Consider the following 144179-nt stretch of genomic DNA (forward strand, 5'->3'; position numbering starts at 1 on the left):
TGCTGCCAATTGCTCGCCTGGGAAACATGCAGAGAAGTCCAAGATAGTGTTTTTTAGACTGGCTGCCACGAGCTGAATCGAATGCAGCCAAGAGCGAGCGTCTAGGACTTACGGTTCAGGAGTTATTCACAGAAACATGGTTCTTTTACTGCCAGCCGCGAAAGCGAAAATAACCAAGATCGAGCGTCTAGGATTTACTTGTCAATAACTCGCCTGGGAAACATCCAGAGAAGTCAAACACAGTGCTCCTATACTAATTGCCAGGCGCTGAGACGAATGCCGCCAAGATCGAGCGTCTAGGACTTACGGTTCAGGAGTTATTCACAGAAACATGGTTCTGAACATGCTGCCAATTGCTCGCCTGGGAAACATGCAGAGAAGTCCAAGATAGTGTTTTTTAGACTGGCTGCCACGAGCTGAATCGAATGCAGCCAAGAGCGAGCGTCTAGGACTTACGGTTCAGGAGTTATTCACAGAAACATGGTTCTTTTACTGCCAGCCGCGAAAGCGAAAATAACCAAGATCGAGCGTCTAGGATTTACTTGTCAATAACTCGCCTGGGAAACATCCAGAGAAGTCAAACACAGTGCTCCTATACTAATTGCCAGGCGCTGAGACGAATGCCGCCAAGATCGAGCGTCTAGGACTTACGGTTCAAGAATTAGCTTTAGAAACATTTGCCTTAGGAACATGCAGAGAAGTCCAAGATAGTGTTTTTTAGACTGGCTGCCACGAGCTGAATCGAAAGCAGCCAAGAGCGAGCGTCTAGGACTTACGGTTCAGGAGTTATTCACAGAAACATGGTTCTGAACATGCTGCCAATTGCTCGCCTGGGAAACATGCAGAGAAGTCCAAGATAGTGTTTTTTAGACTGGCTGCCACGAGCTGAATCGAATGCAGCCAAGAGCGAGCGTCTAGGACTTACGGTTCAGGAGTTATTCACAGAAACATGGTTCTGAACATGCTGCCAATTGCTCGCCTGGGAAACATGCAGAGAAGTCCAAGATAGTGTTTTTTAGACTGGCTGCCACGAGCTGAATCGAATGCAGCCAAGAGCGAGCGTCTAGGACTTACGGTTCAGGAGTTATTCACAGAAACATGGTTCTGAACATGCTGCCAATTGCTCGCCTGGGAAACATGCAGAGAAGTCCAAGATAGTGTTTTTTAGACTGGCTGCCACGAGCTGAATCGAATGCAGCCAAGAGCGAGCGTCTAGGACTTACGGTTCAGGAGTTATTCACAGAAACATGGTTCTTTTACTGCCAGCCGCGAAAGCGAAAATAACCAAGATCGAGCGTCTAGGATTTACTTGTCAATAACTCGCCTGGGAAACATCCAGAGAAGTCAAACACAGTGCTCCTATACTAATTGCCAGGCGCTGAGACGAATGCCGCCAAGATCGAGCGTCTAGGACTTACGGTTCAGGAGTTATTCACAGAAACATGGTTCTGAACATGCTGCCAATTTCTCGTCTGGGAAACATGCAGAGAAGTCCAAGATAGTGTTTTTTAGACTGGCTGCCACGAGCTGAATCGAATGCAGCCAAGAGTGAGCGTCTAGGACTTACGGTTCAGGAGTTATTCACAGAAACATGGTTCTTTTACTGCCAGCCGCGAAAGCGAAAATAACCAAGATCGAGCGTCTAGGATTTACTTGTCAATAACTCGCCTGGGAAACATCCAGAGAAGTCAAACACAGTGCTCCTATACTAATTGCCAGGCGCTGAGACGAATGCCGCCAAGATCGAGCGTCTAGGATTTACGGTTCAGGAGTTATTCACAGAAACATGGTTCTGAACATGCTGCCAATTTCTCGCCTGGGAAACATGCAGAGAAGTCCAAGATAGTGTTTTTTAGACTGGCTGCCACGAGCTGAATCGAATGCAGCCAAGAGCGAGCGTCTAGGACTTACGGTTCAGGAGTTATTCACAGAAACATGGTTCTTTTACTGCCAGCCGCGAAAGCGAAAATAACCAAGATCGAGCGTCTAGGATTTACTTGTCAATAACTCGCCTGGGAAACATCCAGAGAAGTCAAACACAGTGCTCCTATACTAATTGCCAGGCGCTGAGACGAATGCCGCCAAGATCGAGCGTCTAGGACTTACGGTTCAAGAATTAGCTTTAGAAACATTTGCCTTAGGAACATGCAGAGAAGTCCAAGATAGTGTTTTTTAGACTGGCTGCCACGAGCTGAATCGAATGCAGCCAAGAGCGAGCGTCTAGGACTTACGGTTCAGGAGTTATTCACAGAAACATGGTTCTGAACATGCTGCCAATTGCTCGCCTGGGAAACATGCAGAGAAGTCCAAGATAGTGTTTTTTAGACTGGCTGCCACGAGCTGAATCGAATGCAGCCAAGAGCGAGCGTCTAGGACTTACGGTTCAGGAGTTATTCACAGAAACATGGTTCTTTTACTGCCAGCCGCGAAAGCGAAAATAACCAAGATCGAGCGTCTAGGATTTACTTGTCAATAACTCGCCTGGGAAACATCCAGAGAAGTCAAACACAGTGCTCCTATACTAATTGCCAGGCGCTGAGACGAATGCCGCCAAGATCGAGCGTCTAGGACTTACGGTTCAAGAATTAGCTTTAGAAACATTTGCCTTAGGAACATGCAGAGGAGTCCAAGATAGTGTTTTTTAGACTGGCTGCCACGAGCTGAATCGAATGCAGCCAAGAGCGAGCGTCTGTGACTTACGGTTCAGGAGTTATTCACAGAAACATGGTTCTGAACATGCTGCCAATTGCTCGCCTGGGAAACATGCAGAGAAGTCCAAGATAGTGTTTTTTAGACTGGCTGCCACGAGCTGAATCGAATGCAGCCAAGAGCGAGCGTCTAGGACTTACGGTTCAGGAGTTATTCACAGAAACATGGTTCTGAACATGCTGCCAATTGCTCGCCTGGGAAACATGCAGAGAAGTCCAAGATAGTGTTTTTTAGACTGGCTGCCACGAGCTGAATCGAATGCAGCCAAGAGCGAGCGTCTAGGACTTACGGTTCAGGAGTTATTCACAGAAACATGGTTCTGAACATGCTGCCAATTGCTCGCCTGGGAAACATGCAGAGAAGTCCAAGATAGTGTTTTTTAGACTGGCTGCCACGAGCTGAATCGAATGCAGCCAAGAGCGAGCGTCTAGGACTTACGGTTCAGGAGTTATTCACAGAAACATGGTTCTGAACATGCTGCCAATTGCTCGCCTGGGAAACATGCAGAGAAGTCCAAGATAGTGTTTTTTAGACTGGCTGCCACGAGCTGAATCGAATGCAGCCAAGAGCGAGCGTCTAGGACTTACGGTTCAGGAGTTATTCACAGAAACATGGTTCTGAACATGCTGCCAATTTCTCGCCTGGGAAACATGCAGAGAAGTCCAAGATAGTGTTTTTTAGACTGGCTGCCACGAGCTGAATCGAATGCAGCCAAGAGCGAGCGTCTAGGACTTACGGTTCAGGAGTTATTCACAGAAACATGGTTCTGAACATGCTGCCAATTTCTCGCCTGGGAAACATGCAGAGAAGTCCAAGATAGTGTTTTTTAGACTGGCTGCCACGAGCTGAATCGAATGCAGCCAAGAGCGAGCGTCTAGGACTTACGGTTCAGGAGTTATTCACAGAAACATGGTTCTGAACATGCTGCCAATTTCTCGCCTGGGAAACATGCAGAGAAGTCCAAGATAGTGTTTTTTAGACTGGCTGCCACGAGCTGAATCGAATGCAGCCAAGAGCGAGCGTCTAGGACTTACGGTTCAGGAGTTATTCACAGAAACATGGTTCTTTTACTGCCAGCCGCGAAAGCGAAAATAACCAAGATCGAGCGTCTAGGATTTACTTGTCAATAACTCGCCTGGGAAACATCCAGAGAAGTCAAACACAGTGCTCCTATACTAATTGCCAGGCGCTGAGACGAATGCCGCCAAGATCGAGCGTCTAGGACTTACGGTTCAGGAGTTATTCACAGAAACATGGTTCTGAACATGCTGCCAATTTCTCGCCTGGGAAACATGCAGAGAAGTCCAAGATAGTGTTTTTTAGACTGGCTGCCACGAGCTGAATCGAATGCAGCCAAGAGCGAGCGTCTAGGACTTACGGTTCAGGAGTTATTCACAGAAACATGGTTCTTTTACTGCCAGCCGCGAAAGCGAAAATAACCAAGATCGAGCGTCTAGGATTTACTTGTCAATAACTCGCCTGGGAAACATCCAGAGAAGTCAAACACAGTGCTCCTATACTAATTGCCAGGCGCTGAGACGAATGCCGCCAAGATCGAGCGTCTAGGACTTACGGTTCAGGAGTTATTCACAGAAACATGGTTCTGAACATGCTGCCAATTTCTCGCCTGGGAAACATGCAGAGAAGTCCAAGATAGTGTTTTTTAGACTGGCTGCCACGAGCTGAATCGAATGCAGCCAAGAGCGAGCGTCTAGGACTTACGGTTCAGGAGTTATTCACAGAAACATGGTTCTTTTACTGCCAGCCGCGAAAGCGAAAATAACCAAGATCGAGCGTCTAGGATTTACTTGTCAATAACTCGCCTGGGAAACATCCAGAGAAGTCAAACACAGTGCTCCTATACTAATTGCCAGGCGCTGAGACGAATGCCGCCAAGATCGAGCGTCTAGGACTTACGGTTCAGGAGTTATTCACAGAAACATGGTTCTGAACATGCTGCCAATTGCTCGCCTGGGAAACATGCAGAGAAGTCCAAGATAGTGTTTTTTAGACTGGCTGCCACGAGCTGAATCGAATGCAGCCAAGAGCGAGCGTCTAGGACTTACGGTTCAGGAGTTATTCACAGAAACATGGTTCTGAACATGCTGCCAATTGCTCGCCTGGGAAACATGCAGAGAAGTCCAAGATAGTGTTTTTTAGACTGGCTGCCACGAGCTGAATCGAATGCAGCCAAGAGCGAGCGTCTAGGACTTACGGTTCAGGAGTTATTCACAGAAACATGGTTCTGAACATGCTGCCAATTGCTCGCCTGGGAAACATGCAGAGAAGTCCAAGATAGTGTTTTTTAGACTGGCTGCCACGAGCTGAATCGAATGCAGCCAAGAGCGAGCGTCTAGGACTTACGGTTCAGGAGTTATTCACAGAAACATGGTTCTGAACATGCTGCCAATTTCTCGCCTGGGAAACATGCAGAGAAGTCCAAGATAGTGTTTTTTAGACTGGCTGCCACGAGCTGAATCGAATGCAGCCAAGAGCGAGCGTCTAGGACTTACGGTTCAGGAGTTATTCACAGAAACATGGTTCTGAACATGCTGCCAATTTCTCGCCTGGGAAACATGCAGAGAAGTCCAAGATAGTGTTTTTTAGACTGGCTGCCACGAGCTGAATCGAATGCAGCCAAGAGCGAGCGTCTAGGACTTACGGTTCAGGAGTTATTCACAGAAACATGGTTCTGAACATGCTGCCAATTGCTCGCCTGGGAAACATGCAGAGAAGTCCAAGATAGTGTTTTTTAGACTGGCTGCCACGAGCTGAATCGAATGCAGCCAAGAGCGAGCGTCTAGGACTTACGGTTCAGGAGTTATTCACAGAAACATGGTTCTGAACATGCTGCCAATTGCTCGCCTGGGAAACATGCAGAGAAGTCCAAGATAGTGTTTTTTAGACTGGCTGCCACGAGCTGAATCGAATGCAGCCAAGAGCGAGCGTCTAGGACTTACGGTTCAGGAGTTATTCACAGAAACATGGTTCTTTTACTGCCAGCCGCGAAAGCGAAAATAACCAAGATCGAGCGTCTAGGATTTACTTGTCAATAACTCGCCTGGGAAACATCCAGAGAAGTCAAACACAGTGCTCCTATACTAATTGCCAGGCGCTGAGACGAATGCCGCCAAGATCGAGCGTCTAGGACTTACGGTTCAGGAGTTATTCACAGAAACATGGTTCTGAACATGCTGCCAATTTCTCGCCTGGGAAACATGCAGAGAAGTCCAAGATAGTGTTTTTTAGACTGGCTGCCACGAGCTGAATCGAATGCAGCCAAGAGCGAGCGTCTAGGACTTACGGTTCAGGAGTTATTCACAGAAACATGGTTCTGAACATGCTGCCAATTTCTCGCCTGGGAAACATGCAGAGAAGTCCAAGATAGTGTTTTTTAGACTGGCTGCCACGAGCTGAATCGAATGCAGCCAAGAGCGAGCGTCTAGGACTTACGGTTCAGGAGTTATTCACAGAAACATGGTTCTGAACATGCTGCCAATTTCTCGCCTGGGAAACATGCAGAGAAGTCCAAGATAGTGTTTTTTAGACTGGCTGCCACGAGCTGAATCGAATGCAGCCAAGAGCGAGCGTCTAGGACTTACGGTTCAGGAGTTATTCACAGAAACATGGTTCTGAACATGCTGCCAATTGCTCGCCTGGGAAACATGCAGAGAAGTCCAAGATAGTGTTTTTTAGACTGGCTGCCACGAGCTGAATCGAATGCAGCCAAGAGCGAGCGTCTAGGACTTACGGTTCAGGAGTTATTCACAGAAACATGGTTCTTTTACTGCCAGCCGCGAAAGCGAAAATAACCAAGATCGAGCGTCTGATTTACTTGTCAATAACTCGCCTGGGAAACATCCAGAGAAGTCAAACACAGTGCTCCTATACTAATTGCCAGGCGCTGAGACGAATGCCGCCAAGATCGAGCGTCTAGGACTTACGGTTCAGGAGTTATTCACAGAAACATGGTTCTGAACATGCTGCCAATTCTCGCCTGGGAAACATGCAGAGAAGTCCAAGATAGTGTTTTTTAGACTGGCTGCCACGAGCTGAATCGAATGCAGCCAAGAGCGAGCGTCTAGGACTTACGGTTCAGGAGTTATTCACAGAAACATGGTTCTTTTACTGCCAGCCGCGAAAGCGAAAATAACCAAGATCGAGCGTCTAGGATTTACTTGTCAATAACTCGCCTGGGAAACATCCAGAGAAGTCAAACACAGTGCTCCTATACTAATTGCCAGGCGCTGAGACGAATGCCGCCAAGATCGAGCGTCTAGGACTTACGGTTCAAGAATTAGCTTTAGAAACATTTGCCTTAGGAACATGCAGAGAAGTCCAAGATAGTGTTTTTAGACTGGCTGCCACGAGCTGAATCGAAAGCAGCCAAGAGCGAGCGTCTGTGACTTACGGTCAGGAGTTATTCACAGAAACATGGTTCTGAACATGCTGCCAATTGCTCGCCTGGGAAACATGCAGAGAAGTCCAAGATAGTGTTTTTTAGACTGGCTGCCACGAGCTGAATCGAATGCAGCCAAGAGCGAGCGTCTAGGACTTACGGTTCAGGAGTTATTCACAGAAACATGGTTCTGAACATGCTGCCAATTGCTCGCCTGGGAAACATGCAGAGAAGTCCAAGATAGTGTTTTTTAGACTGGCTGCCACGAGCTGAATCGAATGCAGCCAAGAGCGAGCGTCTAGGACTTACGGTTCAGGAGTTATTCACAGAAACATGGTTCTGAACATGCTGCCAATTGCTCGCCTGGGAAACATGCAGAGAAGTCCAAGATAGTGTTTTTTAGACTGGCTGCCACGAGCTGAATCGAATGCAGCCAAGAGCGAGCGTCTAGGACTTACGGTTCAGGAGTTATTCACAGAAACATGGTTCTTTACTGCCAGCCGCGAAAGCGAAAATAACCAAGATCGAGCGTCTAGGATTTACTTGTCAATAACTCGCCTGGGAAACATCCAGAGAAGTCAAACACAGTGCTCCTATACTAATTGCCAGGCGCTGAGACGAATGCCGCCAAGATCGAGCGTCTAGGACTTACGGTTCAAGAATTAGCTTTAGAAACATTTGCCTTAGGAACATGCAGAGAAGTCCAAGATAGTGTTTTTTAGACTGGCTGCCACGAGCTGAATCGAATGCAGCCAAGAGCGAGCGTCTAGGACTTACGGTTCAGGAGTTATTCACAGAAACATGGTTCTGAACATGCTGCCAATTGCTCGCCTGGGAAACATGCAGAGAAGTCCAAGATAGTGTTTTTTAGACTGGCTGCCACGAGCTGAATCGAATGCAGCCAAGAGCGAGCGTCTAGGACTTACGGTTCAGGAGTTATTCACAGAAACATGGTTCTGAACATGCTGCCAATTGCTCGCCTGGGAAACATGCAGAGAAGTCCAAGATAGTGTTTTTTAGACTGGCTGCCACGAGCTGAATCGAATGCAGCCAAGAGCGAGCGTCTAGGACTTACGGTTCAGGAGTTATTCACAGAAACATGGTTCTGAACATGCTGCCAATTGCTCGCCTGGGAAACATGCAGAGAAGTCCAAGATAGTGTTTTTTAGACTGGCTGCCACGAGCTGAATCGAATGCAGCCAAGAGCGAGCGTCTAGGACTTACGGTTCAGGAGTTATTCACAGAAACATGGTTCTGAACATGCTGCCAATTTCTCGTCTGGGAAACATGCAGAGAAGTCCAAGATAGTGTTTTTTAGACTGGCTGCCACGAGCTGAATCGAATGCAGCCAAGAGCGAGCGTCTAGGACTTACGGTTCAGGAGTTATTCACAGAAACATGGTTCTGAACATGCTGCCAATTTCTCGCCTGGGAAACATGCAGAGAAGTCCAAGATAGTGTTTTTTAGACTGGCTGCCACGAGCTGAATCGAATGCAGCCAAGAGCGAGCGTCTAGGACTTACGGTTCAGGAGTTATTCACAGAAACATGGTTCTGAACATGCTGCCAATTTCTCGCCTGGGAAACATGCAGAGAAGTCCAAGATAGTGTTTTTTAGACTGGCTGCCACGAGCTGAATCGAATGCAGCCAAGAGCGAGCGTCTAGGACTTACGGTTCAGGAGTTATTCACAGAAACATGGTTCTTTTACTGCCAGCCGCGAAAGCGAAAATAACCAAGATCGAGCGTCTAGGATTTACTTGTCAATAACTCGCCTGGGAAACATCCAGAGAAGTCAAACACAGTGCTCCTATACTAATTGCCAGGCGCTGAGACGAATGCCGCCAAGATCGAGCGTCTAGGACTTACGGTTCAGGAGTTATTCACAGAAACATGGTTCTGAACATGCTGCCAATTTCTCGCCTGGGAAACATGCAGAGAAGTCCAAGATAGTGTTTTTTAGACTGGCTGCCACGAGCTGAATCGAATGCAGCCAAGAGCGAGCGTCTAGGACTTACGGTTCAGGAGTTATTCACAGAAACATGGTTCTGAACATGCTGCCAATTTCTCGCCTGGGAAACATGCAGAGAAGTCCAAGATAGTGTTTTTTAGACTGGCTGCCACGAGCTGAATCGAATGCAGCCAAGAGCGAGCGTCTAGGACTTACGGTTCAGGAGTTATTCACAGAAACATGGTTCTGAACATGCTGCCAATTGCTCGCCTGGGAAACATGCAGAGAAGTCCAAGATAGTGTTTTTTAGACTGGCTGCCACGAGCTGAATCGAATGCAGCCAAGAGCGAGCGTCTAGGACTTACGGTTCAGGAGTTATTCACAGAAACATGGTTCTGAACATGCTGCCAATTGCTCGCCTGGGAAACATGCAGAGAAGTCCAAGATAGTGTTTTTTAGACTGGCTGCCACGAGCTGAATCGAATGCAGCCAAGAGCGAGCGTCTAGGACTTACGGTTCAGGAGTTATTCACAGAAACATGGTTCTTTTACTGCCAGCCGCGAAAGCGAAAATAACCAAGATCGAGCGTCTAGGATTTACTTGTCAATAACTCGCCTGGGAAACATCCAGAGAAGTCAAACACAGTGCTCCTATACTAATTGCCAGGCGCTGAGACGAATGCCGCCAAGATCGAGCGTCTAGGACTTACGGTTCAAGAATTAGCTTTAGAAACATTTGCCTTAGGAACATGCAGAGGAGTCCAAGATAGTGTTTTTTAGACTGGCTGCCACGAGCTGAATCGAATGCAGCCAAGAGCGAGCGTCTGTGACTTACGGTTCAGGAGTTATTCACAGAAACATGGTTCTGAACATGCTGCCAATTGCTCGCCTGGGAAACATGCAGAGAAGTCCAAGATAGTGTTTTTTAGACTGGCTGCCACGAGCTGAATCGAATGCAGCCAAGAGCGAGCGTCTAGGACTTACGGTTCAGGAGTTATTCACAGAAACATGGTTCTGAACATGCTGCCAATTGCTCGCCTGGGAAACATGCAGAGAAGTCCAAGATAGTGTTTTTTAGACTGGCTGCCACGAGCTGAATCGAATGCAGCCAAGAGCGAGCGTCTAGGACTTACGGTTCAGGAGTTATTCACAGAAACATGGTTCTGAACATGCTGCCAATTGCTCGCCTGGGAAACATGCAGAGAAGTCCAAGATAGTGTTTTTTAGACTGGCTGCCACGAGCTGAATCGAATGCAGCCAAGAGCGAGCGTCTAGGACTTACGGTTCAGGAGTTATTCACAGAAACATGGTTCTGAACATGCTGCCAATTTCTCGCCTGGGAAACATGCAGAGAAGTCCAAGATAGTGTTTTTTAGACTGGCTGCCACGAGCTGAATCGAATGCAGCCAAGAGCGAGCGTCTAGGACTTACGGTTCAGGAGTTATTCACAGAAACATGGTTCTGAACATGCTGCCAATTTCTCGCCTGGGAAACATGCAGAGAAGTCCAAGATAGTGTTTTTTAGACTGGCTGCCACGAGCTGAATCGAATGCAGCCAAGAGCGAGCGTCTAGGACTTACGGTTCAGGAGTTATTCACAGAAACATGGTTCTGAACATGCTGCCAATTTCTCGCCTGGGAAACATGCAGAGAAGTCCAAGATAGTGTTTTTTAGACTGGCTGCCACGAGCTGAATCGAATGCAGCCAAGAGCGAGCGTCTAGGACTTACGGTTCAGGAGTTATTCACAGAAACATGGTTCTGAACATGCTGCCAATTGCTCGCCTGGGAAACATGCAGAGAAGTCCAAGATAGTGTTTTTTAGACTGGCTGCCACGAGCTGAATCGAATGCAGCCAAGAGCGAGCGTCTAGGACTTACGGTTCAGGAGTTATTCACAGAAACATGGTTCTGAACATGCTGCCAATTGCTCGCCTGGGAAACATGCAGAGAAGTCCAAGATAGTGTTTTTTAGACTGGCTGCCACGAGCTGAATCGAATGCAGCCAAGAGCGAGCGTCTAGGACTTACGGTTCAGGAGTTATTCACAGAAACATGGTTCTGAACATGCTGCCAATTGCTCGCCTGGGAAACATGCAGAGAAGTCCAAGATAGTGTTTTTTAGACTGGCTGCCACGAGCTGAATCGAATGCAGCCAAGAGCGAGCGTCTAGGACTTACGGTTCAGGAGTTATTCACAGAAACATGGTTCTTTTACTGCCAGCCGCGAAAGCGAAAATAACCAAGATCGAGCGTCTAGGATTTACTTGTCAATAACTCGCCTGGGAAACATCCAGAGAAGTCAAACACAGTGCTCCTATACTAATTGCCAGGCGCTGAGACGAATGCCGCCAAGATCGAGCGTCTAGGACTTACGGTTCAGGAGTTATTCACAGAAACATGGTTCTGAACATGCTGCCAATTTCTCGCCTGGGAAACATGCAGAGAAGTCCAAGATAGTGTTTTTTAGACTGGCTGCCACGAGCTGAATCGAATGCAGCCAAGAGCGAGCGTCTAGGACTTACGGTTCAGGAGTTATTCACAGAAACATGGTTCTGAACATGCTGCCAATTTCTCGCCTGGGAAACATGCAGAGAAGTCCAAGATAGTGTTTTTTAGACTGGCTGCCACGAGCTGAATCGAATGCAGCCAAGAGCGAGCGTCTAGGACTTACGGTTCAGGAGTTATTCACAGAAACATGGTTCTTTTACTGCCAGCCGCGAAAGCGAAAATAACCAAGATCGAGCGTCTAGGATTTACTTGTCAATAACTCGCCTGGGAAACATCCAGAGAAGTCAAACACAGTGCTCCTATACTAATTGCCAGGCGCTGAGACGAATGCCGCCAAGATCGAGCGTCTAGGACTTACGGTTCAAGAATTAGCTTTAGAAACATTTGCCTTAGGAACATGCAGAGAAGTCCAAGATAGTGTTTTTTAGACTGGCTGCCACGAGCTGAATCGAAAGCAGCCAAGAGCGAGCGTCTGTGACTTACGGTTCAGGAGTTATTCACAGAAACATGGTTCTGAACATGCTGCCAATTGCTCGCCTGGGAAACATGCAGAGAAGTCCAAGATAGTGTTTTTTAGACTGGCTGCCACGAGCTGAATCGAATGCAGCCAAGAGCGAGCGTCTAGGACTTACGGTTCAGGAGTTATTCACAGAAACATGGTTCTGAACATGCTGCCAATTGCTCGCCTGGGAAACATGCAGAGAAGTCCAAGATAGTGTTTTTTAGACTGGCTGCCACGAGCTGAATCGAATGCAGCCAAGAGCGAGCGTCTAGGACTTACGGTTCAGGAGTTATTCACAGAAACATGGTTCTGAACATGCTGCCAATTGCTCGCCTGGGAAACATGCAGAGAAGTCCAAGATAGTGTTTTTTAGACTGGCTGCCACGAGCTGAATCGAATGCAGCCAAGAGCGAGCGTCTAGGACTTACGGTTCAGGAGTTATTCACAGAAACATGGTTCTGAACATGCTGCCAATTTCTCGTCTGGGAAACATGCAGAGAAGTCCAAGATAGTGTTTTTTAGACTGGCTGCCACGAGCTGAATCGAATGCAGCCAAGAGCGAGCGTCTAGGACTTACGGTTCAGGAGTTATTCACAGAAACATGGTTCTGAACATGCTGCCAATTTCTCGCCTGGGAAACATGCAGAGAAGTCCAAGATAGTGTTTTTTAGACTGGCTGCCACGAGCTGAATCGAATGCAGCCAAGAGCGAGCGTCTAGGACTTACGGTTCAGGAGTTATTCACAGAAACATGGTTCTGAACATGCTGCCAATTTCTCGCCTGGGAAACATGCAGAGAAGTCCAAGATAGTGTTTTTTAGACTGGCTGCCACGAGCTGAATCGAATGCAGCCAAGAGCGAGCGTCTAGGACTTACGGTTCAGGAGTTATTCACAGAAACATGGTTCTGAACATGCTGCCAATTGCTCGCCTGGGAAACATGCAGAGAAGTCCAAGATAGTGTTTTTTAGACTGGCTGCCACGAGCTGAATCGAATGCAGCCAAGAGCGAGCGTCTAGGACTTACGGTTCAGGAGTTATTCACAGAAACATGGTTCTGAACATGCTGCCAATTGCTCGCCTGGGAAACATGCAGAGAAGTCCAAGATAGTGTTTTTTAGACTGGCTGCCACGAGCTGAATCGAATGCAGCCAAGAGCGAGCGTCTAGGACTTACGGTTCAGGAGTTATTCACAGAAACATGGTTCTGAACATGCTGCCAATTTCTCGCCTGGGAAACATGCAGAGAAGTCCAAGATAGTGTTTTTTAGACTGGCTGCCACGAGCTGAATCGAATGCAGCCAAGAGCGAGCGTCTAGGACTTACGGTTCAGGAGTTATTCACAGAAACATGGTTCTGAACATGCTGCCAATTTCTCGCCTGGGAAACATGCAGAGAAGTCCAAGATAGTGTTTTTTAGACTGGCTGCCACGAGCTGAATCGAATGCAGCCAAGAGCGAGCGTCTAGGACTTACGGTTCAGGAGTTATTCACAGAAACATGGTTCTGAACATGCTGCCAATTTCTCGCCTGGGAAACATGCAGAGAAGTCCAAGATAGTGTTTTTTAGACTGGCTGCCACGAGCTGAATCGAATGCAGCCAAGAGCGAGCGTCTAGGACTTACGGTTCAGGAGTTATTCACAGAAACATGGTTCTTTTACTGCCAGCCGCGAAAGCGAAAATAACCAAGATCGAGCGTCTAGGATTTACTTGTCAATAACTCGCCTGGGAAACATCCAGAGAAGTCAAACACAGTGCTCCTATACTAATTGCCAGGCGCTGAGACGAATGCCGCCAAGATCGAGCGTCTAGGACTTACGGTTCAGGAGTTATTCACAGAAACATGGTTCTGAACATGCTGCCAATTTCTCGCCTGGGAAACATGCAGAGAAGTCCAAGATAGTGTTTTTTAGACTGGCTGCCACGAGCTGAATCGAATGCAGCCAAGAGCGAGCGTCTAGGACTTACGGTTCAGGAGTTATTCACAGAAACATGGTTCTGAACATGCTGCCAATTTCTCGCCTGGGAAACATGCAGAGAAGTCCAAGATAGTGTTTTTTAGACTGGCTGCCACGAGCTGAATCGAATGCAGCCAAGAGCGAGCGTCTAGGACTTACGGTTCAGGAGTTATTCACAGAAACATGGTTCTGAACATGCTGCCAATTTCTCGCCTGGGAAACATGCAGAGAAGTCCAAGATAGTGTTTTTTAGACTGGCTGCCACGAGCTGAATCGAATGCAGCCAAGAGCGAGCGTCTAGGACTTACGGTTCAGGAGTTATTCACAGAAACATGGTTCTGAACATGCTGCCAATTGCTCGCCTGGGAAACATGCAGAGAAGTCCAAGATAGTGTTTTTTAGACTGGCTGCCACGAGCTGAATCGAATGCAGCCAAGAGCGAGCGTCTAGGACTTACGGTTCAGGAGTTATTCACAGAAACATGGTTCTTTTACTGCCAGCCGCGAAAGCGAAAATAACCAAGATCGAGCGTCTAGGATTTACTTGTCAATAACTCGCCTGGGAAACATCCAGAGAAGTCAAACACAGTGCTCCTATACTAATTGCCAGGCGCTGAGACGAATGCCGCCAAGATCGAGCGTCTAGGACTTACGGTTCAGGAGTTATTCACAGAAACATGGTTCTGAACATGCTGCCAATTTCTCGCCTGGGAAACATGCAGAGAAGTCCAAGATAGTGTTTTTTAGACTGGCTGCCACGAGCTGAATCGAATGCAGCCAAGAGCGAGCGTCTAGGACTTACGGTTCAGGAGTTATTCACAGAAACATGGTTCTTTTACTGCCAGCCGCGAAAGCGAAAATAACCAAGATCGAGCGTCTAGGATTTACTTGTCAATAACTCGCCTGGGAAACATCCAGAGAAGTCAAACACAGTGCTCCTATACTAATTGCCAGGCGCTGAGACGAATGCCGCCAAGATCGAGCGTCTAGGACTTACGGTTCAAGAATTAGCTTTAGAAACATTTGCCTTAGGAACATGCAGAGAAGTCCAAGATAGTGTTTTTTAGACTGGCTGCCACGAGCTGAATCGAAAGCAGCCAAGAGCGAGCGTCTGTGACTTACGGTTCAGGAGTTATTCACAGAAACATGGTTCTGAACATGCTGCCAATTGCTCGCCTGGGAAACATGCAGAGAAGTCCAAGATAGTGTTTTTTAGACTGGCTGCCACGAGCTGAATCGAATGCAGCCAAGAGCGAGCGTCTAGGACTTACGGTTCAGGAGTTATTCACAGAAACATGGTTCTGAACATGCTGCCAATTGCTCGCCTGGGAAACATGCAGAGAAGTCCAAGATAGTGTTTTTTAGACTGGCTGCCACGAGCTGAATCGAATGCAGCCAAGAGCGAGCGTCTAGGACTTACGGTTCAGGAGTTATTCACAGAAACATGGTTCTGAACATGCTGCCAATTGCTCGCCTGGGAAACATGCAGAGAAGTCCAAGATAGTGTTTTTTAGACTGGCTGCCACGAGCTGAATCGAATGCAGCCAAGAGCGAGCGTCTAGGACTTACGGTTCAGGAGTTATTCACAGAAACATGGTTCTTTTACTGCCAGCCGCGAAAGCGAAAATAACCAAGATCGAGCGTCTAGGATTTACTTGTCAATAACTCGCCTGGGAAACATCCAGAGAAGTCAAACACAGTGCTCCTATACTAATTGCCAGGCGCTGAGACGAATGCCGCCAAGATCGAGCGTCTAGGACTTACGGTTCAAGAATTAGCTTTAGAAACATTTGCCTTAGGAACATGCAGAGAAGTCCAAGATAGTGTTTTTTAGACTGGCTGCCACGAGCTGAATCGAATGCAGCCAAGAGCGAGCGTCTAGGACTTACGGTTCAGGAGTTATTCACAGAAACATGGTTCTGAACATGCTGCCAATTGCTCGCCTGGGAAACATGCAGAGAAGTCCAAGATAGTGTTTTTTAGACTGGCTGCCACGAGCTGAATCGAATGCAGCCAAGAGCGAGCGTCTAGGACTTACGGTTCAGGAGTTATTCACAGAAACATGGTTCTTTTACTGCCAGCCGCGAAAGCGAAAATAACCAAGATCGAGCGTCTAGGATTTACTTGTCAATAACTCGCCTGGGAAACATCCAGAGAAGTCAAACACAGTGCTCCTATACTAATTGCCAGGCGCTGAGACGAATGCCGCCAAGATCGAGCGTCTAGGACTTACGGTTCAAGAATTAGCTTTAGAAACATTTGCCTTAGGAACATGCAGAGGAGTCCAAGATAGTGTTTTTTAGACTGGCTGCCACGAGCTGAATCGAATGCAGCCAAGAGCGAGCGTCTGTGACTTACGGTTCAGGAGTTATTCACAGAAACATGGTTCTGAACATGCTGCCAATTGCTCGCCTGGGAAACATGCAGAGAAGTCCAAGATAGTGTTTTTTAGACTGGCTGCCACGAGCTGAATCGAATGCAGCCAAGAGCGAGCGTCTAGGACTTACGGTTCAGGAGTTATTCACAGAAACATGGTTCTTTTACTGCCAGCCGCGAAAGCGAAAATAACCAAGATCGAGCGTCTAGGATTTACTTGTCAATAACTCGCCTGGGAAACATCCAGAGAAGTCAAACACAGTGCTCCTATACTAATTGCCAGGCGCTGAGACGAATGCCGCCAAGATCGAGCGTCTAGGACTTACGGTTCAAGAATTAGCTTTAGAAACATTTGCCTTAGGAACATGCAGAGGAGTCCAAGATAGTGTTTTTTAGACTGGCTGCCACGAGCTGAATCGAATGCAGCCAAGAGCGAGCGTCTGTGACTTACGGTTCAGGAGTTATTCACAGAAACATGGTTCTGAACATGCTGCCAATTGCTCGCCTGGGAAACATGCAGAGAAGTCCAAGATAGTGTTTTTTAGACTGGCTGCCACGAGCTGAATCGAATGCAGCCAAGAGCGAGCGTCTAGGACTTACGGTTCAGGAGTTATTCACAGAAACATGGTTCTGAACATGCTGCCAATTGCTCGCCTGGGAAACATGCAGAGAAGTCCAAGATAGTGTTTTTTAGACTGGCTGCCACGAGCTGAATCGAATGCAGCCAAGAGCGAGCGTCTAGGACTTACGGTTCAGGAGTTATTCACAGAAACATGGTTCTTTTACTGCCAGCCGCGAAAGCGAAAATAACCAAGATCGAGCGTCTAGGATTTACTTGTCAATAACTCGCCTGGGAAACATCCAGAGAAGTCAAACACAGTGCTCCTATACTAATTGCCAGGCGCTGAGACGAATGCCGCCAAGATCGAGCGTCTAGGACTTACGGTTCAGGAGTTATTCACAGAAACATGGTTCTGAACATGCTGCCAATTTCTCGCCTGGGAAACATGCAGAGAAGTCCAAGATAGTGTTTTTTAGACTGGCTGCCACGAGCTGAATCGAATGCAGCCAAGAGCGAGCGTCTAGGACTTACGGTTCAGGAGTTATTCACAGAAACATGGTTCTTTTACTGCCAGCCGCGAAAGCGAAAATAACCAAGATCGAGCGTCTAGGATTTACTTGTCAATAACTCGCCTGGGAAACATCCAGAGAAGTCAAACACAGTGCTCCTATACTAATTGCCAGGCGCTGAGACGAATGCCGCCAAGATCGAGCGTCTAGGACTTACGGTTCAAGAATTAGCTTTAGAAACATTTGCCTTAGGAACATGCAGAGAAGTCCAAGATAGTGTTTTTTAGACTGGCTGCCACGAGCTGAATCGAATGCAGCCAAGAGCGAGCGTCTAGGACTTACGGTTCAGGAGTTATTCACAGAAACATGGTTCTGAACATGCTGCCAATTGCTCGCCTGGGAAACATGCAGAGAAGTCCAAGATAGTGTTTTTTAGACTGGCTGCCACGAGCTGAATCGAATGCAGCCAAGAGCGAGCGTCTAGGACTTACGGTTCAGGAGTTATTCACAGAAACATGGTTCTTTTACTGCCAGCCGCGAAAGCGAAAATAACCAAGATCGAGCGTCTAGGATTTACTTGTCAATAACTCGCCTGGGAAACATCCAGAGAAGTCAAACACAGTGCTCCTATACTAATTGCCAGGCGCTGAGACGAATGCCGCCAAGATCGAGCGTCTAGGACTTACGGTTCAAGAATTAGCTTTAGAAACATTTGCCTTAGGAACATGCAGAGGAGTCCAAGATAGTGTTTTTTAGACTGGCTGCCACGAGCTGAATCGAATGCAGCCAAGAGCGAGCGTCTGTGACTTACGTTTCAGGAGTTATTCACAGAAACATGGTTCTGAACATGCTGCCAATTGCTCGCCTGGGAAACATGCAGAGAAGTCCAAGATAGTGTTTTTTAGACTGGCTGCCACGAGCTGAATCGAATGCAGCCAAGAGCGAGCGTCTAGGACTTACGGTTCAGGAGTTATTCACAGAAACATGGTTCTGAACATGCTGCCAATTGCTCGCCTGGGAAACATGCAGAGAAGTCCAAGATAGTGTTTTTTAGACTGGCTGCCACGAGCTGAATCGAATGCAGCCAAGAGCGAGCGTCTAGGACTTACGGTTCAGGAGTTATTCACAGAAACATGGTTCTGAACATGCTGCCAATTGCTCGCCTGGGAAACATGCAGAGAAGTCCAAGATAGTGTTTTTTAGACTGGCTGCCACGAGCTGAATCGAATGCAGCCAAGAGCGAGCGTCTAGGACTTACGGTTCAGGAGTTATTCACAGAAACATGGTTCTGAACATGCTGCCAATTGCTCGCCTGGGAAACATGCAGAGAAGTCCAAGATAGTGTTTTTTAGACTGGCTGCCACGAGCTGAATCGAATGCAGCCAAGAGCGAGCGTCTAGGACTTACGGTTCAGGAGTTATTCACAGAAACATGGTTCTGAACATGCTGCCAATTTCTCGCCTGGGAAACATGCAGAGAAGTCCAAGATAGTGTTTTTTAGACTGGCTGCCACGAGCTGAATCGAATGCAGCCAAGAGCGAGCGTCTAGGACTTACGGTTCAGGAGTTATTCACAGAAACATGGTTCTGAACATGCTGCCAATTTCTCGCCTGGGAAACATGCAGAGAAGTCCAAGATAGTGTTTTTTAGACTGGCTGCCACGAGCTGAATCGAATGCAGCCAAGAGCGAGCGTCTAGGACTTACGGTTCAGGAGTTATTCACAGAAACATGGTTCTGAACATGCTGCCAATTTCTCGCCTGGGAAACATGCAGAGAAGTCCAAGATAGTGTTTTTTAGACTGGCTGCCACGAGCTGAATCGAATGCAGCCAAGAGCGAGCGTCTAGGACTTACGGTTCAGGAGTTATTCACAGAAACATGGTTCTTTTACTGCCAGCCGCGAAAGCGAAAATAACCAAGATCGAGCGTCTAGGATTTACTTGTCAATAACTCGCCTGGGAAACATCCAGAGAAGTCAAACACAGTGCTCCTATACTAATTGCCAGGCGCTGAGACGAATGCCGCCAAGATCGAGCGTCTAGGACTTACGGTTCAGGAGTTATTCACAGAAACATGGTTCTGAACATGCTGCCAATTTCTCGCCTGGGAAACATGCAGAGAAGTCCAAGATAGTGTTTTTTAGACTGGCTGCCACGAGCTGAATCGAATGCAGCCAAGAGCGAGCGTCTAGGACTTACGGTTCAGGAGTTATTCACAGAAACATGGTTCTTTTACTGCCAGCCGCGAAAGCGAAAATAACCAAGATCGAGCGTCTAGGATTTACTTGTCAATAACTCGCCTGGGAAACATCCAGAGAAGTCAAACACAGTGCTCCTATACTAATTGCCAGGCGCTGAGACGAATGCCGCCAAGATCGAGCGTCTAGGACTTACGGTTCAGGAGTTATTCACAGAAACATGGTTCTGAACATGCTGCCAATTTCTCGCCTGGGAAACATGCAGAGAAGTCCAAGATAGTGTTTTTTAGACTGGCTGCCACGAGCTGAATCGAATGCAGCCAAGAGCGAGCGTCTAGGACTTACGGTTCAGGAGTTATTCACAGAAACATGGTTCTTTTACTGCCAGCCGCGAAAGCGAAAATAACCAAGATCGAGCGTCTAGGATTTACTTGTCAATAACTCGCCTGGGAAACATCCAGAGAAGTCAAACACAGTGCTCCTATACTAATTGCCAGGCGCTGAGACGAATGCCGCCAAGATCGAGCGTCTAGGACTTACGGTTCAGGAGTTATTCACAGAAACATGGTTCTGAACATGCTGCCAATTGCTCGCCTGGGAAACATGCAGAGAAGTCCAAGATAGTGTTTTTTAGACTGGCTGCCACGAGCTGAATCGAATGCAGCCAAGAGCGAGCGTCTAGGACTTACGGTTCAGGAGTTATTCACAGAAACATGGTTCTGAACATGCTGCCAATTGCTCGCCTGGGAAACATGCAGAGAAGTCCAAGATAGTGTTTTTTAGACTGGCTGCCACGAGCTGAATCGAATGCAGCCAAGAGCGAGCGTCTAGGACTTACGGTTCAGGAGTTATTCACAGAAACATGGTTCTGAACATGCTGCCAATTTCTCGCCTGGGAAACATGCAGAGAAGTCCAAGATAGTGTTTTTTAGACTGGCTGCCACGAGCTGAATCGAATGCAGCCAAGAGCGAGCGTCTAGGACTTACGGTTCAGGAGTTATTCACAGAAACATGGTTCTTTTACTGCCAGCCGCGAAAGCGAAAATAACCAAGATCGAGCGTCTAGGATTTACTTGTCAATAACTCGCCTGGGAAACATCCAGAGAAGTCAAACACAGTGCTCCTATACTAATTGCCAGGCGCTGAGACGAATGCCGCCAAGATCGAGCGTCTAGGACTTACGGTTCAAGAATTAGCTTTAGAAACATTTGCCTTAGGAACATGCAGAGAAGTCCAAGATAGTGTTTTTTAGACTGGCTGCCACGAGCTGAATCGAATGCAGCCAAGAGCGAGCGTCTAGGACTTACGGTTCAGGAGTTATTCACAGAAACATGGTTCTGAACATGCTGCCAATTGCTCGCCTGGGAAACATGCAGAGAAGTCCAAGATAGTGTTTTTTAGACTGGCTGCCACGAGCTGAATCGAATGCAGCCAAGAGCGAGCGTCTAGGACTTACGGTTCAGGAGTTATTCACAGAAACATGGTTCTGAACATGCTGCCAATTGCTCGCCTGGGAAACATGCAGAGAAGTCCAAGATAGTGTTTTTTAGACTGGCTGCCACGAGCTGAATCGAATGCAGCCAAGAGCGAGCGTCTAGGACTTACGGTTCAGGAGTTATTCACAGAAACATGGTTCTTTTACTGCCAGCCGCGAAAGCGAAAATAACCAAGATCGAGCGTCTAGGATTTACTTGTCAATAACTCGCCTGGGAAACATCCAGAGAAGTCAAACACAGTGCTCCTATACTAATTGCCAGGCGCTGAGACGAATGCCGCCAAGATTGAGCGTCTAGGACTTACGGTTCAGGAGTTATTCACAGAAACATGGTTCTGAACATGCTGCCAATTTCTCGCCTGGGAAACATGCAGAGAAGTCCAAGATAGTGTTTTTTAGACTGGCTGCCACGAGCTGAATCGAATGCAGCCAAGAGCGAGCGTCTAGGACTTACGGTTCAGGAGTTATTCACAGAAACATGGTTCTGAACATGCTGCCAATTGCTCGCCTGGGAAACATGCAGAGAAGTCCAAGATAGTGTTTTTTAGACTGGCTGCCACGAGCTGAATCGAATGCAGCCAAGAGCGAGCGTCTAGGACTTACGGTTCAGGAGTTATTCACAGAAACATGGTTCTGAACATGCTGCCAATTTCTCGCCTGGGAAACATGCAGAGAAGTCAAAGATAGTGTTTTTTAGACTGGCTGCCACGAGCTGAATCGAATGCAGCCAAGAGCGAGCGTCTAGGACTTACGGTTCAGGAGTTATTCACAGAAACATGGTTCTGAACATGCTGCCAATTGCTCGCCTGGGAAACATGCAGAGAAGTCCAAGATAGTGTTTTTTAGACTGGCTGCCACGAGCTGAATCGAATGCAGCCAAGAGCGAGCGTCTAGGACTTACGGTTCAGGAGTTATTCACAGAAACATGGTTCTGAACATGCTGCCAATTTCTCGCCTGGGAAACATGCAGAGAAGTCCAAGATAGTGTTTTTTAGACTGGCTGCCACGAGCTGAATCGAATGCAGCCAAGAGCGAGCGTCTAGGACTTACGGTTCAGGAGTTATTCACAGAAACATGGTTCTTTTACTGCCAGCCGCGAAAGAGGAGGAACTACAACTCCCAGCATGTCCAGGCTGTTATTATGGGATATCGGAGGACATTACAGGAGGAGGTATAAGAGAAGAGAACTACAACTCTCAGCATGTCTAGGCTCCTATTATCGGATATCAGAGGACATTACAGGAGGAGGTATAAGAGGAGAGAACTACAACTCCCAGCATGTCCAGGCTGTTATTATGGGATATGAGAGGACATTACAGGAGGAGGTATAAGAGGAGAGAACTACAACTCTCAGCATGTCCAGGATGTTATTATGGGATATCAGAGGACATTACAGGAGGAGGTATAAGAGAAGAGAACTACAACTCTCAGCATGTCCAGGCTGTTATTATGGGATATCAGAGGACATTACAGGAGGAGGTATAAGAGGAGAGAACTACAACTCCCAGCATGTCCAGGCTGTTATTATGGGATATGAGAGGACATTACAGGAGGAGGTATAAGAGGAGAGAACTACAACTCCCAGCATGTCCAGGCTGTTATTATGGGATATCAGAGGACATTACAGGAGGAGGTATAAGAGGAGAGAACTACAACTCCCAGCATGTCCAGGCTGTTATTATGTGATATAAGAGGACATTACAGGAGGAGGTATAAGATGAGAGAACTAAAACTCCCAGCATGTCCAGGCTGCTATTATGGGATATCAGAGGACATTACAGGGGGAGGTATAAGAGGAGAGAACTACAACTCCCAGCATTTCCAGGCTGTTATTATGGGATATCAGAGGACATTACAGGAGGAGGTATAAGAGGAGAGAACTACAACTCCCAGCATGTTGACTGTTATTATGGGATATCAGAGGACATTACAGGAGGAGGTATAAGAGGAGAGAACTACAACTCCCAGCATGTCCAGGCTGTTATTATGGGATATCAGAGTACATTACAGGAGGAGGTATAAGAGGAGAGAACTACAACTCCCAGCATGTCCATACTGTTATCATGGGATATCAGAGGACATTACAGGAGGAGGTATAAGAGGAGAGAACTACAACTCCCAGCATGTCCATACTGTTATCATGGGATATCAGAGGACATTACAGGAGGAGGTATAAGAGGAGAGAACTACAACTCCCAGCATGTCCAGACTGTTATTATGGGATATCAGAGGACATTACAGGAGGAGGTATAAGAGGAGAGAACTACAACTCCCAGCATGTCCAGACTGTTATTATGGGATATCAGAGGACAATACAGGAGGAGGTATAAGAGGAGAGAACTACAACTCCCAGCATGTGGACTGTTATTATGGGATATCAGAGGACATTACAGGGGGAGGTATAAGAGGAGAGAACTACAACTCCCAGGATGTCGACTGTTATTATGGGATATCAGAGTACATTACAGGAGGAGGTATAAGAGGAGAGAACTACAACTCCCAGCATGTCCATACTGTTATCATGGGATATCAGAGGACATTACAGGAGGAGGTATAAGAGGAGAGAACTACAACTCCCAGCATGTCCAGGCTGTTATTATGGGATATCAGAGGACATTACAGGAGGAGGTATAAGAGGAGAGAACTACAACTCTCAGCATGTCCTGGATGTTATTATGTGATGTCAGAGGACATTACAGGAGGAGGTATAAGAGGAGAGAACTACAACTCCCAGCATGTCCAGGCTGTTATTATGGGATATCAGAGTACATTACAGGAGGAGGTATAAGAGGAGAGAACTACAACTCCCAGCATGTCCAGGCTGTTATTATGGGATATCAGAGGACATTACAGGAGGAGGTATAAGAGGAGAGGACTACAACTCCCAGCATGTGCAGGATGTTATTATGGGATATCAGAGGACATTACAGGAGGAGATATAAGAGGAGAGAACTACAACTCCCAGCATGTCCAGGCTGTTATCATGGGATATCAGAGGACATTACAGGAGGAGGTATAAGAGGAGAGAACTACAACTCCCAGCATGTCCAGGCTGTTATTATGGGATATCAGAGGACATTACAGGAGGAGGTATAAGAGGAGAGAACTACAACTCCCAGCATGTCCAGGCTGTTATCATGGGATATCAGAGGACATTACAGGAGGAGGTATAAGAGGAGAGAACTACAACTCCCAGCATGTCCAGGCTGTTATTATGGGATATCAGAGGACATTACAGGAGGAGGTATAAGATCAGAGAACTACAACTCTCAGCATGACCAGGCTGTTATTATGGGATATCAGAGGACATTACAGGAGGAGGTATAAGAGGAGAGGACTACAACTCCCAGCATGTGCAGGCTGTTATTATGGGATATCAGAGGTCATTACAGGAAGAGGTATAATCGGAGAGAACTACAACTCCCAGCATGTCCAGGCTGTTATTATGTGATATCAGAGGACATTTCAGGAGGAAGTATAAGAGGAGAGAACTACAACTCCCAGCATGTACAGACTGTTATTATGGGATATCAGAGGTCATTACAGGAGGAGGTATAAGAGGAGATAACTACAACTCCCAGCATGTCCAGGCTGTTATTATGTGATATAAGAGGACATTACAGGAGGAGGTATAAGATGAGAGAACTAAAACTCCCAGCATGTCCAGGCTGCTATTATGGGATATCAGAGGACATTACAGGGGGAGGTATAAGAGGAGAGAACTACAACTCCCAGCATGTCCAGGCTGTTATTATGGGATATTAGAGGACATTACAGGAGGAGGTATAAGAGGAGAAAACTACAACTCCCAGCATGTCCAGGCTGTTATTATGGGATATGAGAGGACATTACAGGAGGAGGTATAATAGGAAAGAACTACAACTCCCAGCATGTCCCGGCTGTTATTATGGGATATCGGAGGACATTACAGGAGGAGGTATAAGAGAAGAGAACTACAACTCTCAGCATGTCTAGGCTCCTATTATCGGATATCAGAGGACATTACAGGAGGAGGTATAAGAGGAGAGAACTACAACTCCCAGCATGTCCAGGCTGTTATTATGGGATATGAGAGGACATTACAGGAGGAGGTATAAGAGGAGAGAACTACAACTCTCAGCATGTCCAGGATGTTATTATGGGATATCAGAGGACATTACAGGAGGAGGTATAAGAGAAGAGAACTACAACTCTCAGCATGTCCAGGCTGTTATTATGGGATATCAGAGGACATTACAGGAGGAGGTATAAGAGGAGAGAACTACAACTCCCAGCATGTCCAGGCTGTTATTATGGGATATGAGAGGACATTACAGGAGGAGGTATAAGAGGAGAGAACTACAACTCCCAGCATGTCCAGGCTGTTATTATGGGATATCAGAGGACATTACAGGAGGAGGTATAAGAGGAGAGAACTACAACTCCCAGCATGTCCAGGCTGTTATTATGTGATATAAGAGGACATTACAGGAGGAGGTATAAGATGAGAGAACTAAAACTCCCAGCATGTCCAGGCTGCTATTATGGGATATCAGAGGACATTACAGGGGGAGGTATAAGAGGAGAGAACTACAACTCCCAGCATGTCCAGGCTGTTATTATGGGATATTAGAGGACATTACAGGAGGAGGTATAAGAGGAGAAAACTACAACTCCCAGCATGTCCAGGCTGTTATTATGGGATATGAGAGGACATTACAGGAGGAGGTATAATAGGAAAGAACTACAACTCCCAGCATGTTCAGGCTGTTATTATGGGATATCAGAGGACATTACAGGAGAAGGTATAAGAGGAGAGAACTACAACTCTCAGCATGTCCTGGCTGTTATCATGGGATATCAGAGGACATTACAAGAGGAGGTATAATCGGAGAGAACTACAACTCCCAGCATGTCCAGGCTGTTATTATGTGATATCAGGGGACATTTCAGGAGGAAGTATAATAGGAAAGAACTACAACTCCCAGCATGTCCCGGCTGTTATTATGGGATATCGGAGGACATTACAGGAGGAGGTATAAGAGAAGAGAACTACAACTCTCAGCATGTCCAGGATGTTATTATGGGATATCAGAGGACATTACAGGAGGAGGTATAAGAGAAGAGAACTACAACTCTCAGCATGTCCAGGCTGTTATTATGGGATATCAGAGGACATTACAGGAGGAGGTATAAGAGGAGAGAACTACAACTCCCAGCATGTCCAGGCTGTTATTATGGGATATCAGAGTACATTACAGGAGGAGGTATAAGAGGAGAGAACTACAACTCCCAGCATGTCCAGGCTGTTATTATGTGATATCAGAGGACATTACAGGAGGAGGTATAAGAGGAGAGAACTACAACTCCCAGCATGTCCAGGCTGTTATTATGTGATATCAGAGGACATTACAGGAGGAGGTATAAGAGGAGAGAACTACAACTCTCAGCATGTCCTGGCTGTTATCATGGGATATCAGAGGACATTACAAGAGGAGGTATAATCGGAGAGAACTACAACTCCCAGCATGTTCAGGCTGTTATTATGGGATATCAGAGGACATTACAGGAGGAGGTATAAGAGGAGAGAACTACAACTCCCAGCATGTTGACTGTTATTATGGGATATCAGAGGACATTACAGGAGGAGGTATAAGATCAGAGAACTACAACTCTCAGCATGACCAGGCTGTTATTATGGGATATCAGAGGACATTACAGGAGGAGGTATAAGAGGAGAGGACTACAACTCCCAGCATGTGCAGGCTGTTATTATGGGATATCAGAGGTCATTACAGGAAGAGGTATAATCGGAGAGAACTACAACTCCCAGCATGTCCAGGCTGTTATTATGTGATATCAGAGGACATTTCAGGAGGAAGTATAAGAGGAGAGAACTACAACTCCCAGCATGTACAGACTGTTATTATGGGATATCAGAGGTCATTACAGGAGGAGATATAAGAGGAGAGAACTACAACTCTCAGCATGTCCAGGCTGTTATTATGGGATATCAGAGGACATTACAGGAGGAGGTATAAGAGGAGAGAACTACAACTCCCAGCATGTCCAGGCTGTTATTATGTGATATAAGAGGACATTACAGGAGGAGGTATAAGATGAGAGAACTAAAACTCCCAGCATGTCCAGGCTGCTATTATGGGATATCAGAGGACATTACAGGGGGAGGTATAAGAGGAGAGAACTACAACTCCCAGCATGTCCAGGCTGTTATTATGGGATATTAGAGGACATTACAGGAGGAGGTATAAGAGGAGAAAACTACAACTCCCAGCATGTCCAGGCTGTTATTATGGGATATGAGAGGACATTACAGGAGGAGGTATAATAGGAAAGAACTACAACTCCCAGCATGTCCCGGCTGTTATTATGGGATATCGGAGGACATTACAGGAGGAGGTATAAGAGAAGAGAACTACAACTCTCAGCATGTCTAGGCTCCTATTATCGGATATCAGAGGACATTACAGGAGGAGGTATAAGAGGAGAGAACTACAACTCCCAGCATGTCCAGGCTGTTATTATGGGATATGAGAGGACATTACAGGAGGAGGTATAAGAGGAGAGAACTACAACTCTCAGCATGTCCAGGATGTTATTATGGGATATCAGAGGACATTACAGGAGGAGGTATAAGAGAAGAGAACTACAACTCTCAGCATGTCCAGGCTGTTATTATGGGATATCAGAGGACATTACAGGAGGAGGTATAAGAGGAGAGAACTACAACTCCCAGCATGTCCAGGCTGTTATTATGGGATATGAGAGGACATTACAGGAGGAGGTATAAGAGGAGAGAACTACAACTCCCAGCATGTCCAGGCTGTTATTATGGGATATCAGAGGACATTACAGGAGGAGGTATAAGAGGAGAGAACTACAACTCCCAGCATGTCCAGGCTGTTATTATGTGATATAAGAGGACATTACAGGAGGAGGTATAAGATGAGAGAACTAAAACTCCCAGCATGTCCAGGCTGCTATTATGGGATATCAGAGGACATTACAGGGGGAGGTATAAGAGGAGAGAACTACAACTCCCAGCATTTCCAGGCTGTTATTATGGGATATCAGAGGACATTACAGGAGGAGGTATAAGAGGAGAGAACTACAACTCCCAGCATGTTGACTGTTATTATGGGATATCAGAGGACATTACAGGAGGAGGTATAAGAGGAGAGAACTACAACTCCCAGCATGTCCAGGCTGTTATTATGGGATATCAGAGTACATTACAGGAGGAGGTATAAGAGGAGAGAACTACAACTCCCAGCATGTCCATACTGTTATCATGGGATATCAGAGGACATTACAGGAGGAGGTATAAGAGGAGAGAACTACAACTCCCAGCATGTCCATACTGTTATCATGGGATATCAGAGGACATTACAGGAGGAGGTATAAGAGGAGAGAACTACAACTCCCAGCATGTCCAGACTGTTATTATGGGATATCAGAGGACATTACAGGAGGAGGTATAAGAGGAGAGAACTACAACTCCCAGCATGTCCAGACTGTTATTATGGGATATCAGAGGACAATACAGGAGGAGGTATAAGAGGAGAGAACTACAACTCCCAGCATGTGGACTGTTATTATGGGATATCAGAGGACATTACAGGGGGAGGTATAAGAGGAGAGAACTACAACTCCCAGGATGTCGACTGTTATTATGGGATATCAGAGTACATTACAGGAGGAGGTATAAGAGGAGAGAACTACAACTCCCAGCATGTCCATACTGTTATCATGGGATATCAGAGGACATTACAGGAGGAGGTATAAGAGGAGAGAACTACAACTCCCAGCATGTCCAGGCTGTTATTATGGGATATCAGAGGACATTACAGGAGGAGGTATAAGAGGAGAGAACTACAACTCTCAGCATGTCCTGGATGTTATTATGTGATGTCAGAGGACATTACAGGAGGAGGTATAAGAGGAGAGAACTACAACTCCCAGCATGTCCAGGCTGTTATTATGGGATATCAGAGTACATTACAGGAGGAGGTATAAGAGGAGAGAACTACAACTCCCAGCATGTCCAGGCTGTTATTATGGGATATCAGAGGACATTACAGGAGGAGGTATAAGAGGAGAGGACTACAACTCCCAGAATGTGCAGGATGTTATTATGGGATATCAGAGGACATTACAGGAGGAGATATAAGAGGAGAGAACTACAACTCCCAGCATGTCCAGGCTGTTATCATGGGATATCAGAGGACATTACAGGAGGAGGTATAAGAGGAGAGAACTACAACTCCCAGCATGTCCAGGCTGTTATTATGGGATATCAGAGGACATTACAGGAGGAGGTATAAGAGGAGAGAACTACAACTCCCAGCATGTCCAGGCTGTTATCATGGGATATCAGAGGACATTACAGGAGGAGGTATAAGAGGAGAGAACTACAACTCCCAGCATGTCCAGGCTGTTATTATGGGATATCAGAGGACATTACAGGAGGAGGTATAAGATCAGAGAACTACAACTCTCAGCATGACCAGGCTGTTATTATGGGATATCAGAGGACATTACAGGAGGAGGTATAAGAGGAGAGGACTACAACTCCCAGCATGTGCAGGCTGTTATTATGGGATATCAGAGGTCATTACAGGAAGAGGTATAATCGGAGAGAACTACAACTCCCAGCATGTCCAGGCTGTTATTATGTGATATCAGAGGACATTTCAGGAGGAAGTATAAGAGGAGAGAACTACAACTCCCAGCATGTACAGACTGTTATTATGGGATATCAGAGGTCATTACAGGAGGAGGTATAAGAGGAGATAACTACAACTCCCAGCATGTCCAGGCTGTTATTATGTGATATAAGAGGACATTACAGGAGGAGGTATAAGATGAGAGAACTAAAACTCCCAGCATGTCCAGGCTGCTATTATGGGATATCAGAGGACATTACAGGGGGAGGTATAAGAGGAGAGAACTACAACTCCCAGCATGTCCAGGCTGTTATTATGGGATATTAGAGGACATTACAGGAGGAGGTATAAGAGGAGAAAACTACAACTCCCAGCATGTCCAGGCTGTTATTATGGGATATGAGAGGACATTACAGGAGGAGGTATAATAGGAAAGAACTACAACTCCCAGCATGTCCCGGCTGTTATTATGGGATATCGGAGGACATTACAGGAGGAGGTATAAGAGAAGAGAACTACAACTCTCAGCATGTCTAGGCTCCTATTATCGGATATCAGAGGACATTACAGGAGGAGGTATAAGAGGAGAGAACTACAACTCCCAGCATGTCCAGGCTGTTATTATGGGATATGAGAGGACATTACAGGAGGAGGTATAAGAGGAGAGAACTACAACTCTCAGCATGTCCAGGATGTTATTATGGGATATCAGAGGACATTACAGGAGGAGGTATAAGAGAAGAGAACTACAACTCTCAGCATGTCCAGGCTGTTATTATGGGATATCAGAGGACATTACAGGAGGAGGTATAAGAGGAGAGAACTACAACTCCCAGCATGTCCAGGCTGTTATTATGGGATATGAGAGGACATTACAGGAGGAGGTATAAGAGGAGAGAACTACAACTCCCAGCATGTCCAGGCTGTTATTATGGGATATCAGAGGACATTACAGGAGGAGGTATAAGAGGAGAGAACTACAACTCCCAGCATGTCCAGGCTGTTATTATGTGATATAAGAGGACATTACAGGAGGAGGTATAAGATGAGAGAACTAAAACTCCCAGCATGTCCAGGCTGCTATTATGGGATATCAGAGGACATTACAGGGGGAGGTATAAGAGGAGAGAACTACAACTCCCAGCATGTCCAGGCTGTTATTATGGGATATTAGAGGACATTACAGGAGGAGGTATAAGAGGAGAAAACTACAACTCCCAGCATGTCCAGGCTGTTATTATGGGATATGAGAGGACATTACAGGAGGAGGTATAATAGGAAAGAACTACAACTCCCAGCATGTTCAGGCTGTTATTATGGGATATCAGAGGACATTACAGGAGAAGGTATAAGAGGAGAGAACTACAACTCTCAGCATGTCCTGGCTGTTATCATGGGATATCAGAGGACATTACAAGAGGAGGTATAATCGGAGAGAACTACAACTCCCAGCATGTCCAGGCTGTTATTATGTGATATCAGGGGACATTTCAGGAGGAAGTATAATAGGAAAGAACTACAACTCCCAGCATGTCCCGGCTGTTATTATGGGATATCGGAGGACATTACAGGAGGAGGTATAAGAGAAGAGAACTACAACTCTCAGCATGTCCAGGATGTTATTATGGGATATCAGAGGACATTACAGGAGGAGGTATAAGAGAAGAGAACTACAACTCTCAGCATGTCCAGGCTGTTATTATGGGATATCAGAGGACATTACAGGAGGAGGTATAAGAGGAGAGAACTACAACTCCCAGCATGTCCAGGCTGTTATTATGGGATATCAGAGTACATTACAGGAGGAGGTATAAGAGGAGAGAACTACAACTCCCAGCATGTCCAGGCTGTTATTATGTGATATCAGAGGACATTACAGGAGGAGGTATAAGAGGAGAGAACTACAACTCCCAGCATGTCCAGGCTGTTATTATGTGATATCAGAGGACATTACAGGAGGAGGTATAAGAGGAGAGAACTACAACTCTCAGCATGTCCTGGCTGTTATCATGGGATATCAGAGGACATTACAAGAGGAGGTATAATCGGAGAGAACTACAACTCCCAGCATGTTCAGGCTGTTATTATGGGATATCAGAGGACATTACAGGAGGAGGTATAAGAGGAGAGAACTACAACTCCCAGCATGTTGACTGTTATTATGGGATATCAGAGGACATTACAGGAGGAGGTATAAGATCAGAGAACTACAACTCTCAGCATGACCAGGCTGTTATTATGGGATATCAGAGGACATTACAGGAGGAGGTATAAGAGGAGAGGACTACAACTCCCAGCATGTGCAGGCTGTTATTATGGGATATCAGAGGTCATTACAGGAAGAGGTATAATCGGAGAGAACTACAACTCCCAGCATGTCCAGGCTGTTATTATGTGATATCAGAGGACATTTCAGGAGGAAGTATAAGAGGAGAGAACTACAACTCCCAGCATGTACAGACTGTTATTATGGGATATCAGAGGTCATTACAGGAGGAGATATAAGAGGAGAGAACTACAACTCTCAGCATGTCCAGGCTGTTATTATGGGATATCAGAGGACATTACAGGAGGAGGTATAAGAGGAGAGAACTACAACTCCCAGCATGTCCAGGCTGTTATTATGTGATATAAGAGGACATTACAGGAGGAGGTATAAGATGAGAGAACTAAAACTCCCAGCATGTCCAGGCTGCTATTATGGGATATCAGAGGACATTACAGGGGGAGGTATAAGAGGAGAGAACTACAACTCCCAGCATGTCCAGGCTGTTATTATGGGATATTAGAGGACATTACAGGAGGAGGTATAAGAGGAGAAAACTACAACTCCCAGCATGTCCAGGCTGTTATTATGGGATATGAGAGGACATTACAGGAGGAGGTATAATAGGAAAGAACTACAACTCCCAGCATGTCCCGGCTGTTATTATGGGATATCGGAGGACATTACAGGAGGAGGTATAAGAGAAGAGAACTACAACTCTCAGCATGTCTAGGCTCCTATTATCGGATATCAGAGGACATTACAGGAGGAGGTATAAGAGGAGAGAACTACAACTCCCAGCATGTCCAGGCTGTTATTATGGGATATGAGAGGACATTACAGGAGGAGGTATAAGAGGAGAGAACTACAACTCTCAGCATGTCCAGGATGTTATTATGGGATATCAGAGGACATTACAGGAGGAGGTATAAGAGAAGAGAACTACAACTCTCAGCATGTCCAGGCTGTTATTATGGGATATCAGAGGACATTACAGGAGGAGGTATAAGAGGAGAGAACTACAACTCCCAGCATGTCCAGGCTGTTATTATGGGATATGAGAGGACATTACAGGAGGAGGTATAAGAGGAGAGAACTACAACTCCCAGCATGTCCAGGCTGTTATTATGGGATATCAGAGGACATTACAGGAGGAGGTATAAGAGGAGAGAACTACAACTCCCAGCATGTCCAGGCTGTTATTATGTGATATAAGAGGACATTACAGGAGGAGGTATAAGATGAGAGAACTAAAACTCCCAGCATGTCCAGGCTGCTATTATGGGATATCAGAGGACATTACAGGGGGAGGTATAAGAGGAGAGAACTACAACTCCCAGCATGTCCAGGCTGTTATTATGGGATATCAGAGGACATTACAGGAGGAGGTATAAGAGGAGAGAACTACAACTCCCAGCATGTTGACTGTTATTATGGGATATCAGAGGACATTACAGGAGGAGGTATAAGAGGAGAGAACTACAACTCCCAGCATGTCCAGGCTGTTATTATGGGATATCAGAGTACATTACAGGAGGAGGTATAAGAGGAGAGAACTACAACTCCCAGCATGTCCATACTGTTATCATGGGATATCAGAGGACATTACAGGAGGAGGTATAAGAGGAGAGAACTACAACTCCCAGCATGTCCATACTGTTATCATGGGATATCAGAGGACATTACAGGAGGAGGTATAAGAGGAGAGAACTACAACTCCCAGCATGTCCAGACTGTTATTATGGGATATCAGAGGACATTACAGGAGGAGGTATAAGAGGAGAGAACTACAACTCCCAGCATGTCCAGACTGTTATCATGGGATATCAGAGAACATTACAGGAGGAGGTATGAGAGTAGAGAACTACAACTCCCAGCATGTCCAGACTGTTATTATGGGATATCAGAGGACAATACAGGAGGAGGTATAAGAGGAGAGAACTACAACTCCCAGCATGTGGACTGTTATTATGGGATATCAGAGGACATTACAGGGGGAGGTATAAGAGGAGAGAACTACAACTCCCAGGATGTCGACTGTTATTATGGGATATCAGAGTACATTACAGGAGGAGGTATAAGAGGAGAGAACTACAACTCCCAGCATGTCCATACTGTTATCATGGGATATCAGAGGACATTACAGGAGGAGGTATAAGAGGAGAGAACTACAACTCCCAGCATGTCCAGGCTGTTATTATGGGATATCAGAGGACATTACAGGAGGAGGTATAAGAGGAGAGAACTACAACTCTCAGCATGTCCTGGCTGTTATTATGTGATGTCAGAGGACATTACAGGAGGAGGTATAAGAGGAGAGAACTACAACTCCCAGCATGTCCAGGCTGTTATTATGGGATATCAGAGTACATTACAGGAGGAGGTATAAGAGGAGAGAACTACAACTCCCAGCATGTCCAGGCTGTTATTATGGGATATCAGAGGACATTACAGGAGGAGGTATAAGAGGAGAGGACTACAACTCCCAGCATGTGCAGGATGTTATTATGGGATATCAGAGGACATTACAGGAGGAGATATAAGAGGAGAGAACTACAACTCCCAGCATGTCCAGGCTGTTATCATGGGATATCAGAGGACATTACAGGAGGAGGTATAAGAGGAGAGAACTACAACTCCCAGCATGTCCAGGCTGTTATTATGGGATATCAGAGGACATTACAGGAGGAGGTATAAGAGGAGAGAACTACAACTCCCAGCATGTCCAGGCTGTTATCATGGGATATCAGAGGACATTACAGGAGGAGGTATAAGAGGAGAGAACTACAACTCCCAGCATGTCCAGGCTGTTATTATGGGATATCAGAGGACATTACAGGAGGAGGTATAAGATCAGAGAACTACAACTCTCAGCATGACCAGGCTGTTATTATGGGATATCAGAGGACATTACAGGAGGAGGTATAAGAGGAGAGGACTACAACTCCCAGCATGTGCAGGCTGTTATTATGGGATATCAGAGGTCATTACAGGAAGAGGTATAATCGGAGAGAACTACAACTCCCAGCATGTCCAGGCTGTTATTATGTGATATCAGAGGACATTTCAGGAGGAAGTATAAGAGGAGAGAACTACAACTCCCAGCATGTACAGACTGTTATTATGGGATATCAGAGGTCATTACAGGAGGAGGTATAAGAGGAGATAACTACAACTCCCAGCATGTCCAGGCTGTTATTATGTGATATAAGAGGACATTACAGGAGGAGGTATAAGATGAGAGAACTAAAACTCCCAGCATGTCCAGGCTGCTATTATGGGATATCAGAGGACATTACAGGGGGAGGTATAAGAGGAGAGAACTACAACTCCCAGCATGTCCAGGCTGTTATTATGGGATATTAGAGGACATTACAGGAGGAGGTATAAGAGGAGAAAACTACAACTCCCAGCATGTCCAGGCTGTTATTATGGGATATGAGAGGACATTACAGGAGGAGGTATAATAGGAAAGAACTACAACTCCCAGCATGTCCCGGCTGTTATTATGGGATATCGGAGGACATTACAGGAGGAGGTATAAGAGAAGAGAACTACAACTCTCAGCATGTCTAGGCTCCTATTATCGGATATCAGAGGACATTACAGGAGGAGGTATAAGAGGAGAGAACTACAACTCCCAGCATGTCCAGGCTGTTATTATGGGATATGAGAGGACATTACAGGAGGAGGTATAAGAGGAGAGAACTACAACTCTCAGCATGTCCAGGATGTTATTATGGGATATCAGAGGACATTACAGGAGGAGGTATAAGAGAAGAGAACTACAACTCTCAGCATGTCCAGGCTGTTATTATGGGATATCAGAGGACATTACAGGAGGAGGTATAAGAGGAGAGAACTACAACTCCCAGCATGTCCAGGCTGTTATTATGGGATATGAGAGGACATTACAGGAGGAGGTATAAGAGGAGAGAACTACAACTCCCAGCATGTCCAGGCTGTTATTATGGGATATCAGAGGACATTACAGGAGGAGGTATAAGAGGAGAGAACTACAACTCCCAGCATGTCCAGGCTGTTATTATGTGATATAAGAGGACATTACAGGAGGAGGTATAAGATGAGAGAACTAAAACTCCCAGCATGTCCAGGCTGCTATTATGGGATATCAGAGGACATTACAGGGGGAGGTATAAGAGGAGAGAACTACAACTCCCAGCATGTCCAGGCTGTTATTATGGGATATTAGAGGACATTACAGGAGGAGGTATAAGAGGAGAAAACTACAACTCCCAGCATGTCCAGGCTGTTATTATGGGATATGAGAGGACATTACAGGAGGAGGTATAATAGGAAAGAACTACAACTCCCAGCATGTCCCGGCTGTTATTATGGGATATCGGAGGACATTACAGGAGGAGGTATAAGAGAAGAGAACTACAACTCTCAGCATGTCTAGGCTCCTATTATCGGATATCAGAGGACATTACAGGAGGAGGTATAAGAGGAGAGAACTACAACTCCCAGCATGTCCAGGCTGTTATTATGGGATATGAGAGGACATTACAGGAGGAGGTATAAGAGGAGAGAACTACAACTCTCAGCATGTCCAGGATGTTATTATGGGATATCAGAGGACATTACAGGAGGAGGTATAAGAGAAGAGAACTACAACTCTCAGCATGTCCAGGCTGTTATTATGGGATATCAGAGGACATTACAGGAGGAGGTATAAGAGAAGAGGGCTACAACTCCCAGCATGTCCAGGCTGTTATTATGGGATATGAGAGGACATTACAGGAGGAGGTATAAGAGGAGAGAACTACAACTCTCAGCATGTCCAGGATGTTATTATGGGATATCAGAGGACATTACAGGAGGAGGTATAAGAGGAGAGAACTACAACTCCCAGCATGTCCAGGCTGTTATTATGGGATATGAGAGGACATTACAGGAGGAGGTATAAGAGAAGAGAACTACAACTCTCAGCATGTCCAGGCTGTTATTATGGGATATCAGAGGACATTACAGGAGGAGGTATAAGAGGAGAGAACTACAACTCCCAGCATGTCCAGGCTGTTATTATGGGATATCAGAGTACATTACAGGAGGAGGTATAAGAGGAGAGAACTACAACTCCCAGCATGTCCAGGCTGTTATTATGTGATATCAGAGGACATTACAGGAGGAGGTATAAGAGGAGAGAACTACAACTCCCAGCATGTCCAGGCTGTTATTATGGGATATCAGAGGACATTACAGGAGGTATAAGAGGAGAGAACTACAAGTCCCAGCATGCCCAGGCTGTTATTATGGGATATCAGAGGACATTACAGGAAGAGGTATAAGAGAAGAGAACTACAACTCTCAGCATGTCCAGGCTGTTATTATGGGATATCAGAGGACATTACAGGAGGAGGTATAAGAGGAGAGAACTACAACTCCCAGCATGTTGACTGTTATTATGGGATATCAGAGGACATTACAGGAGGAGGTATAAGAGGAGAGAACTACAACTCCCAGCATGTCCAGGCTGTTATTATGGGATATCAGAGTACATTACAGGAGGAGGTATAAGAGGAGAGAACTACAACTCCCAGCATGTCCATACTGTTATCATGGGATATCAGAGGACATTACAGGAGGAGGTATAAGAGGAGAGAACTACAACTCCCAGCATGTCCATACTGTTATCATGGGATATCAGAGGACATTACAGGAGGAGGTATAAGAGGAGAGAACTACAACTCCCAGCATGTCCAGACTGTTATTATGGGATATCAGAGGACATTACAGGAGGAGGTATAAGAGGAGAGAACTACAACTCCCAGCATGTCCAGACTGTTATTATGGGATATTAGAGGACAATACAGGAGGAGGTATAAGAGGAGAGGACTACAACTCCCAGCATGTGGACTGTTATTATGGGATATCAGAGGACATTACAGGGGGAGGTATAAGAGGAGAGAACTAGAACTCCCAGCATGTCGACTGTTATTATGGGATATCAGAGTACATTACAGGAGGAGGTATAAGAGGAGAGAACTACAACTCCCAGCATGTCCATACTGTTATCATGGGATATCAGAGGACATTACAGGAGGAGGTATAAGAGGAGAGAACTACAACTCCCAGCATGTCCAGGCTGTTATCATGGGATATCAGAGGACATTACAGGAGGAGGTATAAGAGGAGAGAACTACAACTCTCAGCATGTCCTGGCTGTTATTATGTGATGTCAGAGGACATTACAGGAGGAGGTATAAGAGGAGAGAACTACAACTCCCAGCATGTCCAGGCTGTTATTATGGGATATCAGAGTACATTACAGGAGGAGGTATAAGAGGAGAGAACTACAACTCCCAGCATGTCCAGGCTGTTATTATGGGATATCAGAGGACATTACAGGAGGAGGTATAAGAGGAGAGGACTACAACTCCCAGCATGTGCAGGATGTTATTATGGGATATCAGAGGACATTACAGGAGGAGATATAAGAGGAGAGAACTACAACTCCCAGCATGTCCAGGCTGTTATCATGGGATATCAGAGGACATTACAGGAGGAGGTATAAGAGGAGAGAACTACAACTCCCAGCATGTCCAGGCTGTTATTATGGGATATCAGAGGACATTACAGGAGGAGGTATAAGAGGAGAGAACTACAACTCTCAGCATGTCCAGGCTGTTATTGACTGATCACCTTACGTCACCACAGGTCCTTCAGCCCCTATTATTATTTGTATGGTTTAGCTCCGCCCGTCACGTGACTGATCACATGATGGTGACGTCATCGCAGGTCCTGCAGTCAGTCGGCTCCACATCAGGTGTTGGTCGGGTGAGTATCTGATCATTATTGTGCAGCTGTTACCGCAGTTATGAAGGTTTGCGGCATTTGAGGTGTGTACGATGTGCTGCAGCAGCTGGGACTTCCTGCAGTAGTGATAGGTGGAGGAGGAAGAGATGAGCAGTGGCTTTGTGGCGCCGCTGATCTCTGTATAAACACAGCCATTATTTACATGGATTAGGTCAGTTCTCTGTGTGAATACTTTTTTGTCTGCTGATCTCCCTCTGTCCCCCGACCGCCCCCGTCCCCAATATTCCAGGGTGATGATCGGTTGCCATGACAGCCAGATGTCTTTTGTAGGCCTCCAGGTGCCATCCGCACCCCATCAAGGCATAACAGTAGAGCACAGATACAGGGAGAACACGTAGATCTAAAGACCGCATGATGCAGGGGGCGAGAAAGTAAAAGAAAAAAAACCCCGAAAAACACTGTAAGCAATAAAAACAAATAAACATAATTGTGTCGCTGCGTTCGTAAAATATCCGATAATTTAACCCCTCAAAATATTAAACTCGCCTCCCAAAACTAATGGAATACAAAGTAATCAAAAACTCGCACGTAGCGCCGAGAAAAAAACCCTCACGCCGCTGCGTCGTTGGGAAAATAAAAAAGTTCTGGCGCTCAGAATACGGCGACACGCACCGTTTTTTTTTCTGTTTAAGTAAAATAATAAAAAGAAATGATAAATTGGTTATCGCCGTCCTCGTATCGAGCCGCAGAATAACGTTAACCTGTCGTTGTCTCCGCACTGTAATCTCCAATAAACTCCCCACAAAATAATTTTCACAAGTTCAATGTGGAAAATGCAAAATGTATGGCTCCTCGAATGTGAAAAACGAAAATTGCCTGCGACACCAAGGGATTAAAGGGTCACCAAAGTCTCAAAAAACTTCTGACATGTCAGAAGCTGTGATCGGTGGGGGTCCGAGCCCTGGGACCCCCGCTGATCGCTAATACCAAGCTGATCGCTAATACCAAGCGGTAGAGCGCTGTGCCGCTTCGTTTCTGACCGGGCTCTATAGAAAGTCGATGAGTCCGTCCGCCGCTCGCTCGGCTCTCCGCGGAAAGACGGTCTGAAACGAAGCGGCACAGCGCCCATCCGACCTCTTCTGCCGCTTCGTTTTTCAGCGATCGATGGGGGTCTCCGTGCTCGGACTCCCACCGATCAGAACTTTTCACATGTCGAAAGTTTAGTTACCCATTTAGGGCTCTTGCACACGACCGAGTGCCATTCGGCCCGTTTTTCACGGCGTCCCAGTGGCGCCCGATCGTTTTCACGGACCCATTCACTGAATCGGGTCTGTGAAAACTCTCCGATCCGGGGGAAGATCGAACGTGTCCCGTCTTTCCACGGATCTCGGGCGGCGCACGGCGTCTTTCCTTGAGCCTCCTCCTCCGTGTTGGGGTGTGATCGGTGATTTCTGCCGGTTCTTTACCGATGTTTTTTACGTTCTTTGGGTTTTATTTTGTAGTGTTCAGAGCGGGAAAAGTACCAGACCCGTCACTGGGGAGAGAAGATCGAACTGCACAACAACAGGTAAAGTAGTCCTTGTACTACAACTCTCAGCCTTCATACCAATTCTGTCCGTTCAGTAGAAGGGGTTTTGTTATCTTAGACCCTTTTCACACTGGGTTTTTTTTTTCACGCATCCCTCCATACACTCTCAACTATGGGGGATGTGGGACATCGCGTCCCGCAGCGCTGAGCGCGGATGCACCTCGGACGTGAAAAACTGCAGTTTTTCACGTCCGAGTTGTGCAGCGTTCGTGTGAATAAGGCTTTACTTTATTCACCGGGTGGTTGTGATTGCAGCGATACCAAATTGTATCGATTTTTTTTTTTTTTTTTGTTTTTGTTTTTTTTACGACTTTTGCACAGGAAAAACACTTTTTTTTTTCAAATTATTTGTTCTTGCGTCTCCACATTTAACCCCTTAAGGACGCAGTCACCAAATTATAAGTGTCCTGTCTCCTACATAATGTGATCAGCGCTGTAATGTAGATACACGCCCAGTTACAAACACAAGACACGCCCAGTTACAAACACAAGACACGCCCAGTTACAAACACAAGACACGCCCAGTTACAAACACAAGACACGCCCAGTTACAAACACAAGACACGCCCAGTTACAAACACAAGACACGCCCAGTTACAAACACAAGACACGCCCAGTTACAAACACAAGACACGCCCAGTTACAAACACAAGACACGCCCAGTTACAAACACAAGACACGCCCAGTTACAAACACAAGACACGCCCAGTTACAAACACAAGACACGCCCAGTTACAAACACAAGACACGCCCAGTTACAAACACAAGACACGCCCAGTTACAAACACAAGACATGCCCAGTTACAAACACAAGACACGCCCAGTTGCCAAAAGCTCATTTGCATAAATATAAAATTGCTCATAACTTGGCCAAAAACGATCGTTTAAAAAAAAAATAAAAAAAATTTCCTGTTCTCTACATTGCAGCGCCGATCACATGCAGTAGGAGATCGGGGTTGGATCATCTGGTGACGGCCTCTTTAACCGGTTAAGGACTGGGCTGTTTTACAGCTAAATGACCGGAGCAAATTTCACAATTTTGCTCTGCGCTTCTTTACATGACTATAACTCTGCAGGTGAATAAAGTTCATCTTTGAATTTTACCCTCTTTTTAAAGGACAGACGGGGCTTTGTTTTAGTGCCATTTCTCAGTATATATCATTTTTATTTTTTTCTCTAAAGTGGGCAAAATTGGAAAAAAATTCAAGAATTTAGCAAATGCGTCAGTTTACTTGAGCATTTTCCACACACGGTATAGACCACGGACAAAATTCATCTCCTTTCACATTCTGCCACTTCTCCCGTGCACGGGGATACCACATATGTGGCCTTATTTATCACATGGAGATGTAGGACGGCGGACGATAGAAGAAGATTATTTCACAAATCTCAGCAGAGTTTCTATAACACGTCCAAAATATTCATCTAGGGGTATGATGGGAATGAATTTTTTGGGGTTTCCTAAAATAAGAAATTGCAGGTTTATGCAAGTGGAGCTCTCCAGCAGATGAACTTTAGAAAACATCAAACATGACCTCCCCCCACCCCTCCCCTCCCTCCCTCACCCCACACCCCATTCCCTCTCTCACCCCACCCCCCCATTCCCTCTCTCACCCCCACCCCCCATTCCCTCCCTCACCCCCCATTCCCTCCCTCACCCCCCACCCCCCATTCCCTCCCTCACCCCCCATTCCCTCCCTCACCCCCACCCCCCATTCCCTCCCCCACCCCCCATTCCCTCCCTCACCCCCACCCCCCATTCCCTCCCTCACCCTTGGAGTAAAATCATCGGAAAAATAAAAAAGTAATGTAGGGCAAATATATTTTCAACTAATTAACTCAAATCGAATAATTCAGAACATTATGGTATTTTCTAAACATGGGTGACTGCACGGGCCTGGTTGTGAGGGACATAAATATCGGGAATCTCTGCGGTGCCCGTCTTTTCTGCAGACGCGGCACTTTTTCTGGGGGTCGCTTCTGGTTGGTGTTGGGGGAATGCGAGTGATGAAGTGTCTTTCAGTCGGTCGCGTGACATCCTCAGACTGGGGGCATCTCGGGTGTCCTGAACATCAAATATGAGGCCTTCAGTAATTTTCTCCTGGAAATCCCAATATGTGTCTCTGCCTCTGTTTTTATTATAGAGCACAAATGAGTTGTGGATTTGTCGCCTGCAGAAGATAAATGGCCACTTTTTTGTACCAAGTTTTAGTTTTGTGTTTTACTAAATAGAGCTGTAAAACCCGGTCGCTTAAATCCCCCCCCCGTGTACTTGTTATATTCGGACACGCTCACTCCCTGGTCGGTACTTGTCCGATGTTGCCCCTCTTTCCCTCACTGCCGCTGTTCCTGCGGTATGAATCGTGCTTGGCACATACACGTCTTTGTGATCCCTGAACTTGACCGCCAGCAATTCCTCAGATGCGTCAGCGCAGGAGTCCCCCTTTACCATGCGCTTCCCCACTAATTGCTGCGGAAAACCAATTCTGTTTTTGCGCATTGTACCACATGCCCGGTCCTTGCAGCATGCAAATGCCTAAACGGGGGCACACTGGAATAAAAAGGATGGCAGTACAGGTGGTACCCCTGGTGAAGCAGCGGCTGCATTATCTCCCACACGATCTTACTGCTGGTGGAAAGATCAGGGGGGCATCCAGGAACATTGAGCGGTCCCGCCCTTCATACAATCTGGAGGCGCTGGTATATCCTGACCCGCTTTCACACAATTTATAAAGCTTAGCACCATATCTTGCAATTTTAGAAGGTAGATATTGGCGAAAGCGAAGTCTTCCATGGAAGTTGAGGAGGGATTCGTCCACGCTTACATTCTGCTCAGGGGTGTAGAGTTGCAGAAATAAATTATTCAGGTAATTTATTAGCGGTCTTATTTTGAACAACCGATCCCGGTTTGCATCGGTACTTGGGGGGGGCCTGTGCGTTGTCATTGAAGTGGAGGAACCTCATTATTGTCTCATAACGAGACCTGGGCGTTACTGCAGAATACACTGGGGTGGCTTGGGCGGGTCTTGTTGACCAGTAAGACCTAATGGAGGGATTTTTGACAATACCCATATTTAGGGTGAGCCCCCCAAAAATTTTGAATTCCTGCAAATTGGTGGGCGTCCAATCTCTGGCATGGGTGGATGAAGGTTTCTGCCTTATATATTGAGTGGCATATAAATTTGTTTTGTGGACAATCTGATTTAGGATGTCGTCCGTTATAAATAAACGGAAGTAATCCATTTGGACAAAATTTGTATTGTCCACAGTTATGCCAGGAGTGGCAGTAAATCCGTGGATTCTAGGCCCAAAAGATGGGGCAGGGCCCATACAAGAGCCTGGACTGGAGGGACCAGGCTGTCCCGTGCTACAGCACTACTTGGCCCTGCGCTTTCATGTTCTGCAGTTTCTACTGCATCAGGGACAACGTCCCCTGAAGATGAACCTGAAGTGACGCGATCATCATCCCTGCCTACAACAGGTTCCATCTCTGACGCCATCTCTGATGCGGTCTCCGACTCAGACCACAGCATGGCGTATGCCTCCTCGGCGCTAAACAACTTCCTCGCCATTTTTTTTTTTTTAATAAAACACACAAACTAACTGGTATATAGATCTACACTACCGCTAACAAAAAAATAAACCGCTATTGCTATATATATATGTGGATATATATATAATTATATACTCCCTACCTGCCTATTCTAATAGAATAAAAGAAAGAAAGGTAGATAGAAAAAAAGATAGATTAGATAGATAGATAGACAGACAGATAGATAGATAGATAGATAGATAGATAGATAGATAGATAGATAGATAGATAGATAGATAGATATGAGATAGATAGATAGATATGAGATAGATAGATAGGTAGATATGAGATAGATAGATAGATAGATAGGTAGATATGAGATAGATAGATAGATAGATAGATAGATAGATATGAGATAGATATGAGATAGATAGATAGATAGATAGATAGATAGATAGATATGAGATAGATAGATAGATAGATAGATAGATATGAGATAGATATGAGATAGATAGATAGATAGATAGATAGATATGAGATAGATAGAGAGATAGATATTAGATAGATAGATATGAGATAGATAGATAGATAGGTAGATATGAGAGATAGATATGAGATAGATAGATAGATGGATATGAGATAGATAGATAGATTGATAGATAGATGGATATGAGATAGATAGATAGATAGATAGATGGATATGAGATAGATAGATAGATTGTATAGATAGATAGATATGAGATAGATAGATAGATAGATAGATAGATATGGGATAGATAGATATGAGATAGATAGATATTAGATAGATAGATAGATATGAGATAGATAGATAGATAGGTAGATATGAGATAGATAGATAGATAGATAGATATGGGATAGATAGATGGATATGAGATAGATAGATAGATATGAGATAGATAGATAGATAGATAGATATTAGATAGATAGATAGATAGATAGATAGATAGATAGATAGATAGATAGATAGATAGATAGATAGATAGATAGATATGAGATAGATAGATAGATAGATATTAGATAGATAGATAGATAGATAGATAGATAGATATGAGATAGATAGATAGATAGATATTAGATAGATAGATAGATAGATATGAGATAGATAGATAGGTAGATATGAGAGATAGATAGATAGATATGAGATAGATAGATAGATAGATATGGGATAGATAGATAGATATGAGATAGATAGATATTAGATAGATATGAGATAGATAGATAGATAGGTAGATATGAGATAGATAGAGAGATAGATATGAGAGAGATAGATAGATAGATAGATAGATATGAGATAGATAGATAGATAGATAGATAGATGGATATGAGATAGATAGATAGATAGATAGATGGATATGAGATAGATAGATATATAGATAGATAGATAGATAGATAGATAGATAGATAGATAGATAGATAGATAGATATATAGATAGATATGAGATAGATAGATAGATAGATGGATATGAGATAGATAGATAGATTGTATAGATAGATAGAAATCTATCTATACAGAGAATGTTTTATAGTGTAACTGTATTTTTTGTGTAACTGTAATCTTCTGGCAGATTCTCTCGAGTCTCTTCTTCTCCTCAAACTGAAACAATGTGTGAGGAGAAGAAAAGAGGCAGGAGATTCACTGCCAGAAAAGTAAAAATAAAACAAATGTGCTCGCTGTGATAGGTTTTCACAGCGACCACATGTTCAGGGACCATCAGATTGGTCCCTGATACTCTGCCCAGTGCCCAGAGCTGTTGGTAACAGCGTGGGTACAGGGCTGTGTGCACGCGATCGCGTGCACACTGTTTTATACGTACAAATGCATGTGATCGCTGTGATTGGTTGTCACAGCGATCACATGTTCAAGGGCCAAAAGATTGGCCCCTGACATTCTGCCCAGTGCCCATGGCTGTTAGCAACAGCCAGGGCATAGAGCTGTGTGCACGCGATCGCGCGTGCACAGTCTCTGAAGTGTCGCCGTAATTAGTCTATACGGCGGACTTCAGAGACCCTGACCGCTGGCCGTATAAATACAGCCAGCAGTCGGGAACCTGTTAAGGCTCAGAGCCCATTTTTCAAATCTGACATATTTCACTTTATGTGGTAATAACGTCGGAATGCTTAAACCTATACAAGCGATTCTGAGATTGTTTTCTCGTGACACATTTTGCTTTATGTTCGTGGTAAAATTTGGTCGATATATTCAGTGTTTATTGGTGAAAAATTGCAAAATGTAGAGAAAATTTTGAAAAAATAGCATTTTTCAGAATTTAAATGCATCTGCTTGTAAAACAGACGGTTATACCCCCCAAAATAGTTACTAGTTCACATTTCCCATATGTCTACTTTAGATTGGCATCGTTTTTTGAACATTCTTTTATTTTTCTTGGACGTTACAAGGCTTAGAACATAAACAGCAATTTCTCATATTTTTAAGAAAATTTCAAAAGCCTTTTTTTTAGGTACCTGTTCGGTTCTGAAGTGGCTTTGTGGGGCCTATGTATTAGAAACCCCCATAAAACACCCCATTTTAAAAACTAGACCCCTCAGAGTATTCAAAACAGCATTTAGAAAGTTTATTTAACCCTTCAGGCATTTCACAGGAATTAAAGCAAAGTGGAGGTGAAATTTGCAAATTTCATTTTTCTTGCTGAATTTCAATTTTATTCAATTTTTTTTCTGTAACACGGAAGGTTTTACCAGAGAAATACTACCAAATATGTATTGTCCAGATTCTGCAGTTTTTAGAAATGTCCCACATGTGGCTCTAGTGCGCTCGTGGACTAAAACACAAGCCCCAGAAGCAAAGAAGCACCTAGAGGATTTTGAGGCCTCTTTTTTATTAGAATATATTTTAGGCAGCATGCCAGGTTTGACGAGGTGTTGAGGTGTCAAAACAGTAGGAATCCCCCAATAGTGACCCCATTTTGGAAACGGCACCCCTCAAGGAATTCATTTATGGTTGTTGTTATCATTTTGACCGCACAGTTTTTTCACAGCACCTATTTGAATTGGGCTGTGAAATTAAAAAAATGAAATTTTTTCCAACAAGATGTAATTTGTGATCAAAATTTCTTCGTTTCACAGGGAACAAAATACCCCATTTTGTTGCCCAATTTCTCCTGAGTGCAGCAATACCCCATTTGTGGCAATAAACTGCCGTTTGGGCCCATGGGAGGCCACAGTAGGGAAGGAGCGCTGTGTGTTCTTTGGAGTCCAGATTTTGCTGGATTGGTTTTTGGGTGCCATGTCGCATTTGCAGAGCCCCAGAGGTATCAAAGCAATGGAAACCCACCCGAAGTGACCCAATTTTGGAAACTACACCCCTCAAGGAATTCATTTATGGGTGTTGTTACCATTTTGACCCCATAGTTTTTTCACAGAACTTATTTGAATTGGGCTGGGAATTAAAACAAAGTAAATTTTTTCCAATAATATGTAGTTTTGGCTGAAAATTTCTTATTTTCACAAGAAATAAAATACCCCATTCTGTTGCCCAATTTGTCTTGAATGTGGCAGTACCCCATTTGTGGTGATAAACTGACGTTTGGGCCCATGGGAGGGCTCAGAACGAAAGGACCATCATTTGGCCTACTGGGGATTTTCTGGTTCTAAGTCATGTATGCAGAATTCCCTGAGGTACCAGTACAGTTGAAACCCCCAAGAAGTGATCCCGTTTTAAAAACTACACCCCTTAAGGCATTCATATAGAGGTGTAAGTGAGCATTTTGACCGGAGACATACACCCCATAAACTGTAATGTGGGTTCTCCCGGGTATGGCAATACCCTACATGTGGCTGTTATCAGCTGCCTAGGCACGCAGCAGGGCTCAGAAGGGAAAGATGAGGGGGATAAGATGTGCGGAGGGCATCAGGGTAAGTAAAACTGGGGTAGATTAAAAATCAAGGGATGTATGATACATTTTGAAGCACTCTTTCATACGGAGCCTTAGTTTTTCAGGACACGTGTCACATTGATATATTGTCATCCCTTATCTCCCTCTTATAGCAGACTTTGCACCTCTTTTGACTTCTTGGTCCCTAAAAATTAGTTTCTTGATAATCACCTCTTGAAATTCCAGGAAAGTTCCCCTCTGGCCTGTACATCGATGTAGCACGTACACATTGTACAATGCCATCTGTATGATGTGCCCGGCCAGCTTCTTATACCACACCGCATGGCGCTGCAGGGTCTCCGGATCTGACAAGTCCACCCCTCCCATGTACCTATTGTAGTACAGGATGCAGTCTGGTTTGGGGGTCTCTGTACTGGTACCTTGTACAGGTACATGGGTACTGGTGTGGCATCTCTCTTGTCTTGTACTTGACACACAATATGTTGCTGCTAGAATGTGCCCGGCTCTCACCCCTTCTGAGTGTTTGCCCTGCAGAGTCTTAGGGAGGCCTCTCAGATTCTAGCAGTGCCGCATGCCGCAGGACTTCTGGCAGCGAGGGACCTGAAGACTGGGACGCTGGTATAAAAATTACCCAGGTAGAGGTGGTGACCCTGGTCCAGCAGTGGGTGCACCAAATCCCACACAATTTTTGCATTAACTCCCAGTAAGGGGGGGCATTCTGGGGGCTGAATACTGGTGTCCTTCCCTTCATATATCCTAAATTTGTAGGTATACCCTGATGCACTCTCACAGCTTATACATCTTCACGCCATACCTTGCCCTCCTACCCGGCAGGTACTCGCGGAATTGAACAATCCCTTTAAAATCTACCAAGAACTCATCAGTAGAAATACACTTCTCGGGGGTGAATGCTGGGAAAACCGGGCACTGAAACGGTCTAATAGGGGTCTCCGTTTATACAAACGGTCAAAACTGGGGTCATCTCGGGGTGGGCACGGCTCATTATCAGTATAATGTAAGAAGCGAAGTATTGCCTTATTTTTATTTATTTTTTAGGTTCCAGCTCAGTTCTGAAGTTGCTTTGAGGGGCCCATATATTAGAAACCCCTATCAAACACCCCATTTTAGAAACTAGACCACTCAAAGTATTCACAACAGCATTTAGAAAGTTTATGAACCCTTTAGGTGTTTCACAGGAATTTAGAGCAAAGTAGAGGTGACATTTACATATTTTATTTTTGTCAGAAAATCCTTTTTATACCATTTTTTTTATAACACAAAAGGTTTTATCAGTGAAACGCAACTCAATATTTATTGCCCAGATTCTGCAGTTTAGAGAAATATCCCACACGTGGCCCTCGGGCGGTAATGGACTGAAGCGCCGGCCTCCGAAGCAAAGGAGCGCCTAGTGGATTTTGAGGCCTCCTTTTTATTAGGCACCATGTCCGGTTTGAAGAGGTCTTGTGGTGCCAAAACAGTGGAAACCCCCCAAAAGTGACCCTGTTTTGGAAACTAGACCCCTTGAGGAATCCATTGTAGTTTTCTTGGGGTGCATGTGACTTTTTGATCAGTTTTTATTCTATTTTTAGGTGGCGTGGTGACTAAAAAACAGCAATTGTACTTTTTTTATTCAATTTTTTTTACAGCGTTCACCGTGCGCTATAAATGACATATTCACTTTATTCTGCGTGGCGATACGATTACGGCGATACCAGATGTTTATAGCTTTTTTTTTTTATGTCTTATGGCGTTTGCACAATAAAATACGTTTTGTAAACAATCATTCACTTTTTGTGTTGCCTTATTCTAAGAGCCAGAACATTTTTATTTTTCCATCAATAAAGCCGTGCGAGGACTTATTTTTTGCGTAACGAACTGTCGTTTCCATCAGGACCATTTTTAGGTACAAGCGACTTTTTCATCTCTTTTTATTCCATTTTTTGGGAGGTGAAGTGACCAAACAATTGTGATTGTCATTTATTTTCTTTTACGGCGTTCACCGCGCGGGATAAATAACGAAATAACTTTGTAGTTCAGGCCGTTACGGACGCGGCGATACCAATTATATATAGTTTATATGTTTGTTTATAGATTTTTATTAATAATAAAGGACTGATAAGGGAAAAGGGGGATTTTTACTTTTATTACTTTTAAAACTTTTATTTTCTTATTTCTACACATCTTTTTTTTACTGTTTTCTTTACTTTATTACTTTCTCCCACTAGGGGACTTGAGGGCAGGAGGCCCTGATCGCTATTCTAATACACTGCACTACATGTGTAGTGCAGTGTATTAGAACTGACAGCAAGCACAGTGGGTCCTGACTTTGTCAGGACCCACTAGGCTTCCGTCGATGGCATAGCTGGACGCCATTGTTTGGTGTCCGGTTGCCATAGTCACCATCGCCGGCCGCTATCGTGTAGCAGGCTGGCGATTGTAGCTTAACCCCTAAAAAGCCGTGATCGCTATTGAACACGGCTTTTAAGGGGTTAATCAGCGGGGACACAGCGATCGGTCCCTGCTGTACGAGACAGCAGCTGTCACAGCTCCTGTATGTGTCGGGAGGACGGCCGAAATGGCCGTTACTCCCGCGACGTAATAGTCCGTCGCTGAGCGCTAACGATACAGTTAGCACGACAGAATATTACGCCGCTGAGCGTTAAGGGGTTAAAGAGCCGTAACTTTTTTTTATTGTTCCAACCATGCGATTGTATGAGGGTTTTGTTTTTTTTTTGCGGGACGACTTGTAGTTTTTATTGGTACCAGTTTGGAGTAGATGCGACTTTTTGATCACTTTTTATCAAAAATTTTTCAAGTCAGGATTCACAGAAAACAGCAATTTTTCCATTGTTTTTTATATACAGTGAAGGAAATAAGTATTTGATCCCTTGCTGATTTTGTAAGTTTGCCCACTGTCAAAGTCATGAACAGTCTAGAATTTTTAGGCTAGGTTAATTTTACCAGTGAGAGATAGATTATATAAAATTTAAAAAAAAAAATCACATTGTCAAAATGATATATATTTATTTGCATTGTGCACAGAGAAATAAGTATTTGATCCCTTTGGCAAACAAGACTTAATACTTGGTGGCAAAACCCTTGTTGGCACGCACAGCAGTCAGACGTTTTTAGTAGTTGATGATGAGGTTTGCACACATGTTAGATCGAATTTTGGCCCACTCCTCTTTGCAGATCATCTGTAAATCATTAAGATTTCGAGGCTGTCGCTTGGCAACTCGGATCTTCAGCTCCCTCCATAAGTTTTCGATGGGATTAAGGTCTGGAGACTGGCTAGGCCACTCCATGACCTTAATGTGCTTCTTTTTGAGCCACTCCTTTGTTGCCTTGGCTGTATGTTTCGGGTCATTGTCGTGCTGGGAGACCCAGCCACGAGCCATTTTTAATGTCCTGGTGGAGGGAAGGAGGTTGTCACTCAGGATTTGACGGTACATGGCTCCATCCATTCTCCCATTGATGCGGTGAAGTAGTCCTGTGCCCTTAGCAGAGAAACACCCCCAAAACATAATGTTTCCACCTCCATGCTTGACAGTGGGGACGGTGTTCTTTGTGTCATAGGCAGCATTTCTCTTCTTCCAAACACGGCGAGTTGAGTTAATGCCAAAGAGCTCAATTTTAGTCTCATCTGACCACTGCACCTTCTCCCAATCACCCTCAGAATCATCCAGATGTTCATTTGCAAACTTCAGACGGGCCTGTACATGTGCCTTCTTGAGCAGGGGGACCTTGCGGGCACTGCAGGATTTTAATCCATTACGGCGTAATGTGTTACCAATGGTTTTCTTGGTGACTGTGGTCCCAGCTGACTTGAGATCATTAACAAGTTCCCCCGTGTAGTTTTCGGCTGAGCTCTCACCTTCCTCAGGATCAAGGATACCCCACGAGGTGAGATTTTGCATGGAGCCCCAGATCAATGTCGATTGACAGTCATTTTGTATGTCTTCCATTTTCTTACTATTGCACCAACAGTTGTCTCCTTCTCACCCAGCGTCTTACTTATGGTTTTGTAGCCCATTCCAGCCTTGTGCAGGTCTATGATCTTGTCCCTGACATCCTTAGAAAGCTCTTTGGTCTTGCCCATGTTGTAGAGGTTAGAGTCAGACTGATCATTGAGTCTGTGGACAGGAGTCTTTTATACAGGTGACCATGTAAGAGCTGTCTATAATGCAGGCACCAAGGTGATTTGGAGCAGTAACTGGTCTGGAGGAGGCTGAACTCTTAATGGTTGGTAGGGGGTCACATACTTATTTCTCTGTGCACAATGCAAATAAATATAGATCATTTTGACTATGTGATTTTTTTTTTTTTTTTATATATAATCTATCTCTCACTGGTAAAATTAACCTAGCCTAAAAATTCTAGACTGTTCATGACTTTGACAGTGGGCAAACTTACAAAATCAGCAAGGGATCAAATACTTATTTCCTCCACTGTAATTTTTTACGGCGTTCACCGTGCGGGTTAAGTAATGTAATATCTTTATAGTCGGGGTCGTTATGGATGCGGTGATAACAAATACGTGTCATTTTTTTTACTTTATTTCATTTTTTAATAGTAAAGCAATTTGTAAGGGGAAAAAGTGTGGTTTTAAATTTTTTTTTATTTTTTTTTTTTAAGTAGACCTTTTTTGTTCCTTTTTTTACTAGTCCCACTAGGGGACGTCACTATGCGATCCTCCGATCACATTTATAATACACGGCAATAGTTCTGTGTAAACCGGTCCAGCACCCTCTAGGACCCCGGCTGCCTTCGGAGACACAGACACTCAGTGATCTTATCGCCGGGTGCCGGTGGGATGAGAGGAGCGCCCTCCCTCCCCCTCTCCAAAACCACTCTGATGCAGCACTCGCAATTGAACGATGCATCTGAGGGGTTAAACGGGCGAGATCGATACTGATATTGCTCTCACCCGTTCGAGCAGGGACGCCCGCAGCCCTCATAATACCCCTGGTAGCGGAGAGCAGGGACATTTAATGGCTCCCTGCTCTGTTTATTTATTCCGACGCAGCGCTGTGAAAAGGCGTATTGGCGGTTACTAACGGGTTAATAAGATGTAATTACAAAGATGCACCGTTCACTCATTTATTTCTAAATATCTATTTGTATTTCTGATAGAAAACGGTATTTGCAGAGGTTAAAAGTTGTGAAGTTCCGTACGGTGATCGTAGTGATAAAAACGTATCAATATAAAGAAAATCATTTATTAAAGCCGGACTCCCACCAATGAAGTTTTTTTTATTGCTTTTTCCCGTTTGTATCTTGTCCACGTGTATATATGATATTTATTTCCTCGTCCAGCTCTCAATACATAGACTCCGTTTGCCTCCCCGTGTGGTCACGTGATCTCTAAATTGACGCGCCGATTTACACGGCGTCATGTGTGCGGACCGGATGCCAGTCCCTCTATGTAAGTCTATGAGACTCCGAATTGCCGGTATTGCTTAGTATTTTGCCTGTCAGTCTGCAGTCACATGCAGCAAAAATTTTCAATCGGTTCCGTTCGCCTGAATGTGGTTGTTTCTGCCGTAAGCGCGTGGATGTCTACAAGTCCTATTCAGGTGAATGGAGACTTCCTTCCAGTCGTCCTGCATGACGGCACCACAGGAGGTTGACCCCCACGTCCTAAGACAGAGAGGTTAAAAGACCCTCCCCATTCTAACTCCATCAGTTTTAGTCCGGTCCCCATGGGGCATGACAGACCGGTATCTTTCTTCAGGGCTTCGGCCTCTCGTCTTGTTATTTTTCTAAATTATTTCTTCTCGACAAGCAGCACAGGTCAATTGTGGTCCCTTTTTCCAACCTAAGCTGCTTCTGGCTTTTGGTCTCCTTTGCCTTTTTGAGGGTTACGCTGACTAAACAAAATGGCGGCTTCGGACTACTTTTGACCTTCTAGCCGATTCCCCAGGGCATACACTCCATCTAGGAGTGCGGCATGGGTCCCATGCGGCTGTGAGACGTCGGTCCGTCATGTGGCGTCTCTAGAACTAATTCTATTTTCAGTCGCAGAAATTTCTGCTGAATGTGACTGCAACTTAATGTTGACGGGCATCCTACAGAGCCTAATAGGTGTAGTAAGATGGCAGTCCTCAGGGCCATTGTTAGGCACCCCACAATCGCGTCGTGGAGGGGTGCGATGGGGCGACAAAGGGAGCCCTGTCCCTCTGTCTAACTGCTTAGATGACGCAGTCTCGATGGACAGCAGCATCTAAGGGGTTAAGCGGCCGGGATCAGAGCTGGCCGTTGCAGCAGGGTGTTACTGATGGTGCAGGCTCCGCTTCTGAGCCCACGTCGTCACTGTGATATAAATGTTTGCCGCAGTGCGCGAAGGCCCACGTTCCCGTGATGTAAATGCCCGTCATGGATCAGAATCTTCCCTTCAAGATGCCGGACACCATATAAGTCAATGGGGTCTGTGGGCTTCCGGTGGTATCCATCGTACGACTGATCTGGCTCCGCGTTGCGGTTTCCGTTCTAAACGTAACGCAGATGTTCATAGAGCCCAAGTCTACTAAGTAATTTATGATGGAATTTCTTCTATCTGCTCAGGGACATTAAATGAATGGAAATCTAATTTAGAATATTCCAATTAGAGAGAAAATCTACTTAGATCATTATTTTACCTGTTCCTTCATAACAGCATCCTCCCTGCTCAGCTCCTCTCCATACGACCAGTGTCCCCTCCCCAACTGACCCACTGAGGATGGACAAGGACGAAAATGAGATGACCAAGAGTATATTAAACCTGACCATGGAGATCATCTACCTGCTGACTGGAGAGGTGAGGGATTCTTTGAATTGAGATGAGGGGTGACCTAACACAGGAATATGGCGGGATGGAGTCTGGGAAGGTGTACAGCCGTTTTCAGACCTTCTTTCGATGCACAGGATTACACAGTAGTGAAGACGAAATCTGGTGACAGTGTGACGACCAGCAGCCGTTCTTGTGCGCCAGGAGATGGGAGCAGGACACAGAACCCCATCACGGAGCTCCTGCCTAACCGAATATGTGAGCGGGACAATGAGAAGAAGATCCTAGAACTCACCAACAAGATCATCGAGCTGCTGACTGGAGAGGTGACACTGCCTGGACAGGATTGTGGGTATCCGGTTCCTATGAGATCTTCGACGTCATGACTTTTTTTTTTTTATGCAGGGAAGAGCTTGTTTAGGAGGACACGAGGATGTAGACAAGGACGTCGTGACGAAGACTCGCAAGCCCCTCCCCCCCTCGGGTAAGAGACTTTCATTGGTTGTAAAGAAGAGATGAGGTTCGACTGCTAGATACTCGTCCGTCTTTACTTTGCAGTCTGTATGTCTCTTGCAGATAAGCCCTATAAAAGAGCTACACCGGAGAGCTGTCCCAGCCCTTGTTATATTGAAGATTGGGAAAACAATGGCCCCCGTGTCGATGACGCCGACGTTTCTCACAATGTCAAAGTAGATCTACCCTCTATGACCTGTAGATGAGCTGGATGGGTCTTATTTTGTCTGCTTATCGGGTATTTTTGTCTCGTCTCTTAGGATAACGACCTCTTCGTTATTAAAGTCGAAGCTATAGAGGAAGATGAGATGTATTTTGATGGTGGAAAACAGTGCAAAGAGGAGAGCATGAATACAGATATCAGCATAGGTAAGGAAATGGTCTGCCCAGTAGGGGAGTCCGGAGACATTCGACCCTTCCCAATATATTCTGCAGAAACGCGCTGTTGCCGGTTTCACGGGAGGCCTCATCTCTACCGATCAGTAGTCACACCGCAAAACGCAGGTACGTTGTGTTGGCGTTACTCGTTAAGCTGGCCGTACACGTGAGATCTCGGAACGCTGCGATGCAAAAACGAAAACATTTCTGCCGTCCTTAAAGGGGTTTTCCAATCCTTTTTTTTTTTTTTAAATCAATGCAATGTTCCTCTATTAATATATCAGTGCGCTCTGACTAGCTTTTTCTTGATAATAAATGGTTTTAGTAACATTACTCCCTATTGTTTACCTTGAGAGGTTTGTTTTGCTCAGTAAGTTCATTCCTCTTCTCTTCCTGTGTTTCTCCTCCCTGCATGCACTGCTCTAGTCCCAGCATGCAATGTGCATGCAGCAGTGCACTTGCTCCGCCTACTACACCCAGCTCTACTAACTTCTGCAATCTCAGTCTTCATTTTGGTGCTCTCATTCTATTACTGATAGCACAAGCTGAAATAGTTACATAGTTACATAGTTTGTACGGTTGAAAAAAGACACATGTCCATCAAGTTCAACCAAGGGATGGGAAAGGGGAAGTGGGATAGGAAAGGGGTAGTAAAAAATTTCTACACATAGTAGTTAATATTTTTTTGTTCTAGGAAATTATCTAAGCCTTTTTTAAAGCCATCTACTGTCCCTGCTGTGACGGCTCCTGCGGTGTCTACTGTCCCTGCTGTGAAGGCTCCTGCGGTCGGCTATTCCATAGATTCACAGTTCTCACAGTAAAGAAGGCTTGTCGCCTCTGCAGGTTGAACCTTTTTTTCTCCAGACGGAGGGAGTGCCCCCTTGTTTTTTGAGGGGGTTTTACATGGAACAGGATTTCACCATATTTTTTGTATGCGCCATTCATATATTTATAGAAGTTAATCATGTCCCCCCTTAGTCGTCTTTTCTCAAGGCTAAATAGGTTTAGTTCTTTTAATCTTTCCTCATAACTTAGATTCTCCATGCCCCTTATTAGCTTCGTTGCTCTTCTTTGTATTTTTTCCAACTCCAGGGCATCCTTTCTATGAACTGGAGCCCAGAACTGGACTGCATATTCTAGATGAGGCCTCACTAATGCTTTGTAAAGTGGTAATATTACATCCCTGTCCCGCGAGTCCATGCCTCTTTTGATACACGACAATATCCTGCTGGCCTTTGAAGCAGCTGATTGACACTGCATGCTGAAATTTCGTTTATGATTTACAAGTACACCCAGATCCTTCTCAACAATTGACTCCCCCAGTGTAGCTCCCCCTAGGACATATGATGCATGCAGGTTTTTCGTACCCAGATGCATAACTTTACATTTATCTACATTAAACTTCATTTGCCAAGTGGACGCCCAAACACTTAGTTTGTTTAAATCTGCCTGCAATTCATGAACATCTTCCATAGTCTGAACTATATTGCATAGCTTGGTGTCATCTGCAAAAATAGAAATAGTGCTATTAATCCCATCCTCTATATCATTAATAAATAAGTTGAATAATAGTGGTCCCAGCACTGAACCCTGGGGTACACCACTTATAACTGGGGACCATTCAGAGTAGGAATCATTGACCACAACTCTCTGGATACGGTCCTTGAGCCAATTCTCAATCCAATTACAAACTATACTTTCTAAACCTATAGTCCTTAATTTACCCATTAGATGTCTATGAGGGACAGTGTCAAATGCCTTTGCAAAGTCCAAAAACACTAAATCCACAGCGGCCCCTCTGTCTAGACTTCTGCTTACCTCTTCATAAAAACAAATCAGGTTGGTTTGACAACTTCTGTCCTTTGTAAAACCATGCTGGCTGTCACTTATAATGCTATTTATTGTCACATAATTCTGTATATAGTCCCTCAATAGCCCCTCAAACATTTTCCCCACAATTGATGTTAAGCTTACTGGTCTATAATTACCCGGCGAAGACCTAGAGCCCTTTTTGAAAATAGGCACCACATTTGCCCTGCGCCAGTCCCTTGGCACTATACCACTCATGAGAGACTCTCTAAATATTATGAAGAGGGGGACAGAAATAACTGAACTAAGCTCTTTAAGAACTCTAGGGTGTAACCCATCTGGTCCCAGGGCCTTGTGTACATTTATTTTATTTAATTTAGCTTGGACCATATCTACATTCATCCAATTCAGTATATCAACTGATATATTAACAGCACTGGCACCGGCTACATCAGCTGCTCCTTCTTCTGTTGTATATACAGAGCGGAAGAACCCATTTAGTAACTCTGCCTTCTCTTGATCCCCTGTGATCAACTCCCCATTACCATTATCTAGGGGTCCTACATGTTCAGACCTTGGCTTTTTTGCATTTATATGCTTGAAGAATTTTTTAGGATTTGTTTTACTATCCTTGGCCACCTGCCTTTCATTTTGTATTTTTGCTGATTTTATTACATTTTTACAGATTTTATTAAGCTCTTTATATTTTACAAAGGCTGCAGATGTACCCTCAGATTTGTATTTTTTAAATGCCCTTTTTTTGTCGTGTATTGCCCCTTTCACAGAAGGTGTAAGCCATGTGGGGTTTAATTTGAGTCGTTTATACTTGTTACCTGTAGGAATACATTTTGCACTATAATAACTCAAAGTAGATGTGAAAATCTCCCATTTATCATTTGTTCCATTATTTGACATTAGTTCTTCCCAGTCTATATCCTGAATTGCAGCCCTCATCCTGGGGAAATTGGCTTTCTTAAAATTAAATGTTTTTGCCCTCCCAGCCTGCGTTTGTTTTTTACAGTATAGGTAAAATGTAACTATATTATGATCACTGTTACCGAGGTTTTCACGAACATTGACATTCCCAACAAGCTCTGCATTATTAGAAATGACCAGATCCAACAGAGCTTCACCTCTAGTCGGGTCTTCCACAAACTGGCCCATAAAATTTTCCTGCAACAGGTGGGGGAAATGTCTCCCCTTTGCAGTTGAAGCCGAACCATGACACCAATTAATATCCCGGAAATTAAAATCTCCCATTATCACTACAGTACCCGCCTGTGCAGCCCGCTCCATCTGTTTATATATTTGACCTCCTATCTCCTCAGTTATATTGGGGGGTCTATAGATTACACCAAAAGTAATTTTTTCAGTGTTTACTTCCCTTTGTAATTCCACCCACAAGGTTTCAACCTCCTCACAGTCTTCACCCTCTAATGTCTCATTTACACTCGCCTTCATATCGCTTCTCACATACAGACATACACCACCACCTTTCCTATTTGCCCTGTCTTTCCGAAACAGTGTAAAACCCTGTAGATTTACAGCCCAGTCATGTGAAGAGTCCAGCCATGTTTCAGCAACACCAACTATATCTATATCTTCTTCCAGTATCAAGGCCTCCAGCTCCCCCATTTTGCTTGCTAGACTTCTGGCATTTGTGAACATACACTTTAACTTGCCTTTAAATGTTTCAATTTCACTATCAGAAATGTGATTATTTGACATTTGGGCCTTTTTATTTTCACTGCTGTTTTGTAACGAAAGGATCTCCTTATCTTGTTGCCTAGTCCTCTCCCCACCGTCTGTTTCTCCCCCCACCAATATAGTCTGACCCCTCTCTAACCTGGCTACCCCTTTATTTCCTACATTGGCCTCCCTCCTCAGTCCTAGTTTAAACACTCCGCCACCCCAGCTAGAATTCTCTCCCCCAGCACAGCGGACCCCCTTCCATTTAGGTGCAAATCATCTGCAGAATACAGTTTGTACCCCAATGAAAAGTCAGCCCAGTGCTCTAGGAACCCAAATCCTTCTTCTCTACACCAAGACTTCAGCCAGGCATTTAACTCCCTGAGCTCCCGCTGTCTTTCCTGTGATGCGCATGGCACAGGCAGTATTCCTGAGAATACTACTTTGGAGGTCCTTCCCTTCAGCTTGTAGCCTAGTTCTTTAAAATTATTCTTAAGGCTCCTCCACCTACCATTTATTCTGTCATTGGTACCGACATGGACCAAAACAGCTGGATCATCACCAGCCCCTCCCAGCAATTTGTCCACCCGTTCCACCACATGCCGAACCCTGGCACCAGGGAGACAGCAAACCATTCGGTTGAGGCGGTCTTGGCGACAAATTATTCTATCCGTCTTCCTGATTATAGAATCCCCTACAACTACCAATTGTCTTGGCTTACCTGCATTACCATCCCGCCGACTACTAGCTGGGCTGTTCTCCCGGCTGTTAGGGAGATCAGTATCCACTAGGGCTGCCATTTCTGAGACTGACACCCTCGCATCATCACCCAACCTGGCAATTTTGCTTGGAATGCCAGAAACCGGATCGGCCTTCCTTGTCTTTGACCCCTTTCTACTGCCCCTAACTACATTAACCCAGCTACTTACCTGATCCTGCTCACCCATGTCTTCACCCTCCAGTTCTAACCCACTAACTGCATGCTCTGTGAGCAGCAAGCTCCGCTCAAAATTGTCTATCTTCCTCAGTGTTGCATTTTGCTCCTCCAGATCACTGGATATCTGCGTTTTTAACCTCTTAACGCCGAAGGGCAGATATATCAGTCCTCTGCAGCTGCTAGTTCGCGCAGGAGGAGGGATATATCCGTCCTGTGATGGCGCGGGTACTGCCAGTGTACCCACGCGATCAGCGGCAGGAGCACGGCTGTTATACACAGCCTGGCTCCTGCTGCAACTGCGGGAATCGAAGCGCGCTCCGATTCCGGCAGTTTAACCCATTAAATGCCGCTGTCAATAGTGACAGCGGCATCTAATGTGTTTGACAGAGGGAGGGAGCTCCCTCTGTCCCCCCATCGGCGCCCCCGCAAAGAAATCGCGGGTCGCCGTCGGGTTTCCATGGCAGCGGGGGTCTAACAAAGACCCCCAGGTCTGTCTTCAGCATCTGCCTGTTAGGCCATGCCGGAGGCATGACCTAACAGATTGCCTGTCAGTTTTACACTGACAGGCAATAATGCTTCCGTATACTAAGTATACCAAAGCATTATATATGCGATCGGCACATCGCATAGTGAAGTCCCCTGGTGGGACTCAAAAAAAAAATGTAAATCCGTTAAATAAAGTTGGTGAAAAAAAAATAAATAAATAAATTACAGTGAAAATCAAAAAAAACAAATCACACATACACATATATGGTATCCCCGCGATCGTAACAACTTGACCAATAAAATGAACACATTAATTAAACCGCCGGATGAACGGCGTCCAAAAAAACAACGGCAAAATTCGCTCTTTTCTCCCATTCCCCCCATAAAAAATTAAATAAAAATTAATCTAAGTCCTATGTACCCCAAAATAGTACTAATGAAAACTACACATTGTCCCGCAAAAATCAAGCCCACATACGACCACATAGACGGAAAAATAAAAACATAGTTACATAGTTACATAGTTACATAGTACGGCTGAAAAAAGACACATGTCCATCAAGTTCAACCAAGGGAAGGGAAAAGGGAAGGAAAAATTTCTACACATAGGAGCTAATATTTTTTTGTTCTAGGAAATTATCTAACCCTTTTTTAAAGCCATCTACTGTCCCTGCTGTGACGGCTCCTGCGGTGTCTCCTGTCCCTGCTGTGACAGCTCCTGCGGTAGGCTATTCCATAAATTCACAGTTCTCACTGTAAAGAAGCCTTGTCGCCTCTGCAGCTTGAACCTTTTTTTCTCCAGACGGAGGGAGTGCCCCCTTGTTTTTTGAGGGGGTTTTACAAGGAACAGGATTTCACCATATTTTTTGTATGTGCCATTAATATATTTATATAAGTTAATCATGTCCCCCCTTAGTCGTCTTTTTTCAAGGCTAAATAGGTTTAATTCTTTCAATCTTTCCTCATAACTTAAATTCTCCATGCCCCTTATTAGCTTCGTTGCTCTTCTTTGTATTTTTTCCAACTCCAGGGCATCCTTTCTATGAACTGGAGCCCAGAACTGAACTGCATATTCTAGATGAGGCCTCACTAATGCTTTGTAAAGTGGCATTATTACATCCCTGTCCCGCGAGTCCATGCCTCTTTTAATACACGACAATATCCTGCTGGCCTTTGAAGCAGCTGATTGACACTGCATGCTGTTATTGAGTTTATGATTTACAAGTACACCCAGATCCTTCTCAACAAGTGAATCCGCCAGTGTAGCGCCCCCTAGGACATATGATGCATGCAGGTTGTTGGTACCAAGATGCATAACTTTACATTTATCTACATTAAACTTCATTTGCCAAGTGGACGCCCAAACACTTAGTTTGTTTAAATCTGCCTGTAATTCATGAACATCTTCCATAGTCTGAACTATATTACATAGCTTGGTGTCATCTGCAAAAATAGAAATAGTGCTATTAATCCCATCCTCTATATCATTAATAAATAAGTTGAATAATAGTGGTCCCAGCACAGAACCCTGGGGTACACCACTTATAACCGGGGACCATTCAGAGAAGGAATCATTGACCACAACTCTCTGGATACGGTCCTTGAGCCAATTCTCAATCCAATTACAAACTATATTTTCTAAACCTATAGTCCTTAATTTACCCATTAGGCGTCTATGGGGGACAGTGTCAAATGCCTTTGCAAAGTCCAAAAACACTAAATCCACAGCGGCCCCTCTGTCTAGACTTCTGCTCACCTCTTCATAAAAACAGATTAGGTTAGTTTGACAACTTCTGTCCTTAGTAAAACCGTGCTGGCTGTCACTTATAATGCTATTTATTGTCACATAATCCTGTATATAGTCCCTCAAAAGTCCCTCAAACGTTACGGCTCTTGGAACGCGGCGATGCAAAAACAAGTATTTTTTTTCTAAAAGGCTTTTTATTGTGCAAACGTAGGAAAACATAAAACCTGTACATATTTGGTATCCCCGTAATCGTGCCGACCCATAGAATAAAGTTAACATGTTATTTACGCTGCATAGTAAACGGCGTAAATTTATAACGTGAAAATCAATGCTGGAATAGCTGCTTATTTTCAATTATCTCCTAAAATAAAGTTAATAAAAGTTAATCAATATATTATAAGCATCTAAAAATGGTACAATTACAAAATACAACTCGTCCCGCAAAAAAACAAGCCCTTATACGGCTATGTCGACGGAATAAAAAAAAAGTTACGACTCTTGGAATGCGACCGTGAAAAAACAAAAAATAATCCAAAAGGTCATTAACGCGCAAAATGGCCCGGTTTGAAGAGGTCTTGTGGTACCAAAACAGTGGAAACCCCCAAAAGGTGACCCCATTTTGGAAACTAGACCCCTTGAGGAATTCATTGTAGTTTTCTTGGGGTGCATGCGGCTTTTTGATCAGTTTTTATTATATTTTTAGGTGGCGTGGTGATTAAAAAACAGCAATTCTACTATTATTTTTTTATTCTATTTTTGTTACAGCGTTCACCGTGCGCTATAAATGACATATTCACTTTATTCTGCGGGGCGATACGATTAGGGCTCATTTACACGAGCGTGTTATACATCCGTGCAACGCGCGTCGCAGGGACCTATGTTAGTCTATGGGGCCGTGCAGCCAGGTGCGTGATTTTTACGCAGCGTATGTCCACTGCGTGAAACGCACGACGTCCTATATTTGTGCGCTGTTCGCACATCACGCACCCATTGAAGTCAATGGGTGTGTGAAAACCACGCATGTCGCACGGAAGCAATCCAAACGGAGTGTCATAATGATGGTGGCTGCGCGAAAACCACGCAGCCGTGCATCATAAAGGGCTGACACACGGAGCTGTTAAGTGCCTTTTGCGCACGCAAAACGCCGCGCTTTTTGCTTGCACAAAACGCACACGCTCGTGTAAACTCGGCCTTACGGTGACACCAGATGTTTATAGGTTATTTTATGTCTTATGGCGTTTGCACAATAAAATACGTTTTGTAAAAAATCATTCACTTTTTGTGTTCCTTATTCTAAGAGCCAGAACTTTATAATTTTTCCATCAATAAAGCCGTGCGAGGACTTATTTTTTGCGTAACGAACTGTAGTTTCGATCAGGACCATTTTTAGGTACATGCGACTTTTTGATCTATTTTTAATAAATTTTTTGGGAGGTGAAGTGACCAAAGAATTGTGATTTTGGTATGGTTTATTATTATTTTCTTTTACGGCGTTCACCGCGCGGGATAAATAACGAAATAATTTTGTAGTTCAGGCCGTTACGGACGCGGCGATACCAATTATGTATAGTTTATTTTTTTATATATTTTTATTAATAAAAAAGGACTGATCAGGGAAAAAGGGGGATTTTTTTTAACTTTTATTTTCTTATTTTGACACATCTTTTTTTTTTTTACTTTATTACTTTGTCCCACAAGGGGACTTGAGGGCAGGAGGCCCTGATCACTATTCTAATACTCTGCACTACATGCGTAGTGCAGTGTATTAGAACTGTCAGCTATTCACTGACAGCAAGCATAGTGGGTCCTGACTTTGTCAGGACCCATTAGGCTTCCGTCGATGGCATAGCCGGACGCCATTGTTTGGTGTCCGGTTGCCATAGTAACCATCGCCGGCCGCTATCGTGTAGCAGGCCGTCGATGGTAACTTAACCCCTAAAAAGCTGCGATCTCTATTGAACGCGGCTTTTAAGGGGTTAGACAGCGGGGACACAGCGATCGGTCCCCGCTGTAGGAGCTGCGGCAGCTGCTGAACAAGACAGCAGCTGTCACAGCTCCTGCACCTGTCGGGAAGACGGCCGAAACGGCCGTTATTCCCGCAACTTCATATTCCGTCGCTAATTTATAAGGGGTTATAATTTCACAGAGCATGCGCGGTGGAGTGTGCTAACCACGCATGCTCTAATAAGATAAAGAAGCACGTGGTACGGTTACGTCATTTGTGACGTAACCGTACAGTGTGAAAGCCGGAAACCGGAAGCAAGGCAGAAGACCAAATGGACGGGTCTGCACAGGAAGTGCAGATTTTGCATTACTAAGGGGGCGGTGACGGAGGAGGATATACGACGCTACAGCCATCTGATGAAACGGAAGTACATTGTAAAGTTATATATTTTTCATTGTTTTATTTAAATAAATGTAATTTTTTAGTTCCGGAAAACCCCTTTAACCCCTTCGGGACGAAGCCATTGTTTGATTTTTCATTTTTCACTCCCCGCATTCCAAGAGCCATTTTTACGTCAATATAGCGGTGTGTGGGCTTATTTTTTGTGGGGGGAGTTGGAGTTTTTTTTGGTACCATTTATAATACCATATAATGTACTGGGAAACTGAAAAAAAAATGGAAAAAACAGCGACTCCTCAATTGGTTTTTGGGTTTCGTTTTTACGGCTTTCACCGTGCGGTAAAAACGACAACTTATCTTTATTCTGCGGCTCAGTACGATTACGGTGATACCACATTTATATCGTTTTTTTTATATTTTACTACTTTTATTGATCATAAACTTTTTGTTAAATTAATAAAATGTTTTGTGTCGCCGCGTTCTGAGAGCCAGAACTTTTTTATTTTTTCACCGATTGAGCCGTGCAAGGACTTATTTTTTGCGGGGCGAGATGTCGTTTTTATCGGTACCATTTTTTTGGTACGTAGAACTTTTTGATTACTTTTTATAAAAAAAAAATTTGAGAGCTAAGTTGACCAAAGACCAGTGATTTTGGCGCTTTAAATAAATTTCAACGCCTCAGATGCTGCGGTCGCGATTGACCGCAGTATTTAAGGAGTTAAACGACCAGGAGCAGCGTGATCGCTGCTCCCGGCAGTTGGTCCCGGGTGTCCGCTGAGCGTGCTCCAAACATCATCCCCCGCACCCAGACGTAATGGCACGTCGGGGTGCCCGAAGGGGTTAAAGGGGTTGTCTGGGCACGGGCGATTTTTCGTACTGATCACTGGATAGGCCATCAGTATATGATCTGTGGGGTTCAACACCCAGACCCCGCACCGATCAGCTGTTCTGGCTGCCTCCCGCCACCGGAAATTATTCATTGGTTGGCGCTGGAAGCGAATGGCTCCATACATTGTATAGCAACCGTACTGCATCTCTGCTCCTATTCACTTGAACAAGAGCAGAGCTCCAGTGTTGCAGGACGACCGCTATACAATGTACGGAGCCTTCCGCTTCCGGCATCGACCACTGCTTAACATCCGGTGCCGGAACGGCTGATCGTTGTGCATGTGTCGGACCCCCATTAATCATATACTGATGACCTATCCTGTGGATAGGTCATCAGTATGAAAAACCGCCCCATGCCCAGATAACCCCTTTATCGCCAGTTGCGTCTCAGCCCTGAAGGGGTTATTAACCACCCTCTGTTTTCTACCCTTGTGCGATTTTGTTAACCCAATTATTCACGTTTCCCCCCAATATAGTATAAATCTCATTTGATGTGTATTAAAGAAAAAAAACATATAAAAAAAATCTCTCTTCATTTTCAGATGAAAGATGCAGTGAGAGCTCGGGGGGGCACCTTGTAACTCCAGATTCAGAAGCAGACGATGATCTCACGCAAGATTCAAATGGAAAAAAACGGTATAACCCCAAAATACATCCAGGACTTTCCAGTCGAAATTTGTCCCCCGATCCGTCTAATTATAACGGGCCTCCTGATAAACCAGAGCGTGTTAGGAAAAGTAAAAGTCTAAAAGGGGTTGAAATCCTTCCATATTGCCAATGTGGGAGGTTCTCTTCGTTTTCTTGTTCCAATTGTGGCACACAGGGCGCAACTATTACACATGAGGAAATTAAGAAAAAAAAACGTTCGTTTTCATGTAACGAATGCAGCAAAACGTACACTCATAAGTCGCATCTTGTACAACATCAGAGAGTTCACACGGGTGAGAAGCCATATTCCTGCGATGGGTGCGACAAATCGTTTTCAAGGAAATCGCATCTCATTGAACATCAGAGAACTCACACGGGGAAGAAACCCTTTTCTTGTTCAGAATGTGGGAAGTGTTTTAGCAAAAAGTCAAATCTAATTCAACACAAGAGAAGCCACACCGGGGAGAAACCATTCTCCTGCACGGAATGCGGGAGATGTTTCACGGTTAAAGGAAACCTGGAGAGACATCAGAGAACTCACCGAGACGAGAGATTGTTTTCGTGTTTGGAGTGTGGAAAATTCTTTTCCCAGAAATCGCATCTTATCGAACATCAGAGAATTCACACAGGGGAGAAACCATATTCGTGTCCGGATTGCGGAAAATGTTTCAACGACAAATCAGATCTGGTTAAGCATCAGAGAATTCACACGGGGGAGCAGGTTTTCCAGCTTCCTTCTGATGGGATCCGCTCCTATTTACAATAAGTTTATGGTCCTCACATGGACTGTTAAACGGTCTTCCCATCTAAGACATTTATAGCACGTTCGATAGATGTGAATCCCGTCTCTGGGACCCGAACATATCTTGAGAATGCCGACCCCATGTGGCCTCGTGAGGTGAGCACCACATCAAGATGGAGAAGTGGCCGGGCATGCGGGCAGCTTTCTCCATTCACCTCCGTAAGCGTTACGGAAATTGCAGAGTAGGCTAGCTTAGCGGTTTCCATAAATCCCATAGAACGGAATCTATAGAGCCGCCGCGATCCTTTTCGTTCATGCCCTGCCTAGATTTGGTGGCCGTCTCACGATGCAGGGCGTAAGGCATAGATATGAGCCACCTACATCTAGGGATGCACGGTGCATCGAAACTTCGATACTGTTTCAATACTGTGCATCCCTAAACGGTTCGATACCGCTATTTCCTGTATTTCGATACTGAGCTGCGCAGCCGCACAGCTCAGTATAGTAACATATGAATGTATGGGAGCGCGGCTGCGGTTGTGTAATTCACCCACAGCCCCGCTCCTGAGTCATGATATGTTTGCGGGGTCAGGATGATGCGATGTGGCCAGCGCTGCACTAATGAGCGGCGGCACTGGAGACAGAAAATGGCGGGCGCACTACAAAACACCCCCATGTTCTGTCCCCAGTGCCTGAACCGCCGCTCATTAGTGCAGCGCCGGCCGCACCTCCTCATGCTGACCGCGCGCGCACTTCCAGTCAGGAGCGTGGCAATGGCTGACAGCCGCAGCCCCGCTCTATAACGGCGGAGATCAGAGAAACCTCTCATCTCCGCCGTTATTCCCCTGAATGCTGCGATCACAGCTGACTGCAGCATTCAGGGGAAAGTGAGGAGGGGGATGCCCCTGGATCGCGTCACAGGGAATTCCTGTGACGCGATCGAGGGCCATACCATATATGGGCAGACAGCCCAGGGTCTATTGACGGACCCCAGGGCTGTCTGACCATATTTCTTGTTGTTAGGGCATACTGAGGTATGTCCTAACAACTGCCTGTGTGCTATTCGTACACAGGCTAATGTACTGGCACATATCTGATATATGTCAGTACATTAAAGTTTCTGAACAAAGTATTGTTAAAATTTTAAAAAAATACACATTCACCTTTTTTACAATAAACATTAAAATAAGTCTCAATACATAAAATATTCCCACATTCAGTAATGGCGCGGACAACAATTTTTTTGCATCATTTATGATGTGTGCGCTGTAAAAAAATGAAATAAACACGGCTTTCATTCACTTATTAATGCGAGGTGCGATGAATTTAACCTCCATGTTCCTCACATTAATAGTAATTAACCCCATCATGTACCTCAAACATTAACCCATTATGACTGAGAAACATGATGAGGTTAATTACTATTAATGTGAGGCGCGTTCAAAATTCATCACACGTCGCGCCTCACATCAGAAAACGGAAGAATTTTTTTTTTTATTACTGTTGGCAAAAGTATCGAAATTGGTATCTAAATCGCAATACTAAACGAAGTATCGGTATCGAAGTCCAAATTCTGGTATTGTGACATCCCTACCTACATCTATCAGTCGTGTATGACATCCCGTGGATATGCTAAAAATGTCTCCGATGGGAATAACCCTTTAATATGGAGGTAGGAATGCGGACGTGTCTCATTATAATGGATACAGGCTCATTCATGTACCATCTACAGAGCAGATCTAATTCAATAGAGACGAGTCTTGCGTCCCGATATGAAATATGCAATTATTGCCCTTCGTCTTTTTTATTTTTTTCTAAGGGCACTATATATAACCTTGTTCTGTGTGTTCCTCTCGTCCCACGCAGGGTGTTTAGCATAGTGTATTGGAAATGATTGGTAAATGTTGTTTTGATAACGTCAGTCTATATCTCATGTATTTTTTTTTTTAATATATAATATATATTTAACAAAATTCTAAATTAAAGGAGAAATACCAAAAGATGTATAAAACATGTATTTCACGGAGCAGGTTCACTAGGTAGTCTTGGGAATCCCGAGAACAATGGTTCTTCGTGTCTTTATTATACGGCATCCATTGAAATCATCCGGCATCCATCCAGTAGTCCTCCAGAGCAAGCATTCTACTTATGGCTAGGGTCCTGATTTCGGACCCCTCTATATGCCCTAATAAGTCGGACGGAAAACCCCTTCGTGTCCCTATGACAACACTTCCTAGCCAAGTGATTTGGCGGGACATGTTTAAAAACCCAAGAAAATAGGACTAGATTCTGATTGGTTGCTATGAGGCTCGTGATCATCATGGCCTGCCGGCGTACAGCATGGAGTAATGTTATCGCAGGCGAAGGAACTGTACACATAGGCAGTTTATAACTTCAGCTAGAAAGAAGAATAATTTAACATATTGAAGTAACTTTAAAGGGGTTGTCAGCATGAGGTGGTTTTTCATACTGATGACCTAGCCATTAGATAGGTTATCAGTATATGATCGATGGGGGTTCGACATACGGATCCCGCACCGATGAGCTGCCTCCGGCACCGTAAGTTATGCAGAAGTCGGTGCCGGAAGCAGAAGGCTCTGACCACTGTATAGCGGCCTTAGTGCAGTAACCCAGCAAGACCGCTATACAGTGTACGGAGCCTTCTACTTCCGGCAACGACCACTGAATAACTTCTGGAGGCAGCTGATCGGTGCGGGGGCTGACCCCCACTGATCACGTACTAATGACCTATCGGTAATCCGTATGAAGAACCGCCCCCTGACAAGACAACCCACTTCAATATTCATCTTTTGGTATCTCTCCTTTAGTGTTTCGTTTCGACTTTAGTTAACAATTGTCACAATACCGGTGCCACGTTGCCGGTTATCCAGATTTCTCACCGTTGACTGCCAGAAAGCTATCGGCAGCCTGTAGTCCCGACGACAGGTAGTTGTATTTATGGCCAATGTGGGCCGCTAGGTTCATGTATTCTGAGATGAACTCTAACACATAAATAAGTTGGTCTTAGAATACTTTGTATTAATTGCTAAACAATCGAGTAAATGTTTTAGGGAAAAAAAAATCCTTTGACTAGAAAACTGAATGTACATGTTATGTTATTGTCCTCGCATTCACAGTACATTAGGGCAGGGCTGGACAAGTCCCGGGACCACAATTAAGTTGGCACCGAAACTTTTTGGGATTATTCTCTATCGATGTCAAAAGAAATTCTTTCGATCGGGTGCCCAGAAAAGTCAAATGAGCTCTCGAATGGTCTAACCGACCTCCAGTAGTTTGTCCGTCCCTACATTAGGGTATTAAAGAGTAACCACTAGACTTGTGAAAACCACTGTTAAAATGCAATGTGTGAACCCGGCCTTACAAAAAATGTGTCGCTTCATTTTTTTTAATGATTGTTTACAGTGAAATATATTTTTGTAATAAACATTCATTTTTTTTGTATTTGTATATTTTTTTTAAATCTAATTCATACGGATAAAACAGCTCAAGAAAACATAAAAACTTTAAACCCTTAACCCCCTTGGACGAAGCCATTTTTAATTTTTGTTTTTCACTCCCCGCCTCCCAACAGCCGTAACTTTTATTTTTCCATCAGTAAAGCGGTGTGAGGGCTTATTTTTTGCGGGAGGAGTTGTAGTTTTTATTGGTACCATTTATAGTTCCCTATATTGTACTGGGAAACTGAAAAAAAATACAGGATACAGGGTGGTTAAATACACTCAGCTTTTGGAGTTTCGCTGGGTGGTCGGCACAACTCGATCATCAAGCGTGTGGAGCCTTGATGCTCCGTATATTGGCATTCTGCTGGCCGTCAGAGTGAAAACCGGCGGCTTAGGAATCAGCGGGAGTCGATGTGGAAAAGAGGTTCCAAATTATTTGAAAAAACTATTAGTAGAAGGCGCTCCTGCACTTACGTGGATGATTGAGCCGAATCCCCAGTCGAGGCTTGTCCAGCCTGATGAAGACCTTAGTCCAAGGTCGAAAACGCGTAGCTTCTTGTACCACCATTGAGACATATGCTGTTTATTACACGTCTTTTTTAAGAAATAAAGTTCATATTTCCTACCCACTGAGATATTCTGCCTCAACTTCAGATTCGGCTCAATCTTCCACGTTAGCGCAGGAGCGCCTTCTACTAAGTGATTGTTTTTTTTTCAAATCATTTGGAACTTCTTGAGTTTTTGTAATGTCTAAATGTCCAGCCCGCTTAGAATCATAGACTTCTTTTAGAACATGAAGTCATGATGTTTCTGGTCCTTTTTGCAGTGAATCCTTTACATCGCTCTGTATATTTGTATTATTTCGGCTACGTTGGAGGGTTTTTTGAGCATGAACCGTTCATTTAAGGTCTGGCCACAGCATCTCAATGGTTTTCAAGTCAGGACTTCAAAATCCTACTGGAAGGTCCCTCTGATGTCCTATAGAGAAATACATAGAGACACCTACTGGAAGGTCCCTCTGATATCCTATAGAGAAATACATAGAGGCACCTAGTGGAAGGTCCCTCTGATGTCCTATAGAGAAATACACAGAAGCACCTACTGGAAGGTCCCTCTGATATCCTATAGAGAAATACACAGAGGCACCTACTGGAAGGTCCCTCTGATGTCCTATAGAGAAATACACAGAGGCACCTACTGGAAGGTCCCTCTGATGTCCTATAGAGAAATACACAGAGACACCTACTGGAAGGTCCCTCTGATGTCCTATAGAGAAATACATAGAGGCACCTATGGGAAGGTCCCTCTGATATCCTATAGAGAAATACATAGAGGCTCCTACTGGAAGGTTCCTCTGATATCCTATAGAGAAATATATAGAGGCACCTACTGGAAGGTCCCTCTGATGTCCTATAGAGAAATACATAGAGACACCTACTGGAAGGTCCCTCTGATGTCCTTTAGAGAAATACACAGAGACACCTACTGGAAGGTCCCTCTGATGTCCTATAGAGAAATACATAGAGGCGCCTACCGGAAGGTCCCTCTGATGTCCTATAGAGAAATACACAGAGGCACATACTGGAAGGTCCCTCTGATGTCCTATAGAGAAATACATAGAGACACCTACTGGAAGGTCCCTCTGATGTCCTATAGAGAAATACATAGAGGCACCTACTGGAAGGTCCCTCTGATGTCCTATAGAGAAATACATAGAGGCACCTACTGGAAGGTCCCTCTGATATCCTATAGAGAAATACATAGAGGCACCTAGTGGAAGGTCCTTCTGATGTCCTATAGAGAAATACACAGAGACACCTACTGGAAGGTCCTTCTGATGTCCTATAGAGAAATACACAGAGACACCTACTGGAAGGTCCCTCTGATATCCTATAGAGAAATACACAGAGGCACCTACCGGAAGGTCCCTCTGATGTCCTATAGAGAAATACATAGAGGCACCTACTGGAAGGTCCCTAAGATGTCCTATAGAGAAATACACAGAGACACCTACTGGAAGGTCCCTCTGATGTCCTGTAGAGAAATATATAGAGGCACATACTGGACGGTCCCTCTGATGTCCTATAGAGAAATACAAAGAGGCACCTACTGGAAGGTCCCTCTGATGTCCTATAGAGAAATACACAGAGACACCTACTGGAAGGTCCCTCTGATGTCCTGTAGAGAAATATATAGAGGCACATACTGGACGGTCCCTCTGATATCCTATAGAGAAATACACAGAGGCACCTACCGGAAGGTCCCTCTGATGTCCTATAGAGAAATACATAGAGGCACCTAGTGGAAGGTCCCTAAGATGTCCTATAGAGAAATACACAGAGACACCTACTGGAAGGTCCCTCTGATGTCCTGTAGAGAAATATATAGAGGCACATACTGGACGGTCCCTCTGATGTCCTATAGAGAAATACAAAGAGGCACCTACTGGAAGGTCCCTCTGATGTCCTATAGAGAAATACACAGAGGCACATACTGGAAGGTCCCTCTGATGTTCTATAGAGAAATACATAGAGACACCTACTGGAAGGTCCCTCTGATGTCCTATAGAGAAATACACAGAGACACCTACTGGAAGGTCCCTCTGATGTCCTATAGAGAAATACACAGAGACACCTACTGGAAGGTCCCTCTGATGTCCTATAGAGAAATACATAGAGACACCTACCGGAAGGTCCCTCTGATGTCCTATAGAGAAATACATAGAGACACCTACTGGAAGGTCCCTCTGATGTCCTATAGAGAAATATATAGAAGCACCTACCGGAAGGTCCCTCTGATGTCCTATAGAGAAATATATACAGTGAAGGAAATAAGTATTTGATCCCTTGCTGATTTTGTAAATTTGCCCACTGTCAAAGACATGAACAGTCTAGAATTTTTAGGCTAGGTTAATTTTACCAGTGAGAGATAGATTATATAAAAAAAGAAAATCACATTGTCAAAATTATATATATATTTGCATTGTGCACAGAGAAATAAGTATTTGATCCCCTACCAACCATTAAGGGTATGTGCACACACACGAATTACGTCCGTAATTGACGGACGTATTTCGGCCGCAAGTACCGGACCGAACACAGTGCAGAGAGCCGGGCTCCTAGCATCATACTTATGTACGATGCTAGGAGTCCCTGCCTCGCTGCAGGACAACTGTCTCGTACTGTAATCGTGTTTTCAGTACGGGACAGTTGTCCTGCAGCGAGGCAGGGACTCCTAGCATCGTACATAAGTATGATGCTTGGAGCCCGGCTCCCTGCACTGTGTTCGGTCCGGTACTTGCGGCCGAAATACGTCAGTCAATTACGGACGTAATTAGTGTGTGTGCACATACCCTAAGAGTTCAGCCTCCTCCCGACCAGTTACACGCTCCAAATCAACTTGGTGCCCTCATTATAGACAGCTCTTACATGGTCACCCGTATAAAAGACTCCTGTCCACAGACTCAATGATCAGTCTGACTCTAACCTCTCTCTCCAACATGGGCAAGACCAAAGAGCTTTCTAAGGATGTCAGGGACAAGATCATAGACCTGTACAAGGCTGGAATGGGCTACAGAACCATAAGTAAGACGCTGGGTGAGAAGGAGACAACTGTTGGTGCAATAGTAAGAAAATGGAAGACATACAAAATGACTGTCAATCCACATCTATCTGTGGCTCCATGCAAAATCTCACCTCGTGGGGTATCCTTGATTCTGAGGAAGGTGAGAGCTCAGCCGAAAACTACACGGGGGGAACTTGTTAATGATCTCAAGTCAGCTGGGACCACAGTCACCAAGAAAACCATTGGTAACACATTACAATCCTGCAGTGCCCGCAAGGTCCCCCTGCTCAAGAAGGCACATGTACAGGCCCGTCTGAAGTTTGCAAATGAACATCTGGATGATTCTGAGAGTGATTGGGAGAAGGTGCTGTGGTCAGATGAGACGAAAATTGAGCTCTTTGGCATTAACTCAACTCGCCGTGTTTGGAAGAAGAGAAATGCTGCCTATGACCCAAAGAACACCGTCCCCACTGTCAAGCATGGAGGTGGAAACATTATGTTTTGGGGGTGTTTCTCTGCTAAGGGCACAGGACTACTTCACCGCATCAATGGGAGAATGGATGGAGCCATGTACCGTCAAATCCTGAGTGACAACCTCCTTCCCTCCACCAGGACATTAAAAATGGCTCGTGGCTGGGTCTTCCAGCACGACAATGACCCGAAACATACAGCCAAGGCAACAAAGGAGTGGCTCAAAAAGAAGCACATTAAGGTCATGGAGTGGCCTAGCCAGTCTCCAGACCTTAATCCCATCGAAAACTTATGGATGGAGCTGGAGATCCAAGTTGCCAAGCGACAGCCTCGAAATCTGCAAAAAGGAGTGGGCCAGAATTCCATCTAACGTGTACAAACCTCATCATCAACTACAAAAAACGTCTGACTGCTGTGCTTGCCAACAAGGGTTTTGCCACCAAGTATTATGTCTTGTTTGCCAAAGGGATCAAATACTTATTTCTCTGTGCACAATGCAAATAAATATATATCATTTTGACTGTGTGATTTTCTGTTTTTTTTTTAATATAATCTATCTCTCACTGGTAAAATTAACCTAGCCTAAAAATTCTAGACTGTTCATGACTTTGACAGTGGGCAAACTTACAAAATCAGCAAGGGATCAAATACTAAATTCCTTCACTGTATAGGCACCTACCGGAAGGTCCCTCTGATGTCCTGTAGAGAAATACATAGATCGGATAGGGGCGTAAAAATCGTGCAGCGTGTCCAACATTTTTTCGGACAAATTTTCTGCTGCAGTAAAAAACACCCGTTTTTTCCAAGGCCGTTGTTATGGCCTCCCTGGATGATGCTGCAGAGGCGGTCACATGCAATGTAATGTCATCCCAGGAGGCCGGCCCTATGACGTCATTCGAGCCGGCCTCCTTGGATGACGTTTCAGCCCATGTGACCGCCGCTACAGCCTGTGATTGGCTGCAGCTGTCACATAAGATACGACGTCATCCCAGGAGTCCGGACTGAATGAAGCAACACAGACTTGTGGGTAAGTATGTCTTTTTTTTCTTTTTCCGTAGTTGCGATATTTACGGCGTAATCGCTGCGAATACGGCGCAAAAATCACAACTCTTGGCTTTCTGTTGCAGGATTTGTATCCCCATTGAATTCAATGGGGAGAAACCGCAACGGAAAATCCACTAAAACGTAGCATAAATTGACATTCTGCTCAATTAAAATCCACACCGCCGGTCATATTATTAACGTTTACTCTGCGGTTCTTTTTTCCGCATCGGGGGCCGGAAATTTACTAAATCTCATCCAATCCGCACGTAATATGCATCGTGTGCGTGTGGCCTAAAGGGGATGTCGAGGATTAGAAAAACGTGGTTAATTTCTTCTAAAAACAGCGCCACACCTGTCCACAGGTTGTGTGTGGCATTGCAGCTCAGCCCCAGTTACTTCAATGGAGCTGAGGTGCAATACCAGACACGACCTGTGGACAGGTGTGGCGCTGCTTCTGGAAGAAAGCAGCCATGGTTCTGTAATCCTACACAGACCATACGATATAACTAATTTTTTGTCGCTATCTGGAGCCCAAGCTCGGGGTGGTATTATGGTACCAAAAAACTGCTTAGAGCCGGAATACGGCGGCGTTAAGTGTATTGGTCTTTACTATACGCATCAATGGTGCTTGTATGGCAGCACATGGACGCTGTGCAGACAACCAATAGCTGCCTGTTCCAAAAACGCAGACACGATACGGAAAGATTTGCATCAATATCAATTTGGATCAGATGTTGTTGTCACCACTAGGGGGCATCTGTATACTGCTCCTATTCAGTGCAATAGGGATTCCCAGAGAAATTACCTAAACAACATGGCCTTCGTCGACGCTACAAGAAAATGGCCGCTGAGCCGCAGCTGCCTTGTATTGTTTTCTTACACTTGCGCGCTTTACAGTTGGCTGGCGCTGTGGCCATATTGAATTCTGGCATTGCCCGCAATCCGTGTAACGCGGTGAGCAGCAGCAGCCAATCACGTTACAGTTAGTACGTCACGTCAGAAGGCCGGAAGTAATTGCCGTGGGTGGAAGGATTACTTCCGGAGCGGGGTCCGATCGGCTGTTCGTGAGAAGATATCGGTCTTCTGGGCGTATGTATGTATGTATGTCTGGCGTCATGTACAATATCGTCAGCGTCTGTGGATATAGGGTCAGGGGTTATACAGTGGGGTGGGTTATAGGGCTGGGGGCGGGGCTTCTTTTTCTGCTTTTTATTTACAGCCCCTTGGAGATAAAGTGATTTCTTTTCTCGTTCTTTCTTAGACGTTTCTTGTGTTGTTGCCGGTTTAGACGTGTGTACGGCGATCAGCGATTAATCCCCCGCAGGGCGCGCCATTTTTTTCACCCTCCCGTTCCCAGGGTTGTAAATGTTTAATTTCTCAGTCGTTGCCGCTGTCTGGGGCTTGTACCGTATATGTGTATTTTTATCATTGTTTTTTCAAATAAACTGGTTTTGTTAGACCGCTGGCTGCCATGGCAACTCGTCGGTGGCCTGCAGTCATTTTCGGACCACCGGGTGACAGAAGGAGCGCACTCCCTCAGAAACCATTTAAATGCTGGACCCCAGCTAGTGACTGCGGCATCTAAGTGGTTAAATGGGCAGAATCAGAGGTAGCACCGATCCCGACCATACGAGAAACAGCCATCGGAAACTCGTGCAAGACTTAGACCAGGCTGCCCGGCCGAAGGACGGTTAATGATCTCCGTGACAAAGCGATCGGTGGTCACTAACTGACAAAAAATATATCAAATCTGAAAGTAAAAAAAACACGTGAAAAAATAAACAGAACTGGTATCGCCGCGTCCGTAGAAATCCGAACTATTACGATATACCCTCATTTAACCCCTTCCCGACATTTGACATATCCTGATTATAAGTGCCCTATCTCCTACATAATGTGATCAGCACTGTAATGTAGAGAACAGTGGTCCTAGTAATAAAGAGGCGGTCACCAGATTATGAATGTCCTATCTCCTACATAATGTGATCAGCGCTGTAATGTAGATAACAGGGGTCCTAGTAATAAAGAGGCGGTCACCAGATTATGATTGTCCACTCTCCTACATAATGTGGTCAGCACTGTAATATAGATAACAGTGGTCCTAGTAATAAAGAGGCTGTCACCAGATTATAAGTGCCCTGTCTCCTACATAATGTGATCAGCGCTGTAATGTAGATAACAGGGGTCCTAGTAATAAAGAGGCTGTCACCAGATTATAAGTGCCCCATCTCCTACATAATGTGATCAGCGCTGTAATATAGAGAACAGTGGTCCTAGTAATAAAGAGGCTCAATCACCGCATTATAAGTGTCCTATCTCCTACATAATGTGATCAGCGCTGTAATATAGAGAACAGTGGTCCTAGTATTAGAGAGGCTGTCACCAGATTATAAGTGCCCTGTCTCCTACATAATGTGATCAGCGCTGTAATGTAGATAACAGGGGTCCTAGTAATAAAGAGGCTGTCACCAGATTATAAGTGCCCCATCTCCTACATAATGTGATCAGCGCTGTAATATAGAGAACAGTGGTCCTAGTAATAAAGAGGCTCAATCACCGCATTATAAGTGTCCTGTCTCCTACATAATGTGATCAGTGCTGTAGATAGGGCACTTATAATCTGGTGACAGCCTCTTTATTACTAGGACCACTGTTATCTACATTACAGCGCTGATCACATTATGTAGGGGACAGGACACTTATAATGTGGTGATAGCCTCTTTATTACTAGGACCACTGTTATCTACATTACAGCGCTGATCACATTATGTAGGAGATGGGGCACTTATAATCTGGTGACAGCCTCTTTATTACTAGGACCACTGTTATCTACATCACAGCACCGATCACATTATGTAGGAGACAGGACACTTATAATGTGGTGACAGCCTCTTTATTACTAGGACCACTGTTCTCTACATTACAGCGCTGATCACATTATGTAGGAGATGGGGCACTTATAATCTGGTGACAGCCTCTTTAATCCCAGCCTCAGAAGACGATATAATATGTATATACATTAGTATTGCAGTATATAATGCGAGCGATCCAGTGATCGCTGGTTGAAGTCCCCTAGGGGAATTAATAAAAAAAAAAGTAACAAATTAGTAAAATAAAGTTGTTGTTTTTTTTTATATAAAAATAGAAAATTTAAAGTTAAAAAAACTCCCCTATTTTTTTCACTTTCTACCCCACAAATAATTTTTTCCCCATTTCCTAGTATATGGCACAATAAATGGTGCTACGAAAAACTACAACTCGTCCCGCAAAAATCAAGCCCTCATAGGACTATACCGACGGAAAAATAAAGACGTTATGGCTTTTGGAAGATGGGGAGGAAAAAATGAAAATCTGAAAGTTGTTTACGACGGGAAGGGGTTAATGGCAGAATTTCAGATTTTTGGGCACCTCGCCTCTCGTAAAAAGTGATCAAAAAGTCCTCACACCATGTAATGTGCCAAAAAGACTCCGTCCGATATGGGGGTGTGGCTTAAGATTCACCAAAATAACCGACCACAAGGAGGTGTGAAGACAGAAGTGACTAAAGCTGCGCCAAACTTATCCAACGTGAGCCATTGTGATAAACTTGGCGCATTTAGTCTTTAGCTTTAAAGCGATCCACCGATCCCATATGATGGAGTAATAATATCGGATGCCCTCCAGTTGCCTCCTATGTCGCGGATCCGCTGTTTTAGGGTCCCATGTGTGCTGACTCCAAATGCCTGCAGCGCTTTTAAGACTATAAGGCCCGATTCACACGAGCGTTGCATACGTCCTCATGACGGGCATTGTAACAACGGCCGTCACATGGAAGCAGGTTTTTCAGCGGGGCCGGTCACACGGCCGTTGTTTTAATGAACCGTGTAAAGGGTCTATTTTGTTCTGTTTTCACGGATCCCTCCATAGGCTCAGGTCTAAAACGGGTCCCGCACGAGGGCATCTTGGACGTGAAAAAGGATTTTTTTTTTCACGTCTGGGTTTTCCCATGTGAATTTGGTCTTAGGCTGAGGCACTCCCACTGTTCTCGGATTGGCCAGAGGTGCTCACGTGAGCAGTTCCATCCGACCCATGAACAGAGGGCGTGTCTTAGACTTAGAAGCGCTGCGGCGATTTTGAGATTACATGGAGGGGACACTAAACCGGCGGATTCACGGCATAGGGGGGGTCAACTGGAGGGCATCAGATATTACGCCATATCATATTTATGATTTTGTCCTGAAACTCGCTTTAAGGCTCCGTTCACATCTGTTCTCAATCGTTCTGGACATGGGGTTTTTTTTCGACGACGTTAACCTTTACGTGTTAATATTATTCTGTACGATTGTACAAATTTGTAGCGTTTTTATATATATCATTTTTTTTAGAGGTTTTATTATTTTGCAATACATTTAAAAAAACAAACAAACCTGTTTTATGGAAAACTTTATTATGTCCCCGGTTGCCCCCAGCTACCACTTAGATGCCTTGGTCACAATTGAACACCACATCTAAGGGTTAAACGGCTGAGATCCAAGTTATTTTCAATCCCGGCCTATTGCAGCGGTGTATCCGCTCCTGCCACATCCCGGTGCCGTACATTTACATGTACTTCCCAGCCTAGCCTTAAAGGGGTTGTCCAGCTTCTGACAACTGATGACCTATCCACTGGATAGGTCATCAGTATGTCCGGGGCGGGTCTGACACCTGGACCTCGCACCGATAAGCCGCTCCGGTGGCCTGCGGGCACCGTATGTTGTGGCACATAATGCTATGGACGGAGCCCGGAAGCAGTTGGCTCCGTACATAGCATAGCGGCTGTGCTGCAGGTCTGCTCCTATCCACTTGAACACAGTACTCGGCTGAGCCAACTGCTTCCGGCATGTACGTCCGGTGCACGGAGGCACCGGAGCAGCTGATCGGGGCCCGGGTGTCGGACCGCCTCAGGTCATGTATCCGGTGGATAGGTCATCAGTTGTCAGAACCTGGAAAACCCCTTTAACGGTTAACTAAACTTTTCATATGTGATAGAGACGCGTCAGAAGTTTGGATCGGTGGGGGTTCGAGCCCTGAAACCCACGGCAATCGCTAAAACAAAGCGGCAAAAGTGCTCGGGTAAATGCTCCGCTGTGCCGCTCCGGTTCTGAGCGGATGTACTCGGAGCGGTGTACGGCTTCAATAGAAAGTCTGAAGGCCAATCAAAAATGAAGCGAGACCGCATTCAGCCGCCTCGTTTTAGCGATCTGTGGGTTGTTTGGGACCCCCACCAATGAAAACTTCCGACAAGTCACTATGATATGTCAAGTTATTTAAAAGTTTATGAGTAAAATATAACATTTATTTATAACTCTCTAAAAACAGGGGTACAATCACCACTGTGAAAAAGCCCCACCGTGTGTATAAAAACGTATTAAATAATAAACACTGAGTTCATCAGGGGTCTGTAGCTTGGTCACTCTGGCCGGGATGCCAGCGATATTTAGTTCAGCAGCAGGTATTCTGCTGTACTCCACGGAAGCATGCTCGCATAGATGTCAGCGGCATGCTTCATTCTGGGACTCTGAGTTATTTAAAGCATCTGACTCCTCCCCCTGTCCTCGGCACCGCCAATCGAAACAGCCATGCTGCCACTCGCGACTCGATTGTGGCCTCTACTGCGCCTGCGCGTTCGGCTTTTGATGCGGTCGATGTTGGTTCCTGGCTGTCAGCTGATGGCCGGGAGTCACATGGACAGGTGTCACGAATTCGATTGGTGAGTATGATTGGCTGTTTTGATTGGCGGTGCCGAGGACAGGGGGAGGAGTCAGATGCTTTAAATAACTCAGAGTCCCAGAATGAAGCATGCCGCTGACATCTATGCGAGCATGCTTCCGTGGAGTACAGCAGAATACCTGCTGCTGAACTAAATATCGCTGGCATCCCGGCCAGAGTGACCAAGCTACAGACCCCTGATGATGAGTATTGAAACGCGTAGGGTCGGTTGTGAATAGGAATTTTTTAGCATTGGGAACACTAGCATTGTTTGTATACCTCAACACTAGGAGCTTCCGGTGCGGTTATCACGGACTCTAGTGTGAATTAGGGTCAAGACTATTGTTATGCCCATTTTTCAAATGCTGATTCCGTATTGATATTCTTGTTGAACACTGAACTATAGGAGGTTCACAATTGAATTAGAACTCAGTGTTTATTATTTAATACGTTTTTATACACACGGTGGGGCTTTTTCACAGTGGTGATTGTACCCCTGTTTTTAGAGAGTTATAAATAAATGTTATATTTTACTCATATATCGCACCAGTGAATCCTTTAAAATTGTTATGTTGTGGGAGCACAATTGAATATATCTTTGAAATACAGTGAATTATTTAAAAGTTTAGTTACACTTTAAGGAGTAGAAAGGGGTTGAAGGTCTTTTTCCACCTTTATTGTTAATGGCTTGTCATTAGCATAGATAATCAATGTGATGGTTGGGGGTTGTGTGATGGTAGTGACTCCCCCCCCCCCGATCAGCAGAACTAACGTGCTGCGATGTCACCGGCTGACATGCATGCGGCTGGAGCTCAGTCCCATTTAGAGGGGTATTCCCAGTATCCCCCCCCCCCCCCGTTCCTCCACACTGCACGACCGCAGTGAGAAGAACTTTGACTGGAACGCATAAGTTTCCCGCTCTAGTCAGTGTCTATGGGACTGACGGCCAAGTTTATTGTTGGGCTCTTTCTGTCAGTCCCATAGACATTGAGTGGTTCCCGTTTTTGCCTTCGTTTCGTTCTCTCCTGTGATTCCGCTGTTAGTGGAGAATTTTCCTCACCTCTTGGTGGGTCCTGTATACGCTGCATCTCTACATCTCTGCGCTGCTTTACAGAGGAATCTCTCCCCAAGGGTGTACTCACACCTTCAGGTATTGATCAGGTTTTTTAAGGCAAAACCAGGTATGGATCATAAAGGGAGTATAAAGGGCAGATACTTCTCCTATTATTTGAATCCACTTCTGGTTTTGGCTTCAAAACGTGCATAAAAAACCTGATCATTACCTGCAGGTGTGAATAGAGCCTTATGTTACTGCCATTAAGCTGTCTGCAGACATTGGGTTATCCGGGATTTTTTATAAATTGGCTTCAGGGCAGGGGATGGAATTACACAGTAAACCCCCTGAAGTGCCCCTTGCTGAGGTCCCGTTCTATGCTACTCCTCTCCCAGATGATCCTGTTGTAGTCACACGCTGTTCGGTCATGTGCTCTTGCAGCCAATCACTGGCCTCAGCGGTCACGTCTCGTTCGTGGCAGCTGAGGCCAGCGATGGCACGTGACTGCTACAGGATCTTCAGGGACCGGAGCGGCGGAAAATGGGACCTCCACACTGGAGCAGGGGGTGGAGTATCCATTAGTTTACTTTGTAATTCTATCCGCTGCCAATTTTAACCCCTTTAAGCTTCTTGAACCCCCCTCCTGCGTGGTGACGCAGCTATAACTCACGGGAATGTTGTTTCCATCTTATTCAGGTACTTTCAGTACCAGATCCTCCCAGTTAAAGTCTCCTCATAGTTTCCGTATGACGATGGTACTTTCTCCAACTGACCCAACAGGCATGGATAACGATAAAAACAACAAGATATTGAAGCTTACCCTCGAAATAATCTACCTGCTGAGCGGAGAGGTGAGGAGTTCTGGGATGTAAGTCAAAACAGAGAAGTGACCGGAGAGGCGAGAGACACTGATCGTGATGTCACACAAAATCCGTCTCTCTCTCTCTCAATGAAACGAGAGATTGACCAGAGAGGTGCGGGGTCCTGAGAATGTATATAGAGATATTTATTGGGGTCTCTCTTCTTACCTAGTATTACACAGTCGTAAAGAAGACTTGTGATGAAGCTGTGACCCCCGGCAGCCATACTGATAAGCTGGAAGAATGCAGCTGGATCCAGATTCCCAACAAGGTGCCGCCTTCTCGCTCGATATTACACGAAAATGACAATGAGCAGAAGATCCTGGACCTCACCAACAAGATCATTGAGCTTCTGACTGGAGAGGTGAGCGCTGCGGGGACAATGTTCACATCTGCGTTAGGGCTCTCCGTTATCCTGCTTCGTCACAGGAGCAGGAAAACGTAATTGTCGCGTGACGGAACTCAATGGCGTCCAGTGGAACCCGTTGGCTATAATGGGTTCCGTTACGGTATCCGTCATTTTGCCGGACAGAACAGTTCTGCATGGATCCTCCGACGCAGATGTGAACATGGGTGGTGGCGTCTGGATGGTGACTGGAGTCTTGGGTATGTCGGGTTCCTGTCCTTAACATTCCATGTATAAATCTTTTGTGCAGGAAGAAGATTATTTCAGAAGACGTAAGGACGTCAAAATAGAGGATCACCAGCCCCTCAACCCACCAGGTACAAGGATCGGGGTTGAGTGTAGGGAGGTCAAAATGGAGGATCACCAGCCCCTCACCCCACCAGGTACAAGGATCGGGGTTGAGTATAAGGAGGTCAAAATGGAGGATCACCAGCCCCTCACCCCACCAGGTGCAAGGATCGGGGATGAGTATAAGGAGGTCAAAATGGAGGATCACCAGCCCCTCACCCCACCAGGTACGAGGATCGGGGGTGACTGTAGGGAGGTCACAATGGAGGATCACCAGCCCCTCCCCTCACCAGGTACGAGGACACAGCGGTGTTGTATGTCACCTGGATATTCCATATAAATAATCTATTCAGTCACTGTGTGCGTTTCCTACAGATGGATCCAGTGCTAAAACTACGCCAGAGAGATGTCCCAGTCCTCCGTATTCCCAGGACTGTGCAGAGGAGAATACAGATAAAGCTGAGGTCTTGTCACATACCAAAGATCTGCTCTATGTTCTTGACATAATCTATGTAGCTGCGATATTCTGATTTGCAAATAGAAAAACAATATATCAGACAATATTATTCTGCTTTCAGGCTGAGGACCTTTTTATTATTAGAGTTGGCGACGTGGAGGATGACGATGGGATGTATGTTGTGAATGAGTGCCAGGAGGAGTATGAGACCCAAACCCTCGCTTCTATCCTAACAGGTAACAATCGCTTCCACCCAATGCCAGCCGTTCGTGCCTTTTTTGATGTCGCGTGTTGCTACTGGGTGGGAACGGGCGATGCTATTGCGTCATGGGATCACCCACTAGATGATTGACCTGGTCTTGGCACAGGTAGTGGTCACTTTCAGGTGACTGCTGCTTGCCTGCATCTTGTCAATGGGCTACTAAGATTTCTTGGTGGCTTGAGTTTTCCCTTCCATGCTCTTTGGGGCTTCACCCATAAGTCAAGTACGGGGGGAGAGTGGCTTCATCCTCCATCATCTAAGGGTATATTCGGACATTGCGGTTCAAGTGCAGTTTTTTGGATTCGGTTTTAATTGCAACATAGGGCCTGAATTTTGACTTCGATACCAATACTTTGTATTGTATTGTGATTCCCAATACCAAAACGATACGGATTCCCTGCGACGTGATCAAAGGGGGGGTTTCCCGTCTCATTTTTGCCCCTTGAATACTGTGGTCAGCTTTGATTGTGGCGGTCAAGGGGATCACAGCGGTGATCAGAGCGGCGCTGCAGCTGTGTATTACAGCCATTGCGTGATGTGATGTGGCCGGCGCCGCACTAATGAGCGCCGGCACTGACGACAGAGAATATGGGGGTGCTTTGCAGTGCACTCGCCATGTTCCCTGTCTTCAGTGCCGCCGCCACTCATTAGTGGAGCACTGGTCGCATCACATCATGCTGGTCACCAAATTCACGCACTACAATACTAAGCTGTGCGACAGCACAGCTTAGTATCGAAATACATGAATTCACGGTATTGAACCATTTGAGGGGGCACAACATCTAAATAGAATCGATATTTCTATGCGTCTTATTACACCCTAATTAACCTAATAAGTTAGTGTTTAATGTGCTTCACCCTCCTCCCACACACTTTGTGGTGTTCCTTGTTCTCTAAATCTCCTGGTTTTTTTTGTTTTTTTCCCCCCAGAGCCAGTAAGGAGATATTCATGTGAGAATTGCAGCAAATCTTTTTATCGGAAATCCCACCTTGTGGAACATCATAAAACTCACACAGGGGAGAAGCCGTTTATATGTTCTGAATGTGGAGACTGTTTTACACTTAAGGGAAACCTGGAGAGACATAAGAGAATTCACCGAGACGAAAGGCCGTTTCAGTGTCTGGATTGCGGCAAATGCTTTTTTCAGAAATCGGATCTTGTTGAACATCATAGAATTCACACGGGGGAGAAACCATATCCGTGTATTGAATGTGGGAAATGTTTTACAAAAAAATCTGCTCTTGTGAAACATCAGAAAACTCACACAGGGGAGAAGCCATTTTCATGTACTGAATGCGGGAAACGTTTTAGCCAGAATACTGGGCTTGTAGAACATCAAAAAATTCATAGGAATGAGAGACCGTTTTCGTGTTCGTTTTGTGGAAAATGTTTTACTCAGAAAGGAGCCCTCGCTGAACATCAGAGGATTCACACAGGGGAGAAGCTTTTTACCTGTTCAGACTGTGGAAAATCATTTACTAAGAATTCCGCTTTGGTCATTCATCAGAGATTTCACACGGGGGAGAAGCCATTTACGTGCTCGGAATGTGGGAAAGGCTTTACCCAGAAATCTGATCTTGTAAAACATCTTCGAATCCACACAGGAGAGAGACCATATTCGTGTTCAGTGTGTGGGAAGAGTTTTACCCAGAAGCCAGATCTTGTTGAACATGAAAGAATTCACACCGGGGAGAAGCCGTTTTCATGTCTGGAATGTGGAAGATGTTTTACCCACAGATCGAACTTTGTAAAGCATCAGTTTATTCACTCACAGTAGAGTGTTACTTCTTGATTTCCCATACCCCCATCTTCTACTTAGAATCACTGAAAGAAAATTGTTACTGACATTTTGCAGCAGTGAAGCAGAGTTGCTTTACAGCCCCATCCTTATCGTCACATCAGGTCTTAACCGTTCCAATAGTCGTATCAGTGTCTTAATGCAGAAGAGCTGTCGAGATGGGGAGCTAAAATCAGGGACCCCACTTTTTTTTATTTGAAACAGTAGGCACACTCGTTCTCTATCTCTACCTTTGGACAAAGCAAATTTGACACAATTTTAAAAGGTTCTTCCAGTTTCTATAGTACAGCTCACTTATTTCTTCCGATTTATAAGGTCTCTACTTGCAATCGACGAGCAGAAACATTCTTGTTCACATCCAGAGGCTGAAAACCTGTCCCAAGCCAGTACAAATAATACAAGCGAATGTCTCGTCATGAGAGAGATCTGCTACGCTGGAACGAGAATCTCACCATACAATGGCCACAAGAGAATAATAGAAAGTTGCGGGACATTATATTTGATAAAGATTAAGGAGTACATGTCATTACAAAAATAAAATCTTAATCTCTCCTAGGGCATATTAAAGGTAGCGCAGATATATTTTCTGTCTTCTCTTCCTGGTGTAGAATTGGAGAAACAGCTGGATCCCTCTCACAGCAAGGGCTTATTTAAACGAACGTGTAATACGTCTATGTTAGTCAATGGGGCTATTCAGACAGTCCGTGATTTTCACACAGCGTATGTCCGCTGCGTGAAACGCACGACATGGCCTATACTTGTGCGTTGTTCGCGCATCACGCACCCATTGAAGTCAATGGGTGGGTGAAAATCACGCACAGCACACGGAAGCACTTCCGTGTGACGCGCCTGATTCGCGCAACAGCAGTAAAAAGTATGAATGAAAACAGAAAAGCACCACGTGCTACAAACATACAAAAAGAGTGTCATAATGATGGCGGCTGCGTGAAAATCACGCAGCCACGCATCATATGGTGATGACACACGGAGCTGTTAAGTACCTTTTGCGCACGCAAAACGCACACACATGTAAATCCAGCCTTAGTCTCACACACAGGCTGAGGGAGAGTCTGTAACATCCTCTTACCGCTACAGCTTTTCTATAAAGGCACATTTTCTCTCTTACCGGAGCTCTTCCTGGTGTGGAATTGGAGAAATTAGCTATGTATTCTGACCATTCAGCTGCCTCCCTCTCCCCTCTCACAGCATGAGTCTCACTCGCAGGCTGAGGGAAAATCTGTAACCTCATGCCCTTTCCTCTTCCCTTTTCTATAAAGGCACATTTTGTCTTTAACCAGTTCTCTTACTGGTTTAGAATTGGAGAGCTAAGCTATGTACTCTGACCAAGCAACTTCCTCCCTCTCACAGCATGAGTCTCACACAGTGAGTCTGCAACATCATTCGCTTAACTCTTCCCTATGTCTTTACTTACTGTGTCACAGATTTTCTATAAAAGCACACTTTCTCTCTAACCGGGGCTCTTCCTGTTGTGAAATTGTAGAAATATTTTCGGACCAAGCAGCCGCCTCCCTCTCCCCTCTCACAGCATGAGTCTCGCACACAGGCTAAGTTTGCAACATCATTCGCTTTACTCTTCCTTATGTCTTTAGTTACTGTTGCACAGAAGATGAGTTTGTGAACATTTTCATAGATCCTGCAGATAGGGAAAAGGTGCTGGACAGTGAGGAAGATGCCACTTACCCTTAATAAGGTGCATTACAAGGTTTATATAGTCACCTATGCGACTGAATTATGCAAAATTAATTAGAACGACTCTTTAAGCTTCAAAGTGAAAAAATTCTCTAGGGTATGGGAAATCCAGCGTAGCGCCTATAGAAATATATGTACGTATGTTTTAAACCGCATCCGCAGAACCGGTCGTTTTAAGCAGAAAGCTCTGGGCGGGTCATTTTTTGTTTTAAGAATATCCATGTAAGGTGTGGAGTGTTGTGTGTGTGTTTTTGTTATTATATTTCTTCGGCATTCCCTCTACCCCCATGTAGATGATAATATATTTAAAGCTCTTGGTGCATGCGATGTGTCATTTAATTCTGTATGTGTTCTGTGCTCCTGTATTCCAAATATTAATAAAAGGTCTGGACATTTTCATGAAATCATAGAGCAATTGTAAAGGCTTAAAGTTGCGGGCAGGTCGGGACGTAGAGAGGAAGCTGCTTATACGTATCGGCTGACCGCTACGCTATGTATCACCTATGGTCAAGGCTACTCTGCACATTACCCAGTATATGCTGCTTTACATGTATTAATTGTATAAAACGTGACCACGATATTGTTTTGCTTCCGCTGGAGTCGTGTGTACAGAAGGTGCCCAGCACCACAAGCGGCGTCGACAGCCACATGTGAATTGCATAGGCGTATTTGGCAAATTGCACTCAGCGTGATCAAGCATGACCTCATAACTGCAGCTTAATACCTACAATAAATATATATATATTTTTTATTACATCTGTGTGTGTGGAGTTATTTCTACCTACGATACTTGAATTCATCACAATACGACTGGAAGGCCGGTTGTTTCCCCGAAACATTTACGTTTTCCAATAACCGTTCAGCCACAGAAGTGAACAGAACAGAACGTAGCTCCAATATAAGCATTGCTGTTTTCCACAGTCTGGAAGTACTGATTGAATGGAGCGCTTATGGGTTTAGGGTTCCGTGGCTGAGCGGCTACGGGCAGAGTAGTGGAGAAACATTCTTGGGATAGAAGAATTGAATGTCGCCATCGATTTGCCCGATGCCATTTCTGACTAAATACGCAGTACCAGATGTTACGTTTTGTGTAGGCTTAGTGGTGGGGCTGTTCTTCGAGGTTTGGCGCTTTCCTTCCAGTGACGGAAAATCTTAAGAATGGAGAAGGCCCAATGCTTTAAAGGCTATGTACACCTTTTTGAAAGCAAAATCTTTTTGTTTATTAAATGAATGTATTTTGTGTTTTTAAGCAACTTTCAAATTGACTTCTATTAAAAAAAAATATATATATAATGATACAGCTTCTATGTATCCTATCTACCTAGAAACAGTACCGGTCCCTCTCAGCCCGATTCCGTCAGTTCCACGGAGAGCAGGTCCTGCGTTTCTCTGACACACACAGGATCCGGCTAATATCGATTACATCTAAATTATGAGCTATGTCGAGATACGCAGGACCCGCTCTCGGGTCCGTTCAATTGAACTGACGGAATCGGGCTGGCAGAGAACGACACAGTTTCTACTTGGACAGGATATATAGAAGTTGTATCGTCGTTTTCTTAATAAAAGTAAATTAAAATGTTTTGATGGATTCGGCACAGAGAGAACAATACAGTTCCCATGTATACAGGACACGTCGAATCTGTATCGTAAAAACAAATTTTAAGAAAAGTCAATTAGAAAGTTGCTTAACACAAAATACATTCATTTACTTAATAAAATATATATCTATCGTGTATATACTGGGCGAGGATGTGGTGTCCAAGGCACAGTTTTTTGTTTTTTTTTTGACTCCGCTGCTTTTCTCTCTTTTACCAAATACAACCAAACTCTATGATACGCACCAAACCTAATTTCTCTCCTTTCCGATTCCTTATTATTTCACTTCGGCGATAGAAGCAACAACAGGTAAGTGTTACTGGACGTGGTGGAAAATCGAGTTGGATCGTAGGATTTTGGTTTGGGAGTGGTCAAGTGGTGGATATTCCAGTAGGAGTGGTGGATAAGAGCGGCAGGGGGGAAAGCCCGAAGAGGCTAACTAAAAAAATCAAAGAACGTTGAAAAAGTTATGTCATCCATAAGGTAGATATGTGGTAAATGTTACTTAGTGACTATTTTGTGTGGTATTACTATCTGTCTTACAAGCTTGGGAAATCAAATTTAAAAAAAATTATAATTTTTCTACATTTTAAATACATTTTGGTGGTTTCACAATTAAATACTGAATGTATCAACCAGAATTTACCACTAACATAAAGTACAATGTGTCACAAAAAACAATCTCAGAATTGCTTGTATATGTAGAAGCGCTAAGAAGTTATAATCACATGAATTGAGACATGTCCGGTTGGAAAACTGACTCGGTCAGGAAGGTGTAATCTGGGTGCGGCAGCAAGGCTTTAAACCAGGTGAAAAACTGCCTGGACTGAAGAAGATTTCTCCTGAGAGACACCATTAACATACAGATCCTCATTGCGGTCATCTGTAGCGGCTGCTCTCAGCTCTTGTATAATCTGTGTAATCTCTGTCTTTTTCGTTTGCCCGCTTGATGGCTGTACATCTGAAAGAAAAAGGAGACATTAGCCTAGGGCTGGGCAATTAATCGAAAAATAATCTAAATTTAGGGCAATTAATAGACAACATCTTGCGAATTTCGGTTTTATCAATTATTTCCCCCCGGTTTAAACTGTATCTGCATCTTCAGGATGCAGACACCATTGAATCCAATGGTAGAGCAGGGGACTGTCGTCATGGGTGCTCTCCTGTAATTGTCTGTGGGGCACTGTGGCTGTCATGGGTTCTCTCCTGTAACTGTCTGTGGGGCACTGTGGCTGTCATTATGGGTTCTCTCCTGTAACTGTCTGTGGGGCACTGTGGCTGTCATTATGGGTGCTCTCCTGTAACTGTCTGTGGGGCACAGTGGCTGTCATTATGGGTGCTCTCCTGTAACTGTCTGTGGGGCACTGTGGCTGTCATTATGGGTGCTCTCCTGTAACTGTCTGGCACTGTGGCTGTCATTATGGGTGCTCTCCTGTATCGGTCTGTGGGGTACTGTGATTGTCATTATGGTTGCTCTCCTGTAACTGTCTGTGGGGCACTGTGGCTGTCATTATGGGTGCTCTCCTGTAACTGTCTGTGGGGCACTGTGGCTGTCATTATGGGTGCTCTCCTGTATTGGTCTGTGGGGCACTGTGGCTGTCATTATGGTTGCTCTCCTGTATCGGTCTGTGGGGCACTGTGGCTGTCATTATGGGTGCTCTCCTGTAACTGTCTGTGGGGCACTGTGGCTGTCATTATGGGTTCTCTCCTGTATCGGTCTGTGGGGCACTGTGGCTGTCATTATGGTGCTCTCCTGTATCGGTCTGTGGGGCACTGTGGCTGTCATTATGGTGCTCTCCTGTATCGGTCTGTGGGGCACTGTGGCTGTCATTATGGGTGCTCTCCTGTATTGGTCTGTGGGGCACTGTGGCTGTCATTATGGGTGCTCTCCTGTAACTGTCTGTGGGGCACTGTGGCTGTCATTATGGGTGCTCTACTGTAACTGTCTGTGGGGCACTGTGGCTGTCATTATGGGTGCTCTCCTGTAACTGTCTGTGGGGCACAGTGGCTGTCATTATGGGTGCACTCCTGTAACTGTCTGTGGGGCACTGTGGCTGTCATTATGGGTGCTCTCCTGTAACTGTCTGTGGGGCTCTGTGGCTGTCATTATGGGTGCTCTCCTGTAACTGTCTGTGGGGCACTGTGGCTGTCATTATGGGTGCTCTCCTGTAACTGTCTGTGGGGCACTGTGGCTCTCATTATGGGTGCTCTCCTGTAACTGTCTGTGGGGCACTGTGGCTCTCATTATGGGTGCTCTCCTGTAACTGTCTGTGGGGCACTGTGGCTGTCATTATGGGTGCTCTCCTGTAACTGTCTGTGGGGCTCTGTGGCTGTCATTATGGGTGCTCTCCTGTAACTGTCTGTGGGGCACTGTGGCTGTCATTATGGGTGCTCTCCTGTAACTGTCTGTGGGGCACTGTGGCTGTCATTATGGGTGCTCTCCTGTAACTGTCTGTGGGGCACTGTGGCTGTCATTATGGGTGCTCTCCTGTAACTGTCTGTGGGGCACTGTGGCTGTCATTATGGGTGCTCTCCTGTAACTGTCTGTGGGGCACTGTGGCTGTCATTATGGGTGCTCTTCTGTAACTGTCTGTGGGGCACTGTGGCTCTCATTATGGGTGCACTCCTGTAACTGTCTGTGGGGCACTGTGGCTGTCATTATGGGTGCTCTCCTGTAACTGTCTGTGGGGCACTGCGGCTGTCATTATGGGTTCTCTCCTGTAACTGTCTGTGGGGCACTGTGGCTCTCATTATGGGTGCTCTCCTGTAACTGTCTGTGGGGTACTGTGATTGTCATTATGGGTGCTCTCCTGTAACTGTCTGTGGGGCACTGTGGCTGTCATTATGGGTGCTCTCCTGTAACTGTCTGTGGGGCACTGTGGCTCTCATTATGGGTGCTCTCCTGTAACTGTCTGTGGGGCACTGTGGCTGTCATTATGGGTGCACTCCTGTAACTGTCTGTGGGGCACTGTGGCTCTCATTATGGGTGCTCTCCTGTAACTGTCTGTGGGGCACTGTGGCTGTCATTATGGGTTCTCTCCTGTAACTGTCTGTGGGGCACTGTGGCTGTCATTATGGGTTCTCTCCTGTAACTGTCTGTGGGGCACTGTGGCTCTCATTATGGGTGCTCTCCTGTAACTGTCTGTGGGGCACTGTGGCTGTCATTATGGGTGCTCTCCTGTAACTGTGGGGCACTGCGGCTGTCATTATGGGTGCTCTCCTGTAACTGTCTGTGGGGCACTGTGGCTGTCATTATGGGTGCTCTCCTGTAACTGTCTGTGGGGCACTGTGGCTGTCATTATGGGTGCTCTCCTGTAACTGTCTGTGGGGCACTGTGGCTCTCATTATGGGTTCTCTCCTGTAACTGTCTGTGGGGCACTGCGGCTGTCATTATGGGTGCTCTCCTGTAACTGTCTGTGGGGCACTGTGGCTGTCATTATGGGTTCTCTCCTGTAACTGTCTGTGGGGCACTGCGGCTGTCATTATGGGTGCTCTCCTGTAACTGTCTGTGGGGCACTGCGGCTGTCATTATGGGTGCTCTCCTGTAACTGTCTGTGGGGCACTGTGGCTGTCATTATGGGTTCTCTCCTGTAACTGTCTGTGGGGCACTGCGGCTGTCATTATGGGTGCTCTCCTGTAACTGTCTGTGGGGCACTGTGGCTGTCGTTATGGGTGCTCTCCTGTAACTGTCTGTGGGGCACTGCGGCTGTCATTATGGTGCTCTCCTGTATCGGTCTGTGGGGCACTGTGGCTGTCATTATGGGTGCTCTCCTGTAACTGTCTGTGGGGCACTGTGGCTGTCATTATGGGTGCTCTCCTGTAACTGTCTGTGGGGCACTGTGGCTGTCATTATGGGTGCTCTCCTGTAACTGTCTGTGGGGCACTGCGGCTGTCATTATGGGTGCTCTCCTGTAACTGTCTGTGGGGCACTGTGGCTGTCATTATGGGTGCTCTCCTGTAACTGTCTGTGGGGCACTGTGGCTGTCATTATGGGTGCTCTCCTGTAACTGTCTGTGGGGCACTGTGGCTCTCATTATGGGTTCTCTCCTGTAACTGTCTGTGGGGCACTGCGGCTGTCATTATGGGTGCTCTCCTGTAACTGTCTGTGGGGCACTGCGGCTGTCATTATGGGTGCTCTCCTGTAACTGTCTGTGGGGCACTGTGGCTGTCATTATGGGTTCTCTCCTGTAACTGTCTGTGGGGCACTGCGGCTGTCATTATGGGTGCTCTCCTATAACTGTCTGTGGGGCACTGCGGCTGTCATTATGGGTGCTCTCCTGTAACTGTCTGTGGGGCACTGTGGCTGTCATTATGGGTGCTCTCCTGTAACTGTCTGTGGGGCACTGCGGCTGTCATTATGGGTGCTCTCCTGTAACTGTCTGTGGGGCACTGCGGCTGTCATTATGGGTGCTCTCCTGTAACTGTCTGTGGGGCACTGCGGCTGTCATTATGGGTGCTCTCCTGTAACTGTCTGTGGGGCACTGTGGCTGTCATTATGGGTGCTCTCCTGTAACTGTCTGTGGGGCACTGCGGCTGTCATTATGGGTGCTCTCCTGTAACTGTCTGTGGGGCACTGTGGCTGTCATTATGGGTTCTCTCCTGTAACTGTCTGTGGGGCACTGTGGCTGTCATTATGGGTGCTCTCCTGTAACTGTCTGTGGGGCACTGTGGCTGTCATTATGGGTGCTCTCCTGTAACTGTCTGTGGGGCACTGTGGCTGTCATTATGGGTGCTCTCCTGTAACTGTCTGTGGGGCACTGTGGCTGTCATTATGGTGCTCTCCTGTAACTGTCTGTGGGGCACTGTGGCTGTCATTATGGGTGCTCTCCTGTAACTGTCTGTGGGGCACTGTGGCTGTCATTATGGTGCTCTCCTGTAACTGTCTGTGGGGCACTGTGGCTGTCATTATGGGTGCTCTCCTGTAACTGTCTGTGGGGCACTGCGGCTGTCATTATGGGTGCTCTCCTGTAACTGTCTGTGGGGCACTGTGGCTGTCATTATGGGTTCTCTCCTGTAACTGTCTGTGGGGCACTGTGGCTCTCATTATGGGTGCTCTCCTGTAACTGTCTGTGGGGCACTGCGGCTGTCATTATGGGTGCTCTCCTGTAACTGTCTGTGGGGCACTGCGGCTGTCATTATGGGTGCTCTCCTGTAACTGTCTGTAGGGCACTGTGATTGTCATTATGGGTGCTCTCCTGTAACTGTCTGTGGGGCACTGTGGCTGTCATTATGGGTGCTCTCCTGTAACTGTCTGTGGGGCACTGTGGCTCTCATTATGGGTGCTCTCCTGTAACTGTCTGTGGGGCACTGTGGCTGTCATTATGGGTGCTCTCCTGTAACTGTCTGTGGGGCACTGCGGCTGTCATTATGGGTGCTCTCCTGTAACTGTCTGTAGGGCACTGTGATTGTCATTATGGGTGCTCTCCTGTAACTGTCTGTGGGGCACTGCGGCTGTCATTATGGGTGCTCTCCTGTAACTGTCTGTAGGGCACTGTGATTGTCATTATGGGTGCTCTCCTGTAACTGTCTGTGGGGCTCTGTGGCTGTCATTATGGGTGCTCTCCTGTAACTGTCTGTGGGGTACTGTGATTGTCATTATGGGGTGTTGCATTTCCACATTTGCTATTATTTCTTGGAACAACATGGTGGCGGCTGATCTCGGGTCACATAATGAAGCTGAGTGCTGCCCATCAGACGCTGGGGAGCCTAGGCAGGCACAGGAGGTAAGCGCGGGGGACATATGTGGCAGGCATTATATGTGGGCATCTCTGACAGTGTATGGGGCTATACCTGGCACTGTATGTGGGCATCTCGAGCACTACAGGGTGGGGGAGGCTCAATTTCAGACTCATTCGAAGTCCAAAATGAGGTCAAAATGATATTTGCTTCTGGGGGTTCCTTCTCCTCAAGTTTCCAATTCGGAGGGTGTGCTGATATTCCTGCGCTCCAGGGTAATTGTATAATAATGGCCTCCTGCTGGAGAACAAGCCTGGTCTGAGGTAACCACACTGGAGGTGTCTGATATGTCCTCACTGTTTTACTTCTCCTCCCATACACTGGTAACTGTCCCATCAGACTACAACAAAATGTCGCCGCCGAGACAGCTACAGAAGGCTACAAGAAAATGGCCGCCACTGTCCGGCATTCACACCGCGGTCATATTTGATTTGGGCGCCGCTTGTACACAGGGCTAGGAGGACAGACAATCGAGCGCGGATGAGTCACGTGTGCTCCGCGAGCGGCCAGGAAGTAATAGGGGGGAGGAAGAATGACTTCCCGGACGAATTCAGGGCGTCTCAAAGCGAGCGGTTAAGTGTCTGCAGTGAGTATGTATTCATCGCTATACCTCCAGTATCTGCTGTTATGTTGGGGTCTCCACTAAGGCGTGTCCTGTCTGCTCCCAAGGGTGATAGCGCTCAGTGTAGTTCTCCAATAAGACATTAGTAATACTATCCAGAGGCAGACCGTATAATCTAACCCAGAGCACAGTACAGGGACCCTGAAGAAGAGATAGAGGGAATATTTCATCCTGGAGGTTACTGTGTATTGGTCCCCCGTGTTTGGGCGCTGTATTGGTCCCCCGTGTTTGGGCGCTGTATTGCCCCTGGTGTTTGGGCGCTATGTTGGTCCTGTTGTTTGGGCGCTGTATTGCCCCCGGTGTTTGGGCGCTGTATTGCCCCCGGTGTTTGGGCGCTGTATTGCCCCCGGTGTTTGGGCGCTGTTTTGCCCCCGGTGTTTGGGCGCTGTATTGCCCCCGGTGTTTGGGCGCTGTATTGCCTCCGGTGTTTGGGCGCTGTATTGCCTCCGGTGTTTGGGCGCTGTGTTGGTCCTGGTGTTTGGGCGCTGTGTTGGTCCTGGTGTTTGGGCGCTGTGTTTTTTCCTGGTGTTTGGGGGTGCTGTGTTGGTCCTGGTGTTTGGGGGTGCTGTGTTGGTCCTGGTGTTTGGGCGCTGTGTTGGTCCTGGTGTTTGGGCGCTGTGTTGGTCCTGGTATTTGGGCGCTGTGTTGGTCCTGGTGTTTGGGCGCTGTGTTGGTCCTGGTGTTTGGGCGCTGTGTTGGTCCTGGTGTTTGGGCGCTGTATGGAATCGTTGTGTTATTATTGTTTCATCATGTGAAGGTACAAACTCCTTTATAGTTCGTGTATTTTAGAAAATGTCTGTTCAGGTACGTGCCTTACAGGATCCTCTCAGTTTCCCTCATGAGACAGGGGTATGGACCCTAAAGCTCACCCTATAAATAATCTGCCTGCTGCTTGGTGGGAGAATCCGGCAATTATGTCGCACAACGTCCATACGCTTCTCCGCATTCCTTACTTTTCTACTTAAATAAATTCGGAGCTATGAGTTGGGGTTTGTTCACACGCAGAATTTTCAGCTGTATTTCGTGGGTGTAAACGCCTTGAAATACGCCTGAAAAAACGGTAGCTGAAAGCCTACAAATCTCTGCCCCTTGAAATCAATGGGAGGAAAAAAAACGCCGTGTTAAAAGGAGAATGTCACTTGAGCCGTTTTTGGAGCTGTTTTTTGTTGTGTCAATAGAAAAACCGCTCCAAAAACGCCTCAAAATAACGTTTTTTAGCTTCAAAAACGGTCGAAAATCGGTAATTTTCAGCTGTGTTTGATTCTGCGTGTGAACATACCCTTAGGGAGAAGGCTCCGGTCTGACTCTCTCATGGTGGGCATATAGTCATTGGTAGCTGGTATTAATCATACTGTACAGACGTTCAATAAAGCCTCCCTCCCCACTGTGACGAGGATGGTTGGCTTCTCCATTTGGGATTGGCTGCCAGGAAGAGCTATAGAAGGAAGATAGAAACTAATTTAGTCCTGTGGAATCTACATCACTGACAACAGTAGTTGTCATACTACTCTATATAATTTTACTGAATTTTTCATCTTTGGCCGAACAAAAAACTAGACATGACCAGAGAAGTGAGGAATTCTGGGAATGCGTATAGTGATTTGTATGACTCTTTACACAGGAATATACAATAGCGAAGACACCATCTGAAGAGTATGTGATGCTCAGCAGACATTCCTATGGGTCAGCAGAATAAAACAAGACCCAGAGGGCCATCACAACGTCTTCACCTCACTCACTGATACATGAGAAGATCCTGGACCTCCCCAACAAGATCATTGAGCTGCTGACTGGAGAGGTGACACTGCCGGGAATGCTGGGACATTATATAATAACACAAGGTATAATGTGTCTGGGTGATGACTGTATCATTGTGTGTCAGGTTCCTATAAGGTGTCAGGATGTCGCCCCCTCACATCACCGGGTAAGAAGGATCTGTACAAGGATCTCATGATGGAGGACCACCAGAACTGCACACCACCGGGTAAGAGGGATCCGTACAAGGACGTCATGATGGAGGACCACCGGAACCGCACACCACCGGGTAAGAAGGATCTGTACGAGGACGATATGACGGAGGACCACCGGAACAGCACACCACCGGGTAAGAGGAGACTTTCATTGCTTGTATACTTGAGCGGTATTGATAGTCCCCTAGATACGCTGCGAATTATTCGCAGTAAAAGACACGAATTGTTGAAATTGATAGTCTTCAAAAATAGCAGAATACGGTTGTAAGTCCTGAACACCATAAAGTGTGCGTGAGGTTTTATCCATGTCTTCTTACCCAGTCTTGAGTTACCACATGTGTCTTCTACAGGTGGGACCTTTCACAGAACTACCCCAGAGAGATGTCCCAGTCTTCTTCGTTCCCAGGATTGTCCAGAGGAAAATCATGATGACCCACAGGATCATGAGTTTGATCAAGCTGAGGTCTCACCAGATTGTACATCTACACTTTATGATCTTTGAAGAGATCTTTTTTTTTTTTTTATGTTTTTTTTATATCTATAATTCGATTTATTGTTTAATTACAATTTTTTTTTATACATTTTAGTATATTGTTGATAATATAAATTACTACATAGTATTTTTGTAAGCGTTTGGTCAGCTATCCGGGTAATGAACCTTACGTTGTTATTTTGTTGGCTGTCAGGTTGAAGACCAGTTGATAATTAAAGTTGAAGATCTAGATGATGAAGAAATATATGTTATGAGTGATGGCCGGTATAAAGAGGAAGGAATGTCTGCCGACATTAGCACTGGTAAGGAAAATTGCTGCCATTGGAAAGCCATTGCTCGCTATTTGGCTCATTGAACATAGGGACTTGCCGTCATCTAACATAACGGAGGCTCAGTCTGTTGTCCCTATAAGTATCACGGTCCAGTTGCTCCATTACGGTGAGTTATGATCTTACGATGGCTCCTACTTTAGTCTCCACCATAGATAGGTACTCAAGTCCATCTCCATATAAGTTGCTTCTATCATTTCCAACAATTTGTCTTTATCTGTTGATCTCATTCTGCTGTATTTGATCGAGATTTCTATGTTTTTCAGAACAGGGAAGATCGTATGAGCATTGTAGTAAATCTTTAACTGAGAAATCGCAAGAAATTAAAAAGACGAAAGTGAAGCCATTTATATGTCCTGAATGTGGAGACTGTTTTACACTTAAAGGAAACCTTGAAAGACATAAAAGGATTCACAGAGACGATAGGCCGTTTGAGTGTCTAGAATGTGGGAAATGCTTTTTCCACAGATCCGATCTTGCTGATCATCAGAGAATTCACACCGGGGATAAGCCGTATCCATGTTCGGAATGCGGGAAATGCTTTATCAAGAAATCAGTTCTTGCGAAACATGAAAAAATTCACACGGTAGGCAAGCCGTTTTCATGTTCGGAATGTGGGAAACGTTTTAGCCAGGAATCCGGTCTCTTAGGACATCAAAAAATTCATCGAAATGAAAGGCCTTTCTCGTGTTCATATTGCGACAAAAGTTTTACCCTGAAAGGAGGCCTCGCTGAACATGAGAGGATTCACACAGGGGAGAAGCTATTTTCGTGTTCGGAATGTGGGAAATCATTTACTAAGAATTCAGCTCTAGTTATTCATCAGAGATTTCACACTGGAGAAAAGCCATTTACGTGTTCAGTATGTAAGAAAAGTTTTACCCAGAAGTCAGACCTGGTTAAACATCTCCGAATCCACTCAGGAGAGAAGCCATTTTCGTGTTCCGTATGTGGGAAAAGTTTTACCCAGAAATCTGATCTTATTGAACATGGAAGAATTCACACAGGGGAGAAACCATACTCCTGTTTGGAATGTGGAAGAAGTTTTAATCACAGGTCAAATTTTTTGAAACATCAGATTCTTCACAAATAATAATGTAACACCGGATTTCAGTAATAGGTAGAAATCATGTGATCTCCCACTACCTGTAAGTTCTACTTGGAGCCTAAAGGTCCTATGAAACCATATAGCTGCGATATATCTACCCCTCCTTGTACTGTATTCCTCACCAGTTCCAGAATGGAGGCATTGGGAAAGCAACTTTTAACCGAATCTCGGTTTCTGACTCTTTAAACTGTGTCAAAGTATCATCTCATTTTTAGAGAAACCGAGCCTAACTGCACTTAGGTTTTTCATTGAGTCACTCTGTAGGACCGGTGATGGCACGTTTCTATACCTTCGATAAAGAAGATCTTATTAAACAGTACTAATCTTTCTTCACCCTTGTTGGTACCTTATAAGGCCTGTATGACTTTGAAGACAAAAACAAGACAGGCGCACATAGCGCATCAACTGTGGAGAGGGTGAAGGCACAGAGGAAATAGGCAAAAGTGCTCACCTGGTGGAGTTGTACTGGGGGCACAACACCCTGGAATGCATCTCTGTGGTGAAGGTGGAGAACTGCTGTTGCTGATCCGCTCCGGAGCCTCCAAGGCTCCGTTGGTAGATTGATGCAAAAAGGGGTGGAAAAATATCGGATATTTGTATTTTTCAGCGTTCTCCTGGGTATCCGTATGCGATAGTTGCCTCTCCAGGTAGGGTAGAGGTTCCCTCAGAGGGGGATTTATTTCTCCAATATTGATTCGAAGCACGGTATAAGATTATACATGCGTTTATTCCATTTATCATTCGTAGCTACGCGTTTAAAGATCGAACCAATCTCTTCCTCAGGCTGACAAAACACATCCAATATTTTTCACCCCTTTTTGCATGCTGTATAACAAACGTTGTTCTAGCTATTGTACTTTTCCTTTCCAATTCATATCATAACATATTGGAATTGATTTGATTTTTTATTATGTGTGACTTTAAATTTTAGTGGTAACTCCCTTCCATGTCCTTAGAAATCTGTTGGCAAAATGTAGACTGGACCAACCAGCTATTATACAGTGTGCTGTATCTCCTGATGGGTTTACAAGAAGGCCTGAAAACTGCCTTCCCTTTAGAGCATTGAGTTTAATTATGATAAATCTATTAAGAAATTGCTATTGTACTGTTCCTGGGATTTCGTTGTAGCAGTTACATTTGTAAAGCAGGAAAGGGAAAGTAAAGAATTTTCAGATGGTTTTTGTACTCCGCATCCTATTCCATTTAAGTAATGTCTTTAACTAGGTTAACTTCTGAAGACTCCTCGATTTTATTTATTTTTTATCGAAATTTTAATGTTGTATTCCTATATTAAAACATTGAGGTTGATTTTTCTTCTTTTAACCTTCTCCCAGTAAAATACTATTAAATTGTTGTTTCCTAGGGTGAGCTCCTCTGATGGCCACATGTTACGTGAAATAGATGTAGAGTGAAAATGGGCATATTCACCAATCAGTCATAACATTAAAACCACCTGCCTAATATCGTGTAGGTCCCCTTATGCCGCCAAAACCGCTCTAACCCGTCGAGGCATGGACTTCACAAGACCTCTGAAGGTGTCCTGTGGTATAGGGCACCAAAACGTTAGTAGAAGATCCTTCAAGACCTGTAAGTTATGAGGTGGGGCCTCCATGAATCTGACTTGTTTTTCCAGCACATCCCTTGGATGCTCAATTGGTTTGAGATTTGGGAAATTTGGAGTCAACATCTTCAACCCTTTGTCATGTTCCTCAAATCGTTCCTGAATAATGTCTGCAGTGTGGCAGGGGCGTTATCCTGCTGTAAGAGGCCACTGCCATTAGGGAATACCATAGCCATGACGGGGTGTACTTGGTCTGAAACAATGTTTTAGTAGATGGTACGTAATCCACATGAATGCCAGGACCAATGCGTCCCAGCAGAACATTGGCCAGGTCATGACACTGCCCCGCCAGCTTGTCTTCCCATGGGGCCATTTCTTCCCCAGGTAAGCATTGCACTTGCCGTTCACATGATCTAAAAGGAAACGTGATCCATCAGACCACCTTCTTCCATTACTCCATGGCCCAGTTCTGATGCTAAAGTGCCTATTATAGGTGCATCTCCGGACTCAAAGAGAAGACCACCACCCCTGGGACTGAATCATCAATATCAGACTAGGAAGAGGAATTTAATAATCTGATGGTGAATGTTTCTTTTGTTGAATTGACTGATATACAGAAAAGGGTCCTTGAAGAGGCTCTGTCACCAGATTTTGCAACCCCTATCTGCTATTGCAGCAGATCGGCACTGCAATGTAGATTACAGTAACGTTTTTATTTTTAAAAAACGAGCATTTTTGGCCAAGTTATGACCATTTTTGTATTTATGCAAATGAGGCTTGCAAAAGTCCAACTGGGCGTGTTTACAGTAAAAGTCCAACTGGGCGTGTATTATGTGTGTACATCGGGGCGTGTTTACTACTTTTATTAGCTGGGCGTTTGCAGGTAAGTCGATGTAGCTACTTACCTGCAAACGCTGATGCTGCTGCAGAATCAACTGTAGCCTCTGGTGCCGATGTGGCCGACACGATGCAGCACCTGGGGCAGGAAGTGAGTGACGTCACAGCGTGATCTCTCGAGAACACGCTGTGTGTCTGCACTGCCAGAAGCTGGGCGTTCTGAAGAGAAGTGGATGATACTTCTCGTGAGAACGCCCAGCTAGTAAAAGAAATAAACACGCCACGATGTACGCACATAATACACGCCCAGTTGGACTTTTACTGTAAACACGCCCAATTCGACTTTTACAAGCCTCATTAGCATAAATACAAAAATGGTCATAACTTGGCCAAAAATGTTCGTTTTTTTAAAAATAAAAACGTTACTGTAATCTACATTGCAGCGACGATCTGGTGCAATAGCAGATAGGGGTTGCAAAATCTGGTGACAGAGCCTCTTTAAGAGGGGTTTTCTTTTTGCCCCACGAGTTCATTTAACTGTTTTCAACTGGACCTCGATCTACAATAGTTTTTTTAGGTTAATCCATCGGGCAACCCCAAAAAGAGAATATCGTAATCCCAAATAATGAAATATTAAAGCTGAGGGATTTCGGGCTGTTTGACAAAAGTAAACTCCGACCTCCACAGACATCACGTGACAACTTCTATTTCCCTAGAAAAAGATCAAGTAGAGTCTTTACAAAGAGAGACAGAACACGTACCATTCAGATCTAGAAATTTATCAAGGGAGGTACAATGAGCCCTGGATGAACTTGCCAATAATGAACGAGTGACTGTGAAACCTGTGGACAAAGAGGGTTCTGTAGTGATCATTGACGACCCCAAATATCTGCAAGAAATCTTATGAAAACGGATTTGTATATTCAATTAATGGGTTAACTGAAATTGAAACTGTTGAATGAGTTGAAACGGTATTAACAAATAACGTGATAGATAAGAATCTGTATGACTCGATTGATAGTCCCCAATTATGCCTTTTCTGTATTTGGTACCCACATCGTCCGATAGTGTCGGGACCGGGATCTTTGTTTTAACTGGCAGCGACCCATTAGGATAAACTGTTGAGGGGTTTGCTGTAAAGTCAGACGCCTAAATCAAGGATACTTCTAATTTTTTAATCTAGGTGGGATGATTGACGATCCCCACTATTTCCATCTTCGTATCCCTTGATGTAGTAAGTCTGTACACTTCTATACATAAGGGCCTGTAGGCTATTTCTTGAGAAAGACCGATAAGTCCGATACGAAAGTTACATTTGTTCTGGGCCTTTTGGAGTTTATTCTGAGTAGTAATTATTTTCTGGTTCGGGAGCGGTTCTTCCTACAAAAAAAGGGGTCAAACGTGGCCCCAAGCTATGCAAATGTATTTACACAACTGATTGAGTTGGGTCATATATATGTATCCCACCAATTTGGTTATGTTTTCACATGTTGGTGATGCATAGATGGCATCTTTCTCATCTGGACACAGGATCTCATACAGCTTAATGGCTTTTTTGAATAGTGACGAGTTGAAATTTACCACGACTTATTCTAACTCTTGTCTACAGTTTTTGGGTCTGAACATACGTCTAGATGATGGCAAGCTGACAACACTCCTATATACAAAGAATACGGATAAAAACAATTTTTTTTACCCTCAGTAATTCACTAAATGGTAAGGATTGCAACATGGCCCTGGGATGACTAAATCACTCCACGGCCATGTTACAGTCCTTACCATATAGTCAATTACTGAGGGTAAGGAGGATAATTAGTCAAGAGGAAGAGCCTAACCCAAATGCGTAAAAAAATTGTAGATAGAGTATATCCGGTAGGGCTGGTGAATAAAAATAAAGGAAAGGTATCTGAGTATACTGCTGAACCAAAGTAAAAGAAGGAAAACTGATTTAATTTGTTTCCACATTTAGCAATTGGAGCTCGAGGAACAATACTCAATACGCAAGGAATGGACAATTTTGACAAGCGTTTTTACAAATATAATGGAGCTTCAACAGGGGCTGATTATGGCATACTGGAGAGGTAAAAGTAGTAGAGATAAAATTGTGAAAGGTGATATAGGTTCCCAGAAAGGACCTTTACATACATTTTTTTTAAAAAAAAACATATACTAAAAAACAACAGCCTCGGACAAGAGACTCCACCATGATTATAATCAGGTTTTTAGTTCATTGAAAAAGACCAATAACAAAGTTCGTTTTTGACACCAGAGACCAGGTATCTAGAATATGGTCTCAGGTTACACCATTGGATTATTCCATAATAATAATAATAGTAGAACAATGGCAATGAATATCAATATTTAAGTGGTTTATCTACGGTGGACATGCTGGTAAATGACAGTCTCAGATCCGAGGAAACACCCCGACGCGCGTTTCGCTACCTTCGTCAATAGGTGATTATACTAGTCCCTATGCACCTTTTAAGTACTATACCTGGATTAAGCTATGGCTACAGGATGAGTATTAACTTTACAATTGTGCACAGTGATAAGTTGAGTGATGGGGTTCTATATATTTATCTTGCAGATCTTTTGATCCATTGGATATGTATTCATACATATGCACTTGTCATTTTCTTTTCGTTATACTGTATTTTTATCGATATTAATATTATTGTTGGACACTTGTTGACTTGGGATGATTATTTGCTGTAAGTGAGCTGTTGCCATATAGAGTTGAGATACAAGGGCCGAAAACATTGCGTGTTCACGTGTGAATAAACCTACAAGTTTCTGATATTTGTTTGCTGTTGCCTACTTTTGACTTCACCTGCGCTGCCTGTTCTGAGATCTTTCTATCATAGCCAGCTGCAACTTTTTCAACAATTTGTGCTCCAGTTGCCCTTCTGTAGGATCGGGCCAGACAGGCTAGTCTTCGCTCCACTCGCACATCAATGAGCCGTGGACTATTATAACTATTCCCTCGGTTATCCTCACGTGGACCACTTTTAGGAGAGACTAACCACTGCATACCGGGATTGCCCCAGAAGATCTGCATTTCGGAGACACTCTGACCCAGTCTTCTATCCTTCGCAATTTGATCCTTGTCAAGGTCGCTCGGATCCTTGCACCTGCCCATTTTTACTGCTTCCAACACCTCAACGTTAAGATCTTCACTTACTGCCTAATATATCGCTCCCCTTAATTGTACGGTCCCACATATCGGCTGTCGTACGCAGTTGAGGCCTGGCTCACTGCCGCAGGCCAATGGCCCCACGTATTTGCCGGGTATTACCAGCTGAATCGCGCAGCCATTGGCCACCGCACGCACTAATGGTTTCGGTTCTGGTTGATCACTGCATGTTCCAGTGAATCATTGCGCACTTTCCTAAAATTAAAGCCACCATTCACATTGCATAAGATCCATGCCTTCAAGAACATTCCTAGATGTCAAAGCCAACTGTGCACATAACTGTAATATAGTGAGCTGCAGATCATCTGACAGACGCCTCTCAATCCACTTATTTTATTTAAATTGATGTTCCCCTCCAATCCTCCTTTCCAATCCTTATGTCTATTGCAAGAAACATGGGAGATTCTGCTCCACGTTGACAAGACACCATGTCGTTCGGAAGTAACTTCCTTGTCCACCATCGAAAAGTTTTTGTTTTTTTCATCAAAATAGCTCCAAAATGATGGGCTGAAAAATGTCTTAATATATATTTGTAGGTGTAGTGACATGACACAGCCATCCTATAGAAGTACGATTGCGCAATCGATTTGGTACCAGGAGCTAAGCTCCCTAAAGGTAGGATATTTAATCTCTCTTGTCCCGAACGTGAAGCCATGAGAGAATATATCCAGGAAAGCCTGGCCAAGGGTTACATTCGCCCTTCTACTTCTCCGGTTGGTGCTGGCTTCTTCGTAGGGAAGAAAGGTGGTGGTCTTAGGCCGTGCATCGATTACTGAAACTTGAATAAGGTCACTGTAAGGAACCAATATCCCCTTCCTCTGATTCCTGATCTCTTCATTCAGGTTCAGGGGGCCCAATGGTTCTCTAAGTTTGATCTACGGGGGGCTTATAACCATATCCGAATCAGAGAAGGGGATGAGTGGAACACTGCATTTAAAACGCCTGAATGTCATTTCGAATACCTCGTCATGCCCTTTGGGTTGTGTAATGCTCGGTCTTCCAGAATTTTATAAATGAGATTTTAAGAGACTACCTGGGGGTATTTCTTGTAGTGTACCTTGATGATATACTTGTGTTTTCCAAGGACTGGTCCTCCCACATTGAGCATGTCAGGAAGGTGCTCCAGGCCCTTCGGGAAAACAAACTCTTTGCTAAAACCGAAAAATGTGTGTTTGGGGTGCAGGAGATACCATTTTTGAGAATTCCGCATGGACCTTGCCAAGCTTCAGGCTGTGGCTGAATGGGTCCGACCTGCCTCCCTGAGGGCTTTACAGTGCTTCCTGGGGTTTGCTAATTATTATAGGAGATTTATTGCTAACTTCTCAGTCATCGCTAAGCCTCTTAGGGACCTTACACGCAAAGGTGCCGATCTCCTCCACTGGCCTCCGGAGGCGGTCCAGGCTTTTGAGGTCCTTAAGAAGTGCTTTATCTCTGCCCTAGTGCTGATTCAGCCTAACAAGATGGAGCCATTCATCGTGGAGGTTGACGTACCCATCTCCGTCCCTGTGCCTACTTTTCCAGGAAGTTCTCCCCCACTGAGAGTAACTATGACGTTGGCAACCGCGAACTCTTAGCCATTAAATGGGCATTTGAAGAGTGGTGCCACTTCCTGGAGGGGGCTAGGCACCAGGTAACGGTCCTTACTGACCACAAGAATCTGGTTTCCCTAGAATCTGCCCGGAGGCTAAACCCGAGACAAGCTCGATGGGCGTTGTTTTTTACTAGATTCAAATTTGTGGTCACCTATAGTGCTGGCTCTAAAAATATTAAAGCTGATGCGCTATCGCGTAGCTTCATGGCCAGCCATGATCCTGCTGGTGTTTTGCCCCCAGGTATAATCTTATCCTCTGTTGATTCTGACTTAGTCTCCAAATTGCGGCTGATCAAGGTTCAGCGCCCGAGAACCTTCCTGAGAACAAGCTGTTTGTTCCCCCTGCAATTCCGGCTAAGGGTACTCAGGGAGAATCATGACTCTGCACTATCTGGCCATCCAGGCATCCTGGGTACCAAGCACCTCATTTCTAGAACCTATTGGTCGCCTAAAAGACGTTAAGGCCTACGTCGCCGCTTGTGAAATTTGTGCTAGGTCCAAGACTCCCAGGTCCCGACCAGCGGGCTTACTATGTTCTTTGCCCATACCCCAGAGACCTTGGACCCATATCTCCATGGATTTTATCAGCGATCTGCCTCCATTCCAAGGCAACTCTGTGGTGTGGGTTGTAGTAGACCGCTTCAGTAAGATGTGCCACTTTGTGCCCCTCAAGAAACTACCCAATGCCAAGACGTTAGCTACCTTGTTTGTCAAACACATCCTGCGTCTCCATGGGGTTCCTGTCAATAGTGTTTCTGACAGAGGGGTAGAATTTGTTTCATTGTTTTGGAGAGCTTTCTGTAAAAATTTGGAGATTGATCTGTCCTTCTCCTCTGCCTTCCATCCTGAAACTAATGGCCAAACTGAGAGTACTAATCAGTCTCTAGAACAATATTTAAGGTGTTTTATCTCCGACTGTCAAAATGATTGGGTCTCCTTCATTCCCCTCGCCGAATTTTCCCTTAATAACCGGGTCAGTAACTCGTCGGGGGTCTCCCCCTTTTTCTGTAATTTTGGATTTAATCCACAGTTCTCCTCCGTTTCACCCGGTGGTTCCAACAATCCCGAGGTAGATGTCGTTCATCGGGAACTGTGCACAGTCTGGGCCCAGGTTCAGAAGAACCTTGAGGCGTCTCAGAGCATACAAAAGACTCAGGCAGATAAAAGACGTTCTGCTAACCCCTTGTTTGTGGTCGGGGATCTGGTGTGACTGTCTTCAAAAAATTTGCGCCTTAAAGTTCCGTCCAAAAAATTTGCTCCCCGTTATATATAGCCGTACAAGGTCATTGAGGTCCTTAACCCTGTCTCCTTCCGGCTGGAGTTACCCCCGTCTTTTCAAATGCACAACGTGTTCCATGCCTCCCTCCTGAAACGCTGCTCCCCGTCCTTGGCTACCTCGAAGAAACCTCCAGTCCCTGTTCTCTCCCCTGAAGGGGTAGAATTCGAGGTGGCCAAGATTGTGGACAACAGGATGGTCCAAGGCTCCCTCCAGTACATGGTCCATTGGAGAGGATAAGGGCCTGAGGAGAGGACTTGGGTACCCACCCGGGATGTTCACGCCGGGTTATTGCTCAGGAAGTTCCATCTTCAGTTCCCCAACAAGCCAGGTCCACCTAGGAAGGGTCCAGTGGCCCCTCATAAAAGGGGGGGTACTGTAAAGGATTTGCCTGACACAGCTTCTGTGTCGATGCCCGTGGTTAATCAGCCTGCATCTGTTCCTAGGTCTGCTAGAGTGACTCTATCTGCTGCCACTCAGGCTGGTAGGCTGAGAAGTGGGAGAACCTATCACAGCCTGGCCAGCCGGTTCTAGCTCCCGCCCTTGGTCCACTTATACCTTCATTTGCTGCTTGTCCTTTGCCTGTGATTCTCTTGTTTCCTGGCTCTGCTGTTCCTCCTGTTACCATTGACCTCTGCTTCATATTGACCCTGCTTGACTGACTATTCTCCTGCTTTGCTTTTGCTACCACGTTCTCTCCTGGTTTTACTCGGCTCGTCCACTATTCTGTTGCTCACGGTGTTGCCGTGGGCAACTGCCCCACTTCCCTTTGCTTCTGTGTACCCTTGTCTTGTATTGTCTGTCGTGCAAATATTGAGCATAGGGGCCGTCGTCTAGGACGGGCTGTGCAAGTAGGCAGGGACTGAGTGGCGGGTAGATTAGGGCTCACCTGTCTGTCTCCCTATCCTGACATTACATTGCCGCTGCCAGATGCATCGCGCCCATATCCATGCCGCATCCGCTTACCGGTGGGAGGACAACTGTGTGTAAACCTGTTGCTTGACTCCTTGAGTACTTGTTACTGAACTTTTCTGGTGATGCATTCGGAGTCCCGGCAACGAACATAGTCAGTCTTCGGGGTGTTTATCCGGAATGCCTGATTTTAGACCATACCTAGATTTGCCCTAACAGCTGCCTCTGTCCAGAATGATAAACAGTATAATGCTCCGGTAGTCTGTGTACGTCCACGTGACTGCTGCAGCCAATCACTAGTCTTAGTGGTCACGTGCGGTACATGCTGATTTTTATTTATATTTTATTTCATTTCCTGCGTCTATTGTAGTTTCTTAACCTCTCGGACAACCCCTTTAAGGTGCAGCGTTCTTGGCCCAATTTCATCATTACCATGCCGTGCCATATCTCATGAGCCTGAGGGATTGACGTCAAGTGGTGGGTGAATTGTTGTCGAGCATCCACCAGTGAGTCATCCACTGACTTTCCCTTCGGTTTCTCCAATTTGAAGGAAAAGTCATTAATTTTGAAAAACAATCACCGCCCTATGCATTGGGGTAACTGTCGGGATCACATTTGCGACCGAACCCCTAAGTCAGGGGCTTACAGGCCCCCCTCACCACACAATGTGCATCCTAATTCGTCCCGTCTCCAACTCTCCGGTCCTCTGAGGCGCCTGAGTGGAGGAGACGGGAGGGTTAAGATTGCCCATGCTGTCGCACGTCGCTGTGCAGGAGGGAGGTCAGACGGGTTGTCTCTTTTTATATATCTATATACACTGAAGAAAAGACAAACACAATTGGATCACCTGGAGTGATTCCGTCAATTTTAGTTTTTTGTAATATGGAACTATAGTGACTATTTATATATATCTTCTTTAAAAAAAAATATGTGGGTGGAGAGCAATGGAGCGGCGTGAAACCGTAGCGGATTGCAGCTTGACTGGGGGAGAAGTAACCGAATCATTAATGGAAATTAGTGGTATATTAGTGGAGGCCTGCAATATTTAATTTTGGCCACTAGATGGGGGTATGGGTATGGCCTTGGATGGGTTATATAAAGGAGATGGGAAGGGGAGGGTACCTCAGTTGGTACCAGTGTAGAGAAGTTAGAGGTAGAAGTTTGCATTTCAGGAGCAGTTCGTTTATGGCGTCCTCCATGGACGAGTTTTTGGCCGCCGTCCGGGAGGCTGTGACACAGCGAGGACAAGACTGGGTGTAGGCCACGCTAATGGCTGCAGTGTCTGGACCTGGGGAGTTGGTGGCAGCACCTCCAGTCCAGGAGCGGGCCCGCCATTCTAGGCCACCCGAGCGCCCTAGTCCGAAGGCTACTTCCAGGGTTTGGCACCGGCTTAGGAGCCCCACCAGGGACCCTCCCGTACCTGCAGGCCGGCAGCCGTCTGCTCCGGTGGGCTTGCGGTCGGGGAGGAATCCTGTACACCGGCGGGACCCAGTGGAAGGCGGGAGGGGGGCCGCCCCTCCTCCCCCTTCTACTCGTCGCGTGGAAACAGAGCAGACAGCGGCTGAATCCCCAGGTGAGAGACCGGCCGGGGAGGCAGTCATGCAGGTCATCGTACCTACTGCGGGGGCCGCCAGTTACCAAGCGGCGGACGGGCTCTCGGAGGAAGATGTGGACCGCTGCTTCACCTGCTGGAGCAGGGGGGAGCGTGGGCCCTGCAGAGCTGGTCTCACAGCGCCGTGACCTGGACATTCCAGCTGGTCGGCGGCTTGTACAACGAGGAGGGGCGGAGCTTGAATTCTCTGCGGCAGCATGTGCTGATGGAGCAGCAATGGCGGCGGGGGATCCCAAGGAAGAGGGTGAAATCACCGACGAAGATCCTGATCGGGCGGACGAAGTTCCACCGCGGAGGGGTCCTCCTCTAGGAGATGTGGCGGCCAGTAGAGCTTCTGGACGGCCTGGATGTCTGGACAGAGTCTTCACGGTGGCTGCTGGGGATCCAGGTGAGGGCGCTTTGGCGCAATTGTGTGATGTCAAAGTGGGGGGTCTGTTTTACCTTTGGGGGCTGTGGGGCATGATCGTATAATTCAGGGAGTTTTGTCGGGTATGTTACAATGGTTGGCACGTGTTGGGGGGTGCTCACGGCGGTTTAGGGTCCCCTGCGATGGCGTGGTCAGCTTTAGGGTCACGGTCTGATGTCAGCGTTCTAGTTGCGCAGCCTGTAACTGCGGAGGGAGCTGGAGAGGTTGCGGTGTGTGCCTCGGGGGCTGCGAATGTAGCGAGTGTCACGTCCGATGGAGGGGATGTGCCTGCAGGTACGAGTAAAAAAAATGGGGATGGTGTTGAAAAAGCCAAGGCGGCGGAGGATGTGAGGCTGGCGGATGCGGCAAAAGGGGAGGTATACGTGTGCTTTGAAGGTCTGTTAGGCGCTCATTTGAACAGAGACCAAGGAGAAGATTTGGAAGGACGAATACGTAGAAATCTTCTCTTTGTTGCCTCTGGAAAAAGTTAACTTGGATAGGGTTAAACCGGACGAGAGTAAAAAAAGGACGAGGAGAAGCGCCGTTATCGCTTAATTCCTCGCACTTTTTCAAATTGGCTGCAGTTGTTTGCAATCTTGGCAAGCGTAGTGGGAGAGAAGGCACCAGAAAACTGTTCGGTGCTTTTTTGCAATATGGATGGGATTGGGGAGGTTTATCGTGTGTACGGTGGCATGGCGTGGTTACAGTACGACGAGCAGTTTCGCCAGAGGAAGTCGGTACGGCCTAGTTTGCGTTGGGACCACAAAGACATTAGTCTTTGGATGAAGCTTATGGCGGCGCCAAAAGGGGAGGGCAGTCCTTTCACGGAGCAGCCGGGGGCTCCTCAGCAGCGGGGTCCTCGGCTGGTTCTCGCAAGGGCTGTTGGCAGTTCAATGAGGGACACTGCAAGTTATTGTCGGAATGCCGCTACAAGAACGAGTGCTCTGGAGGGCACAGATTGTCGCGATATTTCAAGCGGGAAAAAGGAAAAGGTGCGGAGGCTGGACAAAAGAGGGGTGAATCCAGTGAGGGTGGCAGAGATGCTGCGGTTCCTCGGGAGGTATCCAGATAAGGCGGCAGCAGAAATATTGCGGGTGGGGTTTTCGGATGGTTTTCGTATCCCTTGACGTTTGGACGGTTTGGGGTGGGTTTATAAGAATTTGCATTCGGCGTTAGAACAACTGGGGATAGTTTCGGAAAAAATTGAGAAGGAAGTTCGGCTGGGGCGGATCGCGGGACCGTTTTGCGATCCTCCGTGGCCTAATATGTGGGTTTCTCCTTTGGGCTTGGTTCCAAAGAAGGAACCTAACAAATTTTGCCTGATTCATCACCTGTCATACCCTGCGGGTGGGTCGGTGAATGATGGCATTGATCCCGACTTATGTTCTGTGTCTTATACGTCTTTCGACACCGCCATTTCGTGGGTTCAGAAATTTGGCAAGGGGTACTTGCTAGCAAAAACTGACATTGAGGCGGCTTTTAGGTTGCTGCCGGTACATCCCGATAGTTTCCCATTGCTGGGTTTTTTCTGGCAAGGAGCCTTTTACGTAGATTGTTGTCTTCCAATGGACTGTTCGATCTCGTGTGCATATTTTGAGGCGTTGAGTTCCTTTTTGGAGTGGGTGGTGCAACAGGATGCGGGCTGGATGTCGGTGTTGCATTATCTCGATGACTTTTTGTTTGTGGGCCCCCGGGTTCGAGGATCTGTTCAATTTTGTTGCGTACCATGGAGCGTGTAGCGGGTTTGTTTGGTGTCCCGTTGGCGCCTGAGAAAAACGGAAGGTCCGGTGACTCAGGTGAAGTTTTTAGGGATCATAATTGATACGGAACGGATGGAGTGCAGGTTACCGGTTGATAAAGTGTTAGATTTGCGCGATACAATAGCTAGCATGGCGGGGATGCGAAAAGCGCAGCTGCAGGTGGTTCAGTCCTTGTTAGGTAAATTGAATTTTGCCTGTAGGATTTTGCCTATGGGAAGGGTGTTCTGCCGCCGGCTGGCCCTAGCTACGGCGGGGGTGGCGGGACCCCATCATTTCGTTCTAATGAGCGGGCGGATTTAGCAATCTGGCAGGAGTTTCTGGGGTGCTACAATGGAAGGTCTGCTGTGGATGGAGGCGGTAGTGTCCAATGTTGATCTCGAGATGCATACGGATGCATCGGGAGCGCACGGATTTGGGGCATATTTTCAGGGAGAGTGGTGTGCATGGACGTGGCCGGCCTCTTGGAGGTAGGAGGGGCTGGTGGCTAATTTGGCTTTGTTGGAATTGTTACCTATCGTTTCGGCAGCTGAGATATTGGGTGAGCAGCTGAGGAATAAGAGGGTACGTTTTTCCTGCGATAATTTGGGTGTGGTCCAGGATCATTAACAAACAGACAGCCAGTCCCCCCCCCCCCTGTGGTAAAAATGCTGCGTCAACTAGTGCTGCGTTGTCTCAGTTTGAATGTGTGTTTTGTTGCTGTCCATGTTCCGGGAATTGTTAAGGATATCGCTGATTCTCTCTCTCGGTTTCAGTGGGACAGGTTTCGCAGGTTGGCGCCGGGAGAGGAGCAACATGGGAAGTCCTGCCCTCCCTGGCTGTGGGACGTGGTCTAGGGGTATCAGCAGTGCTGATTAGACGGTCCGTGAGTTCTAGTACCTGGGCGGCTTATTCCAGGGTGTGGTCACGTTGGGAAGGCTTGATGCGACAAGTAGGTGTGCTGGTGGCGGATGACTCCTTTTAAACTTTGTTGTTATATTTTATTGGTTTGTCGTTTAGCGAGGGGGGCATCTTTTTCTGTGGCGTCGCAGAGAGTGGCTGCGGTGGCATTTTGGTGTAAGTTGCATGGGGTCCTCGATGTGTCTAAGTCTTTTTTGGTGCGACAGGCGCTTAAGGGCTACTGAAAAGGCGGGGCGCTGCGGGATTTTGGGCGCCCCATATCATTCGAGTTATTGGGAAAGTTGTGTGTCAGTCTGGGCGGTGTGTGTACTTCACAGTATGAGATGTGTTCATTCCAGGCGGCGTTTTTTGGGGCTTTTAGGATTTCAGAGTTGGCCTGGTGGTTGGGGGTTTGCTGTTGGAGGACGTGGCGGTACTGGGTGATATGGTTTCTTGTTTGATTAGGCGGTCTAAAACGGACCAGATAGGTAAAGGGGTGAGCGTGGTGCTGTCACGTTTGGAGGGCTTCCCATGGTGCCCTGTGGGGTGTGTGGAGCGTTTCTTGAATATTCGGAAGACGGGCGGTGGCTCTTTCTTAATCATGGGAACGGCAAGTCATTGTCTCGGTTTCAGTTTATTGCGGTTTTTCGGAAGTGTTTGGTGGCCCTGGGTTTGGACGCTAGGGAGTTCTGTACGCATTCCTTTCGGATTGGGGCAGCTATGGAGGCATCCAGGTGTGGTCTAGGGGATGCAGTGATTTTAAGAAGATTGGGCGTTGGGAATCTGCTAGGTTCAAGGGGTATGTCCGTCCTCCGTTGTTATAGTGGTGGTGTTCTTGTTTGGAGATGCTGGGGGTGTTGTGGTGGTGTTTTGTCTGCAATTTTGTTATTTCTATTTTCTGGAGCGGCGGCGTGTCTGGCGTGGATTGTTGGTCATTCATACGTGTACTGGGGCGCACTGCGAGCCGATGTTCGACCTGACGGTCTGCAATTGGGTTTTCACAGGTCAGATATGCAGGAACAGGGAATTGTCGGAGGTCCAGTTCTATGCAGGGATGGATAGGCCTCCGGATATCTTGTTGCTACACGTCGGGGGTAACGATTTGGGAATCCGCCCCTCTAGCAAGATCGTGCGGGACATCAAATTAGACCTGTTAAGGCTCTGGTCATCCATTCCTAATTAGATTGCGATCTGGTCGAATATCGTGGCCAGACAGGCATGGCGGAATGCGAGGAGTGTTGAGGGGTTGAACAGGGCCAGGGCAAAAATTAACAAAGAGGTGTCACGTTTTGTCTGCCATAAGGGGGGTTTTGCAGTGCGATACAAAGAACTGGAGATACTGTCCCCGGGATTTTGCCGCAGCGATGGGGTTTACCTTAGCCCGGTTGGCATAGACATGTGGTGCTTGGGCCTGCAGGACGGATTGGAATTAGCCCTCAAGGTTTGGCGGGACGGCCTCCAGTAGGTTTCACTATGGTTCGTCTGTGGCGGGGAGTAGGGGTCCATGGAGGCAGAAATTTTATGGTCAGGTGCACAAAAATGGGCTATGCATCTGAAGGTGTAATACAACGAATGGAGTCCTGGGGGGAAGGAGTCTCCCAGGAATAGTTGGAGAGTTGTATTTTGGTGCCCTTAGGCCAAGTGTGGACAGCTAGGGGTAAGGAGTTTTACCTTACTTGGAGAGTAGGGGTTAAAAAATGGAGAATGCCTCTAAGGATCGTTTTTCCCCCAAAATAGAGAAGATAGAACAGAGAATATCTTCTAGGATGTTTTCTTGATTATTTGTCATTTTACATTGTATTTTATGTAAAGTTATTTATGAAAAGTTATTTATGAAAAAGTTATTTATGAGAATTTTGTTAATAAATATGGCTGCTATGGCCTTACACCAATAACGGTAGTGGAGTCTTTATTGGAGGGAAAGGTGGGGCCGTGGTTGAGACGGGTGTCAATCTTCTGTCCTTAAAGTCAGGTTTTCTAGATGATAATTTTTTGAAATCTTGTCTTGTTATTCTACTTCCTCTCGGATTACTGTACTTAACGCTCCCAGTCCGATCAGAAAGATGTTGGGGTGGTGACTATAAAGTGCGTCTTAGGGTATGTTCACACGATGAGAGGCATTTACGTGTGAAAAGACAGACTGTTAACAGCTGCCTCGTTTCACACGTAAATGCTCCTCGTAATTTACGAGGCGTCTGAGATGCTCTGAGACGCTCGTAAATCTTGAGCTGTGCTTCATTGAGTTCAATGAAGAACAGCTCAAATTACGTGGCAAAGAAGTGCCCTGCACTTCTTTGCCGAGGCAGTCCATTTACGAGTCGTCGTTTGACAGCTGTCAAACGACGACGCGTAAATTACAGGTTGTCTGCACAGTACGTCGGCAAACCCATTCAAATGAATGGGCAGATGTTTGCCGACGTATTGCAGCCCTATTTTCAGACGTAAAACGAGGCATAATACGCCTCGTTTACGTCTGAAAATAGGTCATGTGAACCCAGCCTAATAGGACACACACTCAGTATTGTAGCATCTGATAGACTTAACACTACTAAATCTGGCATAGTAAACACAAACATTCTCATGACTTAACATGGTTACATCTGATAATCACAACTCTGCTAGATTCAGCTCTGCTACATGTGATGCCCTACTACATCTGGCATTTATCTCCCTTACATCAATCAGACTCAACACTGCTACAACTGACATATTCAACTCTACTGCATCACTAATACATGTGACAGAACACAAACTCAGCTCTGCTACATATGACATTCAAAATCTCGACACTACTACATTTGACATAGTAAATGACCTGACACCGAGCCCCCACAACAGAGCTAGACTCTCTGTGCCATGATATACAAAAGAAGTTTGGGTAGAGTCAGGATACCAGCTGGTGGCTGCGGACTCCACAGTCTATTCAAACTGTAGGGGGTATTATTACCTTGGGGGCATTGTTCCGTTGGTGGGGGCACAAAGGGGAATTATTCATTTTTAAGGGGTGTACATTCTCTGTATTGTCTGATGGGGGAGGGTGGGTAGATCTGATGGGGATGAGGTACAGGGCCCGCTTCTACTAGGGCCGGACTGAGACTTTAAAGCAGCCCTGGCACACAGCCCACATACATGACCATTTCCCGATATTATGGATAAATAGCGGCGCGCTGCAGGTAGGTTTACTTTTATTTGCCCCTTACATCTCCCTTGAATATGTAAACCGCGTCATCAACAAAAGACGGAAAATAATATTGTAATATAGAAAAAACCTGACCATACGCTCAAGGACCGGCATCGCTTTATTAGTCCGGGGCAGCAGCTGCTGCTGCCACTTTACAAGCCCCAATATAACCAATAATCCCGCCATACAATGGCCATATAGCGCTCACATAGCAGGTCTACGCAGGCGGGCGGCAGAGTTTTATCACGCTGCAGACCGGACAACAGAATACAATGCTGATCAGACTCGTCACAAGAAGAATATATTTATAGAGGATCTATCGGCTCTCTGGACCGGACTAAGAAAATCTGGGTATTCCCCGTGAAGTAACAATTCTGGTGCGTCTTTTCTTAGGACTCTGCTTTGTGACTTTACTCCTCCATGTCCACCTTTTGATCTACTTATTAAAACGAATTTTTTATAAAAATTAAGAAGTTACGCTAATCACACTGACTGATCTATTTAAAAAAAAATAATAATAATAACTTCCAAGGTTTACATAGCCTTTAACTGACAGCTCTAACACATTGCAGGAGGTAGGTAATGTAATGTATTAGTATAGCGATCAGCGGTGCAGGCCCTTGAATCCCCTAGTGGGGGAAAAAATAAGTAAAAAAAGTGAATAAAAATGTAGTAAAAAAATAAAACTTTCAAGTTACCCGAAAACCCAAAATCTGCATTTTTACCACAATAAATATTTAATCGGTGTATGTAAACTTCTGAGCCACTGGGAATGCGATGAAAGAAATAAATCATTATCTCTAGTAATAGTCTGACAGTTCACTTTCTTAAAATATAATAGTGATATATAATATAATATAATAGTGATCCTGCCGGCCTCCACACAGCAAGGTACACTTTTGGACAAGGCTACACGTCAGGATTTATTGTCCCATAAGAGCAAATATAAACGTCACTTCCAGCATGAAAAACATTTCATCTTTGGAAGAACTTGTTGCTGACTGTCAACAGCAGAGGTAGCGCACTGGTAAAGTTATCTGCAGATAAATTGACAGAGACATGAATTTATGGGTTCTATCCCCAGGAACTCCTCCTTGTGTCTCCAGCCTTTCACCAGTGCAGGTTCACAAGGTGAGGGATTCTCTTAAAAGAGAAATCTATTGCCCAGTTGAGTGTTGACAGATTTTTGGTGAATTTTGGCACAGGCAGCAAGATTGTATAAGCAAGAAGAATGACATCTATCACACAAGCAGCGAGCTTTGAACTCAGGTGCACAGGATAACACTCTAGCGTTCTTAACCTCAGCACTTAAGCCCCAAGCCACTCCAGTAACAGTGCTGTCATGCTCCCAATGTGATCTAAAGTTTCTCTTATTGAAAGTCTGATTGCCCCTTTCTTAAAGAGGTGATAAATGTGTTGTTGTGTATCTGCTGTCCAGCTGGCTCACAGCTTGTGTGATCTGAGTTGGGTGCAGGGATCACTTCTATACAATGTGGGTTCTATTCCCATGTTGTTCTCCTGGTGACCTTGGGGTACTTCCCCCTTTCCCAAGGTGCCACCTATGGAGTAATGTGTTATGATACCTGTGAGAGTGATGATAAGATTATTCAAAAATTTTCGCTAAGTACAGCTTTCTTGAAAAAGAGACTGCTGTACAACTAATATTCTTCACATAAGTAACTTTCTTAGGCAGCAATGTAGTTATTGCTCTATGTCCACACCATGAAGCAATGTACTTATTGCTCTGCCTCCACACCACTATAAACACCACCCAGCTATGTACTTATTGCTCTGCCTCCAAACCACTGTGAACACCACCCAGCAATATACCTTTTAGATAAGACCACACATCAGGATTTGAACCAGTGTCTGCACAGAAGGGGATTAATGTTTACACACTGCTTAAGCACCAGACCACCAGCTCAGGTTGATCTCTAGGCTTTCTCATTATCCCTATAAGACCACATGTAATTGTCACTTCCAGCAGGAATAGGAACATGTCATCTATGGAAGAACTTGCACCCAGCTCTTAACATTATAAGGTAGCGCACTGGTAAATTTCTCTGCTGATAAATTGGAGGTTTGACTCCCAGGGGCTCCTTGTATCTCCAGCCTTCCTCCAGTGCAGTTTCACAAGGTCAGGGATTATTATAAAGGAGAAATCCATTGTGCTGTTTAGTGTCAAGTGTTTGACAAAGTTTTTTGAATTTTGCCACAGGCAGCAACCTTGTATAAGTAAGAAGAATGACATCTACCACACATGCAGCGAGCATTGAACTCAGGTACACGGGCTAACACTCAAGCTTTCTTGGACTCAGCACTTAAGCCCCAAGCAGTGTAAAATGTATTGTTGTGTTGAGCGCAGGAATTTCTTCTGTACAACGTGGGTTCTAATCTCCGTGTTGTTTTCCTGGTGACCTTGGGTTGCTTCCCCCTTTCCCAAAGAACCACCTATGGAGTGATGGATTATGTTACCTGTTTGAGTGATGAGCATATTGCTGAAATCTGCAATAATCTACTATATAAATACAGCTGTCTCAAAAGAGACTGCTGCATAAGCAACAACATACACTCAATAGGAGCCACCTCCACACCACTAAGCAATGCACCTTTTTTGGAGAAAGCCACACATCTGGATTTGAACCAGGGTCTGCACAGAAGACACTCACTGTTTAGACACTGTTGCTTAAGGACCACCCCACCAGCTCAGGTTATTCTCTCAGCTTTATTATTGTCCCCATAAGACCAAATGTAAACGGCACTTCCAGCATGAAGAAGAACAGGTCATCTTTGGAAGAATTTGTAGCCAGAGCTTGACAGCAGAGGTAGCGCACTGGTAATGTTCTCTGCTGATAAATTAAAGGCAAGTATATATGGGTTCTGTCCCCAGGGTCTCTTCCTTGTGTCTCCAGCCTTTCACCAGTGCAGGTTCACAAGGTGAGGGATTCTTCTAGAAGAGAAATGCATCCCCCTGTTGGGCATCAATCGCTTGACAAAATTGTTGGAAAAACATTGTCACCTTTAAGTACAGGCAGCAAGATTATATAAGTGAGGGGACTGTCATCTACCACACATGGCATGCAGCAAGACTCGAACCCAGGCACATGGGCTAACGCCGTAGTGTTCCTGAACTCAGCCCTTGAGCCCCCAAATCACAGCGCTCTCATGCTCCGAAAAGGTCTAAAGAGACTTTTTTTTTAAATTCTGACTACGGCGCTTTTTTATGAGGTGAAAATGTGATCTGGTGGAGCCGTCATCTCGCAGCTTGTGTGTTCCGACACTCAACAGTAAACGCCACTCGCGCCTTATTAGTAAAACGCTTTATCCCGGCAGATGGGAAACATATTCGCTGGACTGAAGGGCTTTATTTAAAATATAGTGTTTTTCTTAAAGTATGGCAGGAGGGGAAATCATGTCTCCGCAGGAGCGCTTCTTTATAGGGTGGAGGAGGCTCAATATAAATCAAGTAGAGAAATAAATGAGCCAAAAAGAAATTACAAAGATGATGATTTTGAGGCAGCGATTATAAAACAAGAATATTTTTATTATTTTACATGGAAAGAAAGCGAAACAACAGGAGGCGCGATGATCATTTTAGGTTCAACTCCGAGCGGTAAATCTCATATAAAGTGCATATAGTTCCCCTCCCCCATCACCTTCAGTTATTAATCGTTCTTCTCCACGCTGTACCGTGGTTTATATTTCCTCCTCTTACTGAAGATATTGTAGAAATATTATACAGGAGAACGGTGTCAGTGACATCTAGAGAAGACGAGTCGTTCATTACTGGATCACATCGAAACCAACTTTCTGTAGCGCTGGTTGGAGCCGGGTCACTACAGAGGAGACATCTCAGCACAGTTTTCAGACGGACACACATTTTAGTTTTCAGTTTGACGCTTCAGTGTTTTTCGATATTTTAGTCGGATGTTTCTATGGTAACTGAAGTCCAAATATAAACATTTCAGAAGTTTTTAAACTTTTATCGACAAACACATCAAGTTTTAGGAAAACACCCGTCCGCTTAAGGTGTGTTATGGTATAAATATATGTATAATGTATCTGGGGCCCCAAGGAGTGAAATGTTATAGAGGAGAACATGTGTTACAATAGAATGGGTATTTTAGAAAGGGTAAGAGAGGAAATAGTTTGCAGCTGCTCTGCTGTCTCTCTTGAAATTGCGAACAGATGGCGGTCAATCACTTGACCAACCCCCCTAAGCATAAAAGGGAATACCTTGTGTTCCACCAATGGGTTTTATTGAATATACAGATGACTCATATGTTATGGAATGTTTTTGTTGTGATGCTATAAAAGCGACCACTACAGTTAAATAAAGCAGAAGGATTTTTACTTTGAGAAACGTCTCAGTGTATCTGTTGCTTCTCCGAGCTCGCCCCCCCCCCCACCTGATTTGAACCTGCATGGAGATCAAGGCGTAACGTGACTCAAATTGCGATCACAGAAATTGGCGCCCGAACAGGGACTTGACCAGAAGGACGGCACCCCACCTAGGGGATCTCCCGGGACTTGAATGGCGACCACCCGGACGAAGGAACGTGCAGACCACTGCTGCAGCAAGGTAAGAAGACTTAATTCTTACAAACTCTGCTCTGCACCTTCCTGTCTGGTAGGTCACCTTCCCGGTAGTACTCCTGAGGGATAGAGGGGCCACATGAGGGTATTTTTAGTGTAAAAATCTGGTCAAGTCTATATGTAATCCTACCCTCAGGATAAAGTGCCTGATCTCCATGACAGTATTTGTATGAATGTTGTAGAAACCCAGTTTTGTGTCACAAATGCATTTTAGAATAAGGAAATTGTTTTTGGAAAAAACTTCCGATAATCCGGCAAATTACCAGAAACATGTGTACATGCTTCAGGTGACTACGGGGATTATGATAGGCTAAATTTTAGCCCAAAAATCGAAAATTTTGTGCAATCTGATAATCCGGCAAAATACCGAAAATGTGTGTACAGCATTGAGGTACTTGCGGGGATTATCATGCACTGATTTTCAGCTCAAAATTCCAGTATTTTCTGCAATCCGATAATCCGGCATGTCAAATGAACAGCTTGATTTTACGTTTTCCTTATTATTTGGATCAGGAATATTTGTCATATTACTGTTATGGTGTGGAGGATATCTCCTTGAGTGGTGTTTAAAGTGAATAAGAAGAAAGTAAGCTAGTTATAAAAGGAATTTAATTCTCTGGCCAGAGTAGAAGGTTTAAAAGGGTTTTGAGGGGATAAGTAACTGTATAAAATAGGTGAGAAAGTTAGTGTGGGACTTTCCCTAACAGCCAATAGCCATAGTGTTTGTTAGTGAAGATAAAAACTGAGAGAGAAGGGTAAGAGTCCCCTCCATCATAGCAGGGCTATGGGAAACAGTCACGGCAAACGAGAGTTTGAGGTATGGCATATGGGTGAGCAAGCACCTGTTAAAAGGGTGTAAGCTTACTAGGGGATCGTAAATCCAGAAATTCACCTATCAGGAAAACTACCCCCTACATAACTTAGGGTCTGCCTATAGGCGACCACTTATAACTAGACAATGGGGAACTGGTGTCCCTATTAAGTACGGAGACTAGAAACTGTCTAAAACAGATGAGAATGGAATTCGTCTGTCAGCTAGAATCTGTAATAAGAGTAAGTACGGAAATTAGAAACTGTCTAAAATAGATGAGAATGGAATTCATCTATCAGTAGCTAAAATCTGTAACAGGAGTAAGTACGGAAACTAGAAACTGTATAAAACAGATGAGAATGGAATTCATCTGTCAGTAGCTAGAATCTGTAACAAGAGTACGAGATGAGCACCCCAAAGGACAAACCGCCAAACAGGTAGTAGCAGAAAGAGAAGGTAAAAAGGCAACGCAGGGAACAAATAAATAAATAAATAAAAAAAAAATTAATGAAAGCATGTGGTCTAGAATCCCATGGACGGTTAGACGCAGAAAAATGGAATGAATGTTGTGACACAAAACGTGGATGGTTGAAAGATAAAAAGTTACAGGGGAAAGCAGAAGCATGGAGAAAAGTGTCAGAAGAAGTAGTACGAGGAGGTTGTCAGAGGAAATTCATATTTTATAAAGTAAAGTTTAAAGCAAAGGAAGTGATAGAAGTAGTAGCTGTTTTAATGTTGCAAGTGACCTTATAGTAAATTCCCATATGGTATAATTTAGAATCAACTAGTGTGACAAGAGAAGGGGGAGGTGAAGAACAGCTGCTAGTGAGATAAGAAATGTAATCTTGTTCTTGAAATGAATGGACACAACATTAAATGCTGATATAGATATTTTGTATGACTTTGTGTCATATTGTAGATTGAATCAGGAAAAGTGATAAATGTAATAATGTATAAGCAGTCCTTCACAGCCAAACCACCAGACACCTCTGTCTTATATGATGAGACCCTTGATCCTGTCATACATTCTGCACAGAGTGCAGAGTTGCTTGCCCTGATCAAGGCATGTAAACTGGCAGAGGGAAAAAGAGGAGGGCGGCTCCAAGCCGCAGATTGGGCAAAAGGTATTCTGGAGAACAAAGGGAAGTTGGAAGGTAGAAAGTTGATAGAAAGTGCTTTAGAGGGATTTGCAGAAGAGGAAGTTAGGAATAAGAAAGGTATTGTATGTATTAGAAAACACGACCAGCCGACGCCCGGTAATGGCGTCCGTACCTCATGTTGAGTGTGTCCTCATTGTTGGTGGGAAACCCCCTGCGCACTGTTTCCAAGGGGAGAGGCTGCCCCCCCCCTGCCCCTGATGTGGCCACGCCCGGCCCATCCAAATCAGTATGAAATAATCACCTTGTTAATTTTGTCATTTGTAGTGTTTTTTCTATTTACAGAAGTTCCAGTCTAGTTCACTGATGAAACAACACGTCATCATAATATAGAGATGGTGGCCGACAGATTGTACGGTTAAACATTAACGTAGATAATTCTTATACAATGGTGTGATGAATGATTGCAGATACGTATGTTGTTTTGCCGGCATTGAAAGTGTTAAGATTGTGAGAGAAGAAGTTGTGAGAAATGAGTTTGTGACCCCCCTCCCTCCCCTCTAAAGTGTGCTGTGTTTGGGAGGAGGAGGAGGGGGGCTGACTGGGTGCAGTCTGCAGGGCTGATGAGACAAAGGGATTTCAATATGCACTGCTGAGATATATATATATATATGTAATGTGTACAAACCGAAATAAATTTCTTCTCTTTTGCGCAAGCGCTGTTGGTTATAAAAGTTACGATATTTATGTGTTATGATGTGATCAGATTTCATGTGTTTTGATCATTCAGACGTATTAAACTACAGATACTGTGAGACACGGGGGAGTTTTGAAAATGTATGTGCCCCCACCGTTATACTGTTTATTGGTTTGCAGTAATTAATGCTATCAGAGATAATATTTTCTGTTTTATTGAATAACTAACTACAATTGTTTTGTTTTTGATTTCACACATGAGTTATGTCATTGTAAAGATCAAATGTTTGTCAGGAAAAAGGCATTTTTGTTTCAGGCTGTTGTACATTACAGGAGGTTAAATTAGTGTTATGTTGAGATGTAGTTTTGAACTCTGCTACATCACTCTCGCAGAGTCCACAAAGGGGGGAAGGGTGAAGGAACTGATCAGGTACAATTTTGGTTTATGTGTAAGAGACCATCCCCCTCCAGCAAAGTTACACAGGAGGCGATGTGACGTCACTCACACGAGTCTTTATGGATTTGGATGAGGGAGAAGGCAAAACAAAACTTGTCTGGACATTGTTAATTTGATGTAAAGTTTTTGGGAATGTTTTATTTTTATTTGTTTTTGTATTAATCAAGTATTTGCAGAACCTGATAAAAGTGAGATTCTCAAAGTATTTTGGATTATCAGCTGAATGAGGAGGAGTTGTGTTTGGTAGCGGCTTGTGACACCAATCCATGGAGTACCTCTACGCAAGCATATACTTTGTACTGTACTGAACAGAATGGACATGACACTGCAGTTCTCACACAAAGTCATGGACCACAGCAGCGCCCGGTAGCATATTATTCAGCTAGACTAGACCCTGTGGCCCGAGGTTCCCCATCATGTGTGAGAGCTATCATTGCTGTAAATTCAATGTTAAACAAGGCCTCAGATTTGGTCCTGGCATTTCCACCACATGATATTACTGCTATTCTAACTCAAGTACAACCTAAGCATTTGTCCACTGCAAGACATTTGAGATTAACCTGTGCTCTTCTTCTTCCTGAGCAGGTTACTTTACACCGCTGTACTACATTGAACGCAGCTACCTTACTGCCTTTGGAGCAAGGGGGAGAAGACGTAGGTAAAGTATGGTCACAATTTTTGCCTGAAACTGATGAACATGATTGTATGGCCCTTATGGCCCAGGAAACAGTGGGGTTCGCACATGTAAAAGATACCCCACTCCAAAACCCAGACCTAATACTCTTTGTGGATGGTTCAAGGTATTGTGTAGAAGGATCTTTTCTTACAGGATATGCAGTAACCACCGAAGATGTAGTCCTAGAAGCAGCCTCCTTACCAGCGTCCCGCTCAGCACAAGAAGCGGAGCTTAAGGCCCTGGCAGCAGCATGCCAACATGCAGAAGGAAAGACAGCAAATATATACACTGACTCTCGATATGCTTTTGGGATTGCACACGATTATGGCCCCATATGGAAGGCTAGACAGTTTTTGACCTCTGCAGGTACACCTGTAAAGAATGCAGACTTTGTAAAATACTTGATGGAGACCCTGATGTTACCCACAGAAGTAGCAGTAGTAAAAATTAAAGCTCACACTAAGGTGAGTTCACCAGAGACAAAAGGGGAAATGCCCTGGCAGACGAAGCGGCAAAGCAAGCAGCACAGAAGCTACCCGTGTTAGCAGCCGTATATCAGATAAAAGATCCAGAGGAAACAAGACCAGCTGTAAGCCCGGAACTACTGCAAAAACTTCAAGGACAAGCAACAGAAGAAGAAAAAGACAAGTGGACGGCCCAAGGAGCAACGCTACGAAAAGATGGCCTCTGGCAGTGCCAGAATAAACTGTGCCTGCCTAAGACAATGTTCCCAATGATGGCCCAGATAACACATGGAGAGACACACCAGTCAAAAACGGCAATGATGGACTTGGTAAACAAGGTGTGGTATGCTCCAGGGTTTAGTGTGATGGCCAGCAGTTTTACACAAGGATGCATGATCTGTGCAACACATAATATTGGAAGAACTGTAAAAGTACCACAGAAGCACACACCCAGACCTATATATCCGTTCCAGAGACTGCAGATAGACTATATTCAACTACCCAAAGTTGGTACCTATGAGTATGTGCTTGTTTGTATTGATCTCTTTTCAGGATGGCCAGAAGCTTTTCCAGTAACCAAAGCTACAGCCGTAGCCACAGCAAAGAAACTGATCAACGAGGTGGTGTGCAGATATGGAGTTCCAGAGATGATCGAGAGCGACAGAGGAACTCATTTTACGGGTGAAATCATGAACTATGTGTTGTCAGCTCTAGGCATAAGTCAAGCCCTACATACACCATACCATCCACAAAGTAGTGGGAAGGTTGAGAGACTAAATGGGACTCTCAAATTGAAAATCCAAAAAGTAATGGTAGAAACCGGGAAACCATGGACCGAGTGTCTACCATTAGCCTTGTTCTCAGTAAGATACACGCCCACAAAAAGAACAGGTCTCAGCCCATATGAGATCTTATTTGGGTCGGCTCCCAGATTAGGATGTTATTTTCCACAGGTGCTCCAAATGCAGTATGGTAGACTAACAGATTATGTATCAACGCTGAACAAACAATTGACCAAGGTGTATGCACAAGTCTTTGCTTCCATTCCAGGTCCTGATTCAGTTGACGTATAAGCTAGAACCAGGATATTGGGTCGTTGTCAAAAGACACGTGAGGAAGAGCCTTGAGCCACGGTTTGATGGTCCTTTTCAAGTCCTACTCGTTACAAGCACCTCAATGAAGCTCGAAGGAAAGGCAAGCTGGATTCACGCCAGTCATTGTAAAAAGGTTCTTCAGCCAGAAGAATGAAGATCTTTGCGGTTGTTGCGGCGGTTGTTGCGTGTGCTCTTATACAAAAAGGCAGAACTGCTACTCCTGTACACGTAATCAGTACAGAATCACTGGAACAGTTCAGGACAGGGTGGGCGAATGCCACAGTGGATAGAAAGCAGGGTAACTACACCTGTAAGGCCAATGACCCGTGTTATACTACAAATGTGACTACAACCGAAGGGACTTGGAAAAAAGGACCACATGGAGGGACTGTGTACCTTCACATAGACAAAACAGCCAACATTAGCATACAAGAAGAGACGCCGGGGCTGTTGTTTTGTTGTTATGAACCAGATTTACAGTATCTACAGAAATATACAACCAGTAAAAATAGAAATGAAATGATAAATAAGACTTATGAAAGATGCAACAAGGAGAGGCTCAACTCTACGATTGTAATAAAAGAAACTGATGGGATGATATTATGTATGAATAATAGCCAAATAAGAAATAGAAGATATTTTGTATTCTTGATAACAATTTTAAGAGATAGTTTTAAGCCACATATAACAGTACAAAGTCTGGAAAGAATCGCACACACTTGTAAGAGCGCTGTAACCCAACAGCAGAAAGAGAATGTACACTTCAATATTTCCTTCCCTGAATCCCCCAGCTGTCATAGACAAAAAAGAGAATGGTATGACCCGCTATTAGGAGGGGTAGGAACGGGATTAGGAGTATTGAATGGGATACAGTTAGAAACAGTTATGAACAAATGAAACTCAGTGGGAGATGACACATCTACTGCATTAAGGAGAGGTGCCTCATGGTTACCTACTACCTTTCACTTACAGCGAAAAGGGTTAGCTATAGATGAACGGTTTCTAAATGTTTTTAATGAAAGTATGCTAACCGAATATAGAACATTACAGAATGTATCAACTTTTGTAAATTGGACAGTATGTACGCTTAAAACGATGTGGCAACAAGAACAGATAAATAATTGTAAGAATAAATTGTTTAGTAGTCATGTTAGGCAATGGACAGACATTCTGCCCATAGGAGAGAGAAATGATACGTGGTTATTGTTACAGCCTGAGTATACGGAGTGTACACCTAAATGGTGTGCAGGAAGACTAATAGCATTTCATGTGAAAAATCCTACTCTATTATGCAAATTTATTGTTATGCCAATGGTAATGATTGATCCGGTGACATTATTAGGACAATATTGGATGCTGGAAATGAAAGGAACACACATAGATTCTCAAAATAAGACAAGGAATATAGATTTGTGCCAATTAACAGAGCAAGGATATGTATGTAATCAGCAGTCAGGGATATATGAACCCTGTCTAATGCAGCACCAGGATAATGTATGCGCACTCACTAGAATCCCAGAAGCTAACCTACAGGTATATATTGAAGTAGGTCCACAGCATGTATGTCTAATAACTAACGACAAGCAGACCCTTAGCCAGTTTAATCTCATAGGACCATTTTCAGGATGTCTATACAATGTGACGCATTTGACTTGGGGGAACCAAACTATAGTGTTCCTGCCTACTTTAGAAGAAATAATGTCCACTGTATGGGTACCTGAACCTTTGCCCTATGGAAATTTTAGTTTGCCACTGGAAGAGTTAAAACAAGTGTTACAAAAGTCTAAAGACGTAAAGAAATTGATAGCAGCCCATAATGTAACTCTAAGTAAAGTGAAAGTATTGGCTACAATAGCAGCTAAGGAAGTAATAAATTTATCGTCAGCAATAAAAGATGCCAGTGCCCATCACTGGTATGACATATTTACAGGATTTTCCCCCACTGCCACTAAGATACTGCATGTGTTATTCCAACCCTTGATATGTTTCATAATATTATTTATATTGCTTACATGTTTTAATTGTTATACATTTTGCAAAATAAGGGAAGCATTCAATCAGAGGCCTATACATTATGATGAAAGAGTGTTGTGAGATTACCCCACCTACATACCTGTGTGAATCAAGTGAAGAAATGGATCGAAGCCTTGCTATCAGGAGATAGAAGTAGCATTGGAATTTAGGTGTTGGTAAAATCACAAAAGGAGGGATTGTTATGGTATAAATATATGTATAATGTATCTGGGGCCCCAAGGAGTGAAATGTTATAGAGGAGAACATGTGTTACAATAGAATGGGTATTTTAGAAAGGGTAAGAGAGGAAATAGTTTGCAGCTGCTCTGCTGTCTCTCTTGAAATTGCGAACAGATGGCGGTCAATCACTTGACCAACCCCCCTAAGCATAAAAGGGAATACCTTGTGTTCCACCAATGGGTTTTATTGAATATACAGATGACTCATATGTTATGGAATGTTTTTGTTGTGATGCTATAAAAGCGACCACTACAGTTAAATAAAGCAGAAGGATTTTTACTTTGAGAAACGTCTCAGTGTATCTGTTGCTTCTCCGAGCTCGCCCCCCCCCCCACCTGATTTGAACCTGCATGGAGATCAAGGCGTAACGTGACTCAAATTGCGATCACAGGTGGCTGTGACAACCTGCCTAGCTTCTGGGCGGTTCTTCTTTTACCTTGAGCCTCTCTCTCTCCTCTTTCCTTCTGTCAATCAGATGTGGGGCTATATTTATACCTGTCTTTACGCACTTGTCTTTTCTCATAAAAAAATTTCCTCTGAAAAGAACTATGATCTAGGTAATCGTGAGCTTCTTGCTATTAAGTGGGCATTTTAAGAGTGGCGCCACTTTCTGCAGGGGGCTAGACATCAAATTACTGTCCTGACTGACCATAAAAACCGGACTTTTATAGAATCTGCCAAAAGACCCAATCACAGACAGGCCAGGTGGGCCTTATTATTATTTGTTTTATACCAAATTTGACTTAATTGTAACCTACAGACCCGGGTCTAAAAATGTCAGGGCCGACGCATTATCCTCCTCACAGGTCCCCGACTTTCATCCTGAACTAATTTTATCGAAGGGGATAGTGGTTTCTGAAATATCACCTGATCTTGCAACTGAGATTAAGGAATGTCAGCGGCTCGCTCTGACATGAATCTGTTTTGTGTTGGCATCCAGGGATAACCGGTACTAAAAAATTGTTCTCACGGCTCTATTGGTGGCCGTCCTTGTCTCGTGATGCGAGTTCCTATGTCTCTGCTTGGGATGTCTGCGCTCGCGCTAACACTTCTCAAACTCGTCCTTTGGGTGAGTTGTTGCCATTGCCTGTTCTACAGAAACCTTGGTCTCACCTGTCCATGGATTTCATCACTGATTGACCTCCCTCCGAAGGGAAAACCGTCATTGGGGTTGTGGTGGACGTTTCAGTAAAATGTGTCATTTCATCCCATTGCCTCAACTCCCTGATTCCAAAACCTCGTCTAAACTATTCATTGATCAGGTGGTTCACCTGCATCGTATTCCAGAAAATCTTGTCTCTGATAGGTATGTACAATTTGTGTCTGACTTCTGGAGAGCTTTGTGTAAGGAGCTTGGGGTACAGTTATCGTTCTCTTCTGCATTCCACCATGAGACTAATGGTCAAGCCGATCATTTTAATCAAACCCTGGGACAATATCTTAGGTGTTATATTGCTGATAACCAGGTTGAATGGGTTTCATATCTTTCTTTACCAGAGTTTGCTATAAATAATCACCACCATGTTGCTCTTGATACCTCGCCGTTTTTCTGTAATTATGGTTTTCATCCTCGTTTTGAATTATTTTCCAACTCTTCTACAATTAATAACCCTGAGGTTGAATCAAATAAACTCTGCACAGTTTGGGCTCAGGTTCAATTTAACCTGAAGAACTCCCAAGTTGTTCAAAAGAAAGAAGCGAATAAAAAACGTAATGTGGGTCCTGTATTTTGTGTGGGTCAAAAAGTTTGGCTTTCTACAAAACATCTGCGTCTGAAAGTGCCTTCTGGTAAGTTTGCCCCTAGGTTTGTTGGTCCATATGAAATTGTTGAAACTATGCTGGAAAATTGATCCTGGATGGTTGGGAGAAGTTGCTCCTGGATGGTTGTGAGAAGTTGCTTCTGGATAGTTGTGAGAAGTTGCTCCTGGAGGATGTTTATATCCCATCCTTTGTTCATGGAAGTGTTCTAGGCAAAATTGTGAGTGACCCACGCCCTGGATGAAAAGCACCCCCAAAAGCATTGATTTAGGGGCAATCTTACAAGCAGCAATGTCCTTGCCTGTAAAGCCCTTTTGACTACACGTTTCTGTCATGTAGGTTACGTGGACTCACTTGGCCGTACCACCTTGACGGTATGGCAGCTGGCCAACAGGACACAGGAGGAAGTCTATAGTTGTATAGGTGTACCTGTGGTAACTCTCGGACAGTAGCAGACAGGCACAAACGGACTTTCACTTTCAGGCAGCAGGCAGGCAGCAGGCTTGGTGTAGCGGAGCAGGCGTAGATTTGGTGCAGTACAACTCCAATACCACACAACACTTTAGACCAGGATAACACAGGGATACAGGTAGCAGGAACGGGAAACACTGGGAAGTGGAAGACACTTAGGAGACCATTTGCATAGACAAACATAGGATAACGACAACAAGACTCAGGCGAGGCAGGAAGTTGCTGGGCCCCTCTTATAGTCCAGGGTGCTCATGAACTAATTTTGACTTTAACTCAGTTGCGCGCGCTGGCCCTTTAAGAGCGGGGCACGAGCGTGCACACGCACCCTACGGGACCCGGCCGAGGTAAGCGTAAGTGAGCGCTGGCGTCTCCTCATTAGCAGACTGGGGCCAGCGCTCACAGATCCATGGCTGCAGCCGTCAGGAGGTGAGTGAGCCTGACGGCACACGGCCATGGGCATGAGTTTCCTTGGAGGTAACCATGGTTAACAGAAGAAGACAGACAATGATTTCAAGCACCCTCCCCCTTTTAAAGCAACCATGCTGATTGAATTATAAGAGCAGAGGTATATCAGCCGCCTTGTCCTCATTAACACTTCCCCCTGAGATAACGAGAAGATCACTGAAATTATGTCAGCAGGTTATTTTTTGTAGCAGGGCTGAAATGCAGTAGATATGGAGTTTTTGTGACTAAGATAATTTTAATGGCAAGGAATGACTTTATAATGACCATCAGCCCCCCACCCACAGATACCCCTGTAGATAGTGCCACATAGCCCCCTTGTAGGGATTGCCACACAACCACCTTGTAGGTAGTGCCACCCAACCCCCTTGTAGGTAGTGCCACAGACCCCCCTGTAGGTAGTGCCACACAACCCCTTGTATGTAGTGCCACACACCCTTGTAGGTAGTACCACACACACCATTCTAGGTAGTGCCACACATATCCTTGTAGGTAGTGCTACAAAGCCCCTTGTAGTTAGTGCCACACAGCAGCTCCCTTGTAGATGGCACCTTTCTTCCTGTAGATAGCCCCACTGTAGCTCCCTGAAGGAGCGGAATGCCCAGCGTGGCTGTGTTGCTGACGGTGTTACCGGGGATTCAACTCCAGGAGAAGTCCCTGACGTCTCTGTCCATTTAGGGATAGTGACATCAGGGTAGTCTCCTGGAGCCAAAACAATGGCCTCCACACCGGCAATGCTGTAGACGGGGATTCCGCTCCTTCAGTGAGCTACGGTGGCGCTATCTACAGGAAGGGGGGAGAGGGTGCTATCTACAGAGGTGGGGGTGCTATCTACACGGGGGCTGCAAAAAAATCTCCTCCTCACATGCACTCCATGCTGTGAGAAAAAAAGCATGGCAGTGGCTCAGAGGGGTGTCGCGGCACCCCTGGAGGGTTCTCACGGTCCCCCGGTTGGGAACTGCTGGAGTAGGAGCAGGGGCCGTGTACTATGAGACGACGTTCCGTATTGTCACGATCACAGGGATTGTGGCTCCACTAGGCCGCTCTGCTGTAGCGGAGAGGCAGCTGGCCTAGCCACAGTCTATACAAAAGTCTGTAGCAGTTCGTAACACACGGGTACCTGAACTAGTCCAGACAGTGGCTGTGGCTTCAGCACGGATGGAGGTAGGTGCAGCAGGTTGCGCCAGACGTGGCAGACAGTACTAGACGTGGCAGACGACACTGGACGTGGCAGAAGACACTGGACGTGGCAAGAGACACTGGACGTGGCAGTAGACACTGGACGTGGCAAGTGACATTGGACGTGGCAAACGACAGCAGGTGCAGTAGGGCACGACTCCAACACTAAGTGGCTCAGAAACGAGAACAGAGCACAGGATACAGGATACGGGTAACAGGGCACGGGTACCAACTGGAACGTGAAAAAACTAAGGTACTATTTGCAAGACTGACATGGGATACACTAACAACGCTCAGGCAAGGATCGGAAGGGCAGGGCCCTTCTTATAGCCCAGGAAATCATGTGTAGTTGATGATGATGATTGTTCACATGTGCGCGCACTGGCCCTTTAAGACCGGGCACGAGCGTGCACGCGCACCCTACGGGACACAGCAGACCGGAGCAGAACTGAGCGCTAGCGGCCATGAACGCTACACAAATCTTTGCTCAGCCAGCACTTCTGGCTGAACAGAGGCACGGCGCGTCAGCAACTACAATTACAGGCAGTGGGACCACAGGCGGAGCTCTGAAGAGCTCATAAAACATACGCCCGGCCCACTGCCTTTAAACCTGCTTGATGATGACGCGCCGTTCCTCTGCAAGCCGGAAGTGCTGGCCGAGCAAAGACACAGAACGTCAGAGGAGGTGAAAAGTTTCCTGTGGGTGCGGTCACGTGACCGCAAGTCAGAACACAGTAACGCTGCCACATATAAGCAGTCAGTACTCTTCATACATTATATTAGAAAGTGAATTATATATGTCACATTAAGTTAAAATACAAATACAATGTATTCCTGGACACCCCCTTTAAGCCCCACTGCTTTTTCCAAAAGGAACGAGGAAATGGCCAAAAACTCGAAATTTTGTGACTCTTGTGTTTTTTGTGACTGTTCTGCACTAGAAAAATGGCGTCGTGAAGTTAATAAATCCCCCTGTATATATTGGCAAATGAGGGAGACCCAACGTATTTTTAAAAAAAGTGGGAGGAAAGCATATCTATAGGGGCCCAAAAGGCCGACGGAGTGAACTTCTGGCCTCCATCTGGCTAATATGTTTTTTTTTTTTAGAGAATGAATTAGTGTAGTAGATTACACATTTCCATCCCGAGGGATCCGTAAAAAAATAATTATACCGCACCTTTTTTTTTTAACATGGGAGTCTATGGATTACATATGCCACTGTATGACGCACGTCACAGGTATAAGTTTAGCGTACAGGTCATGGGCTTTTCGATAGACATATACGTCAAACAGATATCATTATAGTCTATGGGCAACTAACGCGAGGCCTTATAGTGGCATCCGCCCCACATAGTCTAGAACGGTATCCATTAAACGTACACGTCGTGAGAATTCATGACGTATAAGTTTAACTCACACCATTAACCCCTTCCCGACATTTGTCGTAAGTATACGTCATGGAAAGCCAGTGCTTCCCGCAAAATGTCGCATACTTACGACAAATGTTTGGCAGGGGCTCAGAAGCTCGGCCGGTGCTATCATCGCCGGATCTCAGCTGTATCTTACAGCTGACATACGGCTGTAATGGTGGGGACCAAAATTAGCTTTGATCCCCGCCATTAACCTCTTCAATGCATCGTTCAAATGTGATCGCTACATTTAAGCTGTTTGCAGCTCATCGGAACCCCAGCAATGAAATTGCTGGGGTTCCGGTGGCTGCAATGGCAACCGGAGGCCTAATACTGGCCTCCCGGTCTGCCTAGCACGGAAACCGATCAAGATCTGCCCGATGGTGAAGCCTGATCGGCTTCTGTAGCCGCCGGCAAGATGGCGCCGGCTCAGGAGCTGATCCGGCGTCATCAGCGGTGGAAGTCAGCTGTATGTTACAGCTGACATCCACCTGTAACGGCAGGAACCGGAGCTAGCTCCGATCCCTGCCATTAACCCCTTCGATGCAGCAATCGAAAGCGATTGCTGCATTGTAGCGGTTACTAGCAGATCGCCAGCCCTGACAGGCAATCGGGACTGGCAACTGCTGCTTATGGCAACAGGAGACATAATGGCCTCCTGCTCTGCCATTACGGAAGCAGATTAGGCCCTGCCGGGAGGCGAAGCCTAATCGGCTTGCTGTCAGTGAATAACTGACAGATCTAATACATTGCACTACGTAGGTAATTAGAGGTAGGTATTAGAAAAAAAACATCAGACAGTTGGAACTTCAAGTCCCCTAGTGGGACTTGAAAAAAAGTGTAAAAAAAAAAAGTCGAATAAAGTGTAAAAAAAATAAAAGTTTGAAAACATTAAAAGTTTCAAGTAATAAAATAAAACACAATCGCCCTTTTTACTCTTATCAAGTCCTTTATTATTGAAAAATAATAATAAACCGTACATATTTGATATCACCGCAACCATAACGACCTGAGGTTTTAAAATATTATATTATTTATTGCACGCGGTGAACAGCGTAAAAAAAAAAACGTAAAAAAAAAACGTAAAAAAAAAACTATACCAGAGTTTATGGTTTTTTGTTCACTTTGCCCTACAAATATTGGAATAAAAAGTGATCAAAAAGTCGCACGTATCCAAAAATGGTACCTATGAAAACTATAGCTTGTCTCGCAAAAAACAAGCCCTCATACAGCTCCGTAGACAAAAAAATTAAAAAGTTATGGTTTTCACAACTTGGCGACAGAAAAAATACATTCTTTTTACAAAAGTAATTTTATTGTGCAAAAAGTTGTAAAACATAAAAAAGTTCTATAAATTAGGTATCGCCGGAATCGTACTGACCCGCAGAATAACGTGAACAAGTAGTTTATAACACATGGTGAACGCTGTATAAAAAAAAAAAAAAAAAGCTATGGCAGAATTGCGGTTTTTTGTTTACCTGGCCTCCCAAAAAACATAGAATAAAAGGTGATCAAAAAGTCGCATGTACCCCAAAATGGTACCAATAATCGCTACAGCTTGTCCCGCTAAAAAAAATAAACCCTCATAACACTACCTCTATAAAAAATAAAATTAGTTAAGGCTCCAATAAGTCAGGAAATAAAAAATATGCAGTTGTGCCCGAGGGGAACATTTCTTTTGTTTGAAGAGGCGATTTATCAAGGACCTAACATTAGGGAACCAGGAAGGGGAGGGTCCAAACATATCCGTTGGAAGCGACGGTGCCTGTATTATACCAGGACAACACTTCCCAGCAAAATTCCCTAAACTGCAAAGGTGCAGAGTGTGGACCAAAAGGGGGATAAGAAAGGACGCCATATATCAGTGCGACACCGGCCTGTGCAGAAAGGATTGCGTAACCCACATCTATGGATCATTTTATTGTTTTTTTACCCCATTATTATGCCACCTGACTATGCCCCTCATGTACTCTGCCCAGCTTAGATGTACCCCCACATTATAAATGGAAACACCAGCAATAATCAAACAAATTGAACTTGGTTGAACTTGATGGACATGTGTCTTTTTTCAGCCGTACTAACTATGTAACTATGTAACTAAATCTACTACCAAGCAAAATCCGCTCACCAAAAGGCAAATGGCGCTCCCTCCACTCTGAACCCTACAATGTGCCCAAACAGCCGTTTCCTTCCACATATATGGCATCGTCATACCCGGGAGAACCCTTTTAACAATTTTTGGGGTGTGTGTCTCCATTGTCATAAGATGGGTATGACATATTTGTCACTGAAATGGCATATCTAGGGAAAAATATAAATTTTTACTTTGCACCATCCGCAGTGCAATCATTTATGGAAAAGACCTGTGCGGTGAAAATGCTCACTACAACCCTTAATAAATGGATTGAGGGTGTAGTTTCCAAAATTGGGTCACTTCTGGGGGGTTTCCACTGTTTTGGGCCAACAGGCGCCCAGAAACCAATCCAGCAACATCTGCACTCCAAATGGCGCTCCTTCCCTTCTGAGCCCTGCCGTGTGCCCAAACAGTAGTTTATGACCCCATATGGGGTATTGCCGTACTCGGGAGAAATTGCTTTACAAATGTTGGGTTCTTTTTTTCCTTTATTTGTTGAGAAAATGACAAATTTTGCGCTAAAGCTACGTCTTATTGAAGAAAAAGGATTGTTTTAATTTTAACTGCCCAATTCTAATAAATTCTATAAAACATCTGTGGGGTCAAAATGCTTACTACACCCCTAGATGAATTCCTCAAGGGGTGTAGTTTCCTAAATGGAGTCACTTTTTGGGCGTTTTCTTTGTTTTGTCCCCTTTGTAAATGCGACATTGCCTCCGCAAACCATTCCTGCTAAATGTGATCTCCAAAAGCCAAATACTGCTCTTTCCCTTCTAAGCCCTGCCGTGTGTCCAAACAGCCGCTTATTACCACATGTGGGGTACTGTTTTACTCGGGAGAAATTGATTAACAAATTTTGCGTGCTTTTTCTCCTTCAGTCCTTGTGGAAAGGAGAAAAAAATAGCTAAACCTACATTTTCTTTGAAAAAATTTAGATTGTCATTTTCAGGACCTACTTCCAATAATTTCTGCAAAAAACCTGTGCAGGCAAAATGCTCACTATACCCCTAGATAATTTCCTTGAGATGTGTAGTTTCCCAAATGGGGTCACTTTTGGGGGATTTTCACTGTTTTGGCACCGCAAGAGCCTTTCAAACCTGACATGGTGCCAAAAATTGATTCGAATAAAAATAAGGCCCCAAAATCCTCTAGGTGCTCCTTTGCTTCTGTGGCCGGTGCTTCCGTCCAGTCGCACGCTAGGACCACATGTGGGATATTTCCAAAAACTGCAGAACCTGGGCAACAAATATTGAGTTGCATTTCTCTGGTAAAACCTTCTGTGTTACAATTTTTGTTATATAAAATATTTATTTCTGCAAAAATATGAAATTTGTACTTTGCTTTAAATCCTGTGAAATGTCTAAAGGGTTAAGAAATTTTCTAAATGCTGTTTTGAATACTTTGAGGGGTGAAGTTTTTAAAATGGGGTGACTTTTTGGGGGTTTCTAATATATAATGCCCTCAAAGCCACTTCACAAGTGAACTGGCCCCTGTAAAAATAGCCTTGTGAAATTTTCTTGAAAATGTGAGAAATTGCTGCTAAAGTTCAAAGCCTCGTAACGTCCTAGAAAAATAAAAGGATGTTCAAAAAACGATGCCAATCTAAAGTAGACATATGGGGGATGTTAATTAGCCACAATTTTGCGTGTAATAACTGCCTGGTGTTTTTCACAATTAAATACTGAACATATCGAGCAAATTTTGCCAGTAACATAAAGTCCAATGTGTCACGAGAAAACAATCTCAGAATCGCTTGGATAGGTAAAAGCATTCCGGAGTTATTACCACATAAAGTGAAACATGTCAGATTTGAAAAATGAGGCTCTGTCAGGAAGGTCAAAAGCGGCCAAAGAGGGAAGGGGTTAAACGCCATGGTTTTCTTCCAGCGGATACAATTCTGTTGATGGTCAGGTGATGATCACACAGGTGAAGGGCTTGTTACAGTGTGTCTATCAGAGCCGTGTCTAGTAATGATCCCAGCGCCTGTACGATCGTCACATGACCCTGTAACGAGCCGTGCACCTGTGCGTCCATCACATGATCATAGACAGAATATTATCCGCTGGAAACAATGACTGTTCCCAATGAATGACAACAAGCAGAGATCTTGAAAACTACGAGGAATTAATACAGAAAGTTTATCGTAAAATTGTATAACTTTTAATTATACAAAAAGTGAAAATAAGTTGCTGAATCGGATGATCCATTTAAACGATAACCTAGTAAAAATCCTTCCGTGTACCACGCAGTTATAAATGTTTTATTTTTTTATATACACCGACTCAGTTTCCTCCATACAAACCGCACAGCACAGGAGCCCTCACAAAGCAGCTTCTCACTGCTGAGCTCCGCCCCCCTCATGTGACCGATCACGTGATAGTGACGTCATCACAGGTCCTGCAGTCAGTACTTACTATACCTTCCTCTCCTCAGCTCCGCCCCCTCAATCACTGATCACATGATGGTGATGTCATCATCGCAGGTCTTTCAGCCACAGATCAGGTCTTGGTCAGGGTACGTATGACTTGTATTCACTACTATACGTACTACGAATTGTAGTTTTTCACACCCCGTTGATTGCACCGTATGATGTATCGGGTAAACGTTACTTTGTGGGGTGGAGTGAGAAAAAAACGGATTCCTGTGTTGCTTTTTTGGGTTTTATTTTGACGGAGTTCACCATGTGGTAAAAACCCCGGGTCAACATGATCACGGCGATACCAAATTGCTATAATTTTTTTTATGGTTTACTAAAATTTGTGTTTTGTCGCCATATTCCGAGAGCCAGAACTTTCTTATTTTTCCGTGGATTGAGCGGTGCGCGGGCTTATTTTTGTAGTTTTTTATTGGTGATCTTCCAGGAGAACATGAGACTTTTTAATCGCTCTCTGTTCCATTTTTTGTGGCAGATCAGGTGACTAAAATAGAGAATTCCTGGGGTCTTCATTTGTTCACTTAAATAATGTTATATTGTAATAGTTTGGACTTTTACGGACACGGTGAAACCGGTTCTGTTAATTTTTTTTGTACTTTGCTTCTGGGGGGGAAATGGGAATTTTTAACGTCCGTGGGGGCCACTGGTCTGTTTCTAATGGCTTAGATCCCGTTCTATACCCCCCCCTCCGACCTCCACCATACATACACTGTGGATGTCGGGAAGGGGTTAAAGGGGTTGTCCAGGATTATAAAAGCATGTCTGTTTTCTACCAAAACCAGTGCCACAGCTGTTCGCAGATTGCGTGTAGTATTGCTGCTAAACCCTATGTACTTTGATAGAGCAGAGCTGCAATACCAGACACGACTCGTGGACAGGTGTGGCGCTGTTTCTCGAAGAAAGACGCTGTTTTTCAAATTCTGCGCATCCTTTTTAAACCAGAGTTCTCTCCGCTCTTGGCAGTAAGTGCGAGGTGTCCGCCGTAATCTGCAGCTGACACCCATCCCTTCCCCCCGACTATGAAGTCTATTTATGTCAATGTTGGTAAGGGGTTAAACATGTGATTAAACATTCCTTTGTGGCTGCAGAAAGAACTTTGTCCTAGGGCCGGGCGATTATGACCTAAATCAAAATCGCGATTAATTGAACATGTGACCTCGATTACGATTATTTAGGCCACACCCCCTATTTGCATGCTACGCGGATGAACTAATACTTAATCCCTGAGCCTGCTGTATACTACTCTATATAACATACACCCTGACACTGCCCCAACACAGTATATTGCCCCCAGTGCTCCCCACACAGTATAGTGCCCCCGTAACTGTCCTCCACACAGTATAGTGCCCCCAGTGCTCCCCACACAGTATAGTGCCCCCAGTGCTCCCCACGCAGTATAGTGCCCCCAGTGCTCCCCACACAGTATAGTGCCCCCGTAACTGTCCTCCACACAGTATAGTGCCCCCGTAACTGTCCTCCACACAGTATAGTGCCCCCGTAACTGTCCTCCACACAGTATAGTGCCCCCGTAACTGTCCTCCACACAGTATAGTGCCCCCGTAACTGTCCTCCACACAGTATAGTGCCCCCGTAACTGTCCTCCACACAGTATAGTGCCCCCGTAACTGTCCTCCACACAGTATAGTGCCCCCGTAACTGTCCTCCACACAGTATAGTGCCCCCGTAACTGTCCTCCACACAGTATAGTGCCCCCGTAACTGTCCTCCACACAGTATAGTGCCCCGTAACTGTCCTCCACACAGTATAGTGCCCCCGTAACTGTCCTCCACACAGTATAGTGCCCCCGTAACTGTCCTCCACACAGTATAGTGCCCCCGTAACTGTCCTCCACACAGTATAGTGCCCCCGTAACTGTCCTCCACACAGTATAGTGCCCCCGTAACTGTCCTCCACACAGTATAGTGCCCCCGTAACTGTCCTCCACACAGTATAGTGCCCCCGTAACTGTCCTCCACACAGTATAGTGCCCCCGTAACTGTCCTCCACACAGTATAGTGCCCCCGTAACTGTCCTCCACACAGTATAGTGCCCCCGTAACTGTCCTCCACACAGTATAGTGCCCCCGTAACTGTCCTCCACACAGTATAGTGCCCCCGTAACTGTCCTCCACACAGTATAGTGCCCCCGTAACTGTCCTCCACACAGTATAGTGCCCCCGTAACTGTCCTCCACACAGTATAGTGCCCCCGTAACTGTCCTCCACACAGTATAGTGCCCCCGTAACTGTCCTCCACACAGTATAGTGCCCCCGTAACTGTCCTCCACACAGTATAGTGCCCCCGTAACTGTCCTCCACACAGTATAGTGCCCCCGTAACTGTCCTCCACACAGTATAGTGCCCCCGTAACTGTCCTCCACACAGTATAGTGCCCCCGTAACTGTCCTCCACACAGTATAGTGCCCCCGTAACTGTCCTCCACACAGTATAGTGCCCCCGTAACTGTCCTCCACACAGTATAGTGCCCCCGTAACTGTCGTCCACACAGTATAGTGCCCCCGTAACTGTCGTCCACACAGTATAGTGCCCCCGTAACTGTCGTCCACACAGTATAGTGCCCCCGTAACTGTCGTCCACACAGTATAGTGCCCCCGTAACTGTCGTCCACACAGTATAGTGCCCCCGTAACTGTCGTCCACACAGTATAGTGCCCCCGTAACTGTCGTCCACACAGTATAGTGCCCCCGTAACTGTCGTCCACACAGTATAGTGCCCCCGTAACTGTCGTCCACACAGTATAGTGCCCCCGTAACTGTCGTCCACACAGTATAGTGCCCCCGTAACTGTCGTCCACACAGTATAGTGCCCCCGTAACTATCCTCCACACAGTATATTGCCCCCGTAACTGTCGTCCACACAGTATAGTGCCCCCGTAACTGTCGTCCACACAGTATAATGCCCCCGTAACTGTCGTCCACACAGTATAGTGCCCCCGTAACTGTCCTCCACACAGTATAGTGCCCCCATAACTGTCCTCCACACAGTATAGTGCCACCAAAACTGTCCTCCACACAGTATAGTGCCCCCATAACTGTCCTCCACACAGTATAGTGCCCCCATAACTGTCCTCCACACAGTATAGTGCCCCCATAACTGTCCTCCACACAGTATAATGCCCCCCATAACTGCCCACCGCTCAGTATATTGCCCCCATAGCTGCCTATATATAGTATAATGCCCCCATAACGAACTTCCACGCAGTATAATGCCCCTATAGGTGCCCTCACACAATATATAATGCCCCCATAGTTTCACCTCACACAGTATAGAGTCCCACATAGCTGTATAATGCTCCACAGCTGCCCCCAATAGTGGCTGATAAAAATAATAATATATATACTCACCTAACCCTGTTCCAATGATGAGTGGAGGAGTTCCCTCTAATACTCCGGTCTGAGCAGCCTCGCGCAGACAGACGCGATGATGTCACTACCTCGCGTCCAGCGATACATAGTGAATGGTGGAGCAGGTCCACTGCTCTACCATTGGATTCAACTGTATCTGCGTCCTGAAGGTGCAGATACAGTTTAAACCGGGAGAAAATAATTGATAAAACCGAAATTCGCAAGATGATGTAGAATAATTGCGCTGAATTTCTATTATTTTTCAATTAATTGCCCAGCCCTACTATAGCCGCATGTGAAAATTAGATCGCAATTCCCCCGAGGTGGTCCAAAGCGCAGCAAGTGCTCAGACTCTCATGAGTAAACCCTACCCTAGGCCTCCCCCTTGGCCTTGATTGCCAGATAACAATCCAATACTGCAGTAAAACCACAATCTCTGTTTATAGGATCCTACTTGTTTTGGTCTTTCTAAGGTCTCCTCCAGAATACATGGCTCTCTCGCTGACTCACCCACACAGCATGGACAAGGAAAGAAAGGAGGTGACCAGAAAGCTATTAAACTTCACCCTGGAGATCATCTACCTGCTGACCGGAGAGGTGAGGATTCTGGTACTTAACATGACTCTATGGTGATAGGACCTGATGGAAATGCTTTTCCGGACGTGCAAGAGTTGCCTGTTATCCAAGGAAGGGAGAGGACAACCCATCTTCGAGGACTGCTTACTGAAGGAGAGAATGGCCCATCTCCTGCTTCTCTTGCCAAAGGGTCTTGGATGCTTGACTGATTGAGAGGAACTTTGGTAGCACTTTAGGAATGGTCCTAATTTGCTCTACTGTCTCTAAAAATAGTAATAGGGAGGAAGTAGATGGGTGAGACAATGGGCACGGCCGCTCTATGTGCACTATAGCTGGTTTGTCATGGTTTTTCCTGCCAACCCTTCCATTGCTAGCTTGTTCTGGATTGTCAGTGGCATTAACCATTGACAGTTATGCGCAGAGTTCACATTTGGTTCATAGAAACTCCAGTCCATGACAATTGGGTGAGGGATAATAACAGAGAGACATGACTGGAGAGGTGGGGGATTCTAAATATCAATGTCTCTCTCCACGAAGGATTGCACGATAGTTCAGAAGTTGTCTGGAGAGTGTGTGACCCCCAGCAGCCATCCTGGTATGTCAGGAGGATGGAGCAGGACCCAGAGCCCAATCACGGAGCCTCCACCTCACTCACTGATCCATGAGAGAAACAATGAGCAGAAGATCCTGGACCTCACCCACAAGATCATCGAACTGTTGACTGGAGAGGTGACACTGCCCGGAATGTAGACATGTCTGGATGATGACTATACACCATTGTGTTTGGTCCTCATAAGGTATTAAGATAACCATTTCTTTTTTTGCAGGAAGGCAAGGATGTCGTGGTGGAGAATCACAAGCTTCGGACATCAACAGGTAAAAAGAGTATTTCTAGGGTCACCTAGATACAACCATTATCTGATCATCACGTAAACCGTAGAGAACCTATATGAAAATCAATTGTTTGTTGGACCTTTTTCAAAAATGAGCAGTCCGGTTCCTATCTTCAATACCACTAAAGTGTACATCAGTTTCTATCCCGGTCTCCCAGTCTTAAGTCACCACGGGTTTGTCCCCTTCAGATAAGTCCTTCAACAGCTCTACACCAGAGAGATGTCCCAGTCTTCTCGATTCACAGGATTGTCCAAAGAGAAATCACAATGTCCCGCGGAATGATCAGGTAGATGGAGCTGAGGTCTCAGATGCATATAGACATTTTTTTTTAAGGAATCATATAATTTGATCTTCTGTGTTTTTGGCTCTCAGGCAAAAGAC

General features: G+C 45.2%; 3 protein-coding genes across 3 annotated transcripts in view; all 3 read left to right on the top strand.

Annotated features, from left to right (window-relative positions):
- The first annotated feature begins 38816 nt into the window (after nucleotides 1-38816).
- LOC142663515 (uncharacterized) lies at nucleotides 38817-70271 on the top strand. Its single transcript, XM_075842237.1, has 8 exons — nucleotides 38817-38888; nucleotides 40370-40434; nucleotides 54518-54658; nucleotides 54766-54954; nucleotides 55034-55112; nucleotides 55205-55317; nucleotides 55402-55510; nucleotides 65962-70271. Exons 3-8 carry the CDS (start codon nucleotides 54581-54583, stop codon nucleotides 66831-66833), a joined length of 1440 nt encoding a protein of 479 aa, XP_075698352.1. The 5' UTR covers nucleotides 38817-38888; nucleotides 40370-40434; nucleotides 54518-54580; the 3' UTR covers nucleotides 66834-70271.
- Nucleotides 70272-76385: 6114 nt separating this feature from the next.
- LOC142663100 (uncharacterized) lies at nucleotides 76386-101983 on the top strand. The gene is made up of 12 exons (XM_075841401.1): nucleotides 76386-76450; nucleotides 82827-82981; nucleotides 83163-83354; nucleotides 83647-83977; nucleotides 84060-84148; nucleotides 84263-84377; nucleotides 85334-86177; nucleotides 87813-87873; nucleotides 97757-97973; nucleotides 98190-98302; nucleotides 98526-98634; nucleotides 98928-101983. Exons 1-12 carry the CDS (start codon nucleotides 76441-76443, stop codon nucleotides 99752-99754), a joined length of 3063 nt encoding a protein of 1020 aa, XP_075697516.1. The 5' UTR covers nucleotides 76386-76440; the 3' UTR covers nucleotides 99755-101983.
- Nucleotides 101984-138994: 37011 nt separating this feature from the next.
- Nucleotides 138995-144179, top strand: part of LOC142663511 (uncharacterized) — an 8418-nt gene continuing 3233 nt past the window's right edge. The window contains exons 1-6 of the mRNA XM_075842228.1: nucleotides 138995-139045; nucleotides 142802-142925; nucleotides 143442-143633; nucleotides 143732-143780; nucleotides 143987-144084; nucleotides 144171-144179. The exon at nucleotides 144171-144179 is cut by the window's right edge and continues 103 nt beyond it. Of these exons, the coding sequence (XP_075698343.1) occupies nucleotides 138999-139045; nucleotides 142802-142925; nucleotides 143442-143633; nucleotides 143732-143780; nucleotides 143987-144084; nucleotides 144171-144179 (519 nt within the window). The 5' untranslated portion in view covers nucleotides 138995-138998. The remainder of the gene's footprint in view (nucleotides 139046-142801; nucleotides 142926-143441; nucleotides 143634-143731; nucleotides 143781-143986; nucleotides 144085-144170) is intronic.

The sequence above is a fragment of the Rhinoderma darwinii genome, chromosome 11 (assembly GCF_050947455.1).
Source record: "Rhinoderma darwinii isolate aRhiDar2 chromosome 11, aRhiDar2.hap1, whole genome shotgun sequence".
NCBI classification, from domain to species: Eukaryota; Metazoa; Chordata; class Amphibia; order Anura; family Rhinodermatidae; genus Rhinoderma; species Rhinoderma darwinii.

Bases quoted from the DNA above. Each gene is read 5' to 3' on its own strand.
- LOC142663100 (XM_075841401.1), top strand. The intron at 84,378-85,333 runs GTAACAATCGCT...TTTTCCCCCCAG, and splicing joins CCTCGCTTCTATCCTAACAG to AGCCAGTAAGGAGATATTCA. The intron at 87,874-97,756 runs GTGCTGGACAGT...GTGTCAGGTTCC, and splicing joins ATCCTGCAGATAGGGAAAAG to TATAAGGTGTCAGGATGTCG.
- LOC142663515 (XM_075842237.1), top strand. From the start codon at position 54,581: ATGGACAAGGACGAAAATGAGATGACCAAGAGTATATTAAACCTGACC. The intron at 55,113-55,204 runs GTAAGAGACTTT...TGTCTCTTGCAG, and splicing joins CAAGCCCCTCCCCCCCTCGG to ATAAGCCCTATAAAAGAGCT. The intron at 55,318-55,401 runs GTAGATCTACCC...CTCGTCTCTTAG, and splicing joins ACGTTTCTCACAATGTCAAA to GATAACGACCTCTTCGTTAT.